At 62.7% G+C, this 121,896-nt stretch overlaps 6 protein-coding genes across 9 annotated transcripts; 2 read left to right on the top strand and 4 right to left on the bottom strand.

Annotated features, from left to right (window-relative positions):
* Positions 1–680: 680 nt before the first annotated feature.
* NLRC3 (NLR family CARD domain containing 3) lies at positions 681–16,310 on the bottom strand. 2 transcript variants are annotated; one of them, XM_067306449.1, is made up of 18 exons: positions 16,117–16,310; positions 15,029–15,289; positions 11,052–12,795; positions 10,777–10,863; positions 9,698–9,781; positions 8,597–8,680; positions 7,641–7,724; positions 7,111–7,194; positions 5,366–5,449; positions 3,896–3,979; positions 3,007–3,090; positions 2,825–2,908; positions 2,388–2,471; positions 2,164–2,247; positions 1,994–2,077; positions 1,642–1,725; positions 1,429–1,512; positions 681–900 (listed from the first exon to the last, which is right to left on the bottom strand). In XM_067306449.1, exons 1-18 carry the CDS (start codon positions 16,121–16,123, stop codon positions 810–812), a joined length of 3,282 nt encoding a protein of 1,093 aa, XP_067162550.1. In that variant the 5' UTR covers positions 16,124–16,310; the 3' UTR covers positions 681–809. The 2 variants fall into 2 exon arrangements, with proteins under 2 accessions (XP_067162550.1, XP_067162551.1); XM_067306450.1 differs by having other exon boundaries at positions 15,141–15,289.
* A 14,510-nt stretch (positions 16,311–30,820) lies between these two features.
* On the top strand, positions 30,821–33,317 carry NMRAL1 (NmrA like redox sensor 1). The gene is given in 4 exon segments (XM_067306539.1): positions 30,821–30,909; positions 30,911–31,074; positions 31,852–32,042; positions 33,154–33,317. Coding segments are annotated over 4 exon segments (516 nt in total). The 3' UTR covers positions 33,226–33,317.
* A 1,349-nt stretch (positions 33,318–34,666) lies between these two features.
* On the bottom strand, positions 34,667–48,904 carry DNAJA3 (DnaJ heat shock protein family (Hsp40) member A3). Its single transcript, XM_067306686.1, has 11 exons — positions 48,712–48,904; positions 48,366–48,502; positions 47,643–47,726; positions 46,631–46,831; positions 45,390–45,542; positions 43,335–43,482; positions 42,401–42,465; positions 41,351–41,479; positions 40,464–40,579; positions 39,578–39,675; positions 34,667–35,887 (listed from the first exon to the last, which is right to left on the bottom strand). Exons 1-11 carry the CDS (start codon positions 48,902–48,904, stop codon positions 35,865–35,867), a joined length of 1,347 nt encoding a protein of 448 aa, XP_067162787.1. The 3' UTR covers positions 34,667–35,864.
* A 2,933-nt stretch (positions 48,905–51,837) lies between these two features.
* On the top strand, positions 51,838–112,171 carry LOC106482382 (coronin-7-like). 2 transcript variants are annotated; one of them, XM_067306641.1, is made up of 31 exons: positions 51,838–51,929; positions 55,368–55,464; positions 55,889–55,963; positions 59,293–59,363; positions 59,650–59,833; positions 61,028–61,104; positions 63,898–63,948; positions 77,279–77,365; positions 77,648–77,730; positions 101,810–101,864; positions 101,960–102,017; positions 102,122–102,267; positions 103,612–103,707; positions 104,588–104,728; positions 104,844–104,979; positions 105,084–105,259; positions 105,413–105,521; positions 105,708–105,794; positions 105,978–106,120; positions 106,482–106,586; positions 106,710–106,795; positions 106,952–107,093; positions 107,244–107,333; positions 107,524–107,640; positions 107,715–107,850; positions 108,018–108,109; positions 108,223–108,309; positions 109,165–109,249; positions 110,020–110,159; positions 110,613–110,678; positions 111,052–112,171. In XM_067306641.1, exons 1-31 carry the CDS (start codon positions 51,870–51,872, stop codon positions 111,136–111,138), a joined length of 3,165 nt encoding a protein of 1,054 aa, XP_067162742.1. In that variant the 5' UTR covers positions 51,838–51,869; the 3' UTR covers positions 111,139–112,171. The 2 variants fall into 2 exon arrangements, with proteins under 2 accessions (XP_067162742.1, XP_067162740.1); XM_067306639.1 differs by lacking the exons at positions 109,165–109,249; positions 110,020–110,159; positions 110,613–110,678; positions 111,052–112,171 and adding an exon at positions 108,386–108,544.
* VASN (vasorin) lies at positions 88,122–99,596 on the bottom strand. The gene is made up of 2 exons (XM_067306497.1): positions 99,524–99,596; positions 88,122–90,854 (listed from the first exon to the last, which is right to left on the bottom strand). Exon 2 carries the CDS (start codon positions 90,842–90,844, stop codon positions 88,823–88,825), a length of 2,022 nt encoding a protein of 673 aa, XP_067162598.1. The 5' UTR covers positions 90,845–90,854; positions 99,524–99,596; the 3' UTR covers positions 88,122–88,822.
* A 2,823-nt stretch (positions 112,172–114,994) lies between the features above and the next one.
* Positions 114,995–118,172, bottom strand: GLIS2 (GLIS family zinc finger 2). 2 transcript variants are annotated; one of them, XM_067306643.1, is made up of 6 exons: positions 117,910–118,172; positions 117,650–117,819; positions 117,108–117,284; positions 116,415–116,548; positions 116,149–116,267; positions 114,995–115,892 (listed from the first exon to the last, which is right to left on the bottom strand). In XM_067306643.1, the coding sequence occupies exons 1-6, from the start codon at positions 118,100–118,102 to the stop codon at positions 115,078–115,080; spliced, it is 1,608 nt and encodes a 535-aa protein (XP_067162744.1). In that variant the 5' UTR covers positions 118,103–118,172; the 3' UTR covers positions 114,995–115,077. The 2 variants fall into 2 exon arrangements, with proteins under 2 accessions (XP_067162744.1, XP_067162743.1); XM_067306642.1 differs by having other exon boundaries at positions 117,650–118,172.
* Positions 118,173–121,896: the final 3,724 nt, after the last annotated feature.

Raw genomic sequence — 121,896 nt, 5'->3', positions numbered from 1 at the left:
GCTGCCTGGGACCCTGCAGTTGTGCAGGGAGCAGCCCTTGCTCTGAAGTGTCCAGGTCCAAAACACAGCACTGTCTGATCTGAGCAAGGAAACAACAAACCTCTGGTATCTCTCTGGGATATCAATGACCAAAGTACCCTGGAAACCTGCAGGACTGGGCACTATTTATCCAGGTGAGAAGTGCTTCACCCAGTTCTTCTGGGATCCCTAGCCATCGTGAACTAGATGGAGGAGAGCTGGCTCTGTGAGCAGAGTTCTGGGGCACTGCAAAACTTGCCTGCAGACTCAGTCTGGCAAGAGAGCAGTGCTCCTGAGTGGTCAGGATGTACCAAACCTGGGGCAGATTCTGAGCATGGTGCTGTATCCTTTGGCATTGAGGAGATCACAAGAGGGGGTTGCTACTGCAGGCGGTAGGGGCTCAGTTTCCATTTACCACATAAGTGAGAAGAGCCTGACTCATGGGCTCTCTCCCCCTCCTCCCTCCTCCTTGCTCTCATGTTTGCCCATTCCTGCAGCCTTAAAGGTCCCCTAAGACCTAGATGAACATGGGCAAGATTGCAAACTCCCCAGTTTTTAACAGGAGTGAGTCTTGACCCTTCTGTACTGCTGATCCAGAGGCCCGGGGCCCCAGCACCTGCTGCTGTGAGTCCCTCCTCCTGGGCCATGCTGGAGAGCTCAGAGACTCTCCTTTCCCCAGCTTTCCTCCATCAGACGAGGCGGAGGGCCAATCAGCTCCCTGCATAGGCACACTGGCCGAAGGGACACCTTCCTGCCCCACCAGGCCACGTCCTCGCTGCGGCCAGCCAAGCTCACACTTCCACGACACAGTCAGGTGAGTTTGTTCGGATAGCATCGGAGATCATCTTAGCTCCCGACTGGCCAATGCGGTTCCCCTGCAGGCTGGGAGAGGAGAGGAAAAGGGAGCAGAAGAGGAGAGGAGGAGTTCAGATTTGGTCACAGGGGAGAGCAGGATCCCAAGTGGGTACAAGAGAAGCTCCCCAGCTTTGCACCAACATCGTCTGCACCCTCCCCATGCCAGCCTGGAGCTCTTGCTGGGACCTTGGTCATGGAGTACTCTGGATTTGAAACCCTGGCAGCAGCAGGTAAGAGGTGATAGCAGGCCTCTGGGGAGCTGGGAGGGCTAAGCCAGCCTGGCCCTATGGTATTTTAGAGGGTGTTTGCCTTTTGGGATGGTTCTTTGCCCCAAAGGCATCCCTGGCCCTCCAGGGAGGAGTGGTGGGGCCTAGAATTGCGTGTGGATGTTCGCTGTCAGCCGGAAGGAGAGAACCCTGCTGGGTAGGTCCCTGTAGGGAGCTGGGAATGGGGCATTACTAGCAGTGGGGAAGGTCACGCATGTTCCCCTGACCATCCCTGAGGCCTTCCTTCCCCCTGCCTTACTGTCCAGTTCAGTGCTCAGCGGTCACTTACTTAACATATGTGAGGCCGTGGTTTCCCTTCAGAGCTGTGGCGATGCAGATGGCTCCGTCCATGCCCAGGGAGTTCTCCTGCAGGCTGCAGGGAGGCGACGAGGTCAGAAAGCATCAACCAAGATGTGGCCACAGGGAGGGAATTCCCGTAGCAGACACAGGGATGCTGTGACTCCTTATTTCTCAGTCTCGCCCCGGGAAACAGGATACTTACTTGAGCCTGCGAAGGCTACGGTTGACCTTCAGTGCGTTGGCCATCGCTTTGGCCCCTGCCACGCCGATGGAGTTTCCCCTCAAGCTGCGAAGGAAGGCAGGCCATGAGGAAGGGCAAGTGAGGCAGGCAGCACAGGATGACCTACAGCTCAGCCAGGCCCCGCGCTGTCCGTGGACAAGAGGAGAAGGCAGGAGAGGCAGCCCCATGCCAGCAAGCAGATGGCTGGGCAAGCTGGGGTCACCTGGACACTATGGTGGGTAGCAGCAGTGCTGAGCTGATGGGTAGGATCTCGGAGGCCCACAGGGAGCAGTGTCACAGCAACAGGGACTTGGGGGCCCCACCAAGCACTTACTCCAGGATCCGCAGGCTCTTGTTGACCATCAAGGCCTCTGCCAAAGCTTGGGCCCCAACTGTGCCAACCGAAGCCACCTGAAGGCTACAAGAGAACAGGGACCCTTCAGTGCCTGTCCTGAGTAGGCCACCACACCACATCAGGGCCCCCACCACAGCCTGGACACTTACTGGAGATCTGCCAGGGTTGTGTTGACCTTGAGTGCGGTGGACAGAGCGGCCATTCCTTCATCACCTATGGCATTCTCCTGCAAGCTAAGACATGCAAGCACCGTGTCAGCTCTTTGCACATCCTCCGCTGGCCCACCCCCCAGAGATGCGACTGAGGAGGGAGGACAGTGAGGAGAGACGTGGCAGCCCTAGAAGGGTTTGAGTTGCACCAACTGCCTACTTACTCAAGGCTGGCCAGGCTGCTGTTGGACTGTAGTGCTTGTGCCAGGGCCGTGGCAGCTTTTGCCTGAATGAAATTCCACTGTAAGCTACAAAAAGAGAATGGGATGTGAAGCCCTGGGCTGCATGATGTGAGGACTCCCCAGTCCCTCCAGGCTCAGCACCAGGAGCCAGCGAGCTCAGCACCCATCTGCTCACTGCCTCCAAAGTGATGGAGGCTCCGGGTGCCCCCATTCGCCCAGTACCTTTGGCAAGGCCCTGCTAGGTGAGCTATTGCCAAGCCCCATGGGTCCAGCCTGGATGGCATGATGCGGATCCCATGGGAGGACAATTTAGGGAAGCTGTTCTCATGTGACCCAGGAATAGAGTCCCTGCCTGATACCCACTGGAGAGGCTTAAAAATCAGGCATCAGAAACAAGCCAGGTCCAAGGGAAAACTCACTGGAGGGATGTGAGCGCCCGGTTCTCTTTCATCGCTAAAGCGATGGCCTTGCCGCCTTCGTCATGCAACAGGTTTGCTGCTAAGCTAGAGGCAAAGGACAGAGGACGCAAGTTACACACAGCTGGGTCCAACTTCAGTGACACAGTGCAGCAGTGTGAGTGCCCTCCTGGGCACAAACTTACTCCAGCTTCCTGAGGGTGCTGTTGGTCCGCAGGGCTCGGGCGATGGCGGGGCCCCCCTCTTTGCTGATGGAGTTCTCCCGCAGGCTAGGGAAAAACAGGGCAGAAACTTGCCTCAGGGTTGGAGAGAAGTGCCAAGGCCCTTTGCCCTCCTCTCTGGGGCTCTAACCATTTATTTCAAGGACAATCTTTCTGACTTGCATCCCCATCAGCATCTGCACCTCCATTCCCCACATCTCCAGGGAAATACGTGCTGCCAGCAAACAGAAACTGCTGCTTTTTCCATCTTTTTCTAAAAGAAGACAAGCATAAGGTATGACCTCAGGGTGTGGGGCTCTATACAATAACTTTGTCCAAGAGCTTTGACTGCCCTGTTGAAAGTAGAGAGTTAAATACTTCTGTCGTGATTTCTGTTCTAAGAAATGGACTAAAACTAGCTAAGCTCACTTGCCCAAGCAGCTATCGAGGTGGGCTGGCCTGTGAGCCAGTGAGGTTAGATTGGACCCAAACAGACACTGTGTCCAGCTATTATCTGCTCCTCAGAGCAGCTGGGTTTCAACTGTACAGCCTACACATTTGAAAACCATAGGCGCATCGGGGGGTTTTCCCAGCCTACCTTCCTTGCTGTAATTGTTTCATTGCTAGACACAGCTGAACTGATACTTGTCTCAAGGGGAGAAAATTAACAGCGAGAAGGGACTGTCAGCCGTATGAGGGACTGAGACTGCTTTCAGGATTCGAGAGCCCTTGTGGAAGCAAGTGGACACAAGCCCAGACTGCCAAGCAGGCTCCTGTGGCCCATGTAACGGCAGGGAACCATGCTGTTGTGCAAGCCAGGCTAGCCATGGTGGCAGCACTTTCACACAGGGGGGCCAGAAATGCCATCACTTACTTGAGGTTGATGAGTCCCTTGTTGGAGCAGAGAGCCCCTGTCAGCGCGGTGACCCCAGCGTTGCTGATCGAATTGCTCTGGAGACTAACACACATGACACAGGAGAGCGTTAGGATGGACCACTCTGGGCATCACCAGGTAGGCCATGGGATTGTGTTTGGGGTAAAAAGTGCCTATTTCGCTGGGAGTCCAGCCATGGGGAGGCAGGGGAGGGCCCTGTGATTTTGCAAGGTAAAGGAACAAACACAGTAGAAAAAGCAGTGGGAACCTAGCAAGGTCTGTGGGGCAAGGCTGGAGCCTGGCAGGAGCAGGCAGGCCAGGAGCAGCGTCTCACCACAGCGGGACAGCCTCTCTGCTGGCCCCCGAAAGGCCCCACTGAGCAGAAGTGACTGGGCTTGCCAGCACTTCTAGAGAGCCTTGTCCCCAGGCAGCCCGCACTGCGGCTGCCAGCTCAGCAAGGGATGTGGTTTCTGTGGTCTTTGGGTCCTTGTCAGCCTGTGGAAAGCCCGCCCCAGGGCTGGATGACACAGTCCAGCCCTGCAAAGAGCCCAGGGCAGAGCAGTTTGTCTTCCCGTGGCCACCAGCCCTCTGCTCTGGCCAGATGGGAGGAGCAGTCTTCACTGGCTGGCATTTCTGAAGGTGAAGCTTGCACCATTTCCCTGAGTGTCTACCAGCCCCACCTTGCTATTTTCTGACCTCATTAGTCATTGCATTTTGCATTTGCATTTGAGGGAAATTGCATTTGAGGGAAAAGGCCTCAAACTACTAGTATCCTTCAAAAGCAGGAAAAAATCACCATCTGGGTTGAGGATTAATTCCTTCAGCGCCCTCAGTGATGAAGGAAGGACCAGCTTGGCTGCTCCCTGCATTGCTTTGGGCTGTCCCAACTCTCTGCACGGCCCTCCAGCCTGCACGGAATATGCATGGCCTCATGCCCGGTCAGCAAACTGGGACAGGGAGACACAGGAAGGATCTGGGGGTGTTAGAAGGGGCAACTGAGGGCATGGGAGGGATCCAGGAAGGGTTGGGAGGTGTTGCTGGAGCGAGGAGGCTGGACTGGGCTCTGTATGGTTGAGCAGAGGGGAAGTAGGACATGAATCTGCAGGATACCAGACCTCCTCAGCTCCTCAGCTGAGAGCAAAGTGGTTTTAATTAACATTCCCATTCTAAAGATATTCACAATGCTAGAAACCCTACCAGGAGAGATGCAGGAACTCACTGCCATGTGCCAGGCAGGCAGCTTCACCAAGACCCCAAGCGGAAGGTTCCCAAGGCTCCTCTAGCCTTTCCCTTCACGCATCTTCCCCTGCCCGATCCCCAGAGACACGACAGAGGAGGGCAGACAACGACGGGAGATGTGGCAGCCCTAGGAGGGTTTGAGCTGCATCCAGCTGCAGTGAGTGATCTAGGGCCAGACCCCACCAGCAGGGCAGTAAGACAGCCAGGGGCTGCTGAGTGCGAAGGACTTACTCAAGGCTTTGCAGACTGTGATTCACCTTCAGAGCTTCAGCCAAGGCGACCGAGCCGTTGTCTCCTACAGAGTTGCTGGAGAGTCTACGACACAAGGGGAAGATGCATTACCAGCAGCCACAGCTGCACTGGAACCACAGCCAGCAGCGTGGGGCTCACGATCCCCCCGTGCTCTAGCAGCACTTGACCAGCTTTGCTGGCCTTCCCTTTCTGAGGCCAAGCATAGATCTGCCAGCAAAAAAATCATCTTCAGCATGCTTCCCACAGTCCTGAGGCATGGCCTGACTGCAGAGAGAGGCGGCATGACTGGCCCGGCACCCTGCCCTGTGCTGCTGGGGGGGACATGGCCTTCATTTGGGGTAGCATCCCCTGGAGCATGCACGGAGACCCTTCCTCTTAGCTACATCGTGAGCATCCCCGCATTCGCAGCAAGACGGGCTGATGGATGGTAACATGAGCTGGTACAAGCTGGGAATGGACCCCGTCCCCTTTGAACACTGCCCTTGTGGAGGGGCTAACGCTGCAATCACAGCACCTGGGGAACAGCCAGCACAACCAGTGACTCCCGTTTCCCCAAGAAGACCAAGTTCATCCTTGGCAGGTGAAGAGGGGATCCTGGCTGTGTCCTGAGCTCGGCCCTGTTCTGCTGTGGGAAGTTTCCCAGACACCTTCACGTGTGTGTTTGCAGTGAGTCTCTGACTCTGGCTCCCCATCTTGCACAGTCAGCCTTTCCAGTGGACCCTCTGCCCCCAGCCTCACGCGCTGTGGCTATATCAGTAAGAAAAGCCAGCCAGGGACCCTTCTCTAGCCCCGAGGCCCAGTGGCATGGCTGTGGCTATGCAGCTAAGGCCTTCTCCTGCCCAAGACACACAGCTACATCTGAGCTGCCTGGTGAGAGCAGCCCTTAGTCCATGTTATCTCCCAGTGCCCAGCCACTGCATGGGAGAGAGCAACTGCCCTGGGCAAAGCTGTGCCAAGGCATGCTGCCCGTGAAGGCACTGGGTGACCGGGACAGTGCTCTGGCCTGGTATCGGTGCAGATGGCAACCGTGGTGGCGGATGCCTTTAAGAAGACCTGTTGGCATCATGGCCACTCTGGAGATGGGCAGGCAGGAGGCAGGAGTGCCGATGCAGGGGCCTGTCTTGCACCACACAGAACCAGTGTCCTGTTGGGACCTGGGAATGCCCTCAGGGGTCTCAACGCTGGTCTCTGCCCCGCTTGGCACCCTGGGGTGAACTGCCTCCACCTGCAGAGTAGTGCACTGCCACCCCCACAAACACTGGAAGTTTGCCCCAAACTGTTTCTGCTCCAACAAGAAGCAGGAGTTTGCTGCAGTCTAATTTCTATCCTGCTTATGGGCCAAATGATATCCCTGTTCTTGTATCAACATTGTCTTTTAGCTGACATAGCTTTTAATGTATCCATAGGGCCTGGGGATCCACTGCTCACCTCTTCTGGAGGGAAGGCTCAGCCTCTTGGTTCGGTTCGTGACTGCCTGCTCCCTGCTTCCCCAGAGGTATGTACAGCATCTCTGCACAGTTGAGCTCAAAGCGATTCTGCCGTCCTTCCCACCCTTCACCCATGAGAACCCCTTTGGACAAAGCTAGCAAAATCTGCCCTAGCTGTATACCAGGGCCTAGACCCCTGCCTGTAGCTCATGCCCACAGATCCCAGGGGAGCTCAGTGCTGGCATCACCATCCCTCGGCCTGTTACAGCTATTCATATTGCCTCTGCCAACTCTTACATCAGTTCCTTGAGGCTGCAGTTCTGCTTCAGCGCCTCTGCGATTTTCCTTGCACCGTGGGCTCCAATGGAGTTTTTCTGCAGGCTGCAGAGGAGAGGAAGTCACCCATGAACATCAGCCAGCTCAAGGTACATCTCCATCAGGGTGGCACTTGCACCTCCTCGTCCTCTTTAGACTGTTCCTCAGCTCTGGCAATGCCCTTCCACCCTGTGTGCACTCTGAGGACAGTTCAGGCTGGGAAATAGGTACCCAAGGGATCACTCTGTACCTTTTTGACTGTCTCTAAAGTTCTGGGAGGTCTTTGCCATGAGAGGTGGCATGGGGAAGGTAAAGTGGGTTCACTGCCTCTCCCAGTTCAGGAGAACTGGGGAAAGGAGAACTATGGGAAAGGCCAGGCTCTGCCGCTCACTGTGCGCAGCCAGCTGGCCACAAGGATGCAGCCAAGCTGGGCCGCGACTGAGCCAGCGCGTGGTCTGCCAGGTGGCCAGCAGGAGCAGGGCCCGGGGGGGCATCAGGTCGCAGTCACTCACTGCAAGGTCGTCAACCTGTGGTTGGTTAAAAGGGCCTCGGCCAGGAACATGGCGCCTTCCTCCTTTATCGCATTGTGCTGCAGGCTGCAAGGAAAGAGAGGAGTAGAGCAATGCCCAGCTTCTGCTGCAGCTGGGTGGAAAGGCAGCGTCTGCTGCTCACCCCACAGACCCACAGCCCCACGCCCTAGGCAGGCATGCAGAGCAGGAGCCCCCTGCCTCGGCACTTGCTTGTCCCATCCATCTCTTAGCTCTTTTGCTCCAGTCTCTGGCATGAGAAGGGTGGCTGGGCCCTAAACATCTCTGCTCAGGGCTCCTCCTCCCTTCTGTCCCACACTATTTTCCTCCTCAGAGCTTGCTTGGCTAGAAGTATTTTTTTCATTTAGGAAGGTAGACATTTCAAACTCCATGTTGACTTAAGTAAGTTGTCTCAATGGAGAAAACCCAAATCAGCAATGAAAAAAAGACCCCTAGACTCTTTGGTGTCATTTGGGGGCCAAATGAAATACTTGGCCAGAAACAATGGAGGTGGTGACTCCAGCTCATGGAAGGTGAGACCTCTCGGCCTCCCTTGCTTCACTGCCCACCAGACTGCCTGCACCCTGAGAGCCCAGCACGGGGGCTGCCCCAGCTCTGCACCCACTGAAGCTGAGAGCCAGGGGGGTCCCAGCAGCTCCAGCCTGGGGCTGCCCCAGGGAGCCAGGTCTCTGCTGTGCAGCTCAGTTTGGTGAATTGCCCAAAGCAGAGATGTTTGAAACCCAGAGGTTGGAGCACCATCTCTGTGCTTGCTGCCTGACCCAGCTGGCTCTGCAGGGCTGAACCAGATTCTGCCCTGGGCTCCTCAGGTGCTGGCCCACAAGGGGAGGAAAAGCTGGATGGGATAAGGCATGGCTACAGGGAAGCTTGTCTTAGGAATCTGCTCCCAGAGGTGCTGTGGAAGTTGAAAGTGGGAGACTTACTTCAGGGAGAGCAGGACTTGATTATTTTTCAGTGCATCAGCCAGCGCTTTTGCTCCTTTGGGGCCGATGGAGTTGCTTCTCAGGCTGGGCCAAGGCAGGGGGGAGACAGGCAGAAAGCCAAGGTTAGCAAACTGAGAGCAGCAGGCACCCCCCTGTGCAGAGGCTGGCTCTCTGACCGCGGGTCTCCAAGAGGGATGTGCCCGGTTCAGGCCAAATGCCTCCACATGGCATGATCTTGGGCCCACCGTGCTCCTTCAGCCATAGTGCCTCTGCGGATGTCCCCGTGTCCCCCAGGTGGTCCATGTCTGGGTGGGATGCTCATGGAGAGATGCAGCCAGGAAGCAGGAGAGATGGGGTAGGTCCATCTCAGTCCCGTTTGCTTGGCCCAGCAAAAGGGCACTTGGTGCCACATTCAGCACCACTAATGACCATAATTGCTTTCAGTTTGGTATTTCTTAACGAACCCACATGGTGGAACTGCAGCAGGTAGAATCCCCTGCAGCAAGCTCACTGGCATCTTCCCCCTATGGGGGGTGGGGGGGCCTATGGCAATGGGGTCAGTTGGTGCTCCAAGGCCTCCAAGCCCATCTGCAGGCACACTGCCACCCAGCTTTCCCAGCAGGCTGCCTGGTACCCACATCCTCCTCACCCCCATAAGCAGGGTCCTCGGCACCCCTGTTTACCAGGCAGATGCCAGAGCTTCACTGCCTGCTCTCAGGGGCGCCCATTGGCATGGCATGCTCTGCTCAGAGGTGCCCAGAGCATCGCTGTCACCAAGTCCTTCCCCTTCCCCACTGGGTCTGGCCATTTTGCTGAGTTGGTGTTTGGGGAAATCAGCTGACCCTCGCTCCACACAGCCAACTACAGGCAGTAGGCGCCGAGGCCAAGCAGGTACTGCTGTGGTGGGGCACCAGGCCAGCAGCTCACAAGAGTTATATTTGCCTGTTTAGCAGTGCAGCTTGGGGGGCTGAAGGCCACCCTCAGGTCAGAGGAGAGGCCAAGTCAGGTGAGGTTTGGCTCTGCTTTGGTCATGGGAATGGCTGAAGCGCTGCCAATCCCAGCAGGGATTGCACAGCGTGAATTAGTAACAGGGTAACTTACTCCAGTGCCATCAGGCTCCTGTTGACCATCAGCGACCTGGCCAGTGCTTTGGCTCCCTTATTGCTGATCTGGTTTTCTGCCAAGCTGTCCAGAAAAAAAAATCAGATGTCTTTTGGGGGAGAAAGAGGCTCTGACAGCCCCTGGCATGTCTGCAAGCCCTGCTGGCTGCGCTGAGGCCATGGATGTAGCTGGAAGAGGCATACCAGAGGGCACCCAGAGGAGAGTGATGACGAGTATTTGTTTGGTTCACATTACAACTCCTCCATGCTTTGCAAAGTAGATAATGCTTAGAGGTATTCCCATTTGGGGTGAACACCAGGCAGGGGATTGCAAGGACAGGCTGGAAGGGGAGTTTCTAGACTTTGAATTCAGTCATGCTGTGACTCTCGCAGCCTCTGCACTGAAGCTGCTGGGCTGGGATCTGGGCAGCTCTCTTGTTCCTGCCTGCCCCCTAGTAGACCGCAGAGCACAGATCTGTGCAGGGACATGCAGCCAGAGACAAGGAAGGGAAGGGACACAGGGAAAGAGGGGATCTGTCTGCTCGGGGCTGGGTGTCTCCCCCTGTGCCCATCCCTGCCACGTCAGCCACTCTAATCTTTGCTTAGCCTCATGTGTCTAGCAAACAGCCAGGACTTTGGGAAGCAAATTCTCAGGACAAGCAATATGTGGCTTGCTACCCAAATTACAGGTTTAGGAATGACAAAGGGGCAGGAATCTGGCTAAAAATAACCAAGGTGGGTGACACCAGTCAGGGCCTTGGATGGTTGATGGTCTGCATGGGAGGCAAACGGAGGGCTGCTGGTAGCAGATGTCCCTGAGAAACTAGGCGAGACAGCCTGCCCAGCTGCCACAAGCATGTTCCCAAAGATGGGGTAAGAGCAGCTCCAGCACAGAGCCTGAGCACAAGAGAGCTCCACGCGAGGCCATCCATGTGGCCTGGCACCCTGGGGAGTCAGTGGGAAAGCCACTTCAGAGGCCCCGCACCCTGGTTTCTGAGGTCACTCCCTGCCTTCACTCTGTGCATCTCCCTTAGCTGCTCCCCACAGGAATGGCCCTGTCTGGCCTGGGCTGGGTCCTACCTGAGCTTCTGGATCTGACAGTCCTTCACACTCAGCATGCTGCCCAGCAGTTCCATCACGTTGTCCTTAAACTGGTTGTTGTCCAGCCTGGAGAGGAACACAAAACAGAAACAAGAAGTCCTCAGGGCAGAAATGCAGTCCTCGGGGCAGAGCTGTCTGCTGATGGGCCTACACCCCCCACAGACACCTGGGATTTTGAGTTACAGAGCACAGAAAAATGGGAGCAGTCCAATGTCCCTGCTTACTTCTCCTGCTGCAATCCCATGGCAACTTACCTGAGGTTGTGGCAGAAGAGGAGCTGGGAGAGCAGACTCTTACAGACATTATAAGTGAGGCAGTTGGAGAGGTTTGTCTCCTCCATGCAAACATCGGAGACCTGCAGGAGATAGGCCAGGGCAGAGCAGTTCACTGGTGTTAGCATCCCAGACAAACTCTCATTCTTCATTGCTTCTTCCACAGTCTTAGCAATCTCCATGTGCTGAATTTCATACAGGCACTGCATGGTGTTTACTGTCCTTGAGGAGATAACATAGTCTGTGTTCAGGCAGCCCTGGAGAAAGCTGATTGCTTGGCTCCTGAAGCTGTTGTGCTCATCCTTCATGAGGAGCCATCCAGAGAGCAGCTTGTTCACCTGTGGGGAGAGAAGCCCAGAGAGAAAACGCACAAAGATATCAAGCTGCCCATCCTCTGCCTGCAGGGACCTCTGAACAGCATTCTTGAAATGATTGAGGAAACCCAACTTGGGCCAGGACATGCCACTCTCCGTGAAGAGGTCAAATATTGCTCGCTTGGCAGCAGTGTAATAGTAAATGGCCGCTAAAAACTCCTGAATGGTCAAGTGGGAGAAATAATAGGCTGTGAAGGACTGCATCTCTTCTTTGAGCAACAGTCTACTGCACAAGCTGCTCTGCAGCAAGGAAAGGTCTATGCCATATGTCTTCATGTCCTGTTCATAAAACACATACTTCCTTTTGAGCAGGCCATAGAAAGCCAGTCTGCCCAGGTTACCCATGATTTTCTTGCTGTTGTTCACAGCTTGCTCTATCCTGAGTGTCTCTCTCTGCTTTTCTGGCCAGTCACTGCTCAAAGCCATTTTAAAATAGTAGGAATAGATTTCTGACAAGGTCTTAGGAACAACTGTCATTTCTTGGGATTGATCAGTGCTATTTTTTAGATAATAACCTATTGAAGAACCAGAAATCCAGCAAAAGCCAGGAACTGTACACATGATGTGTAAAGATCTGTTAGCCTTGATGTGATGCAGTACTTGACTGGATAAGTCTCTGTTGTCAAGGAACATCTGGTCCAAAAAGTCTTTCATCTCTGCAGCTCTGAAACCTCTTATTTCTGTCATGCGGTCAACAAGCCCACCGGGGATTTGGCTGGCCGCTGTTGGCCTTGAAGTAACCCAGACAGAAGCCTCCTGCAGCAGGTTGCCCCGTATAATATTGGTGATCAAGTTGTCCACTTGAATCTCCTTCTTGGGATCAGTGCAAACTACTGTGTTGGAAAAATCCAAGGGAGTCTTAAACTCATCCAAGCCATCCAGGATGAGCAGCGTCCTGGCGGTTCCTGCAGAGATGCAGTTTGGCTCAGTGATGTGAGGGAACGCTGACCGGATGAGCCTCTCGGCAGAGAGTTTCTCATAGGTGTTGAGTTCCCGGAAGGTGAGGGGCAGCACAAAAATTATGTCCCTGTTGATCTCCCCCTTTGCCCAGGTGTAGACGAACAGTTTCACCAGTGTGCTTTTGCCAATTCCAGCCACTCCCACAGTCATGGAGATCCGAGGGGGGATGCTGACCTTGGAGAGAGGCAGGAAGAGCTTCTCTAAAGGGATGCTTTTGGATACGTTTCTTAGGCCTTTGGTGACTTCGATCTGCAGGATGTCATGCTCCTTCTGCTGGATATCTGTCAAGCCCTCCACCAGCAGGAGGTTTGTGAGTCGCTGCAGGGGGCCCATCTCCAAGCCATTCCCATAGTAATTTTGGAGGCTCTCCAAGTGCTTCTGCACCATTGGTTCTGTGCAGAGAGAAACAAAATGGGGGGGGGGGCAGGAGAAGGATGATAGCCATGAATGTAAATGAGAGACAGTGCTTTACTTTCCTCCCATTCCTATGAAGAGGGGAAACCACCCGAAGCCTTAACATCCAGGCAGGAAAGTATGTGTCAGGGCCCTGAGTGCACTAGTAGGCCTAAACGGCCCTGACCAGCCTCCCCTGGGGCCTCCCCCAACAGCCCCTGCCCAGGGACTCCATTTAACCTCAGGACTGGGCCTTCAGTCTCTGCCTGGGCTATGTTGTAGGTGTACTTGTCTCCAGCTCCATCACAGCTGTGCCTGTGCTTGGCTACGGACCTCGCTGATCTACTGAACTGATCTGTGGACTGTCTTCCCAGCGTGACCTCAGACCTGCCTCATCACTATGCACTTTTCCTGGCAGTCACCGGACTGGGTCAGACCCTGATTACCCTCACCAGACCTGATCCTGACCTGCAGATTGACTTCCCAGCCTGACCTCGGACCTGCCTCCTCACCGTGGACTTACCTGATGATGTGAACTCCTGGTTGGACCTGGCTACCAGCTCTGGAACTGTCCTGCTCACCTTGCTCAGGTACTTTGGGACTGGGCCCTGGCTAGTGAGGCCCCTGCTGCCCTGCCAGCCATGTCATCATGCTTGGCTCCCTGTCCCTCAGGGAGCAGCTGGCCCTTGCTGCTCTCCAGCAGTATATTTAAACCATATCTTTAAATCCCACATCGAAGGTCACAGGCTGAACAGGCAGGGGATGGCACTGTGAAAGGCACAGATCAGATACGTGGCTGCCCTTCAACCAGAAGGGAAAACAGGAAAACATCCCCTTGCAAGAGGGTGCAAGGAGAGCAGCCAGTGGTGGACAGGGTCAGGGAGGCCCTGTGGCCCCTCGATGTACAGCTGTCTTCCTCCTGTCACCCTGCTGTTTCCAGCCCAGCTGCTGTGCTCCCCAGCCATGCAGGAGCTGTGTCCAGCCCAGCAGGCACGGGGTGGTTTGTGTGATCTGCACATTGAGGAGATTAAAAACTCCTCCAAAGCATCCCCAGACCCACTCTGGATATATCCGATTGAAGCTCTCAGAGGAGTTGTGATTGCACTGGGCTTTCTGCGCTCTGGTGAGGTGTCAGTCCCTTGGGACGGCGGCTGCGCCTTGCTTGGTGTTTGTGCAGTGCTGAGTATGCAGATGGCACTCAGCAGTAGCTTAACAACAGTCATTTACAGCTTTAAATAGAGTACAAGATGTCTTGTAAAGGATCTGCTCGCTGGTGGCTGACAGACATGGAGCACGGTGAGAAGTGAACTCCTGATGCCTCTAGCCAGCAAGTCGTTTATCCTGCACTCCCCAATTACCAGCCAGGCAGCTCCTTCCTGATTGCATTATTCCATCTTCCCCACTCAAAGCAGCAGGGAAGTTGCATTTCACTAGCTAGGTGGCAATTCATTAAGCAGAACCCCAGAAAGTTATTTATATTGAAGTGCAACATAAAACAGGGACCAGAGATGAGACAGAAGCTGATGTTGGGGCTGGTGCCTTTGGTTAGTGAGCCCAGAGGAGAGGTCTCCAAGCTGGGGTCTGAGTCTGGAGGCTGCAGTTTAGCATGTCTGATATGTTCTCCTTGATTTCTCCCCCTTCCCAGGCTGCAGATTAGTCTCAGAGGGTGCATGGCCCACCTGAGGTCCTGCTGCATCTCTGATAATGGCATTGCTGCACTGGGGTGGCAGTAGAGGATTCATCCCAATTCTGTCAGACTGTCTGAGCGAATTCCCTGGGACGTGCCATCTTCCAAGGGTAGGTAAGGTGTCTGTGCTGTATTCCCCTGGAGATGCCTCTTTCTCTCCTGTGACTCACACAAGCCTAGATGCTGGCTTAGTCCTTGACCACCACTCTGCTCTGCCTACGAGGGGCATGAGCCATTGCCCCCAGTGTGGCCACTGATGAATGCCAGCGCTGCCCATAGAGGTGCACTGAGAGCCCGGAGGAAGGCCTTTCAGACCTGGCATGCAGCTCTTGTCACCCCCTGCCGCCCCCAGCCAAGTCCTTCCCCAGCCAAGGCTGGAGGAGGCCCTAGAACAACCTCATCACTCATGCAGGACTCCTGACCCTGACTGAGCTGCCAAACGCAACCTGGCTCTGCGCACATCTCAGGGGTGCTCCGGCAAGCACCCATAACCAGGGAACATGCCCACGGACACCCTGCGTTGGGCCCAAATATGGCCTGCCTACCATAGACGGTGATGTGGAGGTAGAGCTGGGAATTGGTGGTCTCGATGAAGGTCTGCAAGGACTGTGAGGCGTGGCTGCCTTTGCCAGCCAGGACATCCACCACGGCCCTCACCTGCTCCGGCACGGAGCTTGCCTCCTGCACACGGCTGGCCTCCTCCGCCGTGAGGAGGTCCAGCTTCCGCAGGTAGCAGATGATCTCCTCCAGGAACTGGGGCGAGATGGACCTTACCAGCTGCTTCCGGTAGCGATTGATCCAAGCCTCTGTGGGAGAGGAGAGCAAGGGGGTATGAGCCCTGGGTGCGTTGCAAGGGGGCAGTGGGAACCACAGTAATGGAGCACCTGATCCAACTGTGATGATGGCCCTACTTTGAGCAGGGAGTGAACTAAAGCCCTTCAGAGGGATCTGCCACCTAACAAAGCCCTCCTTGGGATGATGTCATCCCAAAGCTGTGGCAGGCTATTTTATTAGGAGCTGCTCGGTCAAGGCAGCAGCTATAGAAATCAGAGCCAAAGAAACCTAAGAACATGATCATGAAATGACATTTCTTCCTGGAAACAGAGTACATGCAGAGATAAAAGTCTAAGGAAGACCATTTGTCTCCAGAGAGAACTGTTCCCGCTGTGCCCGCACAGCAGTCCCCAAGCCCTTGGACCAGGACTCTATCAATCTTCACACCTCAGCACCCCATCTCACCATGTTTTTAATAGAAAACTCTACCAAGCTGATGGATTTCCTTCAACCACTGCCCATCCCTCTGGCCAATGGACCACAGCTTGGCAACCAGTGTCCTGTGGCATGGATGTAGGGCTCTAAGGAGTTTAAGATACCTGGGTGGCCTTTCAAAAGACACATCTCTAGGACTCTGTTGTGTCACTGCGCCCCTCCCAAAGGGGATACAAACAGACCTGCACTACCAAAGTCATCCCTTCAGTGCAAATCCCCCACGTCATTCAAACAGTCACGTTTAGCATGTGGTTCCCACAGCAATGCAGAACCACAGCCTGGCCTGACAACCCTGCAGATTTCCGCTTTTTCAGTTCAGCACTGCTCCATCTGGCCACCTTCTGCCTGCCCTGCTGCCACTCACCTTCCATCAGAGGCCTCCCGTGACATCAGTGATCCCTGGGCAAGGAGTGCGCTGTTTGCAGCAGCACAGCCGTCAGCCTGTGCCCACCACCTTCCCATGGACTGCCCCGGCGTCCTCTCTGGCAGGGTCACAGCAGATGGCACATCAGTTGAGGCTCCTGCTGCTGCACTCAGCCTTTATCCATTTTCCTGGTGGAACAAGAGGAAAAGCCTCAGTAGCAATGTGGGAGGGAGCCTGCCTTGAGCTAGCGCTTTGCTAACTGGTGTTGAGCAAAGGGTCCGTCCCCCTGCAGCGCGCTGGGAGCATGGGGAGGAACGAACCTCCCAGGGCAGGAGAGCTCAGCCTGGTGGGCTGTGGATGAGCCACCTCCAGCTGAGAACAGCTTGTGCTAGCTCAGTCCAGAGAAGTGTCTGCGATGCAGCTAGCCAAGCTGCCAGCTGAAAGAGCTGAGCCAGAAGCTCCCGAAGGAGAAGCCTCCCTGGTGCTGGCACACAGAGACGCTGGCTGAGCCGGTGGCTCCGAGCTGTCCCACAGCCCACTGCCACATGCCACGGTTCCACACCAGCATTCCGGCTGCTCACACAGAGCTCACGTGCCAATACTTGGCACTGCGCTACCCGATCCTCTGATATTAAAACGCAGCAGCATTCATCAGCTTTTGATGAATCAGACTTGGCAGGAGGCAGTGCAAGGACCGTAGTGCCGCAGCATCCCTGTCCAAATGCCCAGGCTCCACATGCCTTCTTAGTGCCTTCACCACAACCATTTATGCCAGTGCTTTTCTTGGGCAGATGGTGATCGTTTTAATTGCCCATATGAGGACACCAGTCCCCCGGGCCATCTGCAGGGTGCCCAGCAAGCGTTCAAGGGCCAGCATCAGCGCCTGAGGGACAGCAGGACTATGAATCGTTTGTGAATTTTCTTTCTCTTTGTCAGAAAGGAAGTTGAGGCAAAACTACAGAGGGCCCATTTCAGTTTCGAACTCACTTCACTGCCGTCCCAAGCCTCCATCACAGCTTGCTTAGCGGTGGCAAACACCACATCCTGTTGCAGAGCTCTGTAGACACTCCATTTTTGGCAGTGCAGATTAATCATATTCCTACTTAGAGAAGAAGCATCTACCTGCTCCCTCCCCGTGGGTGCTGCAGGATTGCTGCTAAACCACTCTTTTTCTTCTGTGTGTGTGTGTACCTGACCACTGAATTCAATCACTTTAAAAGCAGAGAGCACCTAGATCTGGCCTACAAGGCTGTCTCCCTCGGGGTGCTCCCAGGTGATGCATCCCCACGGGACGGAGGAGCTGTTTGCATGGCCACGTTCCCACGTGCCAGCCAGACGTGCTGCAAGGAGGGACTCTGCATGCAGACAGCATTGCCTTTGCCCCTTCACAGCACATCCTGCAGCGCGGGGTAGGTGTCCAAGAGGAGTTCAGAGATGAAGGAACAGCCCCTTTCCTGCAGCCTGTCCCCATCGACCCTCTGCAAACCACAGTTTGAGACATGGCTCGAATAAGCCCTCAGGATTGGGGAGGGGAAGCAGGCTGCTGTTTTAAGCCTGGCTAAGTCTGAACCCACAAATTTCGCCTCCAAGAGGGAAACCCAGGTGCTTCTGCTCCTCCTTGGCTGCCCAGCTGTGGCCCTCCTGTTTCGCAGAGGCCAGACAAGCTCCATGCTCCATGCTCTGGCAGCAGCCGGCCCCGCAGCTGAGCTCTTTGCCCAATATAGCAAGGCTGCCGCGGCAGCTCAGCTTGCCTTGCTTTTTGCCCTGCAGCCAGTGGCTTGTGCAATTAGGATACAGGAGTCAATTAAAGGAGCTCCATGAGCGACTCGCTGCTAAATTTTCACTCTTTGCTGATGTCTTGTTGTCTCTAACTGGTCTGGTAAGTTCCATTAAGTCTTTGCATGCAGCAGGCACTGTTTCCCCTCTGCTGTGTAACCAGTCATGTAGCCAAAATGAAAGATTTTTTTTCCTGTTTGTAGTGATGTTTCTCTGTTGGTCTTTTCTCCAAAATACAACCAGATAACAAAAGCCCTTTGGGGACAACCTGTTCTAATGCCAGAGATTATTTGATCATGTTCTCTGGTGCTATTTCAAAATATAATACCGCTGCTGGAAGTCAGCAGCCTTGGTTTAGCTCATGCAAGGGGATCTGACCTAGAGACTAAAGCAGAACAAATAATGCAGTGTCGGCATTTTTTTCTGCTTCCAATAGAAAAGTTTCACTTGGATGCAGCTCTAGGGCAGCCCAGTGGATGCTGGCTTACTCTGGAGGCTGCATCCTAGTTAGGCGAGGGGCGTTACATCCTCTTACATGAGCTGTCTGAGGGTAGAGGCCAGTCAAAGCCAGTCTCTATAACCCACAGAGAGCTGCAAAGCATTTCCAGGGCACGATCCAGTCCATCATGAGCCCGCTGGGATGATTTGCCTTCTGGAAGTGCCATGCTTCCCAGTGCCAAAAGCTGCAAAGCAGCATCCACAGCCGTCCTACGTGCAAGGAGCTCAGCAGGGCACCCCTGCACCCGGCCGGAGCCCAGCCAGGTACGTAGGTACGTAGCTACTGCGGGGGCCAGGCAGACCCTGTGCTGGGATGGGGACAGGAGCGAATAGTGACAAGTGCTTGTAGCTGGCCACGCTTTGCTGCTTGCCTGTGCCGCGCACCCTGCACACCTTCTCCTGCCACCCTCGCCCAGCGAGCGAGCTCGGGCAGAAGGGACGAAGCCAAGCGATGAGCAGCAGAGCTCAGTCGAGGGGTCTGGGTCCCCCCACGTGCCAGCCCACGAGGTCGCGGGACGCGTGGGGCACCTGCAGGCAGCAAACCCGGCCCGGTGGGCACAGGAGCCCAAATCCTGCATGCCGTATGTCCTCGGCCCTACTGTCAGCACAGCGAGATGCCAGTGAGAGTGACAGTCCCTGCCCGGCGTCTGCCTCCCCGGGGAGCGGCGTATCTGCAGTGCGGCAGGCTCAGCCGCCCGAGGGGCCGCGGGCAGCTCCTGCTACTCCCTCCCTGGCAGCCTGTCCCAGCCGGGAGGCCGCGTGCCCGGAGGAGCAGTGATCCAGTGACGGCTTGTTTCTGTCCTGCCTTGCTGCCTGCGTCCCTGGTGGCACTGAGATAATAAGATGAAGTACAGGAGGCTGCACAGCCTAACTGATGAATGACATCTGCAAGCCCCAGGGAGGGAAATTGGGGATTTTGCTTGCAAGAACTTGGCATTAATGCTTTTTTGCCATGTTTGCTGAGCTCTGAGAGCTCAACCCAGGAGTAGTGCAGGGGGACTGCGGGGCTGACTCATTGCCTGACTTCAAATATCAGCTCTCCCTCCCTTTCCTTTACCTCCCTTGCCAAGCTTCCCGAGGACTAATGATGAGAAACACTTGGAAAGAGAAACCTTCTTTCTGTTGGTCACCCTGTAGTAAAATCAGCCATTTCCTTCCCATACCCCACCTAAAAGCAGAGCGCTCCCATGCCACTGACAGAGTCGCAGGAGCATCCATCCACCTGATGGGTTGCTACAGGACATGGGGCTCTGGGGACACAGGGACTGTCCCCCACCGAGCCAGGGCGAGCAGGGAGGCGACGCGCATGAAGACGTCTGCCGCCAGCCCCCTGGGCATGGCAGCGAATTTGCCAGAAGGGGCTCAGTCCTGCTTTGATTTTTAACAATGCTTTTGTCTTCCAGCAGAAAATTCTTCCATCTGAGGATTTCCAGTCAATGCTGATGTCTTCCCCTAATGGAGCTTCGGCCATGTGTCCTCATTCGTGCCATGCCCGTTGTTAGCGGGTAGGCGGTACTGCTCTTCCTGACTGTTGCTACGTGCCACTTGCACAGCTAATCCCTAACTCTGCGGCCAAATCAGTGCCTGAGAGTCACCGCCACGGGGCTGCAAGGGCCCTAGACACGTGCGCAGGCAGACGTGGGCAGCCAGCTACCGCCCAGCCGCTGCATTCGTCACTGGCCTCTTTCCTGTTCAAGAGTCAAACTGCCTGATGGCAACGCTGGAAGTAAATGGATCAAAACGTCACTACTTTGCTCACCTTTGGCTCTGATTAGGTGAATGCACGTTGGGCTGTTCCCGAATGCCACCCTAGGACAAAACAACCTTGCTAGAGGATGCAAGAGCAAGGAGCAGTCCCAGGACAGCTACAGCATGAGGGTGACCGGAGGTAACGGGCTGTTTGCCTCGCTGCTCTCCCCAGCCGCTCACATCTTCCTCCTGTAGTGAGGTGGCTTTGGGTTTTGTATGGCAATAATCCTTCCCCAGACAGAACTGTTTTCTGTGAATCCACTGAGGCCGGAGGGTCTGCCCGTACCCGGCTTCACGCTGGGAGCCAGGGCCACCGCAGCGGCTACCAGCAGCAGCACAGCTGCGCCAGGCTGTGACGCTTGGAAACCAGAAACCCGTGGTCATCACCGTGTGCGCAGCTACGCAGGGCTCGTGGGCAGATCCGCCAGCGGCGGCTGACCCGACGCACACCCAACCGGACCAGCGTGGGGCCCCCTTACAGCGCCCCTTGCAAACCTTGCGGCGTGCCCCCTTCCAGGGCCTTTGCATGCCCCGCTTTGCTGGCCGCTGAGCAATACGTTGCCTCCCCACCCAGCAGAGGCAGCACGGCTGTATGTCTCGTCTGAGTCAGAAAATACCACAGGCCGAGGCTCTGCCGCTCAGCTTGCAAACAGACTGCAGCAGCCACGGTGTCGGCATGCAGCCGGGCTCTCGCCGCAGCTGCAAGGCATTCAGGCACCTGCGCGTGCACCGGCCGAATGAAGCTGCTGCCACACACCGTAACCCTTTTTGCATGCCGTTTGTGGCACTGCAGTGCAGAGCGGTACCCTTCTTCAAGTACCAGGGCAGGCTGGTTAAGACCTAGAGCAGCCCTTTGCCGCCTGTGGCTTGCAGAGCCTGTGGGGGCCAGGCCGGCTCTGGCAGGCTAGGGACTGCTGTAGTGCCCAGTCTTTGCAGGCACCAAACTGTTGGGCAAGAGCTGGCTGCTCTCCTGGACAGCTGCAGGGCTCCATGTATGGAAAACAACCAAAAATGGCCCATCTGCAGCATGTAGGTATGTTATAAAGCTTCTTATATTAATTGCATTATGAAGCAGGTGCCTCAAGGAACAAAGAAATGCCCATTCCGGTGTAGCTGCATGCCCCCAAACAAGCAGAAACCCTCACTCCTGTGCTCTCCTTCTCCCAGCCTCATCGCTACCATGATTGGGGAATGACCATGGAGCCAGTTAATCAAAGAGCTCTGGTCTGGGGCAATGTCCTTCTGATCCATCTCCAGCCAGTGGACCAAACCCAACGGCCCAGCACCCCATCTCCTTTGTGGTTTCTCTCCCCCGGACACAGCAACAGCATTTGCTCAGAGAGAAACCAGCCTACGAGCTCTTCCCACCATTTCCTGATGCGCACTGGGTTTCCTCCCCGTGGCACCCTGGCCTGGCATGGCTCCCCGAGCCAAGACCGTGCGATGCCAGCCAGGTCCCCAGGTCCAGGGCAGGGAGAAGAGCCCCAGGGCACTGGCGATTCCCGTCTGGCCGATGGCAGAGAAGGGAGCCGCTGGCCATAGGTGATGCCCATGACAAGTTCACTGGGGTTATCTTTAACTTTTAGCCTGCTAAAAAGCTTGGGTGGTGGCAGTTGCTCTAGCTGAAAGACTGGAAGTCTCCCATATGAACCCGCTGTCTGAGCAGCACTGGTCTTTTTTTTTACTGCCACATATCCACCGTGACTTGATCCCAGCTTCCAGTGGCCCTTGGTCACTGAATTGCACTTGGAAACAACCAGGCCAACATCTCAACATTAGATACCTCTCAACTGATCGTTTTTTGCAAATCGTTAACTCAAGATGTAGGCTGCCACCTTTTGGCAGAACCAAAAAGAATTAACAAAACACTGTTTAAGCGAAGCAGTGCAGTATTTTCTGCATTATACCCAATTATGAAACTTGCAGATTTGCAAGTAATTCACCTATCACCTAAGCTTGCATATGACTTTAAGCTTTAGTCTTGCTTTTTTGGTCTGGATTTAATGCTTGCAGAATTATTGCAATTACACAGTGAGTTTCCCAGGCACACTCTGCTGCCAGGCCCTCCCGTGCTTACCAGGAGGACTGTCTCCAAAATTACAGAGGCCATTTTAACCCAGACAGTGTTCGGAGCCTCTGTCCTGTAGATATCATTTACTGCGAAGTGTCGCCGCAAGATCTGGAGCTGAGATGTGCTGCGCTCGCACCACACGCTGCAGGCGGCTGCAGCTGCCGTGTGGCCTGGGGGCGGCCGGGTCACTCTCTCGTTGCGTGACCAGGAGTCCGTATAGCAGCAAGCAGTGCTAAAGGCTGTAGCTGCCCCAAGGTCTCCTGGAGATCCCAAATCTAACACCTACCAGGCTTTATTCCCCCCCCCCCCCAAAATCTCCATCAGAAGAACAGTCTGAGCTGCAGAAATGTGTCGCAACATCTGCAACGGAGCTCACTGTCATCTAAAGCCTCACTAAGACAAACTCATTCCCCAAATCTTAAATATGAATTTAATCTCAAATATTGACTGCCAGGCTGAGAAGAACTTTAAGGAATTTATTGATTCTGTATTTCTAGGAAGTAGCTTGGAAAGGCCGGAGCGGTCCTGCTCGGACGTCCGCGGGGAGCCAAGGTGGGGGAAACGTTTGTGAGCTCTCACAAATACTAGCAAGAGCAGTGATTCCCTCCGTCCCCGTACACGTACTGCCCAGTGCGCAGACCCGCTGCCGTCTGGGTCAGCAAACAGAGACGCTGCCGCGACGGCAGGGGCCAGCACAGCGGGAATAAGCAGCAAACGCTGGAGGTGAGGAGTCTGCGAAGGACCCGCAGGCTGACCACCAATAGCCCCAACAGCAAAGCTTGCCAGAAAAACAGCCATCGATCTTTGGATAATTCCAAACAGGCAAAAGGTGAAGCTAAACTGAGAGAGGAGGCATCCCTCAGGGCGCTGCCACACCTCACAAGCTTCAGATTGAAGAACGACGCGTTTACTGAGCTGGTCGTGCCCCCAGGACAAGCTTTAACGTGTCTGTGTGCACAGCTAACTGAAAAGCAGATCTCCCCGGGAACGCTCTCTTCGCTTCGTGCCAGGAGGACCTCGCTTCTCAGGACATCAGCGTGAAAACTGGGAACCAAACGCTGCCAGTCTGCTGCTGTAACGAATGTCAGCCTCCTCCGTCCGCCCCCAGAGCCGGCTGCCGCCTCCGAGGGGCCGGGGGGCTCGCGGGGCCGCGGGACCCTGCCACCCCGAGGCGGTGGTGGCTGTCAGCCAGGCCTCCGAAGCCGCAGCTTCGAGACGCCCAAGGCGGCCGCAAGTTCTCAAGAAAGAAACGTTCGTGCAGTATCTACGTCCTTGGCGCCGCGATCTCATCAGATGGCCCCAAATGCCGCACGTCTGGATCTGGAGAACCCTTCCAGGCGGTGGTCAAACCGCAGCCGCTGCGAGCACTGGGGGTGACGTCTCACTGGGCGACAGCACCCAGCCTGTGCTCCAGCTGCTCCTCGCCCCCCAGCCCAGTGCCTATAGCATACGCGCTCTTCCTAACGATCTTAGTGGTTAGACAAGAGCAGGATTAAGCCAAATGCACTGACTGCAGTCGAGGTGGAGCACCGCTGGCGGCCCGGCCTCCTGCCCGGCGCACGCAGCCTCACCTTGCAGCGCGCTGTGCATGGCTGCACGCTCCCGCTAGCGCCGCCGAGCTTCAGCGCCTTGACCTGACTCCTGCGCCTGTGGTTTGCATGTAGGGTTTGGGGAACCCTTTGAGTGAAAAGGCCTAAGGAAGTACTAGATGCAACTGTTCAGACTTCAGTGTTGCTGTTCTCTCTGGCTGAGCTCAGAAAAGGCCTGGTGATCCTATTTCCCAAGGAAGGAATTGCGGGTGCAGCTCGGCGGAGGAGATGTCAAGGCCCATCCCAAACTACTGATGGATCCAAGACCCCAGCTCTTTCTTTGGTGCACCTGGCTCGCGGGCAGCATGGTGCAATTTTGCACTGTGCCACAGGCAAGTATGTAAGTTATCTCATCCCTGGCCTTTTGCTACATATTGGGGGTTTCTTTGGATTTTTTTTTAAAGTGGAATGAATTCATCTAAATGCCATTAACATGGGGGGCAAAAACTGATGCTGCTGTAAAGCAGAGCAGCTTTGCAATAGCCCCACAAATGGGACGCCTGGCTGTGGCTGCCTCCATGCCTCATCCATGCAGTTGGTGGCAGACAGGAGGGGACAGAATTGGTGACCAGCGCCTGGCCCCCACGAGGGCTGATGCTCATCCCCAATGCTTAGGACCATTCCTTGAACCTCTCCACCTCTCATCAAGCTGTAGGAGTGGGACGGCAACCCCGGATGGTCGCCTGGGAGCACAGCTGGGAAGAGCTGGGATGTCTCACCACAGCAAAGTCAGTGCCAGGCACCACGGCACCAGCTCCCGCCTGCACCAGCATCTCAGGCCTGAGCACGAGGCTGCCCCGAGCCATCTCCTTGGCCAGGGAGATTTCTGTGAGGTGCCACTGGAAATTAGTCTCTTCTTGCCTGTTCCTGTGACCTTTCTAGAACAGCTCCTCACGCCACTGCAGATAAGCCCAGCACACTACAGCGACTCCATTTCACATAGCTGTCGCAGCAAACAGTCTCCAGCGACTCTTCTCCATGGTAAAGTGCCAAGCGATGCCTTCCCTTCCCTCCAGACCCCTCCCAAGCGATCCCCTCCATGAGAAAAACAGCAGAGTTCAAAGCAGCCCCACCAAAACCTTACCTCGGCTTCGTGCCACCTTCTCCAGGTCTCCGCGTGAGCAGGAGGGGAGAGAGGACATCCCTAGTCACAGCAAGAGCACCGTTGGCCTCTGTGCCTCTCCATCGCCCGGGCCGCGGCTGCCAGCCAGCGTGCCAACCGGGGCAGTGGTGTCCCCCTCAAAGCTTGGATTTGTCACCGCCTTGACGTTGAAGTTCAAGAAAGAAAATGGAAGCCGGATGCCTCAGTTTCACGGGACCTTCCCCTGCCCCTCCAAGGAGGCACGGAGGAGCTGGCGGGAGGTAGGGACCCCCAGAGACGGAGCACCCACAGGTGGGCGATGCAACAGGCAGCACCAGGGAAGGTGGTTACGGTGTCCCCCACCCCACCGCTGTTGTCGTTCCAGCTGAGTCGCTTTTCTCTCTTTCAGTTTGCTCCTCACCCCTTCCTGCGCTGCGGGTCTTGCTTGATCTTCCTTCCTGCCCGTGCAGAGCCGCCAGACTGCCGTGTATGCAAATTGATGCGAGTATTTACTGAGAAACCCACGGCCTCGGTGCAGCACCTCGTAACCACCCACATCCTATCTGAACCCCAGACATGGGCAGTGCCGGGCCCCTCTCAGCGGGACGGGGAGATGTTCAGCGCACGGCCGTTTCCCGACCATGGCTGCTTTCTCCCAGGAGAGCTGCAGCTCGTCTGAACGATGTGCAAATTAAAATAAATTCCCTTGCAGCAAAACCACGAGGAGCAAAACCAGGAGAATGAAGCTGGCTTTTTTTCTGCTTCATACATCCTCACCAGCCGTGAACATCAAGCTGGGTTTAAAACCATGGGGAGATCTCATTAAACAGGCTGGCATCACAGCAGCTCATCCCAAGCTGTTTCCCTTTGCTGGGCCATATGAGGAAACTTTTTTTTTTTTTCCCTCTCCACTAGGAAATTCAAGTTGTATCTTGAAAACACTGAAAGAGCAGAAGGGGCAGGAATCAACTCTCCTTCCTCCAGAGCCGTTCTTCTGCCAATGTTGAATGTTTGTTTTCTCTCATTCTCAGTTTATCTCTAAACAGATGGACCGACGCTTGCCACAGAGCAAAGCGTTTACAGCCGAGGAGCCGGGGCCGCCGTAGCAAAGGGGGCTCGTTCCCGCGGGCCCCGCGGCGCCGCGCTTGCTAGACAGGAGCGGGGCTGGTGTGAACGCCCCTTCTCTCAGTTCAGGCAAGTGATTTTGATCAGCTTTTTGTATTTTGGTTCATTCTGCTTTGCTGTACAAAAGCCTAACTTGCAAATACTATATGTTTTGCTGGCATGTAGACAAATCCTGTTAGTTCTGAGACGCTCAACTGGCAGCTCCCCACGACGTTTGTCCTGGGCAGAGTGGAAGAGGACTTCTGCGCCGTGACCAAAGGCAAATCTGCTTTCCTTGACTCCAGGTGCAGAAGTCAGTGTCCAGGAAAGGGAAGGGAGGGTATTGCACCGAAATGACGGGATAATTAAGTGGCGAGGTGGGGTTTGCTCCCATCCTGTTTTATGCCCAACTGCTCAGTTTCTCAGGCTGCAAGCTGCCGCTGCCAGGGGTGGCTTGGGAGTGGTCGGAGTAAGCAAAAGTCTGCGATCAAAACAAACAAAAATAGCGCATCCTGTTACGAGAACTGCCCTGGTGGGATCAGTTTATATCTCACAGGGAGCTCTAATTAGGCTGCATCTAAATGGATAATTGCACACCTGTACTGAAGAGGCCAGACAACATTAGCCAAGCTCTAGCCTTGCCGAGCCCTAGGTCTTGGAAAAAGGAGAATATTTTTTCAACTACTATCATTTTTGCCAAAATGTTTTATGGATTATCTGATCCCATAATGTATTTTGGTTTGTGTAATGCATTCCATAATGTATATAAAACAGCACTCAGGATGTGTTCTGTACTGAATAAACATACTCCTGGGTGCAGAAAACAATTTCTAGTCTTAGCCATTTCCTGCAGAATTGGAGCTCCCATCTAATCACAGTCACCTCCCTGAGCAGAGTCTTCATCCTAAGCAATGGACTAACATGAACCCTTGAAAGATATAACTTTCAACTGAGCAACTTGTTCCTGTCCCAGGCACCTCTTTTGGTGTGGATGTAGAAGGAGAACATGTCCAGCTCAGAGCTCAGTGCCTCTCAGAGGTATTTCAGCCCTGTTCACAAACTTGACCTGAAACTGCTGAGAGGCTTTGAATTTTGGATAATTTCTTTTAGCTACTGACTGGTGAAACCCCCGAGGTTCACAGCTCCTGTTTAGCCAGGTACCCAAGTGCCATGCTGGTTTCCCTCGCTATGCTGCCCTGCAATCCTAGTAGAAGTCCCCTGTGAAGACGCTTTCCTGTGGGACCAGGAGAAATGTTTCCTTGTGCTTGGTAAGTGGTGGCCCTGGGAGTTCAGCACAGAAATCCTTTTAGTCCTAGAGTACAAAAATAGTCCAGGAGTACAAAAATACAGTAGCAGAAACAATGTCCATCAACCTTCTCTCATTTAGAGGAGATCCAGGGCTTAAGAAGATCAGTTCCAGAGATGGACAAAGTTTCAGGGCTGTGGCCAGGACAGGGTGTTTCTCAGACAGGGTCATTGCTCTGTTACTTCTCAGGTGCACGTGTTCAGTGGCAGCACTTAGGATCACGAGGGATTAGGTACCGCGATAGTTTCGACCCGATCCCTTTCCTACGTGTCACATGCAGGGTAGGTCAGGTCCTGCTAACGCAGCACGCCCGCCCTTGGGCCTCCTCGCTGGGCCTCTGTCTGCAGCAGCGGGAAATGGTTATCAGGCACGATGACAAGGCCGGCTGGTTTGCGTTTCCTTTTTGAGCATGGCCAGAAGGAAGGTTTCTTCTGCAGCCAGGCCTGGACCCTCCTGCCCTGCGCGGAGCTCAGCTCCTCCTGCGGCCTTCTCTCTGCGCCGCATTTCCAGCGCCTGCACCCAGCGCTCCGGCCTGCTTCCCAGCCTGCCCTCCGAGTTCCCAGGGAAGCAGCAGCGCGTGCTGTGGCCGGCTCAGCGAGGCGGCACGCACAGGTCACCTGCGCGGGTGGCACGGGCGGCTGGCCCGCCGGAGCCGCTGCTGTCCCTGCAGCCGTTCCTGCCACCGCGCGGCTGCTCCACGCTCTTCCGCCCTCCACCAAGTCCGGCTGAAATTGGGGAGCGGACACGAGCACTGGCAGGGCTCACGGCCGGCCGGTCTGGGTGCAGTGAGCTGCGTCAGGTGAGGAAGCCTGGGTGGAAGCAGGAGCTCAGACCTCCAGCCCCTGCTCCAGGCTGCGCCCATCCCAGGGGGCACAGACCTTCCTTGCTCTCTGCTGTTCCCGGGATGTGCTTGGTAAGGGGTTAAAATCTCTTCTCTCGGCAATATGAGATCTATTAGTAACTTCTTACTGTATCAGGAGGCTTGTTTGAAGAGGAGGCATCTGGGAATTCACATCAGCTGTCACCTTCCCTGTAAGCTGTGCCTAAAGATATCTCACATCAAAAATAGTGTCTGCGCACAAGCGCCCGTCTGGGCTGCACACCTACCTCCTGATCCCACTTTCTAAATTATTCATTTATGTTAATTAATGCATCTGAATTATTTATTTGCAAATGTATAGAATAAGTCCCTCACACATTTTGTGGGCCATTTACTTAATTCAGAAGCTAATTACCCAATATACTCACCAAATTTGACATCTCAGGTTTCCAGCAGGATGAATTTGACACATCCTTCATTCAGTACAGAGCTATTTGGCGTATTTAATCTTGCTAGTGAAGCTTGTGAATGGCACAGAAATTGGTGGGATGGTTAGGAAAACGCCAGAGACGAATCAGCCTATTCTGACTTGTCTGGGTGGTTTGGCCAAGGGGGTTCATCGGAAAACACTGCTCCTAACACAGCCCAGTGCGGAAGGCGTTCATCCAGGGGTAATAAACGCCCCTCACATCCCTGGATGGGGGGATGCTCCTTGAGAACAGTCACTCGGGAAAGGATGGGAGGAAGGTGGGACGTGGGGGACCAAGCCGAACCGGGGAACGGGAAGCGATGTAGGGCTGGGTCTGCGGGGCTGCACCAACGCGTGGTGCTCAGCTGAGCTGGAAGATGTCACCTAGGGAGGCGGCAGATTCCCCAGCGTCTAGAGGATCGAAACGCAGCCAGGGGAGCCCTCCTTCTGCTCGCTGAGTCCGCTCTGCTGCCCGGAGAGGCTGTGGGGCCGGTGCAGAAGCCTCTGCGTCAGGCTTCCTGTTCTGGCCCGTGCAGGAGGACCTGCGCACCACCCTGATTTTAAAGTGCGCGGCTTTACAAACGTCAATATGCTTCCGTTCCACCATGGCCGAGGTGGTTATAATCCCTAACTGCTTCCCAGTGGGTTGACACAGCTGCTCCCTAAACGCTTTGAGAGTGCGAACGGAAGAGGAGGGAGCGGCGCGGGGCAGGAGGGGATTTGCCGCCCGCTCTAGCAGAGGGTCCCGGACGGTGCGACCGCATCGCGGCGCGGGCTGCGCGCAGGCTGCAGGAAACCGCACGTCCCCGAGCAGCGGCGCTCGGCGCGGGCGCTCGCTCCGAAAGGCGGGAGGGCAGGACAAGAGGGAAGGTCTAGGCACCGCGCGCCCGAAGCGAGCGGCGCCGGCGGCCCGAGCAGGGACACGGGCGGGGCGGGGCGGGGCGGGCCCCCCACCCCCCGCGGGGCTGCCGCAGCGCCGCCAACCGCCACCCGCCGCCCAAGCGCCGCTGCGGCGCCGCCGGGCCGCGCCGGGCCGGGGCCTCCCGCCGCGGCGGGGGGGCGGGGACATGGGCGGGGCCTCCCATTCGGGGCGGGGCTTATCCGAGCCCCGCCCAGTCTCCCCGCTCCTGTGCGGGGGGGGGGGGTCGCGGCTCCTCGCGCGGGACCGGGGCCGAGCGGCGGCGGGTCGCGGCCTGCGGTCGGTAGCGGGGCCGGCCGGGCCCTGCCCCGCCTCGGGCGACGGGAAGGCGCCTGATCGCGGTGCTCGGCGCTACGGGTGAGTGTCCCGGCCCCCGGCGCCGTCGGGGCTCGCCCGGGGCCCGCGCAGGTGCGGGGGGCCGGGATGGGCCGGGCCGGGCCGGGCCGGGCCGCGGCAGCTCTGGGGCTCGCGCCGCCCCGGGCCGGCGGGAGGGCGGCGGGGGGGCCGCTGCCGGCGGCGGCGGGGCCGGGGCGCGTCGGGGCGCCCGCGGTAGCTCTGGGCGCAGCTCTGCCAGCCGCGGTGCTGCGAGCGCCCAGCGCAGAAGCAGCCCGAGGCTTTGCGAGCCGCCCGGGCCCCTGTTCTTGCAAAGCCAGAAGCTCGTTCCCGCTTCCCTGTTCCCCCCATAGGTCGCTCGGCTCCGGGATCTGGTGCCTGCGGTCATTAAACTTGGAGCGCAGTTGAGGGTGCTGCGGGAGCCTGAGCCGCCGGGACAGGAAAACTCCGCTCCGCCACGGTGGTGGCTGGCGGGAGGCCTCTGCACACGCAGCTTTGGGCCAGAGGTCCCCGGGCCTTCCCCAAGGGGTAGGACTTCACCGCCAGGGCAGCCTGGTGGCTTCCCGAGGTGGCACGATTGCCAAGTCTAGATGGCAGTGAGGAAAGGTCTGTTAGGGTGGACATGTAATCCATAGCAAATCTTTAGGACTGGGTGTTTCCTTGCTCGGTGGAGGAGCTGGGAGCAAAGCTGGAGGGTTTATGGTCCTTCAAATGTGCAATGGGGTAAGCAGAGCACCCAGCTCCACCCAGCCAACCTGCAGGGCTTCCTGGCTCTGCTCAGCCCCGGTTCCAGCTGAGGGCTCAAGGTGCCAGATCCCGAGGAGCTTGCTCAGCTGCTGTGTGTTGGCTGCTGCCCTCCCACGCAGGGGAACAAATGGGAAGAGGTGTGTGGGGACAAGGGCCCACGTGCGTCTCGAGGGAGCTGTGCTTCCCTGGGTGGTGGGGCTGGCTCCTGGGCTGGCCTCTCTTGGTGGCCAGCCTTGCTTTCCATGCAGGGGAAGCAGCTTGCTGACATGGCGAAGCACCTCGCCTTGTGCCCTGTCGTGTACAGCGGCCTGGAGAACATGAAGCAGCTGACGGGGCTGCCTGGAGGTGCCCCGCTTTGATGGCAAAGGCGAGATGGAGGAGTACTTCTGGGCTGCTGGTGTTCCCACCATGACCATCCGAATGCCGTGCTACTTTGAGAATTTCCTCTCCGTCTTCAGGCCTCAGAAGACCTGGGAGGGAGATGCCTACATCCTGGGTAAGATGGCACCTCTCACTCACCAGGGCTCTGTCCCTTAGTTCTTTCCCTGCTCCTGCTGTGCACAGGCTCACTGAGGAGTGGAGGAACCATCCCCTCCATGAGCTCCTACACAGTGGTGGGAAGCATGGTGGCAGCCCTGGTGCTCCTGTTTGCTGGCATGGGAACTACCTGGGGGTTTTGCCTGAGAGAGCAGTCATGTCATGCCTGACTGCTAAAAATCTGGGCTACAAGCCCGAGCGCTGACCTGTGCCGTGGCATCTTTGCTGCTGGTTTGCCAGGATGGTTGTACCACTGGTGCAGGTTGGCACCAGGGCTGCAGGGTTGCCCTGGCAGCAGTGCAGACCGATGGCGAGGAGAGGCCCGTGGCAGCCTGACTGCAGAGGGTTGTGGTGCATTGTGATCCTCCAGACCTGTTTGGTTGCCCGTAAGAAATGAGGTCCCAGTCCTGTTTCTGGTGCTGGCAGCTGCTGTGCAGATCCCAGAGTGTCATTTAATACCCCAGTCCCTGGAATTGGGGTGCTGGAGCTCACAGGTGGGGCTGCAGATCAAGACGAGTCATGATGCTGGTTGGGCAGTGGAGGCCATGATCTCTCAGCTCAGCCCTGCGAGCGCTCTCGTGAGTGGCCGTGCCAGGGCAGTGTTCTTGGCTCTTCCTGACCTCGTGTTCAGAGGCCGAGTGCCGAATACTCCAGCCATATCTCCTGGAGCTGGCCTCTCTCCAGCAGGGCTGTGCTGTGGAAAGCTCTGACTGGGCTTGATCTCTCTCCCTTCCAGCGCTGCCCGTGGAGGACACCCCCATGGTTGGGATGGCGGTGGAGGACCTGAGGCCTGTTGTGCTTGGCCTGTTGAAGTCCCCAGAGGAGTGGATAGGCCGGGTGACTGGGCTCAGCACCGACAAGCTCACCGTGACAGAGTATGCTGCTGCCTTTTCCCAGCACACAGGCAGGACTGCGGAAGCCACCAAGGTAGGAAATGTCCCTTGGTGTTTATGATGCCCTCGGGGTGAGGGAACCTGGGATCAGGGCCCTGCGGCTTGTCTGGAGGTGAGAGTGGGTCAGCAGGGGGAGCAGGTTGACAAATCCTTACACCTTCCCAAGAGCTGGGTCCCTGCCCTGGCTGTGCATGGACATGGCTGTTGGCACCAGCAGAGAAGCAGCACAAGGGCCTTTCCCATCTGTCTGTCTGGAACAGTGTGGGGGGGGCTCCCATATGTGGGCCAAGTGCTGACAGCAGTACCCCCCTTGGCAAAACAAATGTCCTTCTGCCCCGGCAAAGCCACAGCTCCCTGCCCAGTGGCAGTGTCGGGAGCTGCCAGGATGGAGAGCCCTGATACCTGGTGTATGGTTTGTTACAGCCCAGTCTTGGTGTTCAGGATATGTCTCACTGCCCCCGAATGCTGCTGGAGCAAGTGCTGGGACCAGAGTCACCTTGTAGGCATCGTGTCACTGAGACAGCTCCTGTTCTTGGTGTGCTCAGCTGCACCTGGGCAGCCCCATGCTTGGTGTGGACACGGAGCAGTACCTGAAGCCAAGGTCTCCAGGAAGCCCTGGGGCTGTGCGGTCACTAGTGAGGCTATAGACGACTTACAGACCAGGCCTTTGCTGCTTGCCGCATCAGATTGGAGCGGGAACAAGCTCCTGAGTGTTTGTGCTGCATGAAGGATTTCCCCACAGCCGCCATTGCCACTGTCCCCCTTTATATCCTGGCCTTGGAGGAGAGGTGGACTAGGGTCTTCATCCAGCCTCCCACCAGCATGCTCTGGCTAAGGCTTTTCTCCACCCTGTCTTCATACTGCAGGGCTGTTGCCTCCTTTATACAAACCCAACTGAAATGACTTGTGGAGCAGTAGCAGTAAAAGAAAGGCAGATCCCACCTCACCAGTGGAAATAGCTTGACAGGCTGCTCTGCTGTTGTTCACCTTCCTTGCATGGTTGAAGAGAGAGAGAGAGAGAGAGAGAGAGAGAGAGAGAGAGAGAGAGAGAGAGTGGGGGGGGGGGTGTCCCTCTGAAATGCCCCAGCCCTGTGAAGCTCCAGCCTCTGCCCTGTGAAGACATTTTCTTCCAATTCTTTTCACAGATCTCAGGAGTAGGAGAAGCAGCTTCCCTGGAGCCAAGGAATGGGCTAACGTGTTCTGCTTCTATGCCCTGAAGCCAGACTGCAGCATGGAGCTGACCCTCAAACTCAGCCCCAGGGCCTGCACCTTCCATCGGTGGCTGGCAGACAACAAAGCTGCATTCTGACTGTCGCTTCCCTCTTCTTCCCCCCAGGCTTATGCAGCAGGTCTCAGGTGCTGACTAAGGTGAGCTACACTGAGCTGCACTGTGTTTTCACCAGTGCCCTGGCAAAAGTCTGACCCTACAGGAACATGTGTGGGAGCAGCATGCTGATGCAAGAGGTGGGAAGAGCTTTGCTACATGCACATGTGACTTTAACTGCTCCATTTACTGGAGACTGCTTCAGGACAGTGTACTTAGAGTAAGAGGAAAGGCCTTACACCTTCCCAAGAGCTGGGTCCCTGCCCTGGCTGGGCATGGACATGGCTGTTGGCACCAGCAGAGAAGCAGCACAAGGGCCTTTCCCATCTGTCTGTCTGGAATAGTGTGGGGTGGGGGGGGCTCCCATATGTGGGCCAAGTGCTGACAGCAGTACCCCCCTTGGCAAAACGAATGTCCTTCTGCCCCAGCAAAGCCACAGCTCCCTGCCCAGTGGCAGTGTCGGGAGCCTGGTACACCTGCAGGCAGACAGGCAGCAGAAGTGCTACCTTGCAGTTTGTTCAAGGCAGTGTTTAGTGATGCTGGGGTGTTTTCACTTCCATAGGGTTGTGTGTGGTTTTCCCAGGATTGCCCTCTTTTCTGGGCATGAGGATACAGCACCATGTGGCACGCTGCCTTCTTTTAGTGGCTCTGCACCACAAAAGGCCAGCACCTTCCCTGCAGCCAGTGCAGATACCCACAGCAGGCCAGAAGCCGACTCCTAAGTAGAGAACACTGGGGTCCCTCCATGGACCAAGTTCATGCACCCCGGGTAAGCAATGCAGCACGTGCTCAGAGACACCACGTACTGCATTAGCGGCAGTGCCCTCAGCACCATGCTCACAGCCTCAGAGACTAAAAGCATGGTGCTGTGACATCTGCACTGTGTTAGCCGAGAGCCTAATTCCTCAAGCCCGGCAGCTCTTAGCAGCTGCAGCCTGGCCTTCTGGCTCCCAGATTGTCTGCAGTCATCGCCCGTTAGCTGAGCAGAACCTTTGCAAGTTGGGTCTTTACATGTTGTTAGAAACTCCTGTCAGTCTTCTGCTAAGAAGCATTTAAGGACCATAGAATTTAAGACCCCTTAAAAGCACCCTCCCCCCCCCTCTTGGCTTATTGACAGTACCCTCAAGGCTCTGCTTACAGGAGAGACCAGGGACATGGCAGCCACGTCTGTACTTTGAGTACTTTGTGGCCACAAGGTACTCAGACAGCTAGATATATTTTCTCATCTAGAAAAGACCTTCATTCCTTGCCCATGTTGCTGGGGAAGGGAAGAGAGTTAGAGCCAAACCAGTGCAGTCAGGAGTCTGGAACAGTAGATGAGGCAGTAAAGCACAACAGGTGTTAAATATCTTTATGAAGTCAATCTTATTTACATGGATACAGATTCACTTTACAGACAGTTTAATCAGGAGGCAACACGTGCTTTATTTCAGCAAATTAAGAAGGGCAAGACTATGGCATGTCCTTGTTTAACTGGTTGATTAGTGGGGGGGGCTTGATGGTACCTGCAAGTTATAACTAGTAACAGCTGGCTACAGTAACCATGAAAATACTCACTGCAAGAGCTCGACTCCATCGGGAAAGAGTGAACCACTTCACTTGTATTCTCACACATGTAGGTACAATAAGACAATGATTCTTAGACCAATCATTTACACTATCTGTGTTGCCAACATAAAAAAACAAACAAAAAAAAAAACTTTGCCCCAAACTGGAAAAGGGCCTGGTGGTAACGTAGCATAACAATTGAATGCTGCAGCCATAGAGGTTTTTCAAAGAGCTGCTGTGAAACTTGTACCAGTTTCATAGCAACAGCATTTGTGTTGTAACTTTAGTTAACTTTGGGGGGGGAGGGAAACCTGAGGCAAAGCGCAGATTCCATCACTGCTCTTTGTGCAGGAAATCAACAGGCCTAGGAAACCCCAGATCTGCTGACGAACCCACGGCAACTGTGCGTTGAGACATCTCTGCCGAGGGGAGGCAGCCCGCTCTAAGAAACAAGACAGCTAGAAGGGCATGGGAGACTGTCCTGAAGACAGGGTCAGAAGTCACTGATGCACCAAGTCTCCTAGGAGAAGATAGGCAGTAATAAGCTCACCACACGTCTAGCACTCAGAAGGGCACCCGAGTGAAAGCAGTCATCTTGGACTCCATACAGCAAACTGCTCCACTCTGGGCTGGAAGGACAGTTTTTATTTTAGATTTCCACTGTTTTGGATTCTAATTAATACCTCAATTTTAATTTTTACCAGTAGGACTAGAGGAATCCAAGTGAACTTCCAGCAGCGGTAGGAACTGTGGAGCAACCTCAAGAGGTGTCTGTGCCATTACTGCAAAGACAGCATTTTCCTTTGCTACCATTTCCTAGGACAGCAGTTGCTCACGTCACCGTGGTGGTTGGTGCCTCAGTGGTTTGTGGCCTCTCCAGCTGGGATTTCTCATTGTGCTGCTGATCGACATCCTTTGCTCTCCAGAGCCTGCTGCCAGAAAGATTCATCCCCGACTGCAAAGATGATATGCAGCTGCTGGCTCTTAGTTTCCAGTAGAACGTTTCCCTGCAGTTGAAGGAAGGGAAATTTCAACACTTCCTGAGTGAATCAGCCTAAGGCATGCAGCCCCTGCAGAGTGTTTTGCAAGCGCAGGAGCTGGAGAGCACCTCCCCACCTGACTTCGAATCACACTCTTTGCCACAGAAAACTGACAAGTCTGAAGCATCTTATTCATGCCTAAAGTGGCAGGAAGCTGAGCCCCTGGAATCCAAGACACCACAGCCTGTCACAGCTGAATAGATAATTTCAAGTCTGCAGTGCTCCCTCACAGCAGCTCAACGCTGATTAAACGGCACCTGCATCCCAGAGTTACAACGCTGCGCTCAGGTTGTGCGCCGTGGGCTTTGTTACGCTTTACAACAAAGAAATTCCTTCCTGGCAGTTGCTGGCACTGCAAACCCAAGGTAGGGCAAGCCAGGCCTGAGCATACGAGCGCCAGAGACTCTGCAGGCCCATGTGGGCCTCCCAGCAAACCCCTGCTTTGCCAGGCAGGGCTGCTCCGCAGCGGCAGCTTCACTAGCTCATGGGAGCAAGCTCACTGCTTTGGATCGGGTACAGTCACTGAGGGGCAAGTACTCCCGGGAAGCAGAGCTGCAGGGGTTAAGAGAGAAGGGCCAGCCAGCTCCTTGAAGATGTAGCCAGCATTTCCCTCTCTGTAGCAGCCACAGTGCAATTTAGTCCGTGGATTTTTGCTCCAGGTAACACAGGACAGCTAGGGCTTTTCATACTAGTGGCTGGAAGGCCTGAGGCTAAGAGAGAAGCAATGCTGTGCTTCTGCTTCTTCTACTGCCCAATAAGAAATGCAAGTTCTGCTTAGCATGAGGGGAAAAACAACAATAAAACACAAGAGGCTTCCTACCTCAGATGGGATATCAGGAGCTAAACATTTTCTTAAGTTTGGTAAGGAATCCCTCCTTGTTCTCCTCAGCCTCAGGCCTATCCTCGCCTGCTTCAGCGCTAGCCGTGGCCCTGCCACCTGGACACAAACAGCAAAGGGCTGCCATCAGATACATTCCTCAAACCACGCCAGCTACGTCTCCCACCAGCAGTCAGCACCCTAGACAAAGCGACAGGGATATTTTAGACTGGGAATGGAGGCTGGTAAAGTTTGAAGTCAGCTGGTTTTGCCAGCATCCTCGTGTACAGGCCTCTCCTGTGCCTCATGTGCCAGTGAGCTGTCACTGAGCCACACTACTAGGGCTGCCTGGAATGACAGCAATGCAGAGCCCAGACCCCAGGAGTGGAAGAAGAGAACGTTAGCCCAGGTAAGACTGTTCCCTTCCCCTCTCTCAAGCCCTGCAGCTGACCAAGGGAATTCTGGTTTTGTACAGTAAAGGCAGGGACCCCAAAAAACTTTGAACACAAGCATTTGGAATTTAGAGACTGCCGCTAAAAGCAAACAATCAGCTTAACCACAGAGAGTAATGACTTTATGGAAGAAAAGGCTATTTTGGTGGTCTCTGGAACACTCTGCCTTGCCATTTCACTGTCTGTATCATGGCCCTTTCGAACAAGGGTGTGTGAAGTCAGACTGGGAACTCAGCTCATGCATTTCTCATTCAATGCTTGACAAACAGCATCAAGGCATAAATTGAACTCTGAGGACAAACGCAGCAACAGCTTCTTGTCAGGCATTTAGCAGCTAGCTGTTCAAGCTCTGTTATTACCAGTTTTTTAGTAATCCTGCTTGGGCAGGCGAGAAAGTTGCACCAGGATACACTACAGTGTGAATTTAAGCCACATGTCCCAAAACATCTTCCCACAGATTCCCATAAGAAACATCTCTGTTTAGTTTGTTGCTTAGAAAGTTTCAGGCTAGAATGAAAAAGGCCACAAGTATTTCAGAACAAGTGTTTATCCAGACAGGGAATTTTAGAGGGCATCAACCAGCTAATTTTCCTATATAGACAAACCCAGAGAAGTTTTCTGTCCCTCTGAGAAGTGGCTACAGCAAGAACAAGAGAGACCTTTTTGCTTTTTCTACACTAAAAGCATCAATAACAAAATCATCAAATCCTCCTCAAGCTTTCTTTGCACACAGAGAAAACACAAAGTCCAGTCCTCCCCATCCTCCCACACCCGACTCTCAAGTTCAGAGTGATGCAATGGTGTGAAATACTGCAGCCTGCAGCAAAAACACGCCTCTGCTCAGGGCATGTTCTGCTTCCCAGAACTAACTTCCCACACTCAACAACAACCTGTCTTGATACTGCAAGCTACTAGTATTGTTTTTAATCCACCTTGTTAAGTGCAGTAAAACCTGTCAGTTTTGTGTCTTAAAATCAAATCTATACTGCATTTTCCCCCTTTGGTACATAAACATCTTTAAAAAGCTGTGGTGAAAGATTTGTGCTTAGAGATCTCGCCCCTTTCCCCCAAGATTCACCCTTAATGCTTACCTACAATGGAAAAGACAATCCATTAACTGCCGTATTATGAAAGCGCTATGGAACATAATGCTGGTAAACATATGGCACACAGCTTTCCAATATACTGAACTTTCCTGCATCAGCCTATATTCCTCAGGATTTGTACTTTGAAATGGAGAGGACTTGAATTCCCAGACTCTCACCTTTGCTTAGCTGTATACAGTCTTAAATCCCCTTATAGGTTTCTACCATAAAAATAAATCGCAACCTAACAGACTTTAAGAATTTCATTGTTCCAATATGAGCAAATAAAAATTCTCTAGCAGCAAAAGACAAAGCTGTTGCCTTAATGTTCTGCCATATATTTTATGCCTTTAGCTCTTATTCATACCAGATACCTCACCAGTGAAACTTAAAAGTACACAAATTTTTTGCTGCAATGAAAATTTTAATCTGGAGCTGAAAGAGCAGCTTTACAAAGCTTCCACAGACTTCAGTCCCTCCACTGTGCTCGATGCTGTGTACTGACTGGAGCCAACATCCACCACCAGCTAATACTTCTGTCCGAGACTCTCCTATATGCACTGAATAGAGCGTAGAGTGATGCTGACAGCAGTATTTCCATTCCGCTTTTAAGGAGTAATTTAGAGCCCAAACCCCAGGAGCACCACGGGCATCTTCCATCCCAAACAGCTATTCTAGGTTTTCAAAGCTAGTGACAAACAACAGAACACTCTGCGAAGGTTTTCAGAGAAGTTCCCCACTGAATCTCACTGCAGTTGTTCAGGATATTACTGGCAGATGTCCATGACATTCCTGTGCTGGAAGCGACTGTCCCGCGGGGGTCAGAATTAAGAAACATTCCCGCCGAGGTCAGGAGTGAGTGCTGAGAACTTCAGCTCGCACAGAGAACTGAGTTGAAGCATATTCCCTTTTTCTACCCCTGCTACTAAGACAAGTTATTTCTGGCACAGGGATAAAAGCAGGCAGCTAAAGGCATTCATTACCACAGCAAGATTCACCAGAACTTGTCAAGGCTCTGGGGTATCTTAAAGGTAATGGTACCCTGCTCTCCGTTCATGCACAGATTTGCCCAGTAAATACTGGAGTAATGCTTTCTCCACAGAGGCTATTTCCCTGCTTTATGCTACAGCCTATTAATGTCATACCAGTAAAAACACCTCTCAAAATAATATACTCAGCAGTTTGTGCTGACACGCTGTCTGAAGGTCACCTTGGCTCACCTTCCTGCCCTTGAATCCTCGGGAAGCATTCTGCATTCCCACACCACCTCCATGAGAAAGGAGCACTAATTCCCGCTGCTTACCTGATGATGTATTTGTGACTCCGTTCACTGTGCCTTCCACATCTGCCTCGTCCTCAGCATAGCTCATCATTAAAGCTCTCTGGCGATCCGTCAGCCTTCTGCAGGTCAGACCAACACAGATTGTTGGTTACCGCTATCTTTATGGAAAGATGTTATCTATAGGCTTCCCTAATCTGGCAGCACACACAAGAGGCAGCTACTGGAAGTACAAGATTAATACATCTGAAATACACTGGGAATCCCTCTGGTGCTCTTAAAATGAGCACTCTATAAAGAATAAGCGCTAGTGGAAGAGGAGTGATATGACCCACTGCATTTCACCAACTGCAGTAAAAAAACCAAAGTCTTTTGAAGTGCTAAGAACCACATGGAGCCGCAGCAAAACATACATCTGGCAAGGGGAGCTCAGGAAACAAACTCCCCAGCTGAGTGCAGCAACACAAGCTATAAAGTTTCCTTCACCAGTGGTGCAGAGGTTCAACAAGCAGTCTGAAGAGCAACTCCAAATGACTTTAGTTCCTTTAAGTTGCCGGTATAAAAGCAGAGGAGTGTTATAAGCCAGAACTCTGATGTGTAATGTAGCTGGCATCTGGACAGAATCAGCAGATAGCAAGGCAAATCTGCAGGTGCAGAACTACTTACAGAGTTCCAGGGTTTAGTATTCTTACAGCTGGCTTCCCATATTGTGCCTTTTTTTTTTTTTTAAACAACAAAAAGAAGTTTACCTCACATGAAAATAAAAAGCGGTGTGAGAAATTAATGAACTGGCATCTGACCAAGGAACACTCAGAGCAGATAAAGCAATGAGACATTTTCATAAAATTTCTCTGAACTTTTTTTGCAAGGAGTTCAAGATTTCACAGAAACTTGTATTACATCTACTTACTGAGGAACTTTTATCTTTATGTGAATGTAGTGGTCTCCATAGCCGTAACTGTTAACTTTGGGAATGCCTTTCCCACTCATTCGAATTCTCTGGTCTGGCTGAATACCAGGGGGTATCTATGAATAGAGAGAGTCAAGTTTATTATTTTATTTTAAGCATTTCTATAGTAATTATCTATTTCTATAGCAGGCTTCAAAATAAGATGGGGAAATCTGGTATGTTCATGCATCTGGACACATTCAGAGGCTGTCAGTAATGATGAAAAAGCTTTTGAAGGAAAGACCAAAGAACCCAGTACAATTTAGAAGACCTCAGAAAGGACTTCTCACCGTTCTCTGAGACAAGATGTAAGTAGTTGTAAGAGAAAGGCTTTACCCTCTCCTCCCCAGTTACTAATTTATTGTGATCCTTTCCTTATCAGTAAGGAGGCAACATCCAAATACCAATGTTGCTGTGACAGGCGCTTAATGCCCCCGACCAAGCAAAAAAAAAAAAAAGAACAACAGCAAAAAAACCTGATATGTGGACCAAGTTGGACAATATTTATGAACATACAAAAATAGGCCAGTCTATCCAGGAGAATCTTACACATGAGACAACACTAAAAATCATCCAGCAGGTTTTCCCAGCGCTCAGCAGCCTGCCATTTTCAGCAGTGCTTTACCTGTCCAACAATCCACACAGCCCTTCCTTTCCCTGTCACTACATGGTGATATGAAAGGAGATGTGACCAAGCAGGTCACAAATTACCTGACAGTCAATACTGAAGAAGTGTGAAACCTGATACTAGCAGACTTGGGAGATTTGCACCATCTTTCCAGCAAAGAAGGAGTTTTTCTTGTCCTACATTACGTTATGCCACAGCTCTTTTACATAATAGAACTTACCGTGATATTGATTGTCTCATATAAGCCTTGACACCTGGCTGTTCCTCCCAGAACAGCCTGTGCTATTGAAATAAGGAGGTCCGAATGGATATCTGCTCCGTTTCTTCTGAACACGGAACTTTTTTGAACCTAAAAGACAAGCGGTTCCAAAGAGTAATGAGCAGAACAACATGAAGTTCTCATTGCAAACTGCTTTCAAAGCTCTCAGAAGAAAACATACCAGAATGCTGTAGTCAGACCCTTTACCATCCACAAACTGCATGGCTAAAAAGTCTAAGTTAATGTTTAGTCATTTAGAAAAAAATAGATACTGACATAACCTTAATTAGCTAGAGGCTTAGGAGGATGTCTGCTTCCTATCTCAGCAACTCCCTCCCCTAATCCAGTTTAATTCATCAGTGTCAGTACAATTCTCTGGAAGACAGAGAAGATGCTGTCTTGTCCAGTACCCTGAGCAGGGGGAAGCCAGAAAAGGCAGGTAAGCACCTTGGCAGCAGCATCACAAACTGGAAAAGAACTAAATTCTCCTTCACCACAACAAAGGCGCCGAAAAAAGTTCTCTCCTTGACAGAGACACATATGACAGGATATGTGCAGGAATAGAGGGCTCCAGCTACAAAGGATTTGCAAATCAGCACTTAATGTGTATTTGCAAAAGGGCGTTTTACCAGTCAGCTCTTCAGCGCATTCCTGCGGCTCTGCTCAGGACTCGCATCAGTGCAAGCAGACAGCTCCTCAAGCCTCCAATTCAAAGACAGAAGGCATCAAGAACCCTCTCTGTATTTTGATGCATATTACCCTAAAGCCCTCATCCCAGAACGCGCAGTCCAATTCTTTACGAACAGACTTAACATTCCACCGTTTGTTACAATGCAGATCTTCTGCTATCTCAGAAAGTTCAGGCGGCTCATATTACTTCAGCTGTTTGAAAGGATCAGTTGCTCTTTCCCCTTCTGTTCCCCACTCAGTCAGACTTCCCAGGCAATTGTGAAGGGAACAAGCAACCAACTTAAATAATAAAAGCAGCTTACGACATATGATGATACATACCCTGAATGTAATGAAAATTTCTTTCTTTCCCACAGGCATTCGAACTGTCTGCCCATCCTCAACACCTGCAGTTAGGGGGGAAAAAAAACAGGGAATGTTATCCTGTTTTACCTGGTATTATATTCCATATATTACTTAAATACCTACAGCCTTTCTGTTCAGACCTCTTGCCATCCCCCAAAGCCTGCCACCACAGCAGCACCCGCACCTCCAGGAGCACGAGCCACAAGACCTACCAGTGGGAAGCACAGTAACACTCTCCACAGGAGCCCAGGAGCTGCGGCCAAAGGAAGGAGGTGTCAGCACACGTTTATAGCTCAGAGCCGATCGCTAAGGTGCCAGGCAGATGAGCACCCCTACACAGGCTCATTACTTCAATCCCTAGCAAATTCTTTTGGGAAGTGAGGAACCAAGGAACACTGGATGGCCTCCACAAGCTACAGGAAAATTACACGTTGCTCACCCAGGATGGTCTTGAAGAAACAAATTTTCAGCCCCACTACCCATATTATCTTCTTTGCTGAGAAAGGCAATCAACACACTCTCTGTGAGCCAAATTAAGGCTTTCAGGATTCCCCCTCCAACTTTCTTTAAGGATCAATGAAAGAGTCAAGTCAACAAGACTTTTTGAGAGTTCCACTCTTCAACACCTGCCTAGAAGAATCCATGCAAAATCCAAAACCTCTTCTCAAAAAGGGCAAATATTTTTATCTACCAGATATGAACACATCACCGGAAAGCACTTCTTATTACTAATCCTTTCAATTCCCAAGCTATCAGTCCTCTTTGTTCTTAAGAAAACTTCTCTGCAACAAAGCTTCTTTATGTTGCTCTGGCATTTGTCAGGGAGCAGCCACGCTCTAGAGGCAAGTTAGCTTAGCAAAAATAACTACAGCCACTTTTACGGATAGCAGCACACAAATACAACACTAACCAGCTGGCACAGGAACTATCACTGTCTTCTTCTGTTTGGTTTGTCCTGTTCCTCGACATACCACACACGGTGTTGTTATGATGGAACCTCGACCACCGCATCGCCTGCACGTAGATCGCATCACAAAAGGGCCCGTATTTATCGTTTCCTAGCGAAGAAAAGCCAGATTGTATAAACATTTGGTATGGGGCAGCTACTTGTGTCTTCATTTTCACAACACCCCTGGCAGTGGCCCAGCACATGTGAGTCCTTCTAACTGCACACGCAGCATGACAGGGTTCAAGGATAATGATATGCTTTTGCAAGGGCTGCAGCAGAAAACCGGCTCAGAAATCCTATGAGGATGCTGCTTGTAAGAGGCTGAACAGATGCTACCCCTCAGACTACATCTGCCTACGAGTTCTATCACGTGTCCAAGCTTCGGACAGTGCCAGTCCCTCTAACCTGACTGTAATCTCTAACACTCACAGGTTACCCATTTTATCATGAACTTCATGCTTTGTTAAAAAGATGTCGTTCAGCATGTAACTCTGTCTCCTCTAACAGAGAGTGAAGCTCAGAAAGTTTATTTCGCTCATGCAGCTTAAATGGAGAGCCTTGACTTAGAACTCAGCTGTTCGGAGGGTGACACTTTCACAGTCTAATACCAGTCCAAGAGGAGTGAAGATCATGCCTTATTGTATGTTATCTTCTGAAGTCTCCTTCCAGCTTACGTTTGTGGGATCGTATATACATCTTTAGATTTAAAATGTAAGCTCCAAGACTCTGCAAAGATCAGAACCAAGCATATTTGTGGCTTTGTTCCAGTTATTTTACCTAGTCTCACAGTGTTATGAGCATAAAGGGGGCTGATTGTAGAACTCCATTCCAACACCTATGATTTAATTACTTTGAAAGAGAATTAAAAGATATATTAAGAAAGCTTGAAACGGTAAAGAAAGCATTGTTTGGACCAATTCCTCTAACTGGATTTATCAAGAGACAGCAGTCAGCAAGCTCTTTTAGAATACAGCTTATAACTAGAAGAGAATAGGACATTCACAAAGCAAGAAAAAAAGTCTGTCCCCTGGTTATGTTCCCTGGAGCTCTGACACACGAGGAACTCATCTTTCCCTAAAACATGCTTTTCTCCTACCCCTTCTGTTTCCCCATGAAGTCAGCATTCTTTCCCCAGAGTCTCAGGTAGCATTACAGCACTGTCAAACAGGGATTTTGTTTGTTTGTTTGTTCCTATTCAATTTTTGAAGTTTCAGAAGATTCAATTTCTGTTACCACTAAAAACCATCACTATGTGAGCACGTGCCTCATGACAAGGGGAAGGGAAACACAGTGCTTTTCATCTCTAGAATATTAAAGGAATTTAACGCATAAGTGGGGACAAAGCTCCTTAAAGAGCTGTCTCACATGGATCTACAAGCATCTGTATTTTGAGGAATCCAAAGACAATCCACTTGCATGAATTATTGCCAGTGTTCAGGAAAAAGTCATGGAGACTAACTGTGGACTGAATGTGAGAATCATCTGTCAGATGGAAGTACATGAGGAAAAGCTTGCCGTTTCCACTGGCCAACTACATCTGTTTTGCACAGAAAAGTATTCTGGTCACGGATTGCTTTTCGGTACCCATTCTGATGCACAGAAATCGAGAGCCTCAAGGTCGATCATTTCTTTACTTACTGTTAAGTAACATGTATCTTGTTATTTCATGATTATCCTTACACTGTCATTACCTTCCTCCTCCCTTCCCCCCGCCCCTTCAAAATATCCCATTTACTGCCCAAGAATTTCAGAACTATTACATCATACAGATATGGTATATTGGGCATATGATACCAGGTGATCTACCCCTCAAGGCTACCATTGTTGTGTGTCCAGAACACATCTTCAAAATAATGAAAATATTCCTAGTACATATTAACCTCAAGTCCTCATCTGTTAACCTGGCTTCACCCAAGATAAGCTGATGATTATTGAAAAACTTTTTCAATGTGGAAAGCGCTAACTTGCCCCAAAAACAAAAAGCACAGAAGAACCTGTATCTTAAAAAGCACTTACCATGCCAGTACCATTGCAGTAGTGACACCGCTGCGCTTTGGTACCAGGTTCGTGCCCTTTACCATCGCATCGCTGACAGGAGTCATTGATGTTCACCACAATCTCCTTGTTAACACCTTTTGCAGCTTGAGTGAATGTCAGTTCCATGATATACTGTATAGGAAATACGAACATCAATCTACAACTGCTAAATGATGGGATCTTAAGCAGACTTAAGTCATCTTAGGTCAAATATCAAACAATGCTTAAAATATATCCAGGTAATGGAGCGGAGGAGAAATGGATGGATAGACACATGTTCTGTCTCATTTTAGGAAGCAATAATCTGTCTCACTTAAATAAAAAGGGGTACAAAAGGATAGCAAACATCGCAGGAAAGACGATTACACCAGTCTGATGAGCAGCTGTGCAACAAAAATGACATTTAAAAGTAGAAATGAAGAAAAGATGACAGTAAAAATAGAAATCACACATTTTTCTTCTCTTAAAAAAGAAAAAAACCCTACTACATCTATAGGCCTTATTTAACGAGAAAACAGTAAGTGTGAAGTCTTTCAATGCCAGTGAAAGCACATGCTCTTCCTCAATAAACTCTTTACCTGGCAAGGAGAGTAATCAGCAAAGATTTTCTACTACCTCCTGGGTATCTTCCCACAAAACAGAATATTCTGCTTATAATAAACCCAGAAGTCCTGAATACCAGACATATTTCTGAAGACAGTGAACAAATCAAGAGCATAAATACCTAAGAGTGCATTTAACTGCAGTACAAAGGAAAAACAAAACCTCTTTCTCACGCTTAGGCTTCATTACAAAATTAAGCCAATTAAACAGTCAAATCAAAAGCTGGAAGGCTCGTTTTACAGTTAAAAGTTATTCTGTGGCTTTCAGCATTAAAGTAAAGTACAAAACAGACATATGTAGATCAACTTACAGCCTATACAATGATGAAAATAGTTTGGCAGCATTAACTGGTGTCAGAACACAGCAGATAAAGCAGCTGAAGTCCAGGAAATATATTCTCTCTATCTGGAGGCATACAGCTTACTAAAGAGATGTGACTCTTGGTATCGGAGGCCAACCAGCACCCACACGATGGGACACATTTGCATGCTGACATACCCAGAAGCAAATTCTTTGCTTAAGCTTATACCCAGAGCAGTGAGTAACAGACTAGCATTTCATGTAGTTCTATGTTCTTCATCTCGCGTATTCAGAAAATAAACATATTTCATCCATACCTCCTGTGGCTGGTCAAAGACACTCTGAAAATCTCCAAAAGGGGATCCTGAAAACTCTCCAAAGATTTTTCTGAAAAGTTCTTCTGGATCAATTGATGGCCCGCTGCTCCAATACTGGCGTCCAGCACCTGCCGCACCAGGATCAAAACTAGCTGTACCGTAAGCATCATATTGCTTCCGCTTCACTTCATCACTTAATACCTTTGAGGTAAAAGAATGATACCGTCAGGACACTGTACAGATCCAGAGCAACAAAGCTAGTCCTGGACAGCCTATATCTACACAGTCACATCTCTCAGGAGAATCCAAGGCTACATGCATTACAAGCCCCTTCTCCAACCTTCTTCATGACGTTAGGGAGGCTGGCCCAGCTGTCACGGTGAACCGAATTATCAGAAAGCCTCTTCTTCCATCACCTCTCTCACGTGTCATTGGGAAAATGACAAGATTTTGCTAATTCATAATAAGCAAGAATAGCTTACATTGTATATTAGATCACTAAGATATTGCATGAAAGCCAGCAGCGAGCGCTGGAATAAATTTGAAAGCCTATGAGAGTCGAAACCAGCACAAAAAGACTTCTGAAGAAGCTGAAGAGCAGGAAGAAGTGGGGGCTGGGGCAGGAGGGGGAAGCAAAGTGGAATATACCTTTTTCTCAAAAATCTAGTAACTACTGACAGGTTTTTTTGTTTGTTTAAATGGACCAGTAATTCCACTGCCGTAATCAGCTTTCCCATCTATACCAGTCACTCATTACTGAGAAAGACCACAAATTCAAAAAGGTCAAAACACATTTAACTAAATCAAATATTTGGGCTAGATAATAATTTCCCGGTGGTAATAAAGGCACCACTGGGGCAGAGGCACTGCTCAAGGCTAAAATACAACAGATGAAACAATAGCCATAGTTTTATAGAAAATTCACACAGAGAGAAGAAATATTTTCCCCCATCTACTCCAAGTGTTCTTCCAGTCTTTCCTCCTTTTCACAATGATAAACCCTGTATATTACCTCATAGGCCTCTGCCAGCTGAGAGAACTTCTCTTTAGCTTTGGGGTCATCCTTATTTGTATCAGGATGGTATTTCTTTGCCAGCTAAACAACAAAAAATTAAATATCAGAGACAGAGAGAAGTAATTTGTTTTAGTATATCTCAGATGCCAGGAAAAACACATGAGACAGAGCTTGGTATTCAACATCTGTATTTTAGGGAACTAAAAGCATTCACTGTCTGTATCATCCCACTATAAGGAACCAAAAAGCTGTCCCTAGTAGACTGCTATGCAACTCCCCGAGTAATTCCAAGATTTGCCATAAAGAGGCCTGAGAGATGACAGCACAGAGCACATATGCAGGAAGAAAGCCCTTTCAGAGAGATCCCCAAATCTAGACAAGGGCTTAGTGTTCCTACTGCTGCCTCAGTTTGTCTCCAGTGGGACCAAACAGAGAAAATACGTATTTTTTCCAGAGAACATAAAAGAATATTAGTAAACAAAGATCCCTTGGGGGGGGGGGGGGGAGTGTTTCCCAGGATCTAAGATCCTAAAGGCTTTCAGGTCTTTCCAACACCAGCGATGCGGCCGCTAGCTATGTCTGGCCTCCCTGGCTATGGGCCCTCTCCGCCGCGCCTCCCTCCAGCCCCGCAGCCCCAAAGGCCCCGGGGGGCTCCGCGCTCGGGCGGGGGGCAGCGGGGCCGCCTCCCCGCCAGCCCCCCGGGCTGCCGCAGGGACGTGCCTGGTAGTAGGCCTTCTTGATCTCCTTCTGGGTGGCGGTGCGGGGCACCCCCAGCACCTGGTAGTAGTCCTCCTTGGCGCGGGCCGCGGCGCCGGTGTGGAAGGAGGCGGCGGGCGCTGCGGGGAGGCGCCTCGTCCCTAGGAGAGAGGAGGGCAGAGGGGGAGGCGTGAGCGCCCGGGAGGCTGCGGGTGCGCGGCGGGGGCCCGGGGCCGGCGAGGAGCCGGGGGCAGCGGCAGCACCTGGGGCCGGGCCCAGGACGGAGCGGGCCGCCGCGCCGCGCCGCTTCCCCCCCCCGCGCCCCCCCCCCCGCCCGATAAGGCCGCGGCGCCCCCCGGGCCGCGCTCACCCGCGGCGCCGAGCCCGGCGCGCAGCGGCAGCAGGCGGCGGGCGGCGCGGGCCGAGGCGGCGGCGGGCGGCGCGACGCTGAGCCCCCGGGCGAGCCACACGAGCAGCAGCCGCCCGTCGCCCGGCCGCCGGCTCCGCGCGGCGGTGGCGGCGGCGGCCGCGCCGAGCCAGCGTGAGGAGCTCCCGGCCGCCATCTTGGCCCCAGGCGGCGCCCTGCGCCTGCGCCGTCGGTCACGCGCGGGGCGGGCGCTGCGCGCGTGCGCGGGGCGGGGCGGGGCCGGGCGGCCCTGTTGCGCACGCGCGGCGGGGCCCGGCGCGGGCGCGGCCGTCATGGCGGTGCGGGGTCGGCCCTGCCCTACAGCGCTCTGGCGGCGCAGCGCCGCGGCCATGTCGCCGGGCAGTGTGGGCCTGTGGCAGCGGCCGCTGCCGAGCCCCCCCGGCCATGGCCTGAGGCGGCCCCTGGGCCCCAGCAGCCCTCGGGGCCTGTCGGGAGAGGCGGTCGCGGGGTGCGAGGCTGCCTCCCCCCGCCCCCGAGGCGCCTGCTGTGTGTCCTGGAGCGGTGCTCGTCCCGCACCGCTTCCCTCTGAAAGTGCTGCGTCTCCACCTCACCTCGCTGGCTTGCGAGCGGCCTTGGTCTCCCTTGAGCACCGAGGCACTCGTGTGCAATGTGCTGGACAAAGAGCAGGCGTTGCTCAGAGCATCAGCTTTCCTTCGGCTCACAAACATCTCCGTTCCCTCCGTGTGCCTTTCTCTGCAGTAGATGCACTTCTACCTGCAGCAGGAAACAAGGGGAGTGCTTTTATTCTCCCACTTTTCCGAGCGCAGGCGGAGTGCTTTGGATGATGGGCTTGGCGAGGGGGCAGAGAGACCACAGACTGGGAGCAGTAAGTGGGACTAGACCCAAGTGGGGAGGTCCCGGTGCTGAAGCAAAGTGCATTGAGTGAGCTGGGCCTGGGCTGTTGGTATTTTAGCTTCTGTGGGGGGGAAACTCCTGGCAGAGTCCCGGCATGGTGACTACAGAGGGGAAGCAGCAGAGGAGCCTCTGGGCGCAGGGCCCTGGGTGAGCGTGTGAGAAGAGCCCCACCAGGGAAGGGAGAGCACGAGCTGCTGGGCAAAAGAGACCAACCAGAGGCAGGGAGAGGCAGATGGGACCATCGCCAGGAAGAGTTGTCCCCACGGGGTCAGTCTGAGGGGCTCATGCCCAGCCAAACCCCACACCCCCTACGACACCCCCTTCCAGGGCAGCTAAGCCACGTTGGCCCTGGGAAACAGCTGCCTCTGGAGGGGGGATTTGGCTTGGTGCTCCCAGGACTGGACACGCTTGGGGTCTTCTGCTCCACTCCAGGCACAGTCTGAAGGGCTATGACTGTTTTACAGCCTCAGTGGATAAAACATCATCAAAGAACAGAACTGAAGGCTCTTCTGAACCTAGAATTAACATACCACCTGTTCTGAGGGCGGGAGCGTGTCTCTAGAGACAGCAGATAATTCATGCCAAGCGCTTTTAGCTCTTGCCTTCGTTACTGGTGCTGGCGCCTTTAAATACTCCTCAGCGGCGAGGTTCAGCTCTGCGGTGTGTGGGAGGACGTGGAAGCAAGGCTGAGCAGCAGGCGGGGAGGGGGGATGTGTCAGATCCTGTCTTCCGTGCTGCGTGTGCACTGGTGTCACTGCCCTGCCTGGATCTGCAGTGGGTAAAGGCCCCATGCTGTGGGAAATGAGTTTTGGGCTTCGGCTGAGGATGAAACCGCAGTCGACTCCGCTGCGTGCACAGGGGCTGCGATCCCCTGCGCCCCGAGCGCTCGCAGCCCTCCAGTCTCCCTGGGGTTGTCTGGGCAGGGAGCACCGGGGCATCGGTGCACGAAGAGAAAAGGAGAAAGGAGGTCCCAAGGGGTAAAATGAAGCGACGAAGCAGGCACGGTCTCTGGCCCTCCGTGCGTGCTCTCGCACAGCGAGCCGGCGAGGATCCAGCTCTGTCCTGTTCCCTTCCTTGGAAGCTGTCTGTAAACAAAGGTTTCTGTTCAGTGCCAGCTGGAAGTCCGGGGAGGGGACAAGCACACTGGGCCGATGGACAGAAAATCTCCTGCTGTTTCCCCCATCTTATCTGCCTGCAGCATGGAAGAACAGCTGCCGTCATCTCCAGCGAGACATTTGGGCAGCAGAGGGTCATTCTAGCCCTCAGGATCGCAGGCTCAGGCTCACTTGAGTAGGCAGCTGTTGGTCCAGCGAGCCTTCAAGACATTTAAATTGCCAAATGCTTCACCATGTCCCTATGTGAATTAAATAGGAGTGAGAGAAGACTTGGTCGTGCTGGAGACCTGTGAACTATGAGCCTTTCAGGGGGATGGGGACAGGAATGGTGTGGAGACATCTCCAGAGAGCAATGGGAATCCATGAAATCCGAATCTGCTGGAGCCGAGGAAGGGGGTCTGCACCCCTGCCCAATTTCTCCTGAGATGGTCGCCTCAGGACTTGCTCACACCCCGCTCTGATGCCTGGGGGTCAGCCCCAAAAGCTGAACGGTTTGAGCTGCTGCCTGAGACATCCCAGTGCTCCCAGCGCAGCAGCTGGCTGGGAAGGGGAGCGGGGAGGAGAAGGGGACCTGCAGGCTGGACAGCTGTCTGCTTTGCAGGACACCCACCCACGTGAGGGCACGGGGGCTCTGCTCTGTGCCCAGAGGTGGCCGCTGGTTGGGTGTCCCACGTGTCCCTTACCCCAGCAGGACACATCCTTTAGTATGGTGACAGCCGCAGCCGGCCCGGCCTCGGCCCAGGACACTCAGTGTGGACCCTGCGGTGCCACGCAGGGTGCTGGGGGGAGCCGGCGGCCCCCCGAGGCAGTGTGCTGACGTGGGGCGGGGGGCCTCGCCCGGCCCTCCGGGGCCCCCGGGGCTCGGGGCCAGGGCGCGGTCCAGGGGGCGGGGCTAGCAGGCGGAGGCGGGGCTCCGCGGGGGTGAGGGGCGTGCCCAGCGCGGAGGGGGCGGGGCTAGGAGGCCGGGGCGCGGCGCGAAGTGGAGCCGCTAGGAGCGGGGCGCGCCCAGGGGCGGGGCCAAGAGCCGGGGGCGGGGCCAAGGCGGCGGGCGGGGCCGGCGGGCGGCCCCGGAGCGGCGCGGCTCGGCTCGGCTCGGCACGGCTCGGCACGGCTCGGCGGTCCCGGGGCACCATGAACCGCTTCAGGGCGTCCAAGTTCCGGCACACGGCGGCCAGGCTGCCCCGCAGGGAGGTGAGCGCGGCGGCGCCCGGGGCTCGCGGGGCCGGGGCTCCCGGCGGGCAGGGCCAGCCCCGCCGCCCCCGGGGTCGAGGGGCCCGGCGGGGCGCCGCTCCCGGGGCTCCCGGCCGCGCTGCCCCCTGCCCGCCGAGCCGCCCGCGCCCACCAGCGGCGTCGCCCCGGCCGCCCCTCCCCGGCACCGCACCCGGCCGGGACCCCCGGGCCCCCTCGGCGCCCGGCGCGGCGGGGTGACCTCGGTGGTGTGCCGCAGGGCAAGCTGCGGCGAAGCCCGCCGGGCCGCGGGGCGTTTCGACGCTCCTTCTCGCGCGCCGCCGGCCCCTGCCGCTCGCCTGGGGCGGCCGAGGTGGTTGCAGCAGGGACCCGGCTGTCGGAGATGCTTCGGGTGGTGCGTGCGGGTCGGCCCAGCCCTGCGGGACCCGTTGTCACCTTTGGCTACGCTGCATCCAGGCAGGAGGATGGCAGCGCCGGCCCTGAGCGAGACCCCGCTACCCGCCTGCGCGCCTTTCCCGGCTGAGCTCGAGCCCACTGCGGCCTCAGCCCTCCCCGGCAGCCCGGGCTCACCCGGGCCAGCGCCGGGACGCGTGAAAGCCTGCGAGCGTTAAACGTCGAGCTTCCGCGGATGCCACCCCGCTTCCGTACCGCAAAGAGGAAGCGCTGCGCCGCGCCGGGGCCCTGCAGCCGGCTGCAGCTTCCTTCGCCGCGACGCGCGCAGCCTTTCAGCCGCGAGCTTCGGGCTGTTTGCTGCAGCTTTGGCAAGGGAGGGGAAGCGATACTCGGCCAGGCGCAGCGCGTGCTGCGTAGCGGGAGCGAGCCGCGGGAACGCCTCGAGGGAGCGCTGCTGGGGAGCGTAGCCCTTCCCGGGACCCCCAGCCCCATCCCTGCGGCTGCGCCCCAGCCGGACACCTGCAGCCGGGCGTCTCTGCGACCAAGGCTGCCTCGCTCTGCCGCGCTCCTGCGAACACGGGCCTGCGGGACGGATGAACTAGGACAGGCGGGAGCTGGGAAGCGAGGAAGGAGCCAGCGGGAGGAGCAGGCGCTCGAGGCGGGTGGGGAGGCCGGTCCTGCCCGCGCCGCCCCGGGTGCCGCAGATGGCAGGATGGCTCGTGGCCCGCGGGGAAGCAGCCTCGGCGTGAGCGAGGCGCAGTGGCGCTGGCAGGGGAGGCGAGCGGCTGGCGCCGTGTGGAGCAGGAGGTGCCGTGGGGCGCGGGCCCACGTGCAGAAGGGGCAGCGCGTGCTGCACTACCCGGCGCAGGCCGGTCTGGTTACCGGTCGTGCCGGGGCGGCGCTGCCTCCCTCTGAGATGGGCAGCCCCCTTCCCTGGGACAGCTCTGCTTCTGCTTCCAGCCCCGCGCGCCTCTGCAACCTGGGCGAGCGTCAGAAGTGTCCCCCGGAGTTGTGACTGTAGCAGGTGACGCGGTGTCAGCGACCCCTGCCCGCGCCACGCAGCCCAGAGCAGCCCGACACCTTCGAAGCCTCCGGGCGCGGACGAGCACGCCGCCACGCTCGGGAGGCGCAGCGGGAGCGCAGCCGGGCCCAGCGGTCAGCTGAGCCGCCGTGGCTTTAGCAAGGCCAAATCGCTCACCTGCGGCCAGTGCCGCTCGCGCCGGGGCTGCGGGAGCGGGCTGGCCGGCGCCTGCCCCGGCCCGGGAGCCCAGGGAGCGTGTGCACGGGGGAGGCGCAGGATCTGGCCGTGGCAGGACTGTCACAGCCACCTGGGAAGGGAGCTGGTCCCAGGGCCTGGCGCGGCGGGGAGTTATCAGAACCTGCGGGCGGTGGCGTCCCCATCACTGCTGTCCTGGTGTCCGTTCCCGCGGGACGTCCAGCCCCCCTGGTCCACTCATGGCACGGTGCGAGGAGCCGGTGGCGCTGGCTCTCCATAGTGGTCCGGGCAAGCAGGGGGTGGCTTTTCCGCACGGCATTTCCCATCAAGGCGTGAAACGCGTCCCCAGGAAGCGAGGCCTCCCCGAGGCAGGTCCGCGGGGCAGGAGGTGAGCGCTGGGCGTCTCGGCGAGCCGCTCTCGTGCCTCGCAGCAGGAAATGGGAAAGGCGGCTCGGCCGTGGGCTCCGTCAAAGCGAGCCGCCCGCTCGCTTGCCGAGGGGAAGGGAGACGCCCGACCTGGCCCGATCGGGAAGCGCCCTGCAAAGGCAAGTTGCTCGCAGGAGCGCGGCTCGCCCTGTGCGCCCCCAGCCCGGGGAGTGCTGGGGTACACCAGTGCCGGATTTGGCCTCGGTGGCCATCTCTGGGCCGGCTGTGGCTGTCACGCGGGCAGAGGGAGGGAGGCAGCCAGGCCGTGATGGAGACCTGGGCTCAGCACCCCAGTCCCAGCACCCCGTCTGCCTTGGTGCTGGTGCACAGCTGGGTTCGCTCGCACTCCCGTCCCCACCGCGGCGTCACGCTGCTGCCGAGCGCAGGGAGAGGAGCCTCCCTTCGGTCCGCGAAGGGTTAACAGGTCCACCACCAAAAAGCCCGATGTGACGAGGAGGAGGGAAGAGGTGCTGCAGGAAAAGCCAGGCCCTGAAAGGGCGCGCGGGGTCCCGATCCTTCTGGGTGCCCCGCACCCCTCTGCGCAAGGGGCTCCCAGGTCAGGGGTGTCCCCAGCTGCGGGCAGCTGGCGCCGTTGTGGGTGATGCTGGTGGCCGCCAGCGGGCGCGCAGGTGTGGTGGCACCCGGGAAGGGCCCTGCCGCCTTTGCTCCAGGTTGGACTTAGCCCTGGGAGCGCCGGGGAGCTCCTGGCCCCGCGGGCTGGGGACCGCCTGAAGCGGCCCCTCTGCGCCACCCGCGCAGGGCTCCTCAGCGCCCCGCGCGTGCCGTGGTCGCCCGCGGAGGTGGTCCGAAACTGGCCGCAAGGTGGGATTCTGGTTCTGGAGCTTCCTAATGGAGGTCCTCGGATCCGCGGCCGTGCAGGGTGTGCTTCCGGAGGCGTTCGTGTGCTGTGCCGACGCCGCGGTCGGGCGCAGCCTGACAGCGCGGCTGGTGTTTCATGGCCCAGGAGCCTTTGTCACCCTCCCCGATTCGCCGACACCAGTTTAATGCAAAGTCTCCTGAGCTCTCGGCACTGTGGGAGAGCTCAAGACGAGGCGGCTGCACGGCCAGAGGCAGCGCTGGGAGGGCGGCTGCCCCCACGCTTTCACGGTCCCCCTCACCGTTCCCGTTGAGCTCCAGCCTGCAGCAGCAACGGCAAAGCCGGCCCTGAGCCGCCAGCCCCGGGAAGGGGATGTCCAGCTCCTCCGTGGCTGCCTCCAGCACGGCTCCATCGGTGTCGGCAGGCTCTAGGTAGCACCAGGTCCTTGGCGAGGGAGCTCTGTTGGGACTGAGCGGGTTGAGCAATCCTGCGTCGCCGCTTTGTCGTCCTCCCCACTTCTGACCAAAGCGTCTTGCCCCTCCAAAGCAGAGGCATCTCTTGACGTGGACTTTTTTCCCCTCAATCCTAGGCCTGGATTGGGGATGTCCGAGCTGGCTCCGTTGCATCCTGCGGGAACCACGTGAAGGCCAGCTGCCGCTGGATCGCGTTCAATGCCGACTCAGCAGGTAAGGCGCGAGGGAGCAGTGCAGAGCGCGCGTTGGGAAGGCCCATGCGTGCAGCCCACGGGGCATGTTTGTCCCTGAAGCTGGCACCACGGTCCCCCAAGGGCTGAGCCACAGGGGAGCTGCACAGACCCCAGAAGATTCATGTCTGGGTGGCAGATGAAGGGTGGTCTCAAGGACAGGGAGGCACAAGGGCAAGCTGAGGAGGCTTTCCCTGAATTTGCACAAAGGTGGTGGCACTCCTGCATGTGGAGCAAAGATCTCAGCTTGGATTGCAAAGCTGGATCCCACCCCGCATTTGTCCCAAGCTGCAGGGGCTTCCTGGGAGCTCTTGCTGTCCCGCTTCGGACTCTCGCAGGCTCTGAGCGGCCCCAGCGATGGGTGGCTGGCGGCTGCAGGTGACCTGCTCCGGGGGTGTCTCCTGCAGGTGTGCTGGGCATCGTGCCACTGGAGCGCCGGGATGGAGACAAGAGGACCATGTCTCAGCTCTGCTGCCACTCAGGTGAGCCGGGTATCCGCCGGGCCTAATCCAGCTTGTCCCGTGCCTGTGCAGCCCTCTGCGCTGGGGCACCAAGGAGTTGGCTACCACGTCCCACCTCCACAGGAGGCATCCGGCCCAGCTTGGGCTGTGCAGAATGATTCAGGTGCTGATTTTCAGCTATGACTCAGCCATCGCTGTGCCAGGTTGTATTTTTCCCAGACTAGAGGCTGGGCGAGCTGGTGGAGTCCCCAGGGACCCTGACGTGTCTCACTCCTGTGCAGCCCCTGCTGAGTTTGGAGCTATGGAGCCAAGAGCTGCAGCTCCTGCCTTGCGTGTGGACCCTCTCTCGATGCCCTGGCTCCTAGCAGCAGAGCGAGGCATTCGGACATCCTCCACCTACAACGTCTGGGCAGCCCAGGGAGCTGGGGGCAAGCGAGGTGCCGCTTAGCAGGAGGTTTTAGAGCTGACTGGCAGCCGGCCACGCTGAATGTGCATGGCTGTGCAGGCTGGGCTATCGCTAACGAGCTGAACTGATCCGGATCCCTTCATCTGTAGAGCTGCAGAGAGGTCTGGGCATGTAGCTCTCAAGATCTTGGAGAGCTCATGCTCTTCCTTCCCGCGTTACTCGTTGCACGCCCTGAAGCTCCCGGTGCAAAATGTGAGCAGAGCGAACCAGCGGGAAGGGTGCCCAGGGAGCGTAATTCTAGCCCTGCGTTAACTCGAGCATCCTGCACGACGGCGCTCGAAAGAGATCCGATGAATAGCAGCAGCAGAGCGGCCCCGGGGCGGGCGGCCTCGGCGGAGGCGTGCAGGAAGGCGGCCGCGCAGCGCCGGGCTGGCGGAGGAGCTGGGGAAGGCCGCGGCCGCGATGCCGGCAGCGATGTACCCGGCAGGCTGCTCCGGTAACGAGAGGAACGGGGCAGACAGGCGGCCGCGTGGCTCTGAGCGGCTCTGATGTGGGCAGAGCGGGTGCTGCGGGGGAAGAGGCGGCCGGCAGCGTCGCTGCTGGCGCTGGAGCGCGGAGGTGGGAGGCAGGGGCCTGGCACAGGGAAGGAGCAGCAGGGTGCCGGGGAGCTCCGGCCCTTGCGATACCCCTGTCCCGGTGCCAGAGCAGCCCCGACAGCCTGGGGGCCTTGACAGGGCAGGCTGCTGTGCCGGTCCCAGCGCTGCCTTCGGCGTCCCCTCGTGCGTGCAATGCCTTGGCATCGCTGCGGTAACACACGGCGTGTCTGGGCTGCCCCCTCCCTGCCTGGCTCCGTCCCTGCCCCGTGCGCTGGGTCTCTCTAGCCACCGGGGCGTGAGCGGGCTGAGCGCGATGCAGCACAGGCTTCGCAAACAGGCCAGCAAACTCATTTTATAGTTGAGGCAAACGAAGCCGGCGAGCTGGAGTCGAATCGCCCGGGGAGGCCAGTCTGGGCAGTGCCAGGGCAGATGTGCGCTGCCGAGCAGGCTGCCTCCAGATGTGGCACCTCTGCTGCCTGCTTGGCAGCACTGCCTCCAGCACGCCCTGCCTCCGGAGGCCTGCGGCGCTGGCGTTTGCCTCCTGCTGCCTCTCCTCCCACGCGACTTGCCGCTTTGAAGACGAGGAATGCTTGAGCTCGGCCCTGGCAGGACAAAACAGGGGTCGGGCCGGCTGACCCGTGTCCCTCTGCTGCAGGGGTGAGGCCAGCCAAGCTGCCACTTAAACAAGGAGGCTTTAAACTTCCCAGCTGCCTCCGGCTCCTGGTGATGCCAGGTCCCTCCCAGGCGTTATCCGCTGCCCTTTCCCCGCGGCTCAGCCCAGGATCTGCTGGGCTCCTTTCCGCAGCGTTCACAAACCGTTGCCCTTCCCGGCTCACCCACGCGGCCGAGGCGGGTCCCTGCTTCGGGGACGCGCTGGCCCCCACGGGACCCTGCGAGACGTGGTGGCGGGGCACCCTGCGCAGATCTTTCCTGAAGAGCCTTGGCTACATGCAGTAATGAGATGCCGGAGGGCAGTTGTGAATCCAGGAAGAGATTTCAGGAAACAAACTCTTCTGTTGGGTAGGGGAGGATTTTAGGCACTTGGGTGCTTTCTGACGGCCTGGGCTTTGCACCTCTCCGTCCTGCCCTGGGCAGACATCCCCATGGCACCGAGCTCCCCGTGCCCCCGGAGAAGTGCTTTGGGAGGGCGGGCGAGGAGGCGACACAGGGTGCTGGTGACTGGCGCGTGGGTGCAACAGTACTACCCCTTAATGAGCTTTTGGTACAACCCCTTTGAAGCTGGCTGTGTCTGAGAAACGCCTCCCTTCTGGGTTCAAAGCAGGGAAGGATTTTTTTTCTCTCCTCCCGGGGCAAATGCAGCAGATGAGTCGGAAGCTGGAGTACGTTGCTTTCTTTTCATGCCTTCTGGGCTTGTATCTCGGCAGCCTCGGAGAAGCGGAAAAGTACACAGTGACCTACTTTCTCGAGCGTGCCAAATGCAGCAGAGGGGCTGTTAATTACGGTGCCAGCCTTCCTCCCCCAAGGCCCCGCTGACGGAGTTACGCGGAGCGTCTCTCTGCCGCCGGCGCGCTGAACCGGGCGTCACAAAGGCAGCGTTGTTACCAGCGCAGCCCGGCTGGCCCTGGCCTCCATCGGCACAAACACCCTTCTGCGTGCCGCGCTTCCCCCTGCCTCCTTGCTCTGCCCTGGCCCGGGCTGCCGGCGGGCTCGGAGTTGCGGACCGAAGTCGTCGGGCTCCTGCGGAGGGCCGTTTCCCTTGCGCCCCTTAATCAGTGCAGTGTCCCAGGCCAGGCGGCAAAGGAAACTGCAGCGGAAGGTCAGGGCTTGTGCCCTGGGTTTGCTGCAGTTCGAGCCGCTCGGTTCAGGCCTTTGCTGTCACTGAAGTGAGGTTGTTGCAGTTAATGCATAAAACAATCTGGGAAGGACATCGGGTTGTGCGTCTTCCAGCATGGGATACGAGCTCAGGCTGCCTGGGCCTATCCTTGTTGCTCCAAGCAGTGTGCGTATGTTGCTGTACACTCCGTGTCCTGCCATGCACAATGTTCAAAGCTCTCTTGAAATAAAAGCCAAACCTGCATGGCAGCAGTTTGGATGGGGAAAAGCAATTGCGCAGTGCTGCCTTTCAGGGTTCCCATCTCTGTGCCCTGGGAGACGAAGGGATGCCAGGGGCAGGCTGATATAGCAGAGCCGATGTGCTCTGAAATGCCTCGGTGGGGTCAGATCTGACCCTGGCTGCCCGTGCACTCCGGAGCTGGGCACCGCCGGGTGATGTGTGTGTTGGAAGGGTCCATCAGCGGGGAAGAGCCAAGTGGGGAGCGAGCATGCTGCCTGCAGGGAGCTCGGAGTGGGGTGACACAGGGATGAGCCTCTGCTCTTTTCCCTTCCAGACGTGGTGACAGACTTTGACTTCTCGCCGTTCGATCAGCTCCTGCTGGCGACGGGCTCCGCTGATGAAACAGTGAGTGTTCAACGCTGTGGAGACCCAAGGAGCCACGGTGGGGCCCCCGTGCTTCTCTTTGTGGCTCGCTGTTGATCATGGCTCAGAAGAAGGGCTGGGATACTTCAGGAAAATGGGTCTAGAGAGATGGGGAGAAGAGCCTGGGGCAGAGGGTGCCAGCCTTGAAGAAAGGTGTGGGAAGTCCCCAAATTGTGGGGGACATGGGGAGAAGGAGACTTGGGCTTGGTGGGTGAGTCGAGCAAGAGAAACGCCTCCCTTCGCTGACCATGCGTGCCCGGGGCTGCAGGTGAAGGTGTGGCGGCTGCCCGAGAGCGGCCAGGACATGCCCCCCGGCGCCGGGCTGACCCTGGGGCCCGTGGGCTGCCCCGTGGACGTGCTGCAGTTCCACCCCACGGCGGACGGCGTGCTGGCCAGCGGCGCGGGGAAGCGAGCCACCGTCTGGGACGTGGGGCGGCAGCAGTCGCTGACAGGTAGGCACAGCCGTACCCGATGGTTCCCTGCCCCGCGGCATGCGTTTGCTCTCCTCTCCGCTGTGCTGATGCCTGGCACTGCCCCGCACGAGCAATGGGCTCAAAGGCTGGTCTGGACCTTGGTGTCACTGCATGGCCAGCACAGGCAGCTTTTGGGCACGGAGGGTGGTGGCACCACAGCCCCTTTGCATGTGTATGGACTCCCACAGACCGGTGCAGAGCCCAAAAGCTCCTCTGCCGCCTGGCACATCTCTAGCAGCTCTGCTGGGGGTCAGATCCTGCTCCCCAGGTATCCCCACAGCACTGCGAGTGGGTGGACGTGGGTGCCGTTGGCCGCTGAGCAGCACCAGGCTGCCGCTGCCTGCCTTGCCCAGACCGGAGCTAGACCCGCCAGGGAGGAGAAGCTGGGAGTAACGCTGGTGCATAAGCACCCTGCTCAGGGGCTTTCCCATGTCTCCTTCCCTACGACTGGAGCTGCCAACAGAGCTGGGATGCTCCCTGCACAAACGTGGCAGCATCCCGGCGGGTCCTGGCCTCCCAGGCCAAGGCGATGTTGCCTTTCAGACGAGCCAGATCATGTCACCTGGGAAGCCCTCTGGTAGCAACAGATAGAAAAGCGACAGCTCCTTCCCTTATGCCTCATACACGGGCTGCAGAGTGATGGGTTTCCATGGCAAAATTACCCTGGAAATCCCTGGATTTCCCTGGAAATCTTGAGTGCCTTATAGAAAGATTCATTAGAGGAAAAGAGTCAGATTGAGGGCATTGCTGAAAGTCTCTGCTCCTCGGGCAAATGTGGGATGTGTGGGCACGCAGGCTGGGTCTCATCAAGGCATACCAGTGCCATCATGTTTGGGGTTTTGAATTTAATGGCTTTGGGTTCAAAAAAGGCAGTGACTGCATCATGCTCTTTGTGTGAAAAACATGGAGTCATTCTGGAAAAGAGAAATCCACTTCCTGCGTGAGGGTTTTCTCAAGCAGAAGCGCATCCGTTTGCAAAACCAAAGTGTTCAGGTGGGAAACAAATAGCGTGGTGCCAAGCAGAGCTCCTGCTGGCAAACCTGGCCAGCACTGCGCCCCTGCTCTGAGCGCCCGGGGCCGGGGTGGGACGGCCCCGCTTTGTCCTCGGGGGGGAAAAGCCACCGCTGGCACCCAGGCCCTGCTGGAGGTCCTAACCGTGTTCTCCTCCCCCAGACTTGGACTCTCACGGGGACCAGCTGCAGAGCCTGTCCTGGAAGCAAGACGGCCGCCTCCTCGGCACCTCCTGCAAGGTGAGCGGGGCAGCCGCTCGGGGCGGCAGCAGTTGTGCGTGCTGCTTCCCGAGCAGGTGTCCAGAGGTGTTGACCTTAGTTGTGCGCGATGAAACCACCGTACAGTTCGACCATCCAAGTGGACATCCCTCCTCCTCTGCTGCCAGGCACGCATGACCAAGCGGGCATTTGCTGGGCGCTGGCTGCCCTGTGCAAGGTTGGGCTCCTGCGTGGCATTTTGTGAGCACTTGCTGATGGTCCCTTTCCTCCACGCAAGATGTTTCCAATGACTGTGTAAATCCACTTGAGAGAGGGCAGGGACTTGAGGGGCTGCAGCCTGCAGACCTGTTTGGTGTTGGCAGTTGTCTACCCTGTGGGAACAGCATGGGTCCCAAGGGACTTTTGCAGCTGGGCTTGCCCCCAGAGTGGGGCCAGGGCAAGAGGGTTTGGGTGCTGCCTGCTTGCTCTTGAGCTGGATTTTGTGGCTTTCTGCCCTGCTTGTGGCTCCTCTCCATCCCTGCCAGCCTGTTGGAGAGGCACCCACATCCTCTTGCAACCAGAAGTCTGTAGGTAGCTGCACAGAGCTGGAGGCTGGTTTCTCTCCAGCTTCGCCCTGCTGCCTCCCAGGCCCTGGTTCCCCTTCCTGACCCTCTGGGTACTTTTCGGCCAAGGGTTATTTTGCTGGGATGAGGCCAGCGTTCAGGGAAGGGAAGGGCTGAATATGTGGGGAAGGGGAGCGTGAGGGCCTTTGGAGACGCGTCGCAGGGCCTCACCGCTCCTGTGCAACAGGGCTGGCTCTGCCCCCGCCGTGCAGGCTGGGGCTTGCTCCTGCCGTGCAAGCGCCGGCTCCCATTCTGGGGGAGAAAGGGCAGAATTGGGGCTGGCGAGCGGTGCCGGAGCCGAGCCGGACGGGAGCGCTAGATGGCGCCTGCTGCCCGCCGCTGGCTCGCGCGGCGCCGGACAAGCGCACACGCGGGCTGAGCAAGCGTGCGGGCTGAGCGCGGAGGCCGAGCGAGCAGCCCGTGCTGAGCGTGCAGGCTGAGCGCGGAGGCCGAGCGAGCAGCCCGTGCTGAGCGTGCAGGCTGAGTGCGGAGGCCGAGCGAGCGTGCGGGCCAGGCGGGCGTGCGCGCTGAGCGTGCAAGCCGGCCGAGCGTGCAGGCGGGCCCCAAAGCCGAGCACCAAGCTGGCTCCCTGGCCATGCGTGTGGGGTGGCTCCTGAGCCGTGCCGCGGGGCCGCCGAGGCCCGCAGCGCTGCCGCGCGGTGTGTGCAGCTCTGCGCTTCCTTCTCGCTCCCAAGGCCACCAAGCGGGGCCAGTCCGGCCGTGTCCCTTGTGCACGTGTTGCTGCGGGGCTGGGTGGTGGAAGGCAGCGCCTGTCGTGCGACCCGGGCACGTGTCGTGGCTAGTCCCCGCCACGTGCGAGGGGGTCAGACCTGCTTGGCAGGGCTCCTGGGACCCTCTCCCCGCCGTGGAGGGTCTCTGGGAATGGGCTGAACGAAGAGCGGTTTTGCTTTCTCCCATACCGTCGTTTGGGCCCTGCCATCAAACAGTGCTTGGGATTGAGCTGGGGGCAGTTTTCTGCCGGTGCCAAAGGGCAGCCCCAGCCCCCATGTGCCGCCCCGATCCTTAGGCTTTTGCTGCGGTCCTGCTGCCTCGGGGGCTGTGCCGGAGAGCCGGGCCACCTCCGGAGGGGACCTGGGCTTGCACACCACGCGGCCCCTGCTTCCTGCCTGAGCCGACAGGTATCAGCCCTGCGGGGCCGCAGGCAGCTCGGCAGCGAATGCTGCTGCCTGGGCTCTGGCGCCTGGGTCGGACTCGAGGCCTCGTCTGCAAGGTATGAGGCCGTGAAGGGTCTTGAAGAACCCAAGCAGATCCAGCTGCGTTGGCTTTGCAGAGCAAATAGCCTGGAAGCAGGCTGGCACCCAAGGGAGCTCCCCCCGGCTCTACAGCTCGGGAGGCGAAATACCGTCGGCCCGCTGCTTTCGTAGGGAGGAAAAGCTCAAGGTCCTCGGCAGCAGCGACACCGAGGCCAGCGGGGTCTGCGGCCGCCAGGACGACTTCTCAGTCCACAGCACCAGCTCCTTGGGGCCCCACGGTGTCCGCAGCGCTGGCAAGCGAGAGCCAGCGCTGGTGCTGGCTCGCGCTGCCCGGTCCTGCTTCCTCGGAGCCCCCAACGGCATCTCCCGTCTCTCCGCCGTGCTTCTGGCCGTGGGCCTGCGGTTTCTCCGTCTGAGACGCCTCCAAGGGCCTCTCTGGCAGGAGGCTCGAGGCACCTCCAGCCGGTGGCGCGCAGGGCTCAGTGATGTCTCCTTAGCTGCCTCCGAGCCTCCCTTTCCTCCTCGCAGCTCGGAGCGGGCAGGCAGGCAGGATGGGCGAGCTGGCCTGGCGGGACGGCTCTCCCAGGCACGAGGGAGCCGTCTCCGGCCCGGCGGGGCCGCCAGCCCCTCGGCTGGGGGAGGCGGCTGCGGCGCCCCGCTCCTGCCGCTGCGGGGAGGCGAGGGCCGCACTCCGCGTGTGGCCAGCCTGGCCTCCGCGGCCGCGAGTCCAGAGTTCAAATCCAGCCACCGGTCCGAGAGGCCGGGCTGCAGCTCGGGTTTGGAGGCTCCCCCCTGTTTCTGGGAGCAATTTTGGGGGTGCTGGGGTCTGGGCTTGGTGAGGCTCGGTGGGTCCTGGGGCTGCACCCCAGCCGGCAGCGTGGGGCAGGACCGGGAGGGTGCCATTGGACCGGGTGCTGCAGCCCTCCCCATGATGGGGCCTTGCATCCTGCTGGCCCCGGGGTCTTTAACCCTCCTCTGTTTTCTTTTCATCTCACCAGGACAAGAAACTGCGGATCTTTGACCCCCGAGCCAGCCCGGCTGCGTCACAGGTACCGTCCTTGCCGGGCGCGCTGGGGGGGTGACGTGGAACAGGGGCACCTCCGTGGTGGGGGTGCTTGCAGTGGGGTGGCTCCGATGGCTGCGAGACGCCCCGGCTCCCTAGGCGCCGGCGGCAGCGCAGCGGTCCGGGCTGATGGCGGTGGGAACAGACCTGCCTCCTCCTTTGCCCCAGGAATTTCGGGGCACGTCGCCTGCCCCCCGGAGTGGGATCCCTGCCCTCTCGCCGGGCCGGCGAGCTCTCCCCGGTTCATCGGGCTGCTGCTGCTGGGCAGGACGGCGGCCGTAAGGGCTTTGCTGTCCTCTGCCCCCTCCGCCCCGCGGAGGAGCCCCACGGCCGCCTCCTGCCTGCGGGCAGCATTCCCAAGCCCTGCGGACAGCGAGGGCTCCAGCGTGGCTGCGAGCTCCTGGGCCTTGTGCTGCCGCGCAGGAGCTGAGCGAAAGGGTTTCTCGGATAAGGATCTGCCAAGGGTGAGGTCTGGGCAGCTGGATCCGCACAGCTCAGCAAATAACAGTGATTAGGAAATAAGCAGAGGACTTAGGCCTTGCCTTCAACTTAGAGTTTAAACAGCCTCTTATTAGAGGTTTCCTGTGGCTTCGGGGCTCTCGCTGTAGGAAGCTGCCGTCCCTCCTGCGCTGAAAGTTTTGAAAGCGTTTGGGAGGGGAGGGAGCCAGTGGAGGCCAGGCCAAGGTGGCTGCAGCCGTCTCCCTGCCTCCTCGTCTGTGTCCTGCCGTGGGCTCTGCTGGTCCTCGGGCATCTCCTCCCGCCGACGTGCCTGTGCCCGCGGGCTCGGCGAGCCGGCAGCCTCCAGGGCCTGCTGCTTGGGCACGGCCGCAGGGCTCCCTGCCAGCCTGTTGCTCGTCCCTCCTGCCACGGCCCTGCTCTAGCTGCAGTTACGACGTTGGACTTGGCCTCCTCGCGGCCCCGGCTGCCCGCGGCCCTCGCTGTGCGCTCTGCTGGGCCACGGCAGTTTCTCCACTCGCGCGGGGACACCCTGCAAGTGGGGCGGTCTTCTCGCTCTTGGGGAGCCGGGCTGAGCCAAGGCCGCGAGCAGAGCATCTACCATGTGCTTTACTCTGTTTAGACACCGAGTGCGTGCCCCCTTGGGCAGCTCGTCTCACGGGGCGCTAACCCGAGGCCTCCCCGGCCCAACCAAGGGGGCCGTGCAGGAGTCCCTGGCGTTGCACCGGACTAGGGACTCTGCTGCTGCTGGCATGGGAGGTGCCCTGACTCCTCGCAGCCCAGCGGTTATAAATGCAAGTGTCCTAGAGCAGAGCGTTCCCAGCCCTCCACGTTGCCCTCCTGCCTCTCCCTTGCTCCGCGTGCCGCTCGCTAAAGTGCTGGGTCTCTGTTCCTAAACTCAGCCTGTGTCCATCCTCAAATCATCTCCGTCCCGCTCCCCTCCCTGCCTGCCCCCCAGTTCTTCCCCTGCCAGACCTGTCGGCTCGTACAGCGGCGTTTCGGCAGAGCTGCGAGCTCGATGGGCTCAAGCCAAGCCTCCTGGGGAGGGTGGACTCTGTCTAGCTGAGCTATTAAAAATAACGTGTGAATGATGGTGTCTGTTCAAAGCAGGCAGCTCACTTCCCTCCGCTGCCGTCTGATCCAGCCCGGGTTCGGCGCGCGCCCCTTGCCTGCGCTCAGGGTTTGCCAAGAGAAATATGCACCTTTGTTGCCGCTGCCGAGAACTGCAGCGCCGCAGCCATAACCCCGTCTTGCTGAGAATTAATGAAGATGTTTAGTCTTGGAGAAGTACTGTGCTGAAGGGGAAAACTTTAAAATGCCATAAATCCTCTGGAAGTTTGCACAGGGCTTGCTTAGCCAAGAGGAATAACACTCCTGTGTTTTGTTTTTTTCCCCCTGTTGCTGCGGGGCTGGGTTATTTGGAAGGGCTCCTTCGCCTGGGGGCCAGAGCAGTTACGAAACCGGGTGATCCTGGGGCTGCCGAGCGGTGCCAGTGCCTCTCGCGCTCCGATCTTTGAAGTCACCCGGTTTTTACAGCGGTGAACGAGGTTAGCAGTGCAATGAGTTTTCCAGGTCAGCTGGCCCCAGCGGCGAGGCAGGAATAGCAAGGCCGGATTTCCAGCCAGCTCCCTTCAAAGCCATGTCCCCGGCAGCAGGTGGAGGGCTTAGGCTCCGGCTCCGGCACTGCTGCGGGCTCATACTGATCCCTTTGTAGCATGCGGTGCTGAAAGCCTGTCTCGGCAGCGGGCCCTTCCTCCGGCTGGTTTTCTTAATTTGCCAAGCCTGCCTCATTAAGCAGTTCCTTTTTTAGAGCAAGGGGGGGGAAAAAAATCAAAAGGAGTTAAAATAAGAGCCTCGCGCAGGGGGAGGAGGTGCTGCGTTGCTGTCGTGCCTGATGCCGCGCTCGGGCCTCGTGGATGCAGCGCGCGCGAGGCTGGGGGCTCTTCTGGGGGGGGATCGTCCTGCGCCGCGCGCGCGAGGATGGGATCGGATGGAGGGCGCGAGGAGGGCACGCTGGCTTGTCGGCTTCAAGGGCAGGGCTGGCGGGCTGCCCACGTGCCCCGGGGCTGTGCCCTCGGGGCGGACGGCCCAGGGCACGGGTGTCGCGACGGCGGCGTTGGGGCCTCACCCCGCCATTCCTGGCTGTGTGTGTCACGGCTATTTTGAGCGTGTCCCAGGCAGCGCGTGACGCAGCAGGAGCTGCAATGGAGGGCAGGGTGCAGCGAGAGCGGCTTGCTGGGGCCGGAGGTATCCAAGGGATCACTGACCCCCCAGCGGCAGCAGGTCCTGGTAAACACCCAAAGCTGAGGTGTCCCTTGGGCTTGCTCTCACCCTGCTGGACCCACAGCCCGTCATCGCTGTGTCTGGGCTGGAGCAGGGAGGCACAGCTACACCGACTCCTCTGCCCAGTGTGACTCCCTGGGGCCCCTAAACTGGCTTTGGACTGCCTAGCCCATCTGGGGTCATTTGGGGGAACTGAGGTGAAAAACGGGCTGCTAAATCCCCCCGGGGGCATCCTCCTGCCCAGGGTGGGCTGCTGTCGCAGGCAAGAGGGTGCAGCCCTGCCCCGGGGCTTGGGGAGTAGCCGTCACCCCCGTCCCGCCGGGGTGTAGCCGAAGGCCTGGCTGCTGGACAGTGACATTTGTAGCATCCGGGGGACTGTGCCCATCTCTGCTCAGCATGGTCCCACTCAGCCTCCACTCTGCCCGTGGCTTGTTCCTGTGCTACAGAGAGTTTGGAATAAGCCAGAGCCGATGCAACGCGGGGATCCCGGGCAAGTCAAGCAGCGGCCGCTCAGCCCCGTTCAGCAGGCGGCACAGGGCTCTCTGTGCCCCCCCCCCGGACACCAGGGCCACCCCTTGCTGCAGCTGCTTCTAGCGTGCCTCCCTTCATCGCCGTGCTCCTCCAGCCCAGCCCGATCCAGGCCTGCTCCCACCCCCGGAGAGCTCGGAAGTCTTTTTGGAAAGGTCCCACGAGTCTTGTTCGCGGCCGTGGCCTTGGTGCTCCTCCCAAGGCCGAGCTCCTCGTGCTCCATGCCGTGGCCTGCCCTTCCCTCCCACGTGCTCTGGACCCGTTGCCGCTGTGCGGAGTCGCCTTCCTTATCTTGACCCTCTTGTTGGAAGCGAGTTGCATCCGGTCTCTCCTGGCCTCGGCTCCAGGGCCTGCTCCGCTGGGGCTCCATGTACCTCCGCCTGCTTCTCCCGCTCTTGCCTTTGCCGTCCCTGCGACACCTGGGAATTCAGCAAAGCTCATGAAAGACCCTTCCTCCCTCTGTGTGTTCCCTGATCCCCCCAGCCCATGCCTTTGGGGATTCATGATGCAGGAGCCGAGCCCAGGAGGGGATGGGGTGGAAGTGCTGGGGGACACGGTGCTGAGCAGGGATCAGAGCACCAGGAGGATGCGTTTGCTAAGCTGGAGCACATCTGGGTACCCCTCGCACCCAGGAGCTGCCCATTAGCCGGGAGCGAGACGGTCCGATGTAGCGTGCCCGCTCTGGCAGCGGGGTGGCCTGCCCTGCCCCAGCAGCGTGGCCGTGCCCTCCTCTAGGCTCTGGTAAGCCCCGGCTCCTTGTGCTTCCTATTCCCACGCTGGCAAAGGCTGGGGGGGGCGAGAGCAGCATGCAGGGCCCCGTCTGCACGCGCCGGTCTGGGGTCTTGCACGTCTTCTAGAAAAAGGAGCTGCCTCACGCAGTGAATGCACCTCCTCGGGGGCACCATCCTGCACCGCGTGGCTGGGGACCAAGGGACTGCAAGGGGCAAAACCACGCGTGCGCCTCAAACCAGGCACGCACGGTGTTGGGCCGGGGCAGCACCCATGCACGAAGGTGTGCAGACACCCGGGCAGCGCGGCTGCGTGCGAGCTGCGTGGCGCCCCGGTTTTGGACGGCAGCGCTGCCCGTAATCCTCCCGCAGAGCCCGCACCCCAGCTCTGCGCTGCCTCTGCCAGACACCGCGTCGCTCCGGCACGCGCCTGCCCAAGCCTCCCCTGAGCACGGTGACCCAGGCTCGCTCGTGGGGGCCGTTAGCCCGCTCCTGGCCGCTGGCTGGGGCGAGGGGAGCGCCGCGCTGGGACGGCGGTGCGCGGAGCCGGATGGGCCGTGGCCCTCTCCTGCCTCCTCGCTCGCTCGCGCCGCCACCCCCGCGCTCACACGCTGCACGAGCGCGCGTAGAGCGGCGTGCATCTGGCCAGCACCTGGCTCCCATTACGGCGCCGGGGGCAGGCGGCGCTGATGACGGGCGGCGGGGAAGCCGGCGAGCGTGGCCAGCGTGGGATGGGTCGGCGCTCGCTCCGTTCTCACGAGAAACTTCCACCGCCAGGGTTTCAGCGGGACCGGGGCCGAGGGAAGAGCCGCGCGCGCCGGGCGAGTGCCTGCCCCCGCTCACGTTTTCAGTAGCTCCCCTTGGAGCCCTTCGCTGACCCCTTGGGGTTGCGGCCGCCTTCCCGGGGCTGAGGGCAGCCGGGGACAGGCGGCAGGGAATGGGGCGCGGAGGGAAGGGGCAGCGTGGGGGGAGTGGGCGCCGCTCGCCAGGGGTGGCTGGGGTGCAACTTCTCTCCTTGCGGGAACAGGAGCTGCGTCTCCCTTCGGGCAAGCAGAGCCCGGCATCCCGCTTGCCTTCTCCGGTCAGGCCAGGCTCGTGCCATGGAGGGCGGGAGGGCGTCTCTCCCGCTCAGGACCTTTGTAACTGGAGTTATTGCCACGTGTTTTTGGCTGTGCCGGAGGCTGAGGCCGCCCGGCCCCTCGGGCGGGTTGTGCGTACACTGCCGTCGCCTCCCTGCCGCAGGAGGCAGAGGGGATTTCGGCAGGGAGAGCCCGGAGCTGCTCCCATGGCCGGCTCTGCCCTGCCTACGGCCTTCCCCAAGCAGTTTGCAGCCGGCCAGGAGCGATGGCGGCCCCACAGCCGCCCAGCTCCCCGGCACCGCGGGCAGCCCCCTCCGGCAGGGACAGAGCTGGCGCCCGGCGGCGACGCGACGGAAGACGGCATCGTCCCCCTCTCCCAACCCCACGTCAGGGCCTGGCTGCCCTGGCGCGGGGCGAGCGGGTCCCCTCGGGCAGCGTAGCGCCCAGGCTGGGCTCGAGGCCGCGCAGGGCTCGGCGGCGCCGCGCAGGCCGCGTTGCCGTGGCGACGCGCCGGGGCTGCCTGGGCCGCGACAGGAATGCGCGGCACGCCGCTCCGGTTCCTCCCCGCGCCGCCCGCCGCCACTGCGGCAGGGACGCCAGCGGCCCGGCGCGCTGAGCGACGCGCTGAGCGGGCGGCACATGGCCTTGCCACCGGCCGCGTGCCCCCGGGGTGACCCGGCCCCGCCGCCTGGCCCAGCTCCCCACCAGACGCGGTGGGCGCAGGGCGGCCTCCCCCGCGGAGCAGAGCAGACCCCCTTCGGCCCCCGGCACAGCTGCGTCCCCCGGGAGCGGGCGAGGGGCCATGCCGTGGCCTACGTGTCCTCCGGCTGCTGCCGGCATCACCCCAGACGGGGGTGACGGAGGGAGAGGGCGAGGGGAAGGCGCTGGGAGCCATGTGGCCAGTCCCTGGGGACCTTCACCACCACGGCCCTGCTGCACGGCTGCTCCATCTTCCCTGGCCAGATGCTGCAGCGGCTGCTCCAGCCACCTAGGCAGAGTCCGGCAGGGTGGCCGTGCCCGGGGCAGAGTGGCAGCACAGCCGGGGGACCCCTGCCCGGGGCGCCCCGACGTGGCCCCTCCGCCTCCGCTCGGGAACCAGCCACGGCGATCGGCGCTTCACCGCCTCAGCCCGATGCTGGATGGGGACCTCGCGGCGGCGGGAAGGCGCGCGAGGATGTATAGAGGCTTTCGGCCTTCCTCCCCCCTGCCCCAACTGCTCGATATCCCACGCTGAGGTCACCCCGGGGGTACCTGACTCCCAGCCTCGGCAGCAGTTTCCTCCAGGCTGGGGGAAAGTCCACAGCATCCCACATTCCCAAGGAGACCGTGGGAAGCTTTGAAAAAGTTGGCCTAGCTCTGGGCTGCCTATTTATAGTAACGCGCACTCCAATCTCTCATGCTTCTGTTCCCCAGCGTAGCTGCACGGGACTGTTTATATTTCCTCTTCTCTGCTTCCCCCTCATCCTTCCTTCTCAGGAATGCTGCTTGGTATTGCAGGGATGGGGAAGTAGAGGCGGATTCAGGACAAGCCCTTTGCTTTCTTCGCAGCTTTGCGAGGGCCGTGGGCACGCGGGGGCGCGATCTCGCCTCCCTCCCCTCCCCGAGCCCTGTCTCGCCCTCGCTTGGGCTGCCTTTCCCTCCCGCCAGTTTGGTGGGGACAACCTTGCCGGGTTGGTGGGCTGCAGGCATCCGCTGGCAGGGAGAAAGAAGAAATGAGACACGAGGGATACGGGGTGCGCGAATGGGTGCTCCGGTCCGTCCTGCCCGCCGTCCAGTCAGCGATGCCAAACTGGCCAGAAATCACTGCTGCTCACTTGTAGGTGGCGTGGGCACAGTGAGCTGCGGAGGGGTCTCCTTGCCTGCCCTGGGAAGCCTGGGCAGAGCTGTGCTCCCTTCCCGGCCCCGTGGAAGGGCAGAGCAGAGCTGAGGTGCTGGTGTGGCGCTCAGTAGGGCATTGCCTGAGCGGGGGTCCTGAGATGGGTGATGGCCAGTAACGCCCTGAGACGATAGCTACTGGTGTTGTGGCTAGCGAGGAGAGAGCACCATGGCCCTGACCATTTTCAGTGCAGGCGTCAGGAAGGATTGGGAAGGCCTCGTCCCACCTTGCTGCAGACAAACCCGAGAATGGGGTCAAAATGGGTTTGAAGCCCCCACGGCATTCCTGCCAGCTGGAGGCCAGCGTCAGGGCCGTGACGGCTGAGGGACTCTGTTGAGGTGGGCATCTCTCTGCAGCCTTGGTGGCCGTCCCCACCCACCTCCCTGCCCTTGCTGAGCTGTGATTCTCCTTGGGGGCCTTGTTTTGGCTTCGCCAAGGGCACAGGGGAGCGGATGGAGGCCAGGAGCTCTTCTCCTGAGGTCTGTGGGCAGCAGGGTGGGATCCCTCCAGCACTGGAGGAGCTGAGCTGAAGAGGTCTGCGGAGACCCCTGTGGCAGGATGGATCTCCCTTATCTCCCTGCTCTTGGCCTCAGCCCCTGCCCTCACTTGTCTGTCCGTGTCCTCCTCTCGGCTCTGGGCCCCGACCTAAGCACCCATGAGTGCTTAAAACCATGGGCTGGGGCCGGATCTGCTCTTGTACCTCCGCCTTCCCCTCCTCCCTGGGTGCATGGAGTCCCCTGACCTGGGAGAGCTTGCAAATGTCTGACGCTGCCCAGCTCCCCGTGACATGGGGGCACCTACAGTGATGCTCTGCCTGGCTGGCAGGACCTGGAGGTGGTGACGTGGGAATGAGGTGTGCTCACAGCGCTGCCTCCCCACTGTGACACACAGACACGCACTGTCCTTCCACTGTTACGGGTGTGGAAAGAGACTCTGAAACCAGTCCGAAGGCTGTCCATGACCCCTACCCCCCTGGGGAAGTTTGCAGCCTCATTCCACATCAGGCCAGCGGCTGGGACAGCAGTGGTTGGTTACGGGAGCTCAGCAAGGGGTAGCTGACCAGTGAGGAGTGCGACACCGCTCTGAAATCCAGAGCGGAGAGCTGGCCTTCATTAGCAGTCACAGTCAGAGGCAGGAGATGTGTCATCATCGCTTGGTGGCTGGGCCTGTGTGTCCGCTTTTTCCTCTGTTTCAGAGGAGAACTGAGGAGAGTAACTTCTGCCTGCAAAACTCAAGCTGGCCTGGAGCTCGCAGCTGCTCCAGCCTTGCAGACCGTCCCTTGCCGAGCCCTGCCCTGTGCTTTCTCTGTAGGCTTTTTGTAGCTCATGGTCTCCCTGAGCTCTAGCCAGAAACAAGGAGCTGGTCTGCAGTTTGCACGGCCGTGGGCTGGCCTGGTGCGTCGACTGGGCTGGCCTTCGAGAAGCTGCTCTGTTCTCCTGGCTACCTCTGGAATAACTTGTGTTTGGCAATGCTGGGAGATCACATTCTTCTGCCTGGAGGAGGGGTCGCAGGCACCACTGCTCTGCGAGGATGCTGCGCAGTTAACCCCCTCCGCACCGCCGGGAGAAGGCTCTCCGGGAAGCCTTTTCTCCTGCCCCAGGAGTCTTGCCTTGGCCCCAGGGGGTACGGAAGAAGCGGTTGCTTTCCTGATTTGCGCAGACTCGTGCTGTTGGCATATGGAAGAGGTGTCTGCCCGTGTCTCTCTTCCCCAGCGCCCACACAGCCAGGGCAGAGCCCGCCCTGGCACCCCGGCCTGGGAGGCCCTGCGGGACCCCTCCTGCCCCAACACCCCCTGGCAAAGACATGGCTCAGCCCAGCTCTGCTACTGGGATCTCTGCAGATCCCACCACTGGTTTTGCTTCTCGGTAGGGGTTGGATGCCCGCATCTGCCAGCTGCGTGGGCACGGGCAAGGCTGAGCTCTCCCAGGGTAAGACACTGCCCCAGGGCCCCTGCAGCCCTGCTAAAAGCAGAGGAGAGGCTTTCTGGCAGCACGTCTCTGCTCAGCAGGACTTTTGAACTTTATCTGTTTCTTTTTTACAAAATTTCCAGGCCCTTCCCAGCAAGCGGGGCTGGAGCGGGGGGCAGGCAGCCAGCAGGGGGGACCCCAGGCGTCCCGTGAGCTGCGGAGCTGAGGTTGTCTTTGCCTCTCCCGGCGGGACAGAGCCTCTCGCTGCCGTGGGAGCCCCCCAGCTCCCGGCTCTGCCCTGGGCTCCCTGGGCCCCCGCTCCCCCTGCCCTTGTATCGCAGCCGAAGGTAAATATTCCCCGCGGAGGCAGCGCTCGCCCTGGTGCAGGGAGCAGTTTTTGCTTTGTGTCGTGCTCTCCTAGGCAGCCGGCGGTGAAGCCAAGAAGCCGTCGCTCGCCGCAGCCAGCTGTTGCCAGCTCGCGAACCCGCCCGCGGCTCCGCTGCCAACAGCTGCATCCGACATGCCGTTCCTATTCCGCGGCCGTGCCGTTCCTATTCCCCGGCTGGTGCGTAATGGTTGGCTCCCCCGCAGCCCTCTGTGTCCAGCAGCTCAGCTGAGGGCTCCTGGGCCGGTGCCTGGGGCTGCGCATCCCCCCGGGGGCCCCGCACGTCCCCGCTGGGGGGAAGGCGCGGAACCCGAGGGAGTGACGGGCTGCGACGGGGAGAAGGGCGGCGCAGGGAAATCCTCCCTGTGCTGCTGAGCGGTCTCGGAGGAGGGAGCGCAAGCTCCCCCCAGCCTGGGCTGCTTCAAACCAGCTGGGCTGGACCTGCACAGCGGGCTGGAAGAGGCAGGGCTCCCCCGGCGCTGCGGCGGGGGAGCTGGAAGGCCTCCTCGGCTCCCCGCGTGCCGGCCTGGAGTTGGTGCTGTCGGCATTCCCCACGCCGCCGTTGCTCCTGCCTCCCCTCCGAGCCTGCCGAGGGGACGAGCAGCCTGGGGAGACACAGGAGGGACACCCATGCTTGCTCTGCGGCTGCTTGGTGCCCGGTCCCGGTCCCTGGGGGGACGCAGGCGAGGGCTCCCCGGGCCGGGCACCTGGGTGCTTGCGCGGCTCTGCCAGCCCTGCAGCCCCGCAGCAGGCAGGCGGCCGCCCCGGGGCTCTCCGCCGGCCGGACCGCACCGCTTTCTCCCATCTGTGCCAGGCTGCCAGCTCGCCGCTCGCACGGCCTCGTCGCTGCCGGGCCCCCGCGGCACCTGCCCCCCGGGGGGACGCCCAGGGCGGGGGGGGGTCCGCGGGCCCGGCTGCCGCTAGGTGGTGCGGCACACGCGCCGTCCGCCCCTGCGCGCTCACCTCTGGCAGCATCTGTGCAGCCTGGTGTCTGAGCCACCTCCGAAACCGGAGCGCCCCAGCCCCAGCCTCCCCGCATATTTGCTGACATACGTACTGCTCAGCCCAGGATGGAACTAATGCAGAAAACATGTTTCCCCGCTGCAGCGAGCGCGCAGCCGTGGGCCGGGAGGCGGCGAGGCTCCGGCGCGGGGCTGCGCTGGGGGTCCCGGTCCCGGCGAGGGCCGGGCTGGCAGCGGGTTTCGGGGCAGCACCTCCAGCCCTCTGGGATGCAGGTGGGAGCAGCCCGGCTCTGCCATCACGAGCGAGCAGGCCAGCTCGGCTCTCCACAAGCGCTTGGGCCCACGCGCAAGCCGTGCCGTGACCGCCGTGCCGCTGAGCGTGGCAGCTCCTGGGGGAGCCGGGGTGCTGGCTCCCACCTCCGCCTCTCGCGGGCTGTCGTGCCGGTTGCTGAGCAGGGCTGGCTGCGCGCAGGAGGCAGCGGAGCCGATGCGGTCGGCTCGGCAGGGCTAGCACATCTCCAGCTGTCACGTTTCCTTCCCCTTGCGGCACTGCTGCCGGCTCCGCGGAGCCGAGCCTGGTTCATTAGGCAGGCGGCAAGCTGGCGGCCGGGACGGCGAGCCCCTGGGCCCTTCCAGTAGGGTGGGCACGCTGGCAGGGATGGGACGAGGGTGGCGGAGGTGATGGGATCCCCTTCTCCGGCACCCAGCGGAGGGTGCGCTTGCAGGTAGACAGACCTGTGGCAGAGGCAGACGGCGGCTGCGTGCACGTGGGCGCGGAGAAGACCACCGCAGCCCCCGGCCTTCTGCGTCCCCGGCTCCTTGGGACCCACTGCTCCGGCACTGCCGGGCTGTGTGGCCGGGCCCAGAGCCCCCAGGATGCCTCTCCCGCTGCCCTGCTTTCGGTCTCCCCTCCTCCTCCTCCTCTTCCTCCTCCTCCCCATGGGGTACACGATGCTGAGCCCCTGCGCTGCGGGGGGCCCTGGCCCTCTGCTTCGCCCCGATGGTGTCCCAAGGCCCCGGGAGCACGAAGGGGCCGGACCAGCGCCGTTCCCGGAGCCGTGCAAAGTGCCCACAGCAGGACAGCAGCTCCCGTGGGACAGAGGGAGACAGAGCTGGCAGGAATTGGGGACATCATCCCTGCTGCCAGGCCCGTCTCGGTTTGGCAGGGCAAGGCTGTGAGCCGAGGGGTGTCCTGTCCTTCCCGGGAGACATTCCCAGTGCCAGTTTGCTGGGTGTGGGGAACGGGCCCCCCCCCGCCCCACATCCTGCCTGCCGCCGTTGGGAACGCCGGGCTTGGCCGGCGCTGCCTCTTCCTAGCGGGCTGCGCTGGCTCGCGCGGTGTTTGTGCTGGCAGCGAGGCCCACGTGCCGGAGCCGGGGAGAATCGGAGCTTGGCACCACACACCACCTCCCGCCTGCCGGCCCGGCCCGTGGGGAGCGCGGGCACCCCGCTGAGCGGGGCTGGAGCCCGGCGCCCGAAGGGGCTGCTCCCGGCGGCGGCTTTTCCCTTCGCCTCCCTCGTCTGCGGGGTCGGAGGAGGAGGCTGCCGGGGGGGGGGGGGGGGGTCTCTGCTCGGCTTGGCGTGGGCACGGGTGCTGCGCGCGGCCGGTGCCAGCTCCGGGTGCCTCTCCCAGGCCTGCCCCTCGCACCTTGCGGGATGAGGCCGCTCACGGCATGGGGCTGCCCCGGGCTCGCTGCAGCGGGTGCCGGGGACAAGCGCCTGCGTGCCGGCCCGGAGCTGTGGCCACGTGGGCACCTCGGGGCAATCGGATGCGGGGCCGGAGGCTGCTCCCCGTTGCTGGGATCGGGCTGCAGCCACTCTGCAAAGCCTGCGGAGCATCCGTGTCTCCTGACACGGAGGGAGCCCAATCCTGCCTCTGCTACAAGCGGTGGCAGCGGGCTGGCATAAGCCTAGCCGACGGAGGGGGCACCAGGAGCTGGAGGTCAGGCGTCTCACCGGCACCTTTGTCCCCAAGGTGGGGGTCCCACGTTGGCTCCGTCCTGCTTGTCCCCGCGCTGGCAGGGTGGCAGCGGAGCCCGGCCTCTCGCCGCCCTCCGGGCTGAGCTCCAGCTTGCCGGGCCGAGGCAGCGAGGGGCTCCCACGGCTCGCAGCCGTCTTCCCCCAAACAGCGCCGGTGCCCACGGCGGCAGGCACACGGGCACCCTCGTTAGCTGGGTCCGGGGACACCGACCCCTGCGCGGGGGTCCGCGGCCGTGCGTGGGGCCGAGGCGCGGGAGCGGGGCAGCGTTTGGCTGCATGGCGGTAGCGGAAGCAACGCGCTCGGTTTAGCGCTGGCGGAGCTCCCCGCTTTTCCATGACAGCTTTTAAATCGTTAGCAATTTGGCTGTTTTATCGGAGCGCCATAAAAAAAGAGCAAGGGGGCTCCAAGCGTCTCCCGCGCGGCGGGGGCGAGCGCCGGCGGCGGGGTCCCGCTGGGACACCGCTAACCGCAGGACCCATCTGGGGGCCACATGGGACGCGGCAGGCAGCCGCAGCCGCCCTGCTAGTAACTCTTCCCCTCCCGTCCTCGGCGAAGCGGCGCTGGGGGCCGCGCGGTGGCACGGGGCTCGGGGACGCTGCCCCGGGGGGGCAGGCCGGAGGGTCGCAGGGGTGCGCGAGGAGGAGCGGGGCCGCAGGCGGCGAGGAAGGGGCCGCGGCGGTCTGGAGAGCCCCGCCGCTCGGTTGACCCTCAGTGTTTCGGTAGCCTCCGGACGGGCGCGGGGCGCCTGCCTCTTGCAGCCGGGATTTGGCATGGATCGAGAGTCCGGGGATGCACCCAGGGAAGTAAGTTCCTCTCCTCCTTCCCCGGCCCCGGCTGGGCACGAGCGTCTTCTTGGGCCCGCCAGCACGGCCCGGCTTGCTCACGGCTCGCTGAGCACCGTGGCCGCTTGCGTGCTGTGCCTGCTGCCAGCACCGCGACACCGCTGACGCCACGGGCACCTTGCCGGGCCGGGGGGGAGCTGCCGGGCTGGGGGGGCCGGGAGGCAGCACTGGGCTCCGCGCGCGCCGCACCGGGGCTGTTCACGGTCACTCTTTAGTCACGCCGAAAGCATGCGTCCCCCGCAGCGTGCCCGGTGGAAATGATGACCGTGGCGTCTTCTGTGCCTTGCAGAGCGTCCAGGGACACGAGAACAACAAGGACTCGCGGCTGGTCTGGCTGGGCGCCAGCGACTACCTCATCTCCGCCGGCTGCAGCCAGGTACGGCCCTCGCTGGGAAGGTCCCCCGCAGCACCCGGCGCGTGTTCTCCACGCCGGCCTGGTCTCGCTCAGTGTAAATGCAAAGCGAAGCGGTTTTGGAGCGGCCAGTGCGGCCCCCGGGGGAGCAGGCGGCTCTGGAGGCCGCGGGTCCGCTCTCCGTGCCGTGGGTGGCGGAGCGGGACCGGCCGCGCGGCCTGGCCCTCGCTGGGCAGGGTGGCCGGCGGGCGGGCGAGGGACACGCTGCCCCGGCGCCTCGCGGTCACGAAGTCTTTGGCCCTGCAGATGCGGGAGCGCGAGGTGAAGCTGTGGGACACGCGGAAATTCAGCAGCGCGACCCACTGCCTGACGCTGGACACCTCGCCCGGGTAGGGACGGGGACTCGCCGCGGGGCGGGAGGGCCTCGGAGGGGACGCGGCGCAGCGCGGGGTGCTTGGCCGCTGCCGGAGGGGGGACGTGCCCGGCCGCGGCCGCCGGCTCCCCCTTGCTCAGAGACCCGCGGCGAGCATGGCGGGAGAGGAGGACGCAGCAGCGAGCTCCCGGTGTCGGCAGCGCCCGGCCGCAAAGCTGGGGACGCTGTGGCCTTGTCCCCAGCGGTGTCAGGGCGGGAAGAGCGCACCATGACACTGTGACAGAGGTGACAGTGCTGGTGATGGTGTGGCCTTGTCCCTGACCTCATTCAGGTGGGAAGGGCAGGAGGTGGCAATGCTGAGGGTGGTGTGGCCATGTCCCCAGCCACATTGGGGTGGGAAGAAGCTCTGTGGCGCTGTGACAGGAGGTGACAGTGGCCATATCCCCAGCCACGTTGGGGTGGGAAGAAGCTCTGTGGTGCTGTGACAGGAGGTGACAGTGGCCGTGTCCCCAGCAGCATTATGGTGGAAGGACACTCTGTGGCACTGTGACAGGAGGTGGCAGTGCTGGGGACAGTGTGGCCTTGTCCCTGACCTCATTCGGGTGGGAAGGGCAGGAGGTGGCCATGCTGAGGGTGGTTTGGCCGTGTCCCCAGCCACGTTGGGGTGGAAGGATGCTCTGCAGTGCTGTGACCGGAGGTGACAGTGGCCATGTCCCCAGCCATGTCGGGGTGGAAGGATGCTCCGTGGCACTGTGATGGGAGGTGGCAGTGCTGGGGACAGCTGGCCGTGTCCCCATGACGTTGGGGTGGAAGGATGCTCTGTGGCACTGTGACCGGAGGTGACAGTGGCCATGTCCCCAGCCACATTGGGGTGGAAGGACGCTCCGTGGCGCCGTGACGGGAGGGTCGGCAGCAGCACTGGGGCAGGGACTGCCCCGCGCAGAGCTACGGGACAAGACGTGGGAGCGGGCAATGCCTGGGGTGGCTGCCAGCCGGGCGGGCCCATGCGCCGGGGCGGGCAAGGAAGCGGGGCTGAGGGCCGCCGGGCCCGGCGGAGGGGCGGCGAGCGGCCGGGGCTGCGGTGGGGAGGTGCCGGCAGCTCCGTGGCGAGGAAGGGCCGGTCGGCGCAGGGCCAGGGGAGCGCCCCGAGGCGGGGGGCTGATGGGGAGGCTCGGAGGTGGGAAGGGAGGTGGCTCCAGCGGAGCCACCCTGCCGCTGAGCAGAGCCGGAGTGTCTCTCGTCCTCCCACGAGCTCTCCGGGCTCTCCCGCACCCCGGCTCTGCCTGGACGAGGGGCCGAGGCAGCCTCGGGGGTGCCACATCCAGCCTCAGCTGTGTCCTGGAGAGCGCGAGCGTGCTGCTGTGGGAAGTGATCCCTTCCACGAGCGCTGCTGGGGGTGGTCCTGGGCCGTAGCTGCCCTCCAGCTGCAGCAGCCTCCATCTTTGTCCTTTGTGGCCAGGCATCATTAGTATCCAGGGTGAACACCTCCAGGGGAGACTTGGGCACACAACACACTCCAAAAGGTCATGTCGAGGGGATGCTTTCCCGTGCTTAAAACCAGCTTGGATACAGCCCCCCTCCCGCAATATGGGACGGGCTGGGGTCCCTGCAGCCCGTCCGGGGAGGCGCAGGCTGCTGGGCCGGGCCTTATAGCTGCCGGCAGAGACTCCACCGTGCCGCGCCTAACCGGCAGGAATCGCCCCCAGCCCCCCCCGCTTCGCACACCCCGAGGAGGCCGCCCGCTCCGCCCGCCCCCGCGCTCCGGGGCCCTCCGCGCCGCCCCTTCGCGCCGCGGCGAGCCAGCCTGGCTAAATTGGATCCAGACGCGCGGCACTGCTCGCGGCCCTGTTTGCGCCGGCTGGAGTTATTTTGGCTGCCGGGTTTATCGGCCGCGAGGAATGCGGCTGGCATGCTCCGTGTGCGCGGCTCTTATCTGCGTGTCACGCCGGGGCTTCGCGAGGTCGCGGCGCGATGGGAACGGGAGCCGATAAGGCGGCGGAGGAGAGGGGCGGCGGGGCGCTGCGGGACCGGCGGCGGGCGAGCCCCCGGGCCGGGGGGAGCCGGGGCCCCGCTCCACCGGGGAGGCGCCCGCTGCAAAAGAGAGGGCGGCGCTTTTTTTTTTTGGAGAAAGCCACGCGCTGGGGCTGAGCGCTCGCAGCCGAAATTCCAGCCCGCTCCCCACCTCTCGCTGCCCGTAAATCTCTCGGAGCTGACAAATCGCGGAGGGGGATTTTGGGCTTGCTCCCGGCAGATGTGATAAGCGAGCGCTGTGTTTTCCCTCCGCCGAAGCTGCCTGGCCGGCTGGGATGCTCGGGCGCCCCAGGCACGCGCGGCCCCAGCCCAGGCCGCACAGGCTGCGGAGGGGGCAGTGATTTGGGGGATCGCCCCCCGGGGCGAGGTGCCCCGGCGGAGCAGGCTGCAGCGCTCCACTGAGGCTCATCGGTGCCGGGGGCGAGCTTGCCGGGGGCCTTCTGCTCACGCCAGCAGCCACGGCTGAGCAGTGCCACCTCTCCCAGCCGGGCCGCTCCGTGCCGCCGGGGGAAGAGGTGCTTTCCGTCCCTGCGCTCAGCCCAGACGCTCGGGAGCCTCCCACGGGAGCCCAGCCGGGCTGTCCAAAATCACTTCCGTGCTGCCAAACCGGTGAACAGGGCTTGGCTCTGTCCCAGCTTCTGGCGGAGGGAAGAGCCAGGGGTGCTGCCAGGCGGAGGGACGTGGTGCGGCCGGGGGGACAGTTTGGGGACAGGACTGCGGGGCACAGCGTTGCGGGGCCATGGCAGCCGTGCGCAGGGAGCCCAGCGCAGCCGCTCGTCGAGGCTCTTTGCGGAAGTCATCAGTGGGCGGCAGGAAACTCAGACCGCTCATTACCGGCGCCGGGAGCGCGAGCCGCGGGGCCCCGCTCGGCTGTGGGGACAGCCCCAGCGTGCCCAGCCCGGCAGGAGCCGTCGGATGCCATTTGGGAACTGGCAGCGCCCACAGCCGTTTCACCCCGATCCCAAACTGCAGCCCGGGGGACTCCTTCCCCTCCAAGCATTGCCGCGGGGGGGAGAGGGGGAAGGAAGGTGGAAGATGGGGGCGTTGGCCTGATCCACCCTCACTTTCTCCCCAAAAACTGAGCCAGCCAGATCTTTGCTAGTGCATAAAGCTTGTTTCAAAGCACAGGGCTTGCGGCAGCCGCCGGGGAGACCCCAGCACCCGGCGCACCCCGGCGCACCCCGGCGCACCCCGGCGCGGCTGCTGGGCGGGCACTGGAGGATCTGCCCCGGCCGTCCTGGGCCCGCGGGGACCGGGCGAGCGGCTCTTGCCCTCCTCCTGGCGCCGGCCGCCGCGGGGACCTCGGTCCCTGCCTGCTGCCCAGAAACATCCCCGCTGGCGCCGGCGCACGGAAGCCCCCGGCGGAGGCGGGAGCAGGAGGCGTGGGTGGCCCCCGCCGCTCACCGGGCTGCCTTTCGCTCGCCCGTGGCTCCCTTGAATCGGGTTTTGTCTCCCCTCCGGCCTCCTTTAATTAGATCAAGGAGCAGCGGGGCAGGAGCCAGGAAGCGGCCTCAATAGGTTATTGTTGCCCTAAATTGTAACCAGGACCGGCGGGGTTGGGTTACCGGGGCTGAGGCGCGGGTCAGCGCCCGGACCCCGCCGTCGCGCGCCCGCCGCGGCCACCGCAGCGCTGCCCGGGGCCCGGCCGGCCCCGCGGGCCGGAACAGTGGCTCCCTTGTTGCGCCGCAGCCCAGCGGTTGCCACCTCGCCTTCCGCCCTCCCTAAATCTTCCCCGGGAAGGAGGAGGGCTGGGCCGAGCCCCTCGCCAGGGAGGCAGGCGGCCGAGACGGCAGCGGGCAGCATCCTCCCCCCGCCGCGGCCGGCTCGGGGCTGGGGCTGGCCGCGTTCGCAGGGCCTGGGCGAGCGGCTCCGGGTGACGCTCGTGCCGTGGCCGGGGGGCCGGGGACCCTCAAGGCTGGTCCGTGGGGCCGCACGCCCGGACCGGCTCCCTGGGGCTCCGCACCAGCACGGTCCTGCCCCCGCGCGCTGCCTTTCCCGCTGCAGGGGGCAAAGTCCACCCAGTGCTGGGGCGGGATGTGCCTGCGGGGAGGGAGGAATCGCAGCAAGGGAGGGTGTTTGGGGAGGGATTTGGTGCTGTTTGCCTTGCTGAGGACTCAGTGCGGGTGGCGGCAGGAGGCTCCGGTGCCTGGGCAATCCCCACCCGGGACACTGACCCGGGAAAGCGTGAGTCACTGCATCCATGAGCTTTCCCTGCTCCAGCCGGAGCCTTCAGCCATCCCAGCTCACGGGGCCTGGGCTGCTGCGGCTCTGAGCTCTCGCGCTGGCTGCGTGGTGGAGCTGCGCGGCGGGACGTGGATCCCTTTGCAAAGCCAGCGGCTGGGGCCGCATGGGCTGCCGGATCACCTGTGGGATTGCGGGGCCCATGGGATCGCTCCCCACAGGGCACAGCTTGGCCGTTGCAGGGAGCGGGACTGGGGGCAGCAGGGGCATCACGGCATGGAGGAGCCGGCTTTTCCTGCCCGGACCCTAAAGCGGAGCAGGGCGGAAGGAGGGAAGGCAGGCGTCCTCCAGGACGTCTCCAGGCTGTCTCCGCTGCCGAGCTCCAGGTCTCATGCGCGCTGAGGAGCGCGTCTCCACCTTTGCAGCCCGGAGCTCTGCCTCGGCTTCCCTTTCTTCGGTTCTAATAGGAATTTTACAGCTGCTTTTGTTGTCTGCACCCACAGTGCAAGCCGGCTTGGGCATTACGGGGTTGCCCAAAGTGGCGGTGCGTCGTTCCGGGGATGCACCCTTCCCACCTTGGATTATTTTTACCCAAGTCCCCGTGCAGATAAATTGGAGCTGGCTGCACAGACAAGGGCACCCAAGGGCTGCTGGTGGTCCAGCCTGCGAGTGGCACCTCTCGGGCCTTCAGGGGTGCACCACCGCCCCTGCAGAGCTCGGCCGGGGCTCCTGCCCGGCGCACTTCAGTCCGTCAGCGCTGCTTTGGGTGCTACGGGTGGCTCGTGGCGAGCCCGGGTGCCTGGCTCTAGCGTGATGACCAGAGAGGGTCTGAGCACCCTCCTGCCCTCGTATTGCGGGAGCGAGTAGCTGGGTGTCAGCAGACGGACACCTCCAAAGCGCTAGCGCATGGGCACGGTCTGCCCTGGCCCTGAGCCCCGGTCCCCGGCTCGTCCCTGTGCACCCACGCGCGTTGAGGTTCCCTCCCCATCCCGGCACAGGTTAGCCTGCCTTGCGCGGAGCCGGGCCGTGGCGGGGAGCTGTAACGGGGTGCAGAGCCGGCACGGCGCCTCGCGGAGCCGGGCAGTTGCACCGCTGCGCGGCCGGCGCAGGATTTGCGGGATGGGTGACACGGAGGAGCCGTCTCGGGGCATTTCACCCTGTGCCCGTCACTGCAGCTGTGCAAGTGCCTTCAGATGGGCAGTGAAAGCCCACGGGCTCCTGAGGCAGGGATGAAAGCATTGGCCACGGCCCCACCGATAATCCAAAGCGGAGAGAGTTTAATCGGTTAGCTACAGCTCTTAAGAGACGGTATCAGGGGAAGGCTGCGCGGAATGGGCAAGGCGGGAGAAATCTGCTGAGTTTGGCTGGGGAGGCTCCGGGTGGCCCCAGGATCTTGGACAAGCACAGCCGGATCACCTACCTCCTCCGCCCGGCACCCCAAGCGGTGCAGAAACCCGGCCCGGCGGGGAGGGGAGGGGAGGGGACACCCGGGACCCACGCGGCCGCCACTCGGCCATCCTCAGGGCGCTCCGGCACCGTCCCCGGCATCGAGGACCCCGCGGAGCACGTCCGGGTGGAGGGGCAGCTTGCCCGCCGCAGCCGCTGTTGTCACGCCGGCAATGCCTCCCCCCCCCACGGTGGCGGCGGCCCCGGCACCCATTGGGCCCACGTGTGCCATCACCGCGTGGCCCCGCGGCACCTGGGGACCCCGCTCAGGCCGCTGTCCAGCTGCGTGGGGCGGCCGCCCGAAAGGGTTAACGCGGCCCGACGGCACTGCCCGGGTAATTAGGCCGGGTAAAAATAGCCGAGCGCCTCGCGAGGGGGCCGGCTCCCGGCGGGCAGGCGGCTCGCGCCATAATTGCCGAAATCGCTCCCAGATGGGCGGCAGCCTGGGCCCGGCCTCGCCGCTGGCCCCGAGCCGTCCCCTCGGGCGACCAGCGCTCCCAAACCTCAGGCGTCCACAGCTTTCCAGGGAGGCGGCGATATCTCTGCCCTGCCGCGAGCTCTTCCTGGCAGCGAGCGCCTTGCGGCGGCGGCGCACGGCCCCAGAAGGCGAGGTGCCCGGCGCGCGAGGCGGCTTCGCCCCGCTCCTCGCGGAGCCCCTCACCCTGCCGGCGGCTTCCGGCCGCGGCTCTGGCTCAGCAGCCCGGCTGGATTTAATAGCGAGAGGGATTTTTGGGTTTTTTTTTTTTTGGTCCCGTTTCAGGGGTTTTGCAATCCTTCGCCTGCGCTGATTCAGCGCGGAGGAATTAGCAGCGTCGCGCAATGCGCCGCTCTAAGCCGCTGCTGGCACGCTCCGGCCCGCGGCAGGGCTGGCGGCGGCCGAGGGGCTTCGGGGCTCAGGAAGCCACCGGGTTTGGGGGGGCTGCGACGGCAGGTTTGCCTGCGGCGGCCATCGGGAATGGGCAGGGCCGCTGGGGTCGCACCCGGTGCCGGCAGAGCGCGGTGTCGCGCTGTGCGGAGCCGGCGTTTCTGCCGCTGCCGAGCTGCTGCCGAGCTCCCCCCCACACCCCTGCCGGTGCATCCTGCCTCCATCCTGCTGCATGGAGCCAGGACGGTGCCGGTGCACGTGGGGCTGCCGGGGACCCGCAGGCGTCCCTTGCTGCCCGGTGCAGGGGCTCGAGGCCGGACCCCTGCGTGGCCCCCAGGCAAACGCGGGGCCAAATCTCAGCACAAGCCGTGCTGCCCTTCACTGGAACCACGGTTTAACCCCGCTCCCCGCCGCCGGCTCTGGTGCTGAGGCCAGGACACACCGTGACATCCCCTGCGCGCCGGCCCCTTCCCAGCACCTCCTGCCTGGCACCCAAATCCGCTGAGCCGCCTCGAAAATCTTGGCTGGGGGCTTTATGGCTGCGCCGCACCTGCCAAATCCGAGCGGAGCGGGGCGCCGCACTGCGCCGTGCCCGGTTTGCTCCCGCTGGCTGGGCGAGGCCCGGCGAAGGGACCGCTGGGGCCCGGGTGTCACCCCCCCCCCCCCCGGCCCGAGGGGCTCCCGCGCACATGTCCCTTGAGCTCGGCAAGGCCACCGGCAGCTGCCCGCGGTGCTGGTGAGGGCGCTGGGTGCCCGTGTGGGATGCTCGAGTCGTGCAGAGACGCTGCGTGTCCAGGGATGGGGGGAAAGTCCCTCCGGGGTGACTTTGGCCGGGTTGGGGCTATTTGAAAGCTGGGGGGGGGGGTTCTGGCATATATAAAATCCCTATATGAAGCTGGGCATTAGCAGTAAGGGGCCGGGAGGGAGGGTATTTGGTGGCCCCCGTGGCCCTTGCTGCGGTCCCTTGCGTGCTGGCGCAGTCGCAGCCCGGCGCCGGGGCCTGGCGGGCCGAGGGCGCAGGCTGCGGCTGAGCCATCCGTCTGTCCGTCTGTCTTTGCGAGGGGCTGCCTGCCCCTCGGCCACCAGCCCCCACAGGGCCGCGGCGGGGCCGTACGCAGGCGCCGCTCGCCCGCGCGCGGCTCAAGCTCGGCGGCGGGGTTTTCATCCCTCCTCCTCCTCGCCGGGCTGGAAAATATACAAAGCTCGCAGGGAAAATATTTACACAGCAGCAATTTTCGGAGGAATTTGGGAAGGCTAATTTAAAAAATCTGCGGGCAGAGGACCACAATGGGCCCTTTGAGCGGGCGAGCGTGGCCCTCGCGCCTGCCCGCGAGGCCGGGCCGCCCGCGCCGGCGAGGGGCCCCGCTGCCGCCGCGCCGGCCCTAATGGGAGCCAGCCCTGCCGGAAGCCCACCTGGGAGCGGCGGGGCGGGCGCCCGCGCCAGCCGGCCCCCGCGCCGCGCCACACCGCCCTGCGCCGGCGGCCTCGCCAGCCCAGCCCTAATTGCATCCAGAGCGCGCCCGGCTCCTCGCTCCTGACGTCAGCCCCGGCCCCGGCCACGTCGCCGCGGTCCCGGGCGGCCGCCGGGGAGGAGGGGGGGGGGGGGGCTCGGCCGCGCGGGTACCGCAGCGAACGCGTCGCCGGCGTACAGAGGCGAACGGCAGCGGGGTGCACCCTGTGCGCGGGTGCTGGGACGGGGGCGCAGAGGCATGTAAATGCACCCAACAGTGTCCCGAAAGCGTCGGGGCTCAGCAGCTGGGCAGTAACGCTGCGGCCTGCGTCGCTCGGGGACGGGCTCTGTGCAGGCTCCCCAGGCACGGCGGCGCTCGGCGTTGGCCCTGCCTCTGCCCCAGCTCGCTGTGTCCCTGGGCAAGTCCCTTAGCCCTCGCCCCCACCAGCAGAGGTGGATGGAGGCACTTTTGGGGCAAGTGCACAGGGCTGCGGCAGCACTGGGGCCATGTCCTGCCGGAAAACGGGGCGCTCCGGGCACGGGGCCACTCACCTGAGCGGCTCGGCGGCCGGCTCTGAAGTGCTGCCAGCCCCGGCCCCGCTGCGAGGCTGCACACTGCTCCCGGGGAGGGAGACGGCCAGGTCAGGTTGCAGCGCGCTGCTGTAACCCTTTCGGCAGCCGGCCTGCCAAAAGCCTCCGCTCACCCAGGCAGAAAAGGGGCTGGGGGGGGGGGGGGCAGCAGCTGCACCCGGTTTGCTCATTTTCTCCAAATAAAACATACCTCCGTGGGCAGGGACCCAACCTGGAAAATTCCAGCCTGAAAGATAAAGGATTGGAAAACGATTAAAACCAGAGGCTGGAGCAGCCTTGGCAGCGGGAACTCGCCTCGCGCCGGCTCCAAGCCCCGCCGCCGGCGCACGCGGGCGGCTGCTCCCGGGCCGAGGGGAGCAGGGTCACGCGCTGGGGCCGGGCGGGAGGGAGCCCGGGGCTCCGGGCCGGCCGCTCGAGGCGCGTGCGGGGGCCCCCGGCGCAGGGCGGCTGAGCTTCAGCTGCTGATAACGGCACCGCTGTCATCTCCGAGCGCCGTGGCCTTGGAGGCAGAGCCAGGACTCTCCCGGCACCCGCTTGCAGGGTGCGCAGGGACGGCAGCGGGGTGCCGGCCCCATGACAGCAAGGGGCTTCGCCTGCGGCCCCATGTCAGCGTGGTGCCGGCAGAGCGGTGCCGTCTCTGGTCCGGACCTGCTGCCGTCACCTCTCCCCTTATGCGGGGCCCGTCCGGCAGCACCCGCCGGGCAGGGACCCTGTGCCCGGCCGAGTGGGCGAAGCTGCCCCTGCTCCAGGCCCCGCCGGAGCCCCCGTGGGCCCGACCCCGAGCAGGGCGAGTGGCGCCCTTGGCTCTGCCCAGCCCCGGCAGGCAGCGGGCAAGCAGCTGGGGGGGGCGGCGGAGCGGCCGGGCGGGGGGCAGGCGAAAGGCAGCTGTGTCAATAGCGGTGGGATTTGGGGAAGGAAGCGCGGGGCTGAGCAAAGCGCAGCTTCTCGCACTCCCAAAGCTGCGGGTAAACACCTGGCTGGGCCGCAGCCAGGCAGCCTGCAGCATCCGCAAAGCCTCGCCTGGCACGGTGCCGGGAGCAGGGGCCCCATCCGGCACGGCAGCCCGCTTGGAGCCGCGCGGCCTGGGACAGGGGCTCGCGGCACCTCGTGGGTGCCCACAGCGGGCGCAGAAGCACCGTCTGGCCCATCAGCACGGCCTAGCTTGGTGGGCACGTCCCGAGGAGGACGAGGGTGACGTCAGGAGGTCGTCGGGGCTGGGCTGGGTTGTTTGTCTCGCCTGCCCCTGGAGACATCTGGCAGTCGGGACAGGGGTGAAGTAAGGCTGGATGATGCGCAGGGCCGGGTCTAATTTGAAACTTGCGGCCTCTGTTTTTGTAACACCTCTTTAACGCTCGCAGTGGGGGAGAGCTTCGTGGGGGTGAGACCGCCCCGGCCCCGCGGCCCAGAGCCGGGAATACTCCCCTCCGCGCCCTGACTCATCCCGCCGCCCCTCCAACAACAACAGGAAGATGCGGCCGGCCTTCCCTGCCCGCCGCAGGCTGACGCGCAGCGCTGCCCCCGCCGCGGGCCGAAGCCCAGCGGGACGCGTGGCCGGGCCGCCCCGTCGCAGGTCACCCTGTGCCAGGAGCCTTCCCGGAGTAACCAGAGGGCTGGGGCTTGACGGCACCCCCGAAACCCAGCCTGTCCCCAAGCATGCCAACACCAACGCTGGAGCAGGGCCACAGGCAGGCGCCGAGAGCCCAGGCCACATCGGGGATGGAAATGGGGAGTGATTGCGATTGCAGAAATGGAAACCGCACGTTGGCTGCTCACCCAGCAGGACCGAGGAGCCATCGGGAGGGCTCTAACACAGCCCTCGATGATTGCAAACGCTGTGCAGCGGTTTTAGTTATTATTAATTTTATTTTTTTATTTTATTTTTTTTACAAAAAGACACCCTTCTGTCTGCCTTACAAAATAGATGTATGCAAACCTGTACTAGAAAAGAGCTTTCCCAGAAGAAATGGGAAATAACCGTGTATAAATATTCTCTCCGAGTTCTTAAAGCTTCAATTGCCGGTTCGCCTTTTCGGCACTTCCTTCGATGCACGGCACGGAGAGGCCGAGGGTCCCAGCACCTCAGCCTCCTGCGGGGGACGGGGGTCTTTCCTTATTGCTGCTCACATCGACTTCCCAGGGAGTTCGGAGTCACAGGCCATGCTTAGCTGAGGGACCCTTTGTTACCAGCACATTGATGCCCCTTAGCTAAGTCACAGACAACTTTTTTTTTTTTAGCAGTAGCTAAAAAAAAGCCAACCCAAACCCCAAATTAAAAAAACCTTCTCTTTCGCTGCCCACGTTCTACGTAGAGTCACAGAAATCAAGGCACTTAGTCATATGCTGAGCGGTAAAATTAGTGTCTACTCCCTAAGTGTGTAAGCCTCTCAGAAATTGCACGTTACGAGTTTTGGGTTTACGCCTTAATTTAGTTAACTCCTCAGTGTTCCTCGTCCCGGAAGGGACACGGCCCTGGCACTGCTACTGGAGCATCCCCCTCGTCTCAGTCCGGGGGTCTCCTCACCCGGTAGCCTGTCCCCTCTTGGTTTAGAAATAGGATGGCTTTAGTGCTGTGGTGTTGTTGTTGCTGGGGTAGTGTGACTGCATGAGCGGCACCTCACACTCCAAGGTATTCGAAAGCATCGCGTTCTCTGGCCCCTTGTGGCTGTGGTTGCTCAAATCCCCATTTTCCAGGCAGGCTTTCACACCTTCCAGCTCCAGGGGGCTGGAGTCCACCCCGGCACTGGTGTTTGTCTTTGCCCGCCGGTGCCGGCGGTAGTACGTGACTGCGGTGACCACTACCACCAGGAGCAGCACGGCGGCCAGCGCGGGGACGATCATGAGGGTGAGGTTGCTGTCCTTGCTCTGGGTGACGGGCGAGTGCTGCTGGTGGGTCACCTGTAAAGTCTGCACCTCAACACAGAACTCCTCCTTGGAGACCTTCTCCCCCAGTGGCCCGATGCAGACGCGGTAGGTGGAGTTGGGCTTCAGTGCCCTCACGGTGTATTCGGAGAGCGAGGCCGGTAAGCGGAGCATCACGGGCCGCTTGTCTGGCCCAGAGAGATTTCGGTAGCTCAACCGGATGCCCTTCAGCTGCGCTTTGGACTGGACATAGTTCTGCAAGTCCACTTTCAAGGACGTGCTGCTGACCTGCTTGATGCTGATCTGCCTGCTCTGAGTGGGGGCCTGCGTGGCTGGCGACACCGTTGTCCTCCTCACCTCCAACTCGCAGTAGACCCCAGCAAATCCCTCCGGGCACAGGCACTCCAGGTGGTTTTGTGCATCCAGCTGGCAGGTGCCGCCATTCAAACATGTGCGAGGGGGACAGATCTGCGTTGGGGGGCTTGTGGGGCCCAGTGGGGCGCTGAACGGCATCGGCGTGGAGCTGCCCTGCGGGGCGCTGGCCTCCAGGGTGGGAGCGGCGGTGCTGGGCTCCAGTGATGGGTGGCCGCTGGTGGGCAGCAGAGCGGGCAGCTGCAGTGTGGTGGTGCGCAGGGCGGTGGTAGTGGTGGTGGTCGTGGTGGTGGTGGGGCAGCCGAAGTCAACGTACTGCAGGTGGTGGAGGAGCTTGCCCGAGTTTTTGGGGGGGAAGTGGCACCGTGTCTCCTCAGGCCGCCGGAGGACCACGCCACTGGCATTCACCCAGTGCACGAGCCAGCTCATCTGGCAGATGCAGTTGAAGGGGTTTCCTGCAGCTGTCATGGCCCGGAGTCTCGGGAAGAAGCCAGAGAAGTCCCGAGGGATGGTGTTAATGTTGAGGTTGCTGATATCCAGCTCCTGGAGGTTGTGAAGGTTGTGGAAGTCCTCTGCCAGCAGCTGGGAGATCTGTGCATTCCCAGCCAGGTTGAGCTTGGTGAGGCTCCCCAGCCGCCGCAGCACCGCTGGGACACGCTCCAGCAGGTTGTCAGAGACGTCCAACTCATGGAGGTTGTTCTGGGTCTGAAAGAGCTCCTCATCCAGGCTTGTTAGGCCCAGGCCCGCGATCTTTAGAGACTCAATGTTAACAGCGTGGAAGGCCCCAGGTGCAATAGCAGGGATCTTGTTCCAGCTGATGTCCAGCAGCAGGAGGTTGGGCAGGTCGAGGGGAGGCACAGCCCAGAGCTGGTTGTTCTGCAGTTTCAGCTCTAGCAAGTTCTCAAGAGTGTCAAATGCAGCAGCGTGGATGTGCTGGATCCTGTTCCTCTGCAGGTAGAGCCGCTCCAGGAGCCACAGCCCATGGAAGGTCTCGTTGGTGATCTCTTGCAGCTGGTTGGAGGACAGGTCCAAGTTGACGAGCTCCGTTAGGGGCTGGAAGACGTTTTTCTGAATGGTGGTGATCTTGTTTTGTGAGAGGTCCAAGAGCTGAAGGGCAGGCAGGCCCACAAAGCTGTCCTCACTGAGCATCGTGATGCCATTCTCAAAGACGTACAGGGACAGGGTGTTCTGAGGCAGCCCGCTGGGCACAGTGTGGCCTCGTCTTGCTGCGCACAGGATGGTCTTGGGGTCTTGGCACTGGCAGCCCGTGGGACATGCCTGAATGAGGTCCCCGGGGGCGAAGAGAAGCAGCACACAAAGGATCAGCTGGTTCATGGTGTCGACTCTGCAGGAGAGAGAAACCCAGTCATGGTTAGGTGCCAAGCCCTGCCACAGGGGACGTTTTGGTGTTCCTACAGGTCTCAGGGCTGTGTGCATCCCCGAGTGCAGGTGTCTTCCACCTGGGACAGCAGCAATCCCCGGGCTGTCGGGTGGTAGGGAGCCTCAGACCTCCCTCCTGTGAGCCCTCCACGGTCTCCAGGGGCTCCGCACCCAGCCATTGGGGTGGGAGAGCGGGGCAGAGGGGCAGCTGCGCCAGCTTGCATGAGTCAGGATACGTGGAGCAAATACCCCTGGCAAGTCTAGGAGGAAGGAGAGGGTGCAGGGGTGGGCTGGGGTAGCAGTTCTGGCTCCCACACAGAGTTTGGCCCAAGCATCCTCTAGCTGGGAAGCACTCGGGCTCTGGCCGGGGAGAGCACCTGGAAAAACCAGGAGAGAGATGGCGAGGCACGCAAGTCCAAGGCCGTGAGGCCCCAGCCGGCTCCCCGGGCTCCCCTCCCACAGGCAAGTGCCAGCACGGCTTCACATGCAAAACATTTGGCTTCTCCCGTGCTTCCCAGGCGACCCGTGGCGATGCTAGGGGAGGAGGGCTGGTTCCCCGCAGCTCCCAAGCAGCGCGGGGGGCAGGAGCCCCCAGGCCCGGCTCACAAGGGGGGCAGGGAGAGCAGGGCTCCTGCCTCGCCATGGCCTCCCGGCCCTGGCCTTCACACCCGGGAGGAACCGAGCGGCTGCACTGCCAGCCCCGCGGCAGGGCCCGTGGCCTCTTGCTGCCTCCGCAAGCCCTGCCTGGGACACGCCAGCCCCAAAGGGACGGCGGAGGAAAGTCCCCGCTGCGCTTGTGCCTCCTCCCTGCTGGCTCTTGCCCGGGACGGCCCCAGCGAGAGAGCAAAGCGGCGCGCTGGCTGCCCGCGCCAGCTGCCCGCTCTTCCCTCTCCTCCTCCCCGGGCTCAAATTGCCAGCGTGGAGCCCTGCCGGCTCCTGCGCATCTCCCCGGGATTTGGGGACGCGGTGCCTTTGCAGGCCCCCTCCCACTCTGCCATGCGCGTGACCCCGCGGCTTGGGCCTGGCCTCTTGGGGCTGCGTCCCCCGGGTGCCGCGAACCCCTCCTGTCCATCGCTAGGAGAGCGCCCCTACCTCGGCCCCGGCAGGCAGAGCCCCGTGCCGGCGCGGCCCGCGCTCCTCTCGGCAGGGTGCAAATCAAACATGTGGGATGCGCCGCCTGGATCCGAGCAGACGCACCCGGCTCGGCCTCCGCGCCAGGGAAGGGGGTGGGAGCCGCCGGCCGGCCTTCCCGACGCCGCGCGGAGGGTGTTAACCCTTTGCTCGCGCCGAGCCGGCGGCCACCCCGAGCCGCGCCGCATGGGGCCAATGGCCCCGGACGCCGCACAATCGGTGCGTCAGCCCTGTGCCCGGCGAGCAGCGCCCGGGAGCTGCCGGATGCCTCTCCCGGAGCAGGCACACAGCCACCAGGGTCAGGCTGAACTCGGAGCCCAAGGCAGTGTATTTTGGGTTGTTTTTAACACTTGTAAGTAAACAAACTGTGACGCACCCTCCAGCATCCTGACCGTGCCAGACAAGGGCGGGAGCTGGCTCTCTCCGAATGCGGGCTGTGCCCCCCGGCATCCCTCGGCCATGGGGCAGCGACTGCTGGTGTAACCCCCTCCATGGCTAAGCAGGGAGCTCACAGGGATCGGGAGGGGACACCCAAAGGTGTCACCCATATGCCACCCGCTGGGTGGCCTTGGCTAAGGAAGTGCTGCCCGCCCACGGGCTGAAGGCGCCAGGCTGCTCCCCTGCCCCGGAGCACAGCTCGGCCAGCCCAGCCCCACGCACCCACCCCACAGCACCCGGCCACCTGCGTCCTGCCTGGGGGGGACCCAACCGCAGCCAGCAAGAGGGCAGAGTAACGGCACCCCGCTCCCCAGGGCAGGTCACCCCGGCAGCCCAGTCCCGCAGGGTGCAGGTCTCATCCCTGCCGTCCACCCGGGCAAGGACGGAGGTCCAGGAGGGCAGGGGGAGACTTGAAGCAAGCATCAGCGCCTTGGTAGCTGCCTGAGCTGGGTACGGGCACCGTGCCCGCAGCAGCGCCCGCCGGGCTGTCCCCAGAGCTGGCAGCCCTGCCAGCACGGCTCTGCCCAGCTCCTGCACACAATGCCAGGCACCGCGCGCTCCGGGGAGCGCGGCCTGGTTGGGTCGGCTCCAGCCGCGGCTGGATCGGCACGCCGGGGACACGGCTCCAGTCTGGAGACGTCTGCAAAGCTGGCGACGCGCTGGTGTTACTGATAGCAATGCGGAGGCAGAGAAACACCGCCTGCCGGGCCTCCGCGCTGGCTGGAGCCGCTCTGCCCACTCCCCCGCTCCGCGCTCCGGCCTCCCCAGCCGGCTGCTGGGCGTCCTGTTTCTTGCTCCCTTTGGGAGCCGAAGCGATGCTGCGGGCACAGCTCCCCGTGCCTGCTGGGAGCATCCCCCCCCCCACCGAGGGCAGCACGCTGCTGCCAGCAGGCAGGGCGCGCGGGGCATGGCCACAGCACAGCCCCAGAGCCCCCGGGCTCCTCATCCCCCTAGCACAGGCGGCAGAGCTGACGAACAGCAGGGACAGAAGGGAGGATGCTCTCCGGGGGGGAGCTCCTGTATCAGGGCCCCCCGGGTCAGATGCCCCCTCTGATGTCCTTGCTTTGCCCCCCCCCGGGTCAGATGCCCTCTCTGATGTCCTTGCTTTGCCCCCCCCGGGTCAGATGCCCTCTCTGATGTCCTTGCTTTGCACACCAAGTCAGCGAGGGGAGGCCGGCTGGCCAGGCTGCGCGAGGCCCACTCATCTTTCAGCGCCGTCTTTCAGCCCGTTTAATGAGAGCCCTAATTAGCACAGGGGAGGGGGCGGCGGTGCTGCTGGCACCAGCAGGATGGGTCGTGCACGCAGCCGGGGAAGGGACAGTGCAGCCGGAGCACCCCCACGTCTGCACGGGGGGGAGCGGGGCCATGCCTGGAGCACCAGGATCGCTCGGCAGCTCGGGTCCTGCGGCTGCATCCTAGCCGGCCACGGAGCCAGCCCTTTGCTAGCCCAAGCCAGCCCTGCCTGGGCAGGGAAGGGACGAGTGCGCCCTGCTAACACCGCCAGGCTGCCGGGGGCCGCCCTGCCCGGGAGCCCCTTCCCCAGCCGCCGCCACCGCCGCCGCCTCCCCTCCCACCGAGCCGCTCCGAGCTGTTAATAGCTGCAGGCAAATAAACCCCCTGCGGCTCGCAAGGGGCCGCCGGCCCCCCGCCCCGCGTGTGTGTGGGGGGCTACCGGGTCGCGCGGCAGCACGTGCCGGCTGCCCTAGACGCCCCTCCGCCGCGGGGGGCCCCGTCTCGGCTGTGCCGGTGGCGGAGGCCAAGCCGGGGAGGCCGGGTCTAGCCGCATCTAGCGCTGGGCCGATCGGCGCCTTCTCTTCCCCCGCGCTGCCGGGGGGCCCAGGGTACGACCGTGCCGTAGCCGTGCTTGCGGGACACCCCATCCCGCAGGCCTGGCCCCGGATCAGCGCCACCCCCGGCTCAGCGGCAACCTGCGACACCCCGGCCCTGCTGTGCCACAGGGTGCACGGCACCGGGGCAGCAGTGCCGCCCGCCCCCGGTGAGACGGGGTTAACGCTGCGGCCAGCGCGTGTCCTCGCCCCCTCCCTGGGTGGGGTGCACCCGAGGGTGGGGTGCACCCGAGCCCTGGGCAGGGTCACCACAACTGCCTGAGTCACTCGGCCCGAGTGGCCCTGCGCCACCGGGAGCTGTGCCGCCAGCCCCCGCCGCGGGGACGCCGGACCCGCACTGCCCAGGGCGCTGCGCCGCGCCGCAGGGGTCACCCACAGCCGAGGCCCGTCCCCAGCTCCCCCCTGCCCCGCAGGGCCTCGTTCGCCTGCTGGGACCTAAACCAGGGAGGGTGATACTGGTGCCGGCAGCCCGGCTGCTGCAGGGGGAAAGGGTGGCCCTGCTGGTGCAGGCGGCCGGGTCACCCTGCTCCAGGCCGTCGGAGCCGGGCCCCAGGGCCGAGCAGGGCCAAGGAGCATCGCGCAGCCTCATGAAATGCTTTTGGGGGAGACGGGACTGGGAGGCCTCTGCTACGGATGGGGGAGCGCAGGGAACGGACGGAGGGTGCACGGCCTGGGAAGAGAAGGGCAAGGCAGGTTTGCTGCAGGCCGCAGCGGGGGGGCAAGCTCAGCCTGTCCCCGGACCGCTCGCCCGCCTCTCCCCACCACGGGGGTCGGCGGGTGGTTAACGGGGCCAGGGGCAGACCCATCGCTAGCCTCGCGGCTGTGCAAGCCCTCGAGGTGCTCAGTGCCGGGTTCGGGCACAGGCGCCGAGCGAGGGCCCTAGAGCACAGCGTCCTCGGGGCGCCACGCAAGCTGCTCCGGCAGCCCGAGGGCGCCCGGCTGGCCGTCAAGCCCTCAGGCCCCTGCCTGAGGCTAGAGCAGCCTCTAACCAGGAACAAGGAACGGGCTTATCTGCCACGGGCAAAGACATCTGGGTCACCCCCGGCGCAGGGCACGGGGCTGGGCTGGCAGCCAGAGGTGACAGCACTGACCCGCAGCCAGGACAGCGGCACGGGGCAGCGGCGGGCAGGCGCCGAGCTGCCGTCCCTGAACACCACTGTGTGCCGAGCGCCTGGCACGCGCGCCAGGACAGCCACGCTGCTACCAGGCCAGGGGCTTCGGATTTAGGACAGCTTCGAGCCTCGGCACAGCCTGCTGGGCATGCCCCGCTGCAGAGAGAGGGGAGAGCAGGACACAGAGCGCCGGGCCACCCTGGAGGGGCAGCGGCAGGGCTCACAGGAGCCCCGGCCAGGCCTGCCGGGTGCTGGCGGGGCACAAGCCCGGGGCTGGGACTCGGTTTTGCAATGCCAGGGTCAGGTTTCGCTGACGTGTCCCATGCTGCAACCAGCTGCTGACTCCAAGTCTCTCGTCCCTTTAATTACGCTGGCATTTCCTCCCCAGCTGCCAGGCTCCCCGCTCGCCCGGCCCCAGGCAGGTTCGTCTGGCCCGGCCGCGGCCCGGCCATGACCGCGAGTGTCCCCACCTCGCCACGAGCACAGGGCGGGTCGGCACGGCGCAACGCAGCAGCCCTGAGCAGCGTGCTCCACCCTGGATGGAGGCGCACAGCTTGCCGCTGCCGCCTCCTCCTCCTCCTCTCCCTGCGGAGCGCTGCATTCCTCTGGCACAGACTTCCCCAAAGCACCCCAGCCCAGAGCAGCATCCCGCACAGCCCGGCTCCACTCCAGGCTCAGTGCCTGGATGTGCTTTATGCCTTCAAGTCACTCAGGGGTTAACCCAGCTCAGCGGGGTTTCCCAGCTTCATGCGCTGGCAGCGCTTACCCCTCCGAAATGGGGAGACAGGCAGGGAGCAGCGGCGGGTCCAAGACAGGCTCCAAGGGATGGAGACGAGGCCCCGGTTCTTCTAGGGGTGCTAAGCCATCCCGCGGACCCCCACCGCCAGCAGCCCGCGAGCACGCTCGCTCGGACACGCTGCCTGCCGCTGCCTTGGCTGGGCTCCCCCAAGCCTGCACCACAGATACTTGCCGAATTATTCATATTTTCCGGCTGCGGGAGGATCCGGGCCCAGCTTTCCCCAGTCTCGCTCAGCCTTTCCCTGCCAGCCTGCTAGGGTGGGAGCACTTTCCCCGTCACCGGCACGACCTGCCCGTTGCCTCCCCGGGGTCTGAGACCCCGCAGGGAGCTGCCCAGGAGGCGCCCGCTGACGTGAGCCCCGCTCCCTGCCCAGGGCGAGCAATTCGGCGCCCCACCGGCATGCCCACCGCTGGGCTAAAGGGAAGGCCGGTCCCACAGGCAGTGGCAGTGGCTCGTTTTGTAGCTGTCGCGTGTTTAAGGAGGAGCCGGATGCCAGGCCAGGCATCCCTGCAGCCGGCTGCTGGTCACAGCTGGCGTGGATGGGCAGAGCCGGCTGCGGTGGCAGTAGGGATTCCCCATCCGCAGGCTGGTCCAGGACCTGCCTGTCCCCTGTCCCTTGCCGTGGGGCAGAAGGGCCCAGAGGTGCCCCTGCCCTTCCCAGCTGCTCGGTGTCCCCGTGCGGGGGCCAGTGACCCTAGAGGCACTCCCCAAGGAGCCACACAGAGGGACAGGACAGACTGCAGGGCACCGTGACTGCCAGGCCAAGGGGTCCCGAGGGCTCCGTCCACCCGGCTGCCCAAACGCTCGCCCGGTGCCCAGGGTACTGCAAGAGGAAGGCTGCCTCGGGCAGCTCGCGGGGAGGCCAGCGGCGGGTCTCCTCGGGGCGCTGAGCCCCGACACCCCCAACACCTCTTTTCCTCCACCATAGGCTGGTACCTGCTGCCACTTGGGCCCCAGTGCCACATCCGCATGGCAGGACAGCAGTCTCCCGGGGCACTGCCATGGCACAGCCTGACCCCGCTCGCCCCAGGGACTCCCGTCCTCCTCTCCTGCCAGGCAGGGCCCCCCCTGCCCCACAGGCCCCCCAAACCTCCGCTGTCCCCTGGCTCCAGCCCCCAGCCAGGGCTATTCCCATCCACCACAGGCCCCTCACCGGCACCAAAGCCCGCCATCGGCAGCACCGGCGTCACGGCCAGTCCCGGAGCCCAGCAGAGTGGCATGGCAGGGATGTCCCTTCCCGTGGCCACCCACGCCACACGGCCGAGCAAGGCCCCGCATCCGTCCGCTCCCCGACTCCTCACGCCAAACAAAGCCACTGTTGTTGCCGGCACGCTGCCAGGCTGGTGGCCCGCCTCCGCCCCTCGCCAGCTCCGGGGGAGGCCGTGCCGCGTCCCCGTAAGAAGCGGGGCCCCGGGCACCGTCCCCGCGCACCCGCGGCACGGAGGTGTGCGAGGCCCCCGTGCACGGAGGAATGCGGCGCCTTCGCGGCCGCCCGGGCGGCCGGCTCAGGTTGCAGGCGCTGTGCCGGGCCGGCCTCCGTCCTGCCTCGCAAGCCCTCCAAACAAGCCCGTGTTAGCACGTGCCCCCTCCTGGGACCCAGCGGGGGGGATGCAGGATTAGCCCTTAATCCTCCTTCCCTTCAACCCACCCTGTGCCGGAGCTCCCACCTCCTCCCGGGCTCCCCTCCCTATTTAATTAAAGTTTCCGCAGCAGCCCTGGAGGAATGCAGGCCTGGTTATTGCATTCCCCGGGGCTCGCGGTCCCCCTGCTCGAGCGAGCTTCCCGTCCGTCGCTCTTCCTCCCCTAGCCCCCGCGCTGCTCCTGCCCCTCTGACCCGAGTGCCCAGCCACGCTCCCCCCATCTCGGGTGCCAGGAATGAGAAAAACCAGCAGAGCCGCTTTCTTCGGAGACAAACCGCCTCCGGAGTCCAACCGCTGGCTAAGCGCAGGGCGCGGAGGCCGGCTGCCACGCGCGCACCCCTCGCCCCAGCCCAGCCCGACCCGACCCGCCGCACAGGCAAATTCCTATCCCCTGACTCGGGCGGCTTCTCGCGCCTCGCTGTCCCCGAGCGCTTCCTCCTGCCGGCGCAGCAGGTGAGCCGAGGCGGCAGAGCCAGCCAGGCGAGGGAGCGCTTGCGTCAGGGCAACCCGGCAGGGCCACCCGGAGTTGGCGTGGTGTGGGGAAAATAGTAATTAGTGTCATCCTTCGCGCCGGCACTGCCCAGTGCCATGTGGGCAGCAGCCCGGCTCCAACTGGGTCAGGCCAGTCCAGCCGCCCCGGTACAGGCTGCAACTAGGTCCCAGCAGGACAAGACCTATGTGGGACACATAGGGGGGAACAGAAGCGAGGGCTTTTGGCCCAGAAGAGGGGTCCCCAGTGCTGCAGTAACTGGAGCATCTCCCCAGAGCAGCAGTGGGATGCGCTGGCCCTCGCAGGGCACGCTGACCTGCCACCCTGCGAGGGAGCCAGGCCCAGCAAGCAGCGCTTGCCCTGGTGTGGCCCAAAGCGGCTCCCGGAAAGGGTGACGGAGCCCAGCATCACCCAGCGAAGCCGGGAGACGGCAAACCCATGCCGTGCTCTCCGCAGGAGGCTCGCAGGGCATCCCCGCAGGCTGGCAGCCAGGCTGGCCGGCAGCCCGGCTGGCACGCAGCCCCATCAGCTCAGCCCGGGCTCCCCGGCGGGCAGCGGGCAGGGAAGCCCACGCTGGCCATGCCCACGGGACCCCACGCAGCGCCCCACAGCCGCTCGGTCCCACCGTGGGGCGGCAAGGAGGGGCAGGCAGCCCCGCGGCAGCCCGCTCCCCAGCCCAGGCCTCCATCAAGGAGCGAGGTCAAGAGCAGGTTGGGAGGCGGATGCAAGATGGGGCCAGCAGCCCCCACCTCTGCCCACCCAAACCCTGCCCGGCCCCTGACAGCGGCGCGGCAGCCGGGACCGGGACCGCGCCCGCACGGGCCCCACGTGCGCCCCGCGCCGTCGAGGGGCAGCAGGGCAGCAGCCGGGACCGCGGCCCCTACGACCCCACCCCGTTAGCCCCGCGCAGCACCGGGCCGGGCTCGTGCCGCCGGGCCAGGACCTGCCGCCGCCGCCCGGCAGCGCCGCCGCCCGCCGGGCACAGGGCCCAGCCCGGCCGCGCAGGCAGGTGCCCGCGGCCCCGGGGGGGGAGGGGGGGGGCCGGCGGGGCCCCACGGCGCAGCGGGGGCCGCGGCCGCCCCGACACCCCGCGGCGCAGCCGAGGCGGGGGGCGGCGGGCCCGGAGAGGCGGCGCGGCGCGGGGCCGGAGCCTGCCGGCGGCGGCGGCGGCACTTACCGGCGGGGCGGGGCGGGCCGCGCCGGTCACTCCATGGCGATGGCGGCGGCGGGCGCGGCGGCGGACGCTCCCCTCACTCTGGCGCCGCCGGGCGCGGGGGGCGGCTTTAAAACCGTGGGGGCGGGGCTTGGGCACGGTGGGGCGGGGCCTCCCCTCCCGCCGCCTTCCGATTGGCGGGGCGGCTGGGCGGGGCCGGGATGGGCGGGGCTTATGGCCCCGCCCCCGCGCACCTGGAGCGGGGCGGGGGGGCAGCGACCCCCGGGACCGCCGGGACCCGCGGGGCCGCCGGGACCCCCAGCAGCCCAGCTGTGTGCTTGTACTTATATACACCTATGTATGGTATATGTGTATGTATGCATGTGTATATATGAATATATGCACCTCGTCCCCCCGGCATCCACAGGATTCCCGGCATCCCTGCTACCTCTGACATCCCCAGGGCGCGTCCTATTGTACCCCCAATACTCCTGGGAACACCTGGGTGCGGGAATTCACTGTGCCCCTGGCACCCCAGCTTCCACAGTGCCCCAACATCCGCAGTGCCCTGACATCCAGCTGCCGGCACCCCAGCATCCATGGTACCCCAGTACCCGCGGCACCCTGGCTTCCATGGTACCCTGGACGCCCTGGGTACTCCCAGCACCCGGGGGACAGAGTGGCTCTGGGCGGCCCTTGCAGGGCTGCCCTCATCCCCGGGTGACGGCAGAGCTGCCCCGAGTGCTGCAGGGCCTCAGCCGCCCTCATTACCAGGCTCACACACCGGGGAGGGCACATTGGTGCCTGGGGATGGCGGGTCACCCAGTGCCAGCATGGCTTTGGCAGCCCACACGGGCCAGCCTGGGGCAACCAGAGATGCCCTCGTCCCAGCCTCCGCGTGACGCGGTGGCAGTAGCGGTGACCAGGCAGGGCATCCCCGCGAGCTCCACTTGCTCTTCCCACCACTCCTGCCCCACTCGCCCTGGCAATGTTTGTCTAAGCTTGTGCCAACGGTGATGGCGGCCAGCCCGTGCCGTCCCTGCCGGGGCCACGGCACACAGGGACCGCGGGATCCTGCCGCGCACGGTGAGCCGCTGAGTGGCCCCCACTGCCGAGCCGCTCGGGGACCTGCCGGCCGCGGTGTGAGCTGCAGCTCCGGCTTTGCCACGGGCCGGGAGGCGCCCGTCGGGCAGCAGCGCCTTCCGGAGCCCGCAGGAAGCTGGCAACAGCGCTGAGAGCAGCGTCCCGGTCCCGCTCGGTGAGGCGTCCAGCCCGGAGAGCAGACCATGCCTGGGGCGGGACGCAGGTGGCAGGCCGGGGCAGCAAGCCGAGGCCAGGGCAGCCTGTTTTTGCTCGGTGTTTCCTCAAAGCCGTTGCGTGTCGAATCCCAGCGCAGCATGTGCTCCCTTCCGCCAACCAGCGCAACCACAAAAATGTCAACCCGAAAGTAATATATCGTCCCTTTGTTCTCCTAAAAGCTGCCCGGGGAGTTTTCCCCTCCGCCCCGTATCTTAGGCACATAAAAGAAGAGATAAGCCGGGCTCTGGCCTGCCGGGGCCGCCCCGGCGGTGGCTGCGGTGCCCTGTGGCCACCGAGTGTCCCGGTGGGCCGAGCCGGGGCCGCGAGGGGCGACGGGCCCAGCTGAGCCGGGGGACCTCCAAGCCCCTCGTCATGAGGCCGGCGGCACCCAGAGACGTCGTCGCGCCCATCCTGGGTGCAGCCCGCACCCGAGTGGAGCGACATCTCCGCCTCCCCGTCCGGCCCCGCGGGTGCCGGTGGCTCCCCCCGGCCGGGTGCCCCCCGGCTCCGGGGTGCAGCAGCCGCTTCTGCCAGCCACGCAGGGGGATTTTTGGCCGGCAGTGGCAGCACGGGGAGGCTCCCACTGTGGGCTGGCACCAGGGCCAGCGGCGCGGGGCGCTTGCCATGCGGCGGGACACACGTGGGAGCCCTCCGCCGCCCCCCCGCCCCAGGGCTGCCGATGCCCTGGCACGGCTGGGGTGGCGCCAGGCCCGGGCCTGGGGACAGGGCGAGCACGGCGTGCCGGAGGTGTGCCGGAGGCGTGCCGCCCGGCTCCGTGGCCGCCTGCCAACAAGCCGAGCCGGCCCGGGTGGCCCGGCGCCACACGGTGGGGCAGGGGGTGCCGGGAGGCGCCCGGCAGGAGCAGCGGGGTCCACGCCGGCACCGAGCCCCTGCGCCGGGCTGCAGCCGCCTTCCCGGTGGCCGCGGGGTGCAGGGCCGGGCGCCCATCATGGCACCCCGTGCCGGGCGGCCGGCCCCCCGCGGCGGCTCAGCGGGCTCCTTCCCTTCCAGGGCGGCGATCCCGCTGTACGACGCCGACACGGGCCTGCTGGTGCTGGCAGGCAAGGTGAGGCGCCGGCGGGGCGCAGGGCCGGGGACGCCCGCGGCACCCGCCCGCGCCGCCGCTCAGCCCGCCGCGGCACTGCCGCCGCTCTCTTGCAGGGGGAAAACCTCCTGTGGTGCTTCGAAGCGTCGCCCTCGCAGCCCGCCCTGAGCCAGGGTAAGCAGGACGCGCGGCGGGGCGCGTGGCGGTGGCGGTGGCGGTGGCGGTGGCGGTGTCCCCCCCCGCGCGCCGCTCAGCCCCGCTCGGCCTCTCGCCCCCAGTGAGCCAGTGCCTGACGGAGGGCCGCACGCGGGGCCTGGCCCTGGTGCCCAAGCTGGCGCTGGACGTCATGGCCTGCGAGGTGCTGCGGGTGCTGCAGCTCACGGACGCCTTCGTCGTGCCCGTCAGCTACGCGGTGCCTCGCAAGGTAAGGGGGGGACGGGCCGCCGGCTGAGGGCTCCCACCCCCGGGGAGGGCGACGCTCGCCCCCGCTGTGGATTTGGGGTGCGTCCCAAGCCGGGATGTCCCGGCTCTTCCCGGCATTTGCATCCTCTCCCTAGCAATTTTCTGAGCAAAAAAAAAAAAAAGAAAGAAAACGCGTGTGGGGGTGGTTCGGCCAGCAGCAAAAATACCCTTTTCTGTAAACAGAAACTGTTGTGGAAAAACTCCCGTTTAAAAAAAGAAACGGAGCGTAAGCGCTGCTGCGGGAAGGCCACGGGCCGGGGGCAGCCAGGGTTCAGGCGGCCCGGTGACAACTCCAGCCTGCCGGCTCCGCTCCGGCCTGGGCACCGCCGCCCGGACCCGGCTCGCGGGCGCGCTGACGCTCCCGTGGGGAAACCGAGGCGCGGAGGCGGCAGCCGCCGCTTGGATGGGGCTTCTCCCCCCACGTGCCTCGCTGCCACGTGCCCCCCTCGCCGGGGGGTGCAGGACCGGCCCCGCCAAGCCAGGCACCGGCCAGGCGGCCGCCCCCCGAGCTGCCCCAAAATGCCCCTGCGAGCCCCCAGCAGTGCCGGCGTGAGAGTTCGGCCCCCCCGGCCCCGCTGCAGGCGCCACCGAGGGGCCCCTCTCTGGTGGCAGGCAGGGTGGCAGGGTGGGGGCCCCCGTACCACGCCGTGGGTGCTCACCTCGCTGCCCATGGCGGGGCACCCCGGCCCCAGGCTGCGGCGAGCAGCAGAGCAGGGAAACGGGCTGCTGGGTGCCGGGTGCCGAAAGGTGGGTGCTTAACCTGCCTGCTGGGTGCTGATGCTGGGTAACGGAGGGGGGACGCTGGGTGCAAAATACTGGGTGCTGGAGGCTGGGTGCCAGGTGGTGGGTGCTAAAACCTGGGTGCTGGTGTTGGGTGCTGGAGGCTAAACGCTGGGTGCTGAATCCCGCGTGCTCGGTGCTGGAGGCTGATGCCGGGTGACGGAGGCTGAAGGCTGGGTGCTGGATTTTGGAGGCTGGCCGCTTTCGGGGGGTGCGAGAGGCAGCCCAAAGCCGGGCAGCGTCTGACACCTACAGGCTTCGCCGCGCAGCTCGGCCGGAGCCGGCGCCCCGCGGGCAGGAGGAGCTGGGGCTGGGGGCCGCTGGGGTCTGCCCTGGCCTGTCCTGGGGGGGCCGTGCACGGGGCGCTGGGTCCCCTCCTGCCCGCGCGTCACCCGGGCAGGGTCCCGGGGCTGGGGTCTGCCCCGCGCGGGGGGGCGCAGGGCGACGCCAGGGTGGAGCAGGACGGGTGCCGCGGGGGCTCGGGGACACCCGGCCTTGCTGCCCACCGCATCGCCGCCTCTCGCAGTCCGTCCAGGAGTTTCACGAGGATCTCTTCCCCGACTGCGCCGGGACCGTGCCGGCCGCGGCCGCCCAGGCCTGGTGGGCAGGAGACAGCCGGCAGGTAAGCGCCGCCCGCGAGGTCTCCCCAGCGCCGGGGCTGGGGGCACCGCCGGCACAGCTCGCCACCCCCCCGGCCGCCACGAGACCCTTCCAGGCTGGGGCACACGCAGGGCAGAGCTGATTTTAAAACCAGCTTCTTTTAGTGGACTGCAGAGATTTACATAAATTGAGTCCCTTTTTCCAAAGCTGATGCCGCGGGGGCCAGCGCGTGCCGGCGGACTGAGGTGGGCTTGGCCCCGAGGGCGGGATGCCGCCTTGTCCTCTCCCGACCGTGGAGTGAGGAGGAGGTGTTGGGGGCAAACCCTGCTTCCTCCGAAGCCGCGCCGGCCCCACACGCAGCAGCCCACACCGCCGGCCGCAGCTCAAACACCTCATCTTGGATAAATCAGCTGGGTTCAAGTGCAAACCACATTTCGAGAAACCTCCTTGTATTTTTGTATTATGCAACCAGGGGGGTTTAAATGGTTTATTGAACAAGAAAGTGCTCAGAAATTGTGATTTCCACCTAGATGCAGCTAAGAGAGTAAAAATCTAATAGAAAAAACATGCTTCATGATTTTCCTGAAAAATATAGACTGACTAAAACTGTATCGGGGCTGTTTGACGCTTATAGAGCCATGTCCAGAAAAAGTGCATCTCCCCACCTACCGGAGATACCCACATTTAGAGGCCACAAGCAACAGCTTTCAGTGAGCGTAATTACAGAGTCCAAAACCAGGCGAAAAGGATTTTTTCAGGCAGGATTTTGTGCTGGTCGGTGAACTCCTGAGCAAAGTGAGCGGGCAGTGGCAGATGGCAGGGTCTCCCCGCGGGTGACACCGGGCTGGCCGCAGCTCCCGGCTCGCCGCAGCACCCTGCCCACGGCTCTGCTCCCGCCGCAGGTGGAGAAGGTCAGCCTGCACCCGGCACGGAGACCCACAGAGGCCTTCACGTCCCCCCTCGTCCCCTGCGCCCAGCGGGCGGACGACACTGCGCCTGGCACCCAGCTGCCCGACACCTGCCCCGCGGACGCCGACCGGAGCGTGAGCACGGGGCGCTGGGGGGCGCGGGGGGTTGTAGGGGTGCAGCGGGGCGCCCGGGGCGCTGGCCGGGGTGGTGGGCGCCCAGCACCCCCTGCCCACCCGCCTTTTCCCCCAGGAGGGCAGCGGCTACTCCTCGCCGTCCAGCTCGCTGGCCTCGCCGGGCAGCGCCGCCACCTCGCTCTCTGCCAGCACCGGCCCCTCCAGCGGCTTCGCCAGCAGCCCCAGCCAGAAGTCGCTGCAGAGCATTTTAGGTGAGCGGGTGCCAGGGTGACCCCGGCAGCGCACGGGGGGGCAGCGGTGCCGGCAGCGGGAGCCACCGTGCCCGGGGTGCTCACCTGGCTCCCGCCTCCGGCAGGCCCCAGCTCCCGCTTCCGGCACGCGCAGGGCACGGTCCTGCACCGCGACAGCCACATCACCAACCTCAAGGGGCTGAGCCTCACCACGCCGGGCGAGTGCGACGGCTTCTGCGCCAACCACCAGCGCGTGGCCCTCCCGCTGCTCTCCGCCGGCGGCCAGATCGCCGTCCTCGAGGTACCGCGTCCCCAGCGCCGCGTGCCGCCCCTCGCCAGGCTGGGTCCTCCTCGGGCTGCGGCGGCAGGCGGGAGCCGGACGCCTGCCCTCCGTGGGGCGGCGGGGCCCCGGTCGCCCTGCCAGCGTTCGCCCTGACGCCGTGCCCCTCTCCAGCTCTCCAAGCCGGGCCGTCTCCCCGACACGGCCGTACCCACCATCCAGAACGGCACAGCGGTGGCGGACCTCTCCTGGGACCCCTTCGACGCGCGGCGCCTCGCTGTCGGTACGCATGCTCCCAGCAGCATGGGGGGGTCTCCCCGGCAGAGACGGGGCTGTGGGGAGCCCCCGGCCTGCCCCGCGCCCCGGGGCCCCTGCCCTCTTGGGAGAGGGACGCGGCCTGCGGCGGGGCCAGGCATGCCGGGTGGCTCCTCACCTGCTCCATCTCTCTCTGGCTGTCTCGGTGATGCAGCGGGCGAAGATGCCAAGATCCAGCTGTGGCGAATCCCCGAGGGAGGCCTGCGGGACACGCTGCAGGAGCCAGAGGCCGTGCTCAGAGGTGAGGGGTGCATGGGGACAGGGACAGGCACCCACAGGTCCCCGCAAGCTCTCCCCCAGGCCTCCAGCGGGGCTAACGCCAGCCCTGCAGAGCAGCGGGGGGGACAGGCCAGCCCCGGCGGCGTCCCTGTCCCAGTGCCTGGTCGCAGGCCGGGGCAAGGCCATGCTCTGCTCTCCCCACCAGGGCACACGGAGAAGATCTACTCCGTCCGCTTCCACCCCGTGGCAGCCGACATCCTCGTCTCCTCCTCCTACGACATGACGGTGCGGATATGGGAGCTGGGTGCCGGGCAGGAGGTGCTCTGCCTGCGGGGACACACGGACCAGGTAGGGCTGAGCCCGGGGACCGCCTGGTGTCAGGGACCGGGGCCGTGGCGGCTTTCCTGGGGATGACAGCGTTCGGACGTGCCAGACCTCCACCAGCTGGTTGTCAGCTCCAAGCTGGCTCCCAGAGGATGGTGCTGAGATGCCATCAGGGAAGAGAAGTGCCCTTGGGACACCTTCACCCCTGGACCCTGGCCACCCATCCGAGGGGTGCGCGTGGCTGCACCGACACAGCTGCCCTGGTGCCTCCACGGGGGCATGGAGGCCACAGAGGGTCCCGGTGCTGCTGCGTGCCCTAGACGAGCCGCGGGCCAGGGTGCCCAGGGGCCATGGATCCGTGACGGAGGGGTCGGCCATCTCCTAGATCTTCAGCCTGGCCTGGAGCCCCGACGGGAAGAAGCTGGCGACGGTCAGCAAGGACGGCAAGCTGCGGCTCTACGACCCGCGGCGGAGCCCCGAACCCGAGCAGGTGGGGCCCGCGGCGGCGAGGGAACGGGAGGGCGAGCCGGGGGTGCTGGGCACATCCCCGTGGGGGACGCGCCAGGCAGGCAGGGTCCCGCCGGCTGACGCGGTCCTTCTCCCCCGTGCGCAGGAGGGTCCTGGCCCCGAGGGGAGCCGAGGCGCTCGCCTGGTGTGGGTGTGCGGCGGCGACTACCTCCTCGTGTCCGGCTTCGACAGGTGAGGGCGGGCGCCGCGGCACCCGGCCGCCCCCCGTGCTTCCCCGGGCAGGAGTCCCCAGGCGTGGGGCACGAGGCAGCCCCTGCGCGCCCCGGCCGACGCTGGGCTCTGGGCCGTGCCGTGCCAGCCCCCCCGCTCACCGTTGCGTCCCCACAGCCGCAGTGAGCGCAGGATCCTCCTGTACCAGGCGCGGGACCTGCCCGCCGGGCCCCTCGCTGTTCTCGGCATCGATGTGGCGCCATCCACCCTCCTGCCTTTCTACGATGAGGACACCGGCGTCGTCTTCCTCACCGGCAAGGTGGGCCAGGGCCTGTGCCGCGTTCCTGGCCGCAGCACGGTGCCCTGACGTGTGGGGCAGAGCAGGGCCTGGCCTTGGGGCACGGGGCAGCAGGGCTGTGGGGGACTTGCTGTGCCCCCACGCCAGCCCCCGTCTCCTCTCTGTCCCCAGGGTGACACCCGGGTCTTCCTGTACGAGGTGACGCCCGAGCCACCCCACTTTCTGGAGTGCAACAGCTTCACCTCCAGCGACCCCCACAAGGTGAGGGGTGCGGGGCGCTCGCTGCCCGCCTGGCCCCTCGCCCTGCCTCCCCCAGCGGCACGGGGCCTGCGGGCTGGCCTGGGCGCTCAGCGCCCGCCGCTCGCCCCCGAGCCAGCCGCAGCCGGGGGGCCTGACCCACCCCGGGTGCAGGGCGGCTGGCTTCACCCCGCTCACACCTCTGCGCCGTCAGGGCTTCCTCTTCCTGCGCAAGACGGAGTGCAGCGTGCGGGAGGTGGAGTTCGCCCGCGCCCTGCGCCTGGGGCAGAGCGCCCTGGAGCCAGTGGCCTTCCGCGTGCCTCGCGTCAAGGTAGGCGCCGGGGCAGGGCCGGGGGGCCGCGGCGCGGGGGCAGCTCCCCGCCTCACGGCCCCGCGCCCCTGCAGAAGGAGTATTTCCAGGACGACATCTACCCGCCGACCCGCGTGTGGTGGGAGCCGGCCCTCGGGGCCAGCGCCTGGCTGGCGGGGGCCGACGGGCAGCAGCGCCACATCAGCCTCCGGCCGGCGGACATGACGCCAGGTGGGCGCAGGGGCAGCCCCGGGGGCCGAGCCAGGGCCGTGGGGGGCTGCCCGCCGGGTGCTGCGGGGTGGCTGGCTGTGGGGGGAAGCGGGCAAGTGGGGCTATCCGGAGGGGCGCAGGGCGTCCCCCCCTGCCCCACGCCTACACCCGCTCCCCTGCCGCCCCAGTGACTGAGGCCCCCAAGGAGGCGCCCGCGCGGAAGTTCGTCCCCGCGGCCGTGTACTTGGCGGAGAAGTCGGATGAGCAGAAGAAGGAGGAGGTGGGTGCTGGGACACGGGACACGGGCTCCCGACGGGGGGCACGGCCGTGGCGGGGCGATGCCCAGGAGCCGCCGCCGGCTGGGACCCACGGCTCGGCCCTGCCCCCCTGCAGCTCCTGAGTGCCATGGTGGCCAAGCTGGGCAACCGGGACGACCCGCTGCCGCAGGACTCCTTCGAGGGCGTGGACGAGGACGAGTGGGTACGCGGGGCAGCAGGCAGCGCGGGCAGCCACGCCGGGCCCCCGCGCCCCCTCACCCCCCTCTGCTCTCTTGCAGGACTAGGGCCGGCCCCGCGCCCGCTGCCCCTGCCGCCGCCAGGCTCCGCCGCCGCTCCAGCCGCCGGCTCCCACGTCCCGCCGGGCCCCGCTGCCCCCCGCAGCCGCCCGTGTCCCCGGGGGGGGCCGCGGGGCCGGGCCCCGCCATTAAAGCCGCCACAGCAGCACCCGTGTCCTGGCCTGCTTCGCGGGCGGGGGGGGGAACATGGCGGAACCGGGAGGGGGGGTCGCGCCCGCCGCCCCGGGCTCCCGCCCGCCGCACTGCGCATGCGCGCGGGGCGGCGCCGCCAGGCGGCGCTGTGGGGCGGGGCGGACCTCCCGGCGCTGCGTGGAGCGCCGCGGCCGCCAGGGGGCGACGCTCCGCCCGGCGGGCGCGGCTGCCTCGCGGGGGACGCTCTGGCGCGGCCGCCTCGGTGGCGCGGCGACCTTCGCTCTCTGCCCCCGTGACCTTGGGGGAGCGGAAGCGGCCGCGGGGACATGGTGAGCGACGGCGTCCGCCGGGGCGGGCCGGGGCCGGGCCTGGGGCGGGCAGGGCCGAGGCGACAGGGCCCGGGGGGGCCGGGCGGGGCGCCGGGAGCGGTGACGGGGCCCGGGCGACAGCTCCGGGGGAGGGTGACACGGCCGGGGGTTGGGCAGGGCCCGGCGGGGGCGGGCAGGGCCCGGCATCGATGGGGCCCGGAGAGAGGCGTCCGGGCCGGGGCCGGGGCCGGGGCTGCGCGGGGGAGGCTTTGGCCCGGGGGCCGGGCCCGGGGCAGCCGTGACGGCCGGGTGTCCCCGCAGGCCAAGTACCTGGCGCAGATCATCCTGGTGGGGGCCCAGGTGGTCGGACGGGCCTTCGCGCGGGCGCTGCGCCAGGAGTTTGCAGGTAGGAGCCAGCCTGCAGCCCCGCTCCCGGGGCACCGCCGCTCCTGCGCTCTGTGCTGAGGGCACCGTCGTCTCCTCTGCCACTTACCTCGGGCGCTGCACAGCTTCCCCATTCCGGGGCACTGCCACCCCCCCATTCCCCTTGCCCAGGGCACCGCCACCGCTCCCTGTCCCCCCGGGTTTGTGTGGGGAGGGGGTACCTGTCAGGATTGTCACGGGGTGACAGGTAACACCAGGGTACCGGGGCCTTGCCAAAGTGTGTTTCAGCTCAGGCTGGGCTTCCAGTGGGCATCCCAGATACAGCCCCGTGCCCCGCACCGCTGCCGGGCTTGGAGACATCCTGGCAACCCCAAAAGATAGAGCAGGATGATTCCCCAAGATCCCACAGCCCCAGTCGGTGTCTCTTGGCAAACCTGCCACGCTTGCCTCTGCATGCCAGCAGCCCAGCTTGCTGAGGGCACCGTCGGGATCAGCTTCAGCCAAAGGGTGGCCCTCACCTGCCTCCGGGTCCCTGCTGCCCCCCTGGCGCTGGTGCAGGAGAGGGACCGTGTCTGGCGCAGCGTCAGCGGCCCTGACTCTTGTGGTCGGGCGGTGCTGGAGGCAGCGCAAGGAGGGCAGAAGGGTGAAACCGCGCTCTGTGGCTGTGACCCGCCTTGAAGCCCAAAGGCTTTGCTGCCTTGCTCCTGTCCGAGGTCTGGAGGGCACCTCTGTGCCCAGCCCTCCAGGGAGCAGGACGTGTCGAGGACTAACCAGCTCAGTGTCTCTGGGCAGCGAGCCGAGCTGCAGCAGACGCGCGGGGGCGCTCGGAGAGGCCCCAGTCCGCTGCTGCCTCCAGAATCACCGGCATCAGCCTCCAAGAAGCTCAACAGATCCTCAACGTTTCTAACCTCAATGCGGAGGAAATCCAGAAGGTAAAGCCAGCCCTCGGAGCACCCGTGGCCGGGGAGAGCAGGCAGCTGGAGCTGCTGCAGGAGGGCGCTCGGAGACCGCTCCCTGCCCAGCCTCTCCTGCAGCTGCAGCCTGCCGGCTGCCAGGGCGCTGGGGAGGGGCCTGGGGTGACTCCCACATTTTGGTCCCCGGATCGTGGGTGCTGTCGCTGGGCTCAGCTAATGCCGGGCAGGGTTTCCCCTGAGTCTGCCAGCGGCGCCCAGGCGTTACGCTGGTTACCAGGCTCTTCCTCCGCCCTGCGGCCCGGGGCGCTCGCCCAGGGGCCTCTCGCTGCAGCGCCGGCGCGGACGGGGCTCCTGGAGCCCCTTATCGCTGCTGCGCAGAGCAGCCTCCACCCCCGGGAGCCGGAGGCCGCTGGGACAGGGGGTTGGAGGGGGCAGCGGAGAGGCGCCTAACGGGGAGCTTTGCTTTGCCAGAACTACGACCACTTATTCAAGGTGAATGACAAGTCGGTGGGAGGCTCCTTCTATTTGCAGTCAAAGGTGAGCAAGGAGAGCGGGGATTTGGGGGGGGGGGGGGGGGCTGGCCACCTGTCGACCTCCCAGCTCTGTCCTCAGCACGTTTTGCTGCCTTTGGTTTGGGAGGAACTTAGCAGTAATTGATGTTTCGGGGCTCTGGGCAGATGTGAGGCCGGGGTAGCAGCGTCTCCTGTGCTGGCTGAATCCTCCTGTGGTCTTCTGCTGCCCAAAGGGCACCGTGCTCCCAGCAGATGAGGCAGTTTCAGAGCCCTGTCGAGGGGGGAAGGACCTGGGTGCTGCGGGGCAGGGGGGCATGGGTGCGGTGTGATGCGGCTGCTGCGCAGGGCGGTGTGGGTGCAGCCCGGGCTCTGCGTCACCCTCTGCCCTTGTCCCGCAGGTGGTGAGGGCCAAGGAGCGGCTGGACGAGGAGATCCGCATCCAGGCCCAGAGCGAGAAGGAGAAGGGGTGGAAGGCCGAGACGTGACTCCTGCTATCCCTGTCCCCCACTTCCCGCGCCCATAAGTTATAGCTAGCCAATAAATGTCATGTCCTCCAGCACCCGGCCTGGATGCTCTGCACCCTGGGGAGGGAGCGGGGGCCGCCCCAGCGCTGCCTGCTGCCCTGCCCCTTCCCTCCGCGCAGCCTGCCTGGGGCGGTGCTGCCCCAGGGGGAGCGCAGAGGCCTGAGGGGCTGCCACAGAGGCCGCGCTTCTCCGTGGCAGGGTGGGGGCCTGTGGGTGACGGAGGTGATGTGAGGAAGGAGGAGTGTCCCCAGCTGGGCCTCAGGGCATCAGAGGCTGCCAGGGCTCAAATCACACTTCAGGGAGGCTGCAGGAGCTGTGTTCCCGGTGGGTTTAGAGGGTCTTAGCCTGACTGCACTGATGCCTTGGGCTCGGCATCACGTGAGAGCTGGGAGCTTTGGGCCAAATCCCTTTGCCCGTCACAGTGGGGACAACAGCTGGGTCAGGGACGTCAGCGAGGGGCTGCACGGGGCTACGTGGAGGCTGTCCCAGCGTGCGGCTCACGCTGCGGCCCCTGGCAGGGCTGCCCCAGCGCGTGGGCTGCCTGGCTGCAGGAGCATGGGGCGCTGGCATCCTGTGCAGCCCCACCTGGAGGTTGGGTAGAGCCGGTCATGGCTGGGACTTCTGCCCCCGGTCTCCTGGGGCCTGGCACGGGGCAGTGCCTGCCCTGCCTTCCCAGCTGCTCTCTGCCTGCTCCCAGGCCCTTCCTCGCTCACCGGGGCTCGTCAGAGCCGGGTCTGGCACGGCCGTTCCCTGGCACTGGCCACGGGTCCCACGAGGAGATCACATCTCTGCTGCCTCTAGCGCATATCTCCCCCCTCCAGGTCTTTAGCCTCCCCTGGCCCACGGTGGCATCTCCGGCTCCTCACTGCCGCCCAGATCCGCGGCACGGGCAAGCGGGCGGCGCGATTGCAGACTGAAACAGGAACTTGCTTCAATTTCACTTTATTGTTTTCTTAATAAACTTCCTCTCCCATGGAGGAATATAGTGTTATAATCGTTAGCTTATCTCTTACTTCTGTAGTCCTTAAACTCTATGCTAACAGCGATGGAGCCCAACAGGAGGAAAATAAAAACAACCCAGAAACTACAATAGAAAGGCACTTAGAGACCGTTAAAATACTGATGTCCTGGAATGTGCAACAACAAACCAACAAACGAGCAAGAAAACGTACACCGGCCGGGGAGGCCTGGTCGATGGCCGAATGCCATGCTGCGGCAGCGCGGGGCAGCCCGCGGCGCCCCGGCCCGGGCAGGGGGAGCACAGGGAGACCGGCTCCCCGTGGGGCGCGTGGCGGTGGGGGTGCCGGCGCTTTGGGCTGGGGGCTTTCCCAAGCCTCAGCCCCCCCCCCCCCCCCCGAGGGGACTCCTTCCAGCAGCAGCGGGGCTAGGACAGGGTCAGGGAGACCCCCGGTTCGGAGAGAGCCGTGAGCAGGGGTCCTGCCCAGGGGCAGGCAGAGGTACGCAGGACCCCTTTGTGTGTGCCAGTGGGGCGAGGGGGACACCAGGGACCCCCGCGGGAGCGGGGGCGGTCGAGGGAAAGCTGGGCCCCCGTGCTGGGGGCAGTCGGGGCCCCACGGCAGTACGAGCGGTCCCTCGGGGAGGGAGGGTCGGGGTGGGGGATGCGTGCGCAGGGCTGGAGCCTGAGGGTCCCCGCACCAGCCGGGGCGGCTCGGCAGGGTCATCTGCCACCCCAGCGGATGGGGGACGGCCCCGTCCCCGTTGGGCTCCCTGCTTGCTCTTGCTGCTGCTGGCAGAGCCGCGCCAGGGCCCTGCGGCGCCCCTGGCCCCCGTGCCCGGCGTGGCGTGGGCTGCTCAGCGTCCCCACGTTGCCACACGGTGCCGGGGCGGCTGGCGTCCAGCCGGCTGGGGCAGGGGGGCGACGTGCCGAGCCAGCCCCAGCTGGGCCGGGGGTCTGCCCGCACGGAGGCTGGGCACGCAGCCCGGTCCCGGCACCGCTCGCAGCCCCGGCCCTGCCAGGGCAAGGCCGCGTGTCCCGGCCCCGGCTGCCCGGGGCACAGCCAGGCCCAGCGCCCAGGTGCGGGACTGGGCCGGTGCCTTGCCGGGGCCACACGGCGCTGACGTGGCAGTGTGCGGCCTGTGCCAGCGCTGCCCTGTGGCCCTGGGGGGGCTCATTTGGGAACTCGGGGCAGTGCGTCCCAGGCTCGCAAGGAGAGGGTGTCCCGCGTGCCCTCACGGTCACACCTGGCTTGGGCCCTGCAGTCCCCGTGCCAGCCCGGGCAGAGGCTGCCCAGGCAGCTGCGGAAACCCGGGCATGCCCGAGGGGCTCAGCGTGGAGCACCGGCACCGCGATTCGGGCAGCGGCACTGTGCCCGCGTGGCAGCTCGAATAGGCGAGTATGGGGCCAAGCTCGCAGTCAAGCTGGGGACACCTAGGAGAGCTGGCACGGGGCACAGCGGCACCCAGCTGCCACCCCCGAGCGGGACAGGCCAGCGCTGGGGCAGCGGGTCCCCCCCAGTGCTGCCCGCAGCCCTGCCGGTGCCCGCGGAGCCTGGCACGGCCGAGGCCAGAGTCCTGCCTGCGCTGCCTGCTGGCTGCATGCACTTGCGTTACATGGTTAGGTATGAACGTAGCTAAACACGGTGGCTCTGCCCCGGGCGCGGAGCCGGCGCGGTGAGCGGCACACGCAGCCGTATGCCTTGTCACGGGGAGGTCCGGGGAGGCGACGCAGGGCTGTCCGTGGCACGGGGCGGGCCAGCGCGGGCTGGCGCTCGTGGTCCAGGAGAGGGGTTGACACCGTGCGGTCCGGAGTCTCCGAGTTCGGCCTTGTCTGCGGAGCAGGAGGGGCGTCCAGGGAAGGGCAGCGGGCTGGCTGTGGCGGGCGGCCGCTCCAGCGTGTGCCCAGCCAGCTGGGCTCGGCTCTCCTGGGCACACGCTGCCGGCTCCGTGGAGGGCGTCTCTTCCGGCGGTGGCAGGCGGCGAGCCCGCGGGGCCAGCGCTGGTGTGGCCGAGGAGGGACGGAGCGAGGCCGGCAGGGAGCGGGCACCCCGCGGTGCTGCCAGTGCGGCGCCGAGGGTGCCAGGCCGTGGAGCAGGGCGCCGCGCGAGGACCGCCACGTCCGTGGTGCCAGCGGCCAGCCCACAGCCGTGCCAGGCCACGCGGCGGGGGGGGGCGGATGGTGTGGCCAGCCCCCTCCCCGCCCAAAGTCGCAGCTGAGGGAGCGGGTCCCCAAGCTGTCACCCTGCCATCCCCATGCTCTGCCCGCTCCTCCCTGCACCCAGCCACGGCAGAAGGACGGGGACAGTGTTCCCCCCACGCCAGGACGGGCTGCACTGGGACGGGTGGCCAGCAGCAGCGGCCGGAGGGGGGGGCTGAGGCCTCAGGCAGGGAGACGCCAAGTCAGCAAGAGCAGAAGAGCCCAACCGGGGCCCCGTCAGAGCAGGGGGGGTCTGGTCGATAAATAAATAGAGGCGTCTCCGGCTGCCGAGGCCTGAGCCAGGCGGGGAGGAGGAGGCCGCTTCCCCACGGGACCAGCCCAGAGCACCCCGGGGACCGGCTCCGCCACCGCTGCCCAGCTCCGGCGGGGACCCGCGGCTGCCCCTGCCAGTGTCCGGCTGGGCTGGCGCCTGCTCTGGCCTGGGGGGGGGCTGGCGGAGCAGGGGGGACGCGAGGCGGCCGCTGGAGCCACTGGAGTGCGTCGCGCCGGGCCGAGCGCGGCACGGGGTCGTAGCCGGCCACAGCCGCCGAGGGATTATTGCTATTCTCAGAAGAGTCCGTTTCTTCTTTCGTGAAGGTTAAAAACCAAGAGAAAGCCGAAGTGTGGGGCGCGGGATGGCGGGAACGGGGCGGGGGGGTGACAGCATGGGGTCTGCAGCCCCGGCCCCCTCCCCGCCCGGGCTCTGCCCGTGGGGGCTGCAGCCGGACCCGGGCGTCGTCGGCCTCTCAATTCACCACGGCCGGCTTGAGCAGCACGGAGCCGGGCGGGATGACGACCCAGCCGGGCGGCAGGGCCTCGGGGCTGCCCACCGAGTTCACGCCGGTGGAGAGGTCCAGGACGGCGCCGGGCAGCAGCGCCAGGCTCTCGGGGGTGGCCCTCAGCCGCGCCAGCTCCGTCCTTTCGCACGACTCCTTGCGGCTCTCCGGCCCCTGCGACTTGCCGCTTTTGGGCAGCCGGCCGTCGGCCCCGTGGCACTTCTCGGCCTCCGCCTTGCCCGCGCCGGCGAGCAGCGACATGACGGGCAGCCCCAGGCCGCCCGCCGCGAAGGGGGATGACAGCAGCGGGTTCTTGGCCAAGTTCAAGGGGGCCCCGTTGAGGGAGAGCACGGGGCTGGGCAGCGTGGGCAGCGCGCCCGAGCCCACAGCCCCGCAGCCCAGGGCGCTGAGATCCAGGGGCGCCGGCGCCAGCGGGATGGGCAGCGAGGCGCCCAGCCCCGGCAGCCCGTGCGGGCCGAAGAGGGCCGCGGGGTTGGGGATGATGAGCTGCGCCCCGTTGACGTAAGGCACTTCTGCCGAGCCCAGGGGCGTCTTGGGGGGCTGGTGGACCTTGAGCATCTCCTGGTGCTCGTGGGACACGAAGTGGCCGTGGGCCTTGATGTGTTTGCGGAGCGAGCTGGGGTCCGTGTAACGCTTGTGGCAGCCCGGCATCTTGCAGTAGTAGGGTTTCTCCACGTAGTGGGTGCGGGTGTGCTTGAAGCGGTCGCTGGAGTTGGAGTAGCGCTTGTTGCAGCCTTCGTAGGGGCAGATGTAGGGCTTCTCGCCTGCGGGAGGGCACAGAGCACCGCGGTCTGCCCAGGGGCCGGCCAGCCCGGCTCTCCCCCCGGCACAGCACCCAGGCCCGGCCGGGGCCTCCTTGGAGGTTGGCAGCACCCCCATGGTCCCCTTGGCCAAGCAGGGCATCCCTGGCTGTCCCCCCGCAATGGTCCCCAGGGACGGCAGCTCCGGTTGGCAGGCGAGGGGGGCTTGTCCCTGCCTGCCGTGCCCTGCGCGAGTGAGCCGGGCACGGTGCCCACCGACCTGTGTGCGAGCGGTTGTGGATCTTCAGGTTCTCCAGGCGGGAGAAGCTCTTGTTGCAGGTGGGGCAGCGATGCGGCTTCTCGTTGGTGTGCGTCCGGATGTGGATCAGCATCTTGTACCTGCGCCAGCGAGGGCCGTGCGGCCATTAGAGGGGCCTGCACCGGCCCACGGGCCCCGGCCCCTTATTGCCCCCGAGCACCGCATTCATGTCTCCCCCCACGGCTATTCAGAGCAGCCCCCGCGCCCCCGCCGAGCCCCCTGCCCACCTGGCGTTGAAGCCCCTGCCGTGGCGGGCACAGCCTTCCCAGTGGCAGCAGTACCCCGCGTCCTTCTCGGGCTTGACATGGAAGTCGTTGACGTGGTCCACGAGGTCTTGCAGGAGGTCGAAGAACTGGTTGCACTGGGGGCAGGATGGATGGGGGTGAGATGGGGACAGCAGGGTGGGCACCACAGAGGCAGCAGTGGGGGGACACCAGGGAAGCCCCTACGCCCTCTGGAGAGCCATTAGGGCCAGCGCCATCACAGGGGGGGTCCTGCCCCCCCCAATGCCCCGCTCCAGGCCCCCCAACTCCATGCAGTGCACAGCGTCAGCCAGCAGCTGGGGACGGGGAGGTGGAAAATTCCCTCTGCCCCATATCACCTCCCAGCCCCGTATCGCCCCTGCGTGGCCTCCAGCCTCATATCGCCTCCCCAGCCCCAAAACATCCCTGTGTGGCCTTCCAGCCCCCGCATGATCCCTGCAAGGCTTCCCAGCCCTGTATCACCGCCCGCATCCTTGTAACATCCCAGCATGGCCTTCCAGGCGTGTATCACCCCCCCCCCCAGCCCAAAACACCCCCGTGGGGCCTCCCAGCCTCGTATCACCCTCCCAGCCCCGTGTCACCTCCCCAGCCCCACATCCCACGGCCTCCACCGGCCCCGCGGGGGCGCGCGGAGGGACTCGGGCCGGCCCCGCGCACCTTGGACCAGCGGCACACCAGCTGCTTGGGCAGGGGCAGCTCCGGCGAGAGGCGCTTCTCCTTGGGGGGCGGCAGGAAGGCGGCGGAGGGCAGGTGCAGGGCCCCCCCCGCGCCCAGCGGCAGGAAGAACTGGAAGGAGCTGGGGATGCCGTCGATGTAGCGCAGGGACTGGAAATCCTGGCGGCAGAGCAGAGCCCGGCGGGTGGGTGACGGCGCAGAGCTGCCCCGCGGCGGGGACGCCGGCCGGAGAGGCGAGGGGGGCTCCCGGGCTGGCCCAGTCCGGGGATGCCGTTCGGGCCGGCACGGGGGCACAGGCCGGCCTCCCACGGCGGCGGCACGGCCCCAAAGCCGGTTGGGGGAGGAAAGAGCCTCGCACGAGGCCGGACCATCTTGGCCGCCCGCCCTCCCCTCTCGTGGCCACCTGCCGGGCCCCAGCCCAGCCGGAGGACGGGCGCGCAGGGGGCCAGTGCCCGGCACAGGAGGGCCACGCTGAGCCCCGGGGGTCACCCGCGCTCGGCCCCGGCCGCGGCGGCCGTACTTACGTGCGGGGTGGAGATGGGCAGGTCCCCGTTGCCCTGCCGCTCGGGCGAGAGCGAGGCGGTGCCGCCGGGCGACTCCACGCCCGAGGGCGGCGAGAGGCTCAGGTCCATCATGGGCACGGCGGCGAAGCGGGCGTCCCGCTTGTCGAGGAACTTGGAGTGCGCCAGGAGGCCTGGGGAGGGCCAGGCGGTCACCGCCGCGCCGCCCCGCGGGCGCCCCGCGCCGCCCCGCCGCCCCCCGGCGCGCGCGGCGGCGGCCTCACCGGCTGGCGGCGAGCTGGGTGAGCCGGGCCCCCGGGGCGGCGGCGGGGCAGCGGCGCCCTCGTCGGCGCGGGGCGGCTCGCGGGACGGGCCCCGGGGCTTGGAGCCGGCCAAGCCCCGCTCGCGCTTCTCCCTGGCGGCCCGCAGCTTGGAGATGCTCAGCTTGAGGTCGAGCGGCTCGTCCAGCGAATGCATGGCGCCGGCGGGGCTGCCGGGGCGGCCGCGGGCCTCGGGCCCCCCACGGGCCCCGCGCGGGCGGGCTGCGGGGCACAAGCAGAGGAAAGGAGCTGGTGAGCGGCGCCGCTCGAAGCGTCGGCCCCCGGCGGGCGCAGGCCAGCCGGCTCCCCTCGTGCGGCACGCCAGGACGCCGGGTCTGCGGCGCGGCCGCCGGCGGCTTCGCCCAGCCCCGGCGGTGCCCGTCCGCGGGCCCCTGGGCGGCCAGCGAGCACCTCGCACGCCGCCCCCGGGGGGGCCGAGTGTGTGGCTGAGCCCAAACGCCACCCCGCGCCGGCCCTCCCCTGCCCTGCCCGCCGCGGCGCGGCCCTGCCCTGCGCCCCGCTCGGGGCCTCCCCGGCCTGGCGCGGGCTCAAGGCCGAGCGGGGCGCAGCACCCGTGGCGGCGGCTCGGCGCAGGGCCAGGCCGCGGTGCCTGCCGCAGGGCGCAGCGCGACGTGCTGGGGGCGCGGGGCAGCGCGCCGGGGGGCACGGCCGCGTGCGCAGCGCAGGAGCTCCCGGCCCTCCCCGCGGCCCGTGCCCGGACCCCGCGCCGAGGACGCCAATCAGGCCCCGCCGCTTGCCCCGCGCCCCTCGGCGTCCCCTCTCCGTGTCACCACCCCCCAGGGCCGGCCCGGCCCCTCGGCCGATTACCAAATCCCGCCGGCGATTGCCAAATCCCCCGTGCCGCGTGTCCCCCCATGCCACCGAGCGTTTAGGGGGCCACATGTCCCCTCTGGCCACCACGCCGCCGCCCTGCCCCAGGGGAGGCCCGTGAGCCCCCGGCACCGGGCGCCCTTGGCCAGGGTGGGCGCGCAGCGGGAGCGGGGCGGGTGGCCGCAGTGCCCCCGTCCCCGCAGGCTCGCCCCGCCGCCCCGGGCAGGCCGTTCCCAGGGGCAGAGGAGGGGCGGTGGCGGCCCGCCAGCCCCTTCCCTGTAACCCGAGCGGCCGAGCCCCGCTGTCATCCCCTGCCCCGGGAGGCGGAAGGGCTCTGCGGACGCCGAGCCTGGCTCACTTCCTCTCCCCTCCCCGCCGGGGCCCCTTTCCCCGCCGTGCCAACGCCGCCGCCTGCCAGGGCCGGGCGGGGGGCTGCTGGCGGCACGGCGCGGCGTGGCCTGGCGCGGCACGGATGCAGCCGCCTCACGTTGCCTCAGTTTCCCCCAGGACGCAGCGGGGCGCCCCGAGCCCCCCTCGCCGGGGCCCGTCTGCGGCCCCCAGCTCCGCAGCTGCTCTGCAGAAACCCACCGCCTCTCTCAGCCTGCTCGTCCCTATCTCCGACCCCCAAGAGAAAGGGTCAAGGATGCCCCTGCCCGGCTTGGCCCCCCCCCACACCAGCCCCGCCACGACTACACCAGGAGGCAGCTAAGAACGGGAAACTCGTTGCAGGAGTGAGCTTGCAGCCAGCGCAGGGCTAGAGCCCAGCAGGCGGCAGCCCTGGACGTGCCTCCCAAAGGAGGGCGGGGGGAGCCCCCCTGCCCCGTGGGTGCTCCCCCCTGAGCCCGGGGTGGGGGGCGGTCGGGGGGGTGCCAGCTGGGGGGCCACAGGCCGGCCCAGGCCACGGGGGGCCGCGGCACCCACCCTCCCTTCCGCTCCCGCCCAGGGCGGCGGTGGCGGTGGCGGGGCGGACGCCAGCCCCCGCGGGGCCCCTCGCCCGGGCCGCCCGTGGGCACAGGGCCCAGCTCGGCTCAGCAGCCGGGCGGGAAGCGACGCTGCGGCGGGGCCCGGCGGAGCACTGTGCCACGCCGTGGGGGGCACCTGCGTGGCGGGGGGCAGCAGCGCCCGTCCCCCCCCCCCCCCCCACCACCCCCCCCGCCGGCGTCCCCCCCGGCATCCCGCCGGCCGGGGCGGCCACCTCCCGGCGCTGGCGGGGGGCCAGCGCAGCGCAGACGCTGAGGAATGCGGAGGAGCCGCGCGGGGGGCGCGGCGGCGGCGGCGGCGGCGGGGGGCCGGGCCGCAGGCAGGGCCGGGCGGCGGGAGATCCGGCCCGTGCCCCCCGCCGGGGCCGGCCGAGGGGGCGCAACGGCACCGGGCACGGCCCCGCTGCCTCCCGCATCGCCCAGGCCCCGCGGGGCCCTCAGGGCCGTGCGCCCAGGCACCGGGGTGCCCGCAAGGTGGGGGGCAGGGGCTACTCCGGATGCCTGGGCCCCCCCGCCGCGGGCAGTGTGGCACCCGCCCTGCCACCCCACCGGCACCTGCGGCCACGGGGCTGCCCCATGGCTGGGCCCTGCTCTGAGCCCCCCATGGCCCTACGACCTGCCCCATAGCAAGGTCCATGCCCCAAGCCCCCATGGCCCTAGGACCTGCCCCATAGCAAGGTCCATGCCCCAAGCCCCCATGGCCCTAGGACCTGCCCCATAGCAGGGTCCATGCCCCAAGCCCCCATGGCCCTAGGACTTGCTCCATAGCAGGGTCCATGCCCCAAGCCCCCCAATGGCCCTAGGACCTGCCCCATAGCAGGGTCCATGCCCCAAGCCCCCATGGCCCTAGGACCTGCCCCATAGCAAGGTCCATGCCCCAAGCCCCCATGGCCCTAGGACCTGCCCCATAGCAAGGTCCATGCCCCAAGCCCCCATGGCCCTAGGACCTGCCCCATAGCAGGGTTCCTGCCCCAAGCCCCCATGGCCCTAGGACTTGCTCCATAGCAGGGTCCATGCCCCAAGCCCCCCAATGGCCCTAGGACCTGCCCCATAGCAGGGTTCCTGCCCCGAGCCCCCATGGCCCTGGAGCCTGCCCCATAGCAAAGTCCCTACATCAAGCCCATTGCCCTGGGTCCTGCCCCAAGGACCCCACAGCTCCTGAGCTCCAGCCCTGCCATGCGTGGCCCCACGGCCCAGCTCTAGCTTGGGGGACAGACGGACGGACGCTGGACAGACAGACAGAGGAAAGAAGACAGAGAGGAAAGGGGGGGAGCAGGGGGAGCGATGCACCCCGGCATCTCCCCCCCGAGCTCGCCGCCCCCCCCAGCCCGGCCAAGGAAGGGGGCCGGGGGTCCCGCACCCGGCGGGGGGCACAGGCTGAGGTCCGGGGCCGCCCCAGCGGCCGCGCAGCCGTGCCTCGGCGTCGCACCGGGGGCCGCGTGGAGGCGGCCCGGGGCACGGGCGCAGCCCCGTTCTATTTAAAACACTTTTAAAAGTTTATTTAGCCATTTCCTCTTCCTGCCAACAAGACGCGGTGCTCCAGCCACCCCCTCCTCCGCCCCCCGGCCGCAGGGGGCCCCACAGCGCCCCGCAGCCCCCCGGGCCCACCCCGACCCCCATCGTGGGGCAGGATGGCCGCCATCCGGGGACGCCCCAAGGGACGGCGCCGGTGCTGCACGGGGCCAAGGGGCCGGATGCTGTCGGGGAGGGGCAGGGCACGGGGGGCAGAGCGGGGCCTGCTCCGCCGTGGGGCAGCCTGGTTCGGCGCCTCGGGGACGGGGGTCCCGCAAGCCCCACCAGCAAACAGCCCGCGGGACGCTGCGCCGTGCCGCGCCAGCTGCCCCCCCCCAGGAGAGCCGAGCCGGTGGGAGCCGGGGGCGGCGCTGCCCGGGCGCCCCGAGCGAGCCCGGGCCCCGCGCTGGATTCCTGAGCCGCTCCGGGGAGCCGGCCCGGGTGGGGCCGGTGGGAAACGGCCTCCAGCCGCTGACGAAATGGCTCCCGCGCGAGCGAGCGGCTGCCAAACCAAACGGCCCCGCGGCCCAGGATTCCTGGGAACGGGCCCTCCTTGGGGCCGGGGCGCCGAGCGGGGCCACCGCCTCGCCGTGCCGCGCAGCCATCCGCGGGGCAGCTACGGGCACGG

This window comes from Apteryx mantelli, chromosome 16 (assembly GCF_036417845.1).
Source record: "Apteryx mantelli isolate bAptMan1 chromosome 16, bAptMan1.hap1, whole genome shotgun sequence".
NCBI classification, from domain to species: Eukaryota; Metazoa; Chordata; class Aves; order Apterygiformes; family Apterygidae; genus Apteryx; species Apteryx mantelli.
This window is presented reverse-complemented; position numbering and strand designations above follow the sequence as displayed.

Excerpts from the sequence above, each read along its gene's own strand:
- NLRC3 (XM_067306449.1), bottom strand. Across the intron at positions 7,195-7,640 it reads CACAGGTTGACGACCTTGCA|CCTGCAGAAAAACTCCATTG; the intron begins GTGAGTGACTGC and ends TCTCCTCTGCAG. Across the intron at positions 3,091-3,895 it reads AAGGGACTCATCAACCTCAA|CCTGCGGGAGAACTCCATCA; the intron begins GTAAGTGATGGC and ends GTTTTTCCCTAG.
- DNAJA3 (XM_067306686.1), bottom strand. The coding sequence starts at position 48,904 with ATGGCGGCCGGGAGCTCCTCACGCTGGCTCGGCGCGGCCGCCGCCGCC. Across the intron at positions 47,727-48,365 it reads TCAAGAAGGCCTACTACCAG|CTGGCAAAGAAATACCATCC; the intron begins GCACGTCCCTGC and ends TTTGTTGTTTAG. Across the intron at positions 41,480-42,400 it reads AAATTTTCATTACATTCAGG|GTTCAAAAAAGTTCCGTGTT; the intron begins GTATGTATCATC and ends CTTGTCTTTTAG.
- LOC106482382 (XM_067306641.1), top strand. The coding sequence starts at position 51,870 with ATGAACCGCTTCAGGGCGTCCAAGTTCCGGCACACGGCGGCCAGGCTG. Across the intron at positions 105,522-105,707 it reads CGCGCGGCGCCTCGCTGTCG|CGGGCGAAGATGCCAAGATC; the intron begins GTACGCATGCTC and ends TCGGTGATGCAG. Across the intron at positions 110,679-111,051 it reads CCTTCTATTTGCAGTCAAAG|GTGGTGAGGGCCAAGGAGCG; the intron begins GTGAGCAAGGAG and ends CTTGTCCCGCAG.
- VASN (XM_067306497.1), bottom strand. The coding sequence starts at position 90,844 with ATGAACCAGCTGATCCTTTGTGTGCTGCTTCTCTTCGCCCCCGGGGAC.
- GLIS2 (XM_067306642.1), bottom strand. The coding sequence starts at position 118,102 with ATGCATTCGCTGGACGAGCCGCTCGACCTCAAGCTGAGCATCTCCAAG. Across the intron at positions 117,285-117,649 it reads TGCCCATCTCCACCCCGCAC|GATTTCCAGTCCCTGCGCTA; the intron begins GTAAGTACGGCC and ends CTCTGCCGCCAG. Across the intron at positions 115,893-116,148 it reads CCACAACCGCTCGCACACAG|GCGAGAAGCCCTACATCTGC; the intron begins GTCGGTGGGCAC and ends GCCCTCCCGCAG.